This window comes from Aphelocoma coerulescens, chromosome 6 (assembly GCF_041296385.1).
Source record: "Aphelocoma coerulescens isolate FSJ_1873_10779 chromosome 6, UR_Acoe_1.0, whole genome shotgun sequence".
NCBI lineage: Eukaryota > Metazoa > Chordata > Aves > Passeriformes > Corvidae > Aphelocoma > Aphelocoma coerulescens.
This window is the reverse complement of record NC_091020.1, coordinates 32,716,881-32,858,828: the sequence shown is the minus strand read 5'-3', so window position 1 is coordinate 32,858,828 and position 141,948 is coordinate 32,716,881. Positions and strand designations below refer to the sequence as shown.

Sequence of the window (141,948 nt, the reverse complement as noted above, 5' to 3'; positions counted from 1 at the left end):
AGAGACCTCTCCTGAAGTTCAAAACATTTAAGGCAGTAGCTTTCTTTCCTGCAGCCACATCCCCATTGCCAGAGCATGTCTAGCAAATCGTTCTGGTAGTAGCCATGCAGGAATTGAGGCGCTTAAGGCAGACAGATGTTGCTGCTGGTTGCAGTGAGAGGCAATCCCTCTGCAAAGAGTTTCATTGAGCCAGCACTGGCTGCAGAGCTCCTGGACTCAAAGCACAGCTGCCCCATTCACCAGCTCTTCCTCATGCTGTATTTGCACCCTCACTTTAGTTTGTGGTGGCCTAACTGGTGAGGCCCAGGGCTGGGAGACTCCCTGCAGTGCAATCAGCTGTGGGAGAGGAAGGAGATCAGGAGCAGTAGGGAGAGCAGTGAGTGAGAGCGGATGGGGTTACCTGGTGTGCTGCTCTTTGCTGTGGTAGCCATTGTCTCTGTGGAGGTTGCCAGTGCAGGGGTGGACACCTTGGGTGTGGCAGGGGATGGCTGTGTGGTGGTCATTTCCAGAGGGCTGGATGTGTCTGTTAGGGACGTGATGAGTTCAGTGGCAATGGCAATGAAAAGCAGAGCTGCAGAACTAATGCCAGGAGAGCGTGGAGCTCTTTCCTACTACTTTCTCAACCTGACTGCAGCCTGACTTGCTCCCAGTCCTGCCCCATCCTCCCTCAATCTTGCCCTTTGCCCCCTCACTGGACGCCAACAGCAGGAGGTGTGGGGAGTCTGCTGTTCCATCTCTGAGCAAAAACGGGGTTTTTGCATGACATCAACTTCAGCCCAAGGCGGCAGAAGACCCTAGCCTCACCTCGGCCCTGGCTGTACCAAGGGAACTCAGCATGAGTATTCCCAGTGGACAGACCCGGAACCCTCTTAGAATGATGCACACAAAGGCCTTGGTGTCTGCTGGCCACTCACCTGCACAGATGACACCGGCATCCTCCACGTGCGCGCAGTTGTGCACGCCCCAGCCGCTGTGCCGGCACATCTGCAGGGAGGGCTCGTCCCCGCGGCACTGCACGTCGTCCAGGAAGATGCGGCCGGAGCCCAGGCCGAAGTGAGCGTTGTGCGGGGCGTCCACGGGCTGGCCACAGCCCAGCTGCCGGCACACCACCTGGGCATCCTGCAGGTCCCACTGGTCGTCACACACCGTCCCCCACGTGCTGCCGTCGTACAGCTCCACGCGGCCCTCGCAGCCGTTCCTGCCGCCCGACAGCCGCACGCTGGCCCCTGGCACACGGCACAAGGCACAAGGTCAGGCTTCCACCGCCCCAGCTCCCGGAGCCCCAGACTTCCCAACCGTTTTGCAGATTTTGCCCCAGTGACCATGAGCTGGGCTAGTGCAGAGCCAAAGTGGCTTGGTGGGGGATTTTAACTGAGGATAGACTCCAGGCGTTCAGACATCAGTCTCCACCTGTCCAGGCAGCTGTTGGTGTCCTGTTGAAGCTTCCTGGGTGCGGAAGTCATTGATTCACTGAGGCATTTCCAGAAAAACCCTTTGCAACCCTTGAGAGTGAACCAACCCTTCTGGGGGACCACTCATGCAGCCTGGAGTAGTCACGGGAAGAGGGGACCAGCAGCCTTGCACTGAGCAGGATCAGCCCCATTGCACTCCCCTGTTCTCTTCTTGTGCCAGGTTGGGCCTCACTGCAAAACTGGACATAAGCTGGGTGAGCAGGACTTACCTGTTGTGAGCGGCCATTGAGCAGGAGGGGTTGGATTGGCAACTGGAAGGAAGAAGAGGGAGTGAATGCAATGGCAGTGAGTGCATCAGTCTTGTGGCAGTTTATGGACTTGGATGTAAACATGGACATGGATATGAGAATGGATTCATGGTGCAGGACTAACGGGGGAAGAGAGCTTGGGTCCTGCCTTTCCTCCTATCCTGATACCAGCCTGACCTGTCGCCAGTCCTGCCCCATCCTCCCCAAAGAACAATCCTGCACTCCAGCTCTTTACAAACTCATTTAGTGCCTATAGCAGGAAGTGTGGAAAATCTGGTGTCCCGTCTCTGAGCAAAACTGGGGATTTTGCATCACTCAGGCTTCAACCCCAGGAGGCAGAAGATACCAAGGCTCGTCTCTGCCCTGGCTGTACCAGGAGAACTCAGCTCGGCCGTTCCCAGAGGACAGACCCAGAACCCTATTAGAATGATGCACACAAGGGCCTTGGTGTCTGCTGGCCACTCACCTGCACAGATGACACCGGCATCCTCCACGTGCGCGCAGTTGTGCACGCCCCAGCCGCTGTGCCGGCACATCTGCAGGGAGGGCTCGTCCCCGTGGCACTGCACGTCGTCCAGGAAGATGCGGCCGGAGCCCAGGCCGAAGCGAGCGTCGTGCGGGGCGTCCACGGGCTGGCCACAGCCCAGCTGCCGGCACACCACCTGGGCATCCTGCAGGTCCCACTGGTCGTCACACACCGTCCCCCACGTGCTGCCGTCGTACAGCTCCACGCGGCCCTCGCAGCCGTTCCTGCCGCCCAACAGCCGCACGCTGGCCCCTGGCACACGGCACAAGGCACAAGGTCAGGCTTCCAGTTCCCCAACATCCATAGCCGCCACCTCCACAACTCTTTTGGAGATTTGGCCACAGTGACTTTGATTTGAGGTGTGCAGATCTAAAGAGACTGAAGAAGGCTATTGACACAGCAAAGACCCCTGGTTTGTAGAAGGCTGCTGCATCATGAGCAAGGATCTGCTGGGGAATCCTGTGCAAACAGCCTGGGGGTACTGTGAGCTGCTCAGAGCATTGGGGGCATTTGCTGAAAAGGCCTTTCCGCACACCATGATCATGGGACGTCCCCTGAGGGGTACCACTCCTGCACCCTGCAGATGTTTGAATCTATGGGGCCTGACAGGGTATCCATGAGGGACTAGGCACCTCTGACTAGGCACCTCTGCTTGATGGTTGCAAAGCAGCAGGCATGACCTGGCATCAGGACAGATACCTGGGTCTTGGGTAGCCTGGCAAGCACATGGGCTTGAGGGAAGGGATTGCTCCAATCCACTTCAGACTTGCTGCCCTACAGCCAGGAGCCATGGAGTGTCTGGCAGACCAGGGCTTGGACTCAGCACCATTGCACCTGCCCTTCTGCTGGGGCTCAGATCCTCCCTGGCAGAAGCCCTCAAATGACAAGACCCTCTGCTGTGGGCAGGAGGAAGCAGCAACACTGCATTGAGCAGGCTCAGCCCAGCAGACCCCCTCTCTTCTCCTCTTGTGCCAGGATGGGGCTCCCTGTAAAGCCGGGAAGATGCTGGGGGGCAGGAATTACCTGTTGTGTACGGCCATTGAGCAGGAGGGGTTGGATTGGCGGCTGCAAGGAAAAAAATGGAGTGAATGAAAGAGCACTAAAGGCAGCAAGCTTGTGGCAGGCGATGGACATGGACATGGAAAGGCTAAGCTCAAGGACTAAAGCGAGGAAAGGTCATGGAGGTCCTGCCATTGACCTATCCAGACACCAGCCTGACATATCCCCAGTGCAGCCCGTGCTGTGATCCCACCAACCTGCTCTTTGCAACCGCATGGAGCACCTCCACCTGTGAGACAGGAGAGCCTGCTCTGCCCTCTCTGTGCAAAAATGGGCATTTTGCATGACACGTGTTTTAGCACCAGGCAGCAGAAGACCCCAGCCTCTCCTCTCTGCCCCGGCTCTGCATGGCTGCTTCCAATGGATGACACCTAAAACCGTCCAGCGTGACCTGCTGGAGAGCTGGTGGTGTCTGCTGGCCACTCACCTGCACAGATGACACCGGCATCCTCCACGTGCGCGCAGTTGTGCACGCCCCAGCCGCTGTGCCGGCACATCCGCAGGGAGGGCTCGTCCCCGCGGCACTGCACGTCGTCCAGGAAGATGCGGCCGGAGCCCAGGCCGAAGTGCGCAGTGTCCAGCGCAGCCACGGGCTGGCCACAGCCCAGCTGCCGGCACACCACCTGGGCATCCTGCAGGTCCCACTGGTCGTCACACACCGTCCCCCACGTGCTGCCGTCGTACAGCTCCACGCGGCCCTCGCAGCCGTTCCTGCCGCCCGACAGCCGCATGCTGGCCCCTGGCACACGGCACAAGGCACAAGGACGAGCTCGCTCCAGCCCGGCACTCTGCTGTCCCCACAGGGGCCACTGCAACAGGGAGCCTGCGTGGCTGCTGCAAGGCCAGCGATGGGGCTGGGGGCTGGACTTACCTGTGGAATATGGCCTGGCTCTGGTGGGCACTGGAGCTATGGATGCAAGGAAGAATTTGGTGTCAATGCTAAAGGTTCCAAAGAGAGTCGGCACATGTCCTGCAGCTCAGAGTAGCCCACTTTGTAGGAGCCCCTGTCCTATGACTCCTATGACATCCTGTAGAGCTCTTTCACTCCTCTGAAATGAGCATCTTGACTTCTCTGTTTCACACAGGAGCCCTGTGCATACAGAGACCTCTCCTGAAGTTCAAAACATTTAAGGCAGTAGCTTTCTTTCCTGCAGCCACATCCCCATTGCCAGAGCATGTCTAGCAAATCGTTCTGGTAGTAGCCATGCAGGAATTGAGGCGCTTAAGGCAGACAGATGTTGCTGCTGGTTGCAGTGAGAGGCAATCCCTCTGCAAAGAGTTTCATTGAGCCAGCACTGGCTGCAGAGCTCCTGGACTCAAAGCACAGCTGCCCCATTCACCAGCTCTTCCTCATGCTGTATTTGCACCCTCACTTTAGTTTGTGGTGGCCTAACTGGTGAGGCCCAGGGCTGGGAGACTCCCTGCAGTGCAATCAGCTGTGGGAGAGGAAGGAGATCAGGAGCAGTAGGGAGAGCAGTGAGTGAGAGCGGATGGGGTTACCTGGTGTGCTGCTCTTTGCTGTGGTAGCCATTGTCTCTGTGGAGGTTGCCAGTGCAGGGGTGGACACCTTGGGTGTGGCAGGGGATGGCTGTGTGGTGGTCATTTCCAGAGGGCTGGATGTGTCTGTTAGGGACGTGATGAGTTCAGTGGCAATGGCAATGAAAAGCAGAGCTGCAGAACTAATGCCAGGAGAGCGTGGAGCTCTTTCCTACTACTTTCTCAACCTGACTGCAGCCTGACTTGCTCCCAGTCCTGCCCCATCCTCCCTCAATCTTGCCCTTTGCCCCCTCACTGGACGCCAACAGCAGGAGGTGTGGGGAGTCTGCTGTTCCATCTCTGAGCAAAAACGGGGTTTTTGCATGACATCAACTTCAGCCCAAGGCGGCAGAAGACCCTAGCCTCACCTCGGCCCTGGCTGTACCAAGGGAACTCAGCATGAGTATTCCCAGTGGACAGACCCGGAACCCTCTTAGAATGATGCACACAAAGGCCTTGGTGTCTGCTGGCCACTCACCTGCACAGATGACACCGGCATCCTCCACGTGCGCGCAGTTGTGCACGCCCCAGCCGCTGTGCCGGCACATCTGCAGGGAGGGCTCGTCCCCGCGGCACTGCACGTCGTCCAGGAAGATGCGGCCGGAGCCCAGGCCGAAGTGAGCGTTGTGCGGGGCGTCCACGGGCTGGCCACAGCCCAGCTGCCGGCACACCACCTGGGCATCCTGCAGGTCCCACTGGTCGTCACACACCGTCCCCCACGTGCTGCCGTCGTACAGCTCCACGCGGCCCTCGCAGCCGTTCCTGCCGCCCGACAGCCGCACGCTGGCCCCTGGCACACGGCACAAGGCACAAGGTCAGGCTTCCACCGCCCCAGCTCCCGGAGCCCCAGACTTCCCAACCGTTTTGCAGATTTTGCCCCAGTGACCATGAGCTGGGCTAGTGCAGAGCCAAAGTGGCTTGGTGGGGGATTTTAACTGAGGATAGACTCCAGGCGTTCAGACATCAGTCTCCACCTGTCCAGGCAGCTGTTGGTGTCCTGTTGAAGCTTCCTGGGTGCGGAAGTCATTGATTCACTGAGGCATTTCCAGAAAAACCCTTTGCAACCCTTGAGAGTGAACCAACCCTTCTGGGGGACCACTCATGCAGCCTGGAGTAGTCACGGGAAGAGGGGACCAGCAGCCTTGCACTGAGCAGGATCAGCCCCATTGCACTCCCCTGTTCTCTTCTTGTGCCAGGTTGGGCCTCACTGCAAAACTGGACATAAGCTGGGTGAGCAGGACTTACCTGTTGTGAGCGGCCATTGAGCAGGAGGGGTTGGATTGGCAACTGGAAGGAAGAAGAGGGAGTGAATGCAATGGCAGTGAGTGCATCAGTCTTGTGGCAGTTTATGGACTTGGATGTAAACATGGACATGGATATGAGAATGGATTCATGGTGCAGGACTAACGGGGGAAGAGAGCTTGGGTCCTGCCTTTCCTCCTATCCTGATACCAGCCTGACCTGTCGCCAGTCCTGCCCCATCCTCCCCAAAGAACAATCCTGCACTCCAGCTCTTTACAAACTCATTTAGTGCCTATAGCAGGAAGTGTGGAAAATCTGGTGTCCCGTCTCTGAGCAAAACTGGGGATTTTGCATCACTCAGGCTTCAACCCCAGGAGGCAGAAGATACCAAGGCTCGTCTCTGCCCTGGCTGTACCAGGAGAACTCAGCTCGGCCGTTCCCAGAGGACAGACCCGGAACCCTCTTAGAATGATGCACACAAGGGCCTGTGGTGTCTGCTGGCCACTCACCTGCACAGATGACACCGGCATCCTCCACGTGCGCGCAGTTGTGCACGCCCCAGCCGCTGTGCCGGCACATCTGCAGGGAGGGCTCGTCCCCGCGGCACTGCACGTCGTCCAGGAAGATGCGGCCGGAGCCCAGGCCGAAGCGAGCGTCGTGCGGGGCGTCCACGGGCTGGCCACAGCCCAGCTGCCGGCACACCACCTGGGCATCCTGCAGGTCCCACTGGTCGTCACACACCGTCCCCCACGTGCTGCCGTCGTACAGCTCCACGCGGCCCTCGCAGCCGTTCCTGCCGCCCGACAGCCGCACGCTGGCCCCTGGCACACGGCACAAGGCACAAGGACGAGCTCGCTCCAGCCCGGCACTCTGCTGTCCCCACAGGGGCCACTGCAACAGGGAGCCTGCATGGCTGCTGCAAGGCCAGCGATGGGGCTGGGGGCTGGACTTACCTGTGGAATATGGCCTGGCTCTGGTGGGCACTGGAGCTATGGATGCAAGGAAGAATTTGGTGTCAATGCTAAAGGTTCCAAAGAGAGTTGGCACATGTCCTGCAGCTCAGAGTAGCCCATTTTCTAGGAGCCCCTGTCCTATGACTCCTATGACACCCTGCAGAGCTCTTTCACTCCTCTGAAATGACAATCTTGACTTTTTCTGTTTCACACAGTGAACAGGGAGCGAGAGTGGACTGGGTTACCTGATGTGCTCTCCTTCTCTGTTGCAATCAGTGCTGCAGGGGTCTCTGCTGAGGCTGTTGTCTCTGCTGAGGTGGTCGTCTCTGCTGTGGGGCTCATTTGCTTGATGATCTGCACTGGCATGTACATTCCTGCTAGGGAGGTAATTCTTACAATGGCCACAGCCTTTGGTATGATAAGCAAGGCTGGATTGTCAATGCCAGTAGAGAGGGTGTAGCTCTGTCCCATCATTTCTCATAGAGACACAAGCCCAAAGTACCCCGACTCCTCCTCCAGCCTTCCAGCTCTGTGATCCCTCAGTCCTGCTCTTTGCCACCTCTCTGAAGTTCCATTCCTGCAGGTCAGGAGAGCCTGCTGTGCTCTCGATGCGCAAACGGGGCATTGCTTAGCACATGCTCACCTCACAAGGCAGCAGAAAACCCCAAAGTTGCTGCTTTACCCCACATGTACCAAGGGAGGGCATCAAAACCCACCAGCAGGACACATGGCAGGGGTTAGAGTCACTCAGTAAAGAGATCAGGAGCACTAAGGAGACCAGTATTTGAGAGATGACAGGGTTACCTGATGCACTCCAATCTGCTTTTGTAGCTGTTGTCTCTGAGGTGGTCATCTCTGGTGAGGTTATCGTCTTTGTGGATGTGGTCATCTCTGCTGAGGTGGTCATCTCTGCTGAGGTGGACACCTCTGGTGTGCTAGTGGATGGCTCTGTGCTGGTCAGAAATGGTAGGCTGGATGTTCCTGCTAAGGAGGTCATTAATGCAATGGCAATGGATATGGAAATGGACATGAAAAGCAGAGCTGGACAATTAACGGGGGAAGAGAGCATGGAACTCTCTCCTGTCATTTTGGGAGTGCCCCTGCAGAGCAATCAGGGGGGAAGGAAGTCCAGGGACACTAAAGAGAATAGTGAGTGACAAGGGACAGGGTTACCTGCTGTGCTCTCCTCTACTGTGGTGTCCACTCTTGCTGTAGTGATTGTACCAGACAGTGTGGACGACGGGGCAGGGGATGACACTGCAGTGGTCATCTCTGGTGAAGTGGACATCTCTCCTGGGGAAGTCATGAGTAGTGCGGAGGTTGTCATCTCCAGTGTCGCCTCCCCTGTGTTGGTTGTTAATTCTGTTGTGGTCATCGGCCCCAGGGATGTCATCTCCTCCATGAGGACTGTTGATGCTGGTTCTGTGAGTGTTGTCACTTCTGTGGTTGACTCCAGTAGAGTGGTTGTCTCCAGTGTTGAGGTTGTTGTATCTGTTGATGCTGGATCAGACTCTTCTGTGAAAAAAGAAGAACACCCTACATATGCACACTGTGCAATGGGTATGTCTGTATGGTAGCTACAAGCCCAGTTCCTCAAGGATGAAGTGAAACCAAGAGCAATTACTCTGATGGCATTGTCCATCTTGTCTGGGGTCAATGGATTGAATGGAAGTGGGTAACAGCCAATTTAAACTTTTTCTTGGAAGTGGTATTTCTAGAAGGTAAGCAGGGTAAGGTTCTGGTGTGGCATCTGCTCCCAGCCCCAGGACACCAGAGCCCAGGCACAGCCAGAGACTCTACAGGCTCCTGGAATGGAGGGGGGTAGATGTAGGGCTGCTGACAGCAGCAGGGCTTGGAGCTGTCACCATTGTGAATGCCCTTCTGCAGAGGATCAGGAGATCCCCAGGAACAGTGGTCTTGGGATGGTGCTTGGTGCAAGGGCAGGAGTGGACCAGGCTGAATCATCTGTTGAATACATGCAGCCCATAAAAGGCACTGGAGCTGTGACTGCAAGCAAGAAATAAATGGCATTTTAAAAGGCTCTGAGCAGATCACACATAGATTAATAGAGGTATTGTAGAAATTTTTATTCTTTTCTTCTAAGTTAAAAACACTGCTGGTGTTAGCACTTCCTTCTACCATGGATTCAGCTCTCCAGGCTCTTACTCTCTAAGGAAACATGGAAAACTGTGATACAGGTATAAAACACCTGAATAGTCTGTTGTCATCAGCCATGTCTCAGTTCATGATGATCTGTTATTAATACAGGAGAAAATAAGATGCAAATAACCTACATTCTTCTAAAAAATAATGGGAAAGCAAAATGCAAACAGCAAGGTGAAAGACTAGTCAAAATGGATGGATATTTGCAAAGAAAAAGGGCATTAATAGACCTAAATGAAGGAAGACTTGACAAATATGGAAATTATCCAAAGTAAATTGTGAGCTATGACAGTCTGGGTTGTGATTGTGAAACTATTACTGCCCATAACTAATCCATTAAAAGTTCACCTAACCCCATTCCTCCCTGATAAACTTTGCCTATCAGACATGGCTTTGCCTCTAATTGTGAATTGTTTCCTTTTAGCCACTGCCTGGTGATTAGATGGAATAATTGTTCTGCACATCTGCAATGTACATCCGATCCTTGGGGTTTTAAAGTGCTTTGCATGGATGAGCAAATGCAGTTTTTATATGACCATAGTGAGAAAACATGAGTCTGTGCTGGTTCTGAAAGGACAGGATTGCTGGAAAAAAAATGTGGGAGTACCTGAACAGATGACAGAAGCATCTTCGTAGTGGGCACAGTTGTGTATCCTCCACCCCGTGTGATTACAGCGGAACAAGGACACCTCATTTCCTCTGCACCCCACGTTGTCCAGCACGATGTCACCCGAGCCTTGACCGAAGTAGGCACTCCCTAGAGCTGCAATGGCCCTGCCACATCCCAGCTGCCTGCACACAACCTGGGCATCTGCCAGGTCCCAGAAGTCATCACAAACTGTCCCCGACCGTCCTCTGTAATAGATCTCAACACGACCTTCACATCGGTGCCTTCCGTTCACCAGCTGGAGATACCTCCCTGTGGCAAAGAGGGGATTGAGCACAAAACAGTCAGGCAAATAAGCTGGAAGGGACTGTAAGGAGTATCTGTTCTTTCTTCTTCCCCTGCTGTCCCTAGGAGGTGTTGCCCAGCCCAGTATTAAGTGCCTGTGAGGACAGAGGTTATTTGTACGTTTTTTGTTCCTCTCTTCCAGTTCTCAAAATCAGCCACGTATATTTTATGCAAGATCCCTACAGTAAAGTTAGGCAGCAGGCTAAGCACAAACTATTTAAGCAAGAAAGGTAATTTTTAGGACAAGTTTAAGGACCTAGAGTCCACACATCATAACCAAATCCTATAGCTTTTAAGAGTAATTTTAGTGGAAGCATTCCACCAAATGTTCTACAGAATGGATGATGGTCTCAGCAGCATTATAAAGATTTCAGCAGGAATTCTGTGGCTTTATTTCTTATATACCAGCAAAATGTTATTACATTTTGAAATAAAGAAATAAGCTATCATGTATACAGCTGATTACTGCATTCATCCAGGTAAAGCCCATCTGCTTTTCAGTTTTATATGTCTTGTTCAGACATTCTGGTGTGACCAGCATGAAAATGCTGATTTTAGAGATCCATTTTTGGATTTAGTTTATTAAAGTTTATTAAAGGCTTTACCACCAGGTGTAAGCAAGCAAACACATGTTGTAACTTCAGATTTGCAGTATTACACTTTGGAAATCAAAACATGCATGCTGCACTTGTTATATTTTACTTTGCTGCCAAGTACATATTTACCTTGTTATTAAAAACAAAGTCATCCAAAGCAAAACAAATTTTAAAAGTTAACAGCTCCAGGATTTCTTCACTGCACCTAATTCTTTGCTATTGAACTAGAAGTACAGTCAAGATGGTGACCAAACCAAAATTGCCCTGATTTTATGACTTTCAAAGGGCAAAGCTATGAAAGTGCCCCTTGACTTATATCTGACTTTTTCCTTCAAATAACTACTTGAACACTCACATTTTTGAACCCTGCTCAGTGTTTTTGAGAAATGAAACAGCAAACCTGGCAAAAAGTCAGAGTGGGATTAGGAAATGTAAGCTGACCTAAACCAGTTTTATTTGCTTTCATTCAAGGCCTGTCATCACTGTGAGAGCATAACCATCAGCTGGGGATGAAATTGGATAGGTTGAGTCCTGCCTTACACTTCAAAGGTACCAAAAAGACAAAAGCCTGTGATTGTATAAATACAGCAAATACTCTGCGCTGGGAGACAGAGGCAGAGAGTGGAGAAGAACTAGAGGAGCTGGAGTGAGATGACTTATCACCAGAAAAGCAGGAGACAGATGAAGAGAATTGATGAGGTGAATGATGACAATGTAAATTATCATCATGATGCTTAAATAACTCATTAGAAAAGTCATCAGCAATTATTCTAAGATATACACAGAACTATTTAGCTCAAAGTCCCCAAGCCACTCAGGAGATAGAAAGCAATCACGGAAGGAAAAATTCTATGACCATAAAAAAGGTTGAACTAAAAGAATTTAATCTCTCATTATTTTTAGACGTCCATCATTTAACCACATTGGTAGAGTGTGAAAACTTAACTTCATGTTGTATTTGGTTACACTGTACATAAGACCAAGAAGAACCAAATAATACAAGCAATATTAAATATATAGCATATGTGTGCACACATATACTCTGGAGTAAAATACACATTGAAAGTAAATAGAGAAATAAATATGACCATAATTTTTAGATCAGATTTCTGGAACTGGAAGAATCTGTCATTCATGACATAGTCACAGACACAATTCTTGTAATGTTACAAGGCACTAAGATGAGTAAGACCCGGTGGTAGCAAAGTGAACTCCACAAAATGGTTCAAATCATTCTTATCATCCACTCTGAAGATTAGTTCATCATTTTAGCAGAACAAAACTCTGCTATCTCTTTTATCCACTTCCCCCTTTATTCATTTGCCCAAACCAATACCAACCTGAATCTAATTTCTGCTCTTGGAATCAACAGAGAGGACTCCAAGCAGTGTTTATAATTTTTTTATGTTCCCTGGAACAAGTCTAAGTGTTTTACCTGTTTTGGCCTCCAGAACTGCTGGACTCAACAAGAGTAGCCATGTCAAAATCGTAGTGGTACCCATCTCACCAGGCATTGATGGTAAAGAGGACTTCACAATATATAGTCTCTATTTCTGAAGGGGAGTGGCTCTACAGGTCTCCCTTTCTACAGGAGAACAATAAAACAACCACAGTCCTCTGATCTGAAACAAACATATGTTTGATTTGTTGTTTAATATTTTGTAACTTCCTGGGTCTTGCAAAAAGACAATATCTCAAGAGTAACCTTTTCCATTGCCTGGAAGGAACTATTTATGCTACCATAGGTTTCACAATCACATCATTGCACCAAAAAAAATAGAGCTCCTGTCCAAAGACACCTTTTAATTCTGTCTGAAGAATGTCAGCATTTTTCTTTCATGAGGAGATTCTTGGACAGGTATTGGGATGAGAGTAGAATCTTGATACTTAAATTGGTTTCTTCCAGCAAACAAGATACTTGCCAGCTAATGTGGCAAGTCTCCCTGGGAAGCCATGAATGTCCTAAAGCTTCAGCATATTTCAAATAAAATAAGATCAGACCTGGTGGCCCTGTTTAAGTATGACTGGGGAGTCTCTGAAGAACCTTGCAGTTGAAGTCAACAGCTTCAGCCTGAGTATAAACCTATCATTTTGGGGCACATTTAAGTTCAAGGTAAAATTCAAGTCAAAATTCACTGACATATTCCAAGGAAGTGTCAGAGAACCAGGGTCAACTGATAACTTTTTGTGCAAACACTGTGGGAAAATCAGTGGATTTTGTGCAAATTACATAAGTCAAAACAAATTTTGTTCTAAAATTTAATTTGATCCTTTGAACAACAAATCAGGGGAAAAATGTTCAGATTTCTTCAGATTAAGAAAATGTATTAATATATTCCTTGTTTAATTTTACATAGCTACAGTTACAGCTGTGTCATTCTTTGAAGAATGAATCCAAAGCTTTTCCACAACATGAAATAATGCTTAATTCTCATTCACCACTCTCTTGCCAGAGTGGTTACTTTCCTCTGTTTCTGTGTTTCTAACAATTTAACAAGAGAAGCTGGTGAGCACCCTAACACTGAAGAGCCAGAATATTGTTCTCCACCTCATCCCTGCCACCACAGCCATCATGTCTTGTATGGAATTATCACCAATTAAAATTGCTGCCATATACAAATTTATTGCCTACAGGGACAGTCATCAAGCATGAAGACCAAAGCCCAGGGGGGAAAGAGAGTGATCCAAAATGTCTTTCCACAAAGGCCAATATCATTGGAATGGAAGAAGGAAGTTAAAGACACAAGAGGCCAAAGATAACTTTGGAAGCCTTGAAAGTGAACATTCAGAATGGTAAATATGTTTCTTCTTTATCCAAATAACCACAATTGCACATGAATGAGGATATGTACACAACACCTAGTATTCACTATTCATATTCTGGTTTTGACACCTTGACAAGAAGCAGAAAAAATCCAGTGTATCTGACTGGCCAATCAAACACTGCAATCAGTGAAGCAAAAGTGAGTGATGGATCACAGTTCTTCTCCAAACTCTTGTAATAACTGAAAAAGGGTGAGGAGGAAGGGGAACATGAAAGGGATTCCCAGGTAATTCAAGTGTAAAAAAAAGTCTTAAGCTGCCCAGGTAAAAGATCAAGATTGATTGATTGATTGAGTAGTTCTTCACTACCTTCCTCATTAATAAATTCTTCATTTCAACAATCTAGATATTTCTAGAAATCTTTATTATCAGACAATCTCTGCGTAGTGGAAACAGATTTTAATTAACCTTAACTAATTAATGCAAATACCATACAGTATTTCAGCCTTCCCACTGGCTAGATAAATGTCTTGCAGTAACACATTTTTGTTCTCAAGATTTTCTTCTGGCAGCTTGAGGTATTTCCCAGCACATCACTCTGTCAAAGAAGCTACACTGAGCTTTGAAAACACTTTCTCTTCTGCTGACAACTGTGAGGGCACCTTGCAAACATACTGGGTTTGTAAAGGTATAAATGAAAACCATTGACAGGACGAACAACATTAATCAGCTTTCACCCACGACTATAGGAAAGTATCCTGACTGGAAAAAGGATACCCACAGACTTCTCCACAAAGGGATGGTAGTCTGAATCCAGGCAGGAAGGTTTGTGGCACAGAGATCATTCACCAGGCACATGTACATTTAGAGCCTGACCCTTTCCTCATCATCAAACCCAGCTTTCTTGAATCCTGCATTTCTCTAATGCCTGAGCACCAAGGGAGACAGCAAGAAATGAGGATGAATCTGAGATATCTACCACCTGAACAGTTTGGCAAAGCTTTCTACAGCAATATTTAATATGGAAACCATTGAATTTGGTAATTCTTATCACCTTGCATTTTTATCCAGCCATGGTATTTCTCCATCTGGGAACCCTGGCACAGACATGCTACAGGAAAACAGCTCTGAGCAGCACAGGGACAGTGAGGATTGGAGACATCAGGATCTAGACCTGGGATCTTTCTGCTTGTCTGGTCGAAATAATATTGAGAGAGTAGGAGAAGTGGAAAAAAGTGCCATCAAACTGTACCCTGCAAGATGGCATGGTAGCAACACCACAGCAGCAAGGCCACAGCAGGAACAGGGGAAGGACAATGCAGCAGGTCTGGGAAGAGCAGAGAGGAAGGTCCTGTTCTATAGAGCTAGGAAAGCCCAGGTCCAGGAGAGTCTTTGCTGTGCTAAGCAGATGGCTGGATTCCTCCAAGCCTGGACAATCTCTGGTCCAGAGGACAGATGAAGAGCCTCCTGGGGTGCTCTGCCCTCCAAAGGCGGCTATAGGCAAAGAGGAGAGGAGGACCCTCAATCCTTGTTCCTCAAGTGTGGAAAAAACCTCACTTTCTGTGTGTAGTGCCAGTCCCTACTTGTGTGATCCCTTCACATCACGGAGAGGTGATGAGAGGCCTGCCTGCAATCATGAGCAGAAGGCAGCTTGAAGGAACAAATGGTACAGACTGTAGGGCTGATTCCCGTCAGAGCTGCCCTTATCCTCCTTGTCAGGTCAGGATGTCACCCAAGAGCACAGCTCACCTTCCTCACACGTCACCGCTTTGGCTCATCTTGCACATCTGACATTACTCAGTTCCAAATGAACTTACCTCTCTCACAGCTGGCTGGAAAACAGGAAAGTCTCAAGAAGGGCATTTCTCAGTCAATACCAGTGACCTTTCCACCTGTATTAAGTAGCTTCTTCCAAACAAATTCTTCTTTTTTTATTGTTTTTTATTTTGTTTTCGCATGGGGATAGGAGACAGGTCCCACTGCCTTATGGGAACTTATGTACATTCTCTCCCTCCCACCCATTCCAGGTGTAGAAATGTGTGAGAACAAGAACAGGAATCATTGCTTGGCAAAGTCACTTTGTCAGAAGCCACGTTCTCGACCCTGACAATGTGTTAGCCATGAGTTCACACACACAAGTGGGATGTTTGTAAGTACACACAAAAAAAAATTGCTCAAATTTTCTTTCCTGCTTTTTTTAATTACACATTTATGTAACAGGATTATATTCATCCTCCATACACAATCTTATAAATGGCCTACATTTACTCAGAGAAATATGAATTTGGGAAGGACCATCCTGCCCAAAGTCAGGAACACAGTACAGGAATAATTCCTAATGTGCAGCCCCTGAGCATATTTGCTTATGGCTCATTATTTAGATTTTTTTACTGCAAAGAAACATTTTTCTTGGACTACTTCCAGTGTATCTTATGGTGCTACACAGGTGTTTCATCTGCATATCAACAATGGCCAGATAAGTCCGTTCTTGTTAGTCAAGTCACCTAAATCAGTCTTCTCAGACAGACACTCAATGCGGAGTTCAGCTGAAATGCTTTGAAATGTCCAGCACTGAAGATGCTTATTTGAATGCTGGGATGCAAGAATCAACCTTTCTTTACACCTCAGGTGTGTTTGGACAAGATTTTAAAATCAGATTGCTTTATAAATTCAGTTCATGGCACCTGGTATCAGGTGCAATCTTGATGCATCTTCAAACATGGTCAGAACGGTGGAACAGCCAAGTAAGAGCTGTCCTTGACACTGATTGCAAACCCAAATAACGAAGCAGGTGGCTGGTGAAAGTATCCTTCCACCTTCATGTCTGGAGCTACCTCTCACATTTTCTGGTATGGGATGAGCTCCTGCAGTTTCCGCTTCCAAAGAAATCCTCCCACCGTGAGAACGGCAGCTACCAGCACCACAATGGTCACAGCCAGAGGAGCGTGGGAGCTGGCAGCAGGCACTGAGCTTGGAGTTTCCCCTTTTGCCTGGATGTCAGAGAGCAGCTCTGTGCATAGAAGAGTCAGAGAGAGACTTACACTTTTTTTCCTGAGCTAGTTAGTTGCAAAGGTAATTAGGCAAATAGAACTTGAGTTTAAATGCTTGATCTGGATCTGATCAGAAACCAAATTGTTTTAATGTACATTATTTCACAAATGATTCTGTGGCCATGCAAAACAAGTAAAGATTGCAGCAAGAAATTAAAGAGAAACTGGGAGTCTGTAATGGTTATACTCAAAGACCTTAAAATGTTGCTTTCTGGTAGTGGAAACAGCAGCTAAAGGACACTGAGAAACAGCACTTCCAAGAGGACCTAGAGATTGGTTGTAAATAAATAACAGACATGCAAATCAGGCACAGACAGCTTTGGAAAATTAATATAAATCCAGCAGGGAGATGAGTTACATCTCATCCCTCTTCCCATAGAACTGAATCAATTGCCATTTGACATTTGCAGAAAAAAGAATGGATATAAACTATGATAGAAAGGAAAGAGCTTGTAAATCTAATAGAACTATTTTATATATTAAAAAACATAATTATCCCCCGTAAGAATTATAGCAGATTTGTAAATAAACCAGCAAAGGCACATTTCAGAGCTGGATTTCATGTCTGAACTGAAATGCAAACACACAGTAACACCCAGAGTCTTACGTTATTAAAGATATTTAAACTTACCAGTGTTCCTGTTCTCAGCGTGAGCTTCCCGAAGCTGCACAGGTCCAATAACGACATTCACTTGTTTATGGGAAGAATCTGCATTCCTCTTGAACCTACTAACACAGCCTTGATAGCAGCGGGAGGAGTAGTCATGGTACCTGCACACCACCAGCTCACACTGCAGGAAAACTGACGGGAATCGGTTCACAAATGAGAAAGAGTTAAACCCAAACCGAGCAACATCGCTGCGTGGTGAGGGGAAAACAACGTAGGTAGAATCACTAGCACACCTGGAAAGATAAAAAAATCAACAGATTAGCTATTAACTCACAGCTTCTCTTGAGTAGAAGCACTGTTACGCCCTCTCTTTGCAGTAAGTTTCAAGGTTAGATATAAAACCAGGAAGTAAAAGAGAAATCAAAAGCTTTTTTAAAAAAAAGTGCTTTTAGCAAGAAGAGGAATTACTAAATGTACACAGCACAGAAATTTCATAGCTTAACAAATTCTACATACACATGAATAGCTGAAAAATGGCTAGTGGTTCTGCTCGCTTCTGTGTTTCACGTGAGAGCCAGTTTTGCATTTACCAACAGGATTAACTGTTTGAAAAGAGGCCCCTGAAAGTTGTTGCAGATAGAGAAAGTCCCTCTTTCCACTCTGGAAGCATAAAACTCATTTTAATAGAAGTTTGGGGTTTTTAAAATAAGCATTCTCTTTAGTGCTTCAATGTACTTTGGTATAAAATTAAGCAAAGTGGTTTAGGTTTCTAGAATAATAAGAAAAGGCTAAGGAATGTCTCTTCTCTTTGAGTAGACAGTTTTGTATTCCAGTTATGATGCTGTAAAACTCATGATGTACAGAAATGTAGAGCCATTGACATCCCTCCATTTCATACATCTATTTCAGAAACAAAGTCAGTCCTCAGTTTCCTCACTGCCTCCTTGAGTGAAATCTCAGTGCTTGACTCCAACTCCTGAATGACATTTGGTTGTCATTCTGCATTTTATTCAGGCTTTGCCAAAAGGCTGTTTCAGAAGCATATTTGCCCTGAGAATTGCAACCAATGTACACTGGCCCCAAATCACCTTTCTCACAAATTAAGCTCTTTTAGAACTACACATAGAGACACTTTTAAAGTAATTTTTTATAAAGTTCTTACCCACTTTTGGTCAGTTCATAGACCAGTGTTGTAAAATCACTAGAATCAGGTGATGCCACACATGTGTCCACAAATACCGTCAGATTTTGGTCAGAGCTGTGAAGAGAAGCTTGAAGGAACAAATTCTGATCCATGTCAACATAGTATGGGAAGTCATGCACTGGCCACTGGAAAGATGAGGAGTTGTAGAACGTCAGGTTCACGTCGTATCTGCCATACTGGGTTTCGTTGATGTCGATGATGTCATTGGCAATGTACATGCCTTTCACCCAGGTGTTCTGCAGCATTTTGCAGCTGATGTGCAAGTGAAGGTCCTTTTGCCTCTTGATGACTCTACCAGGAGCAGACACTTTTATCACATTGGAGTAGGTGATCGTTTCGTTGTTGCCCTGTTTGACACATAAATGAGTGTTAAATGACCACATGTGGTCATGTTCACTGTAAATACTGTGAGTACTGTGAACTTCTGTATGTGCCAGGTACTAGTAGCAGTCAGAAAGGATGTGTCATACTGAAAAATCCCAACCATTCTGGATGGGATTGTTACTTAAATCTCCCCTCTATTTTTGTTCTCTAGAACATCATTCTGAAATAGGTACAGGGAAGGATATAGGTACTCTGGGAAGGATAAGTAGAAATACTTAACAAACCTCAGCCTCCAGAAACACATGCTCCTTTTCAGTGTTTTGAATGCTTGTGCCCTACAACACTCTTTGCAACCCATGACAACTTTCCAAATGTCTATTAAATTCCCATGCCCAGAGCTCTCCCAAATGTGTTGACACTAACCTGTCTACGTGTACCGCAGTTGCTGTATGAAATGTTGAATATAACCTCAGTTGATGTGATTTTTGGTCTACAACTGGGGTCTTCAAGGCTGATGCTCCCCATTGAGTAGCCCTGGGACTGGAGATAGTGTCTGTTTACCACTGCGTGCATGTAGGTTGGCAAGCACAGAAGGGCTAGGGAAAAAAATATGAATTATTAGTGGTTTCAGGTACTTGATAATGCTTCCATATTGCAAGTCCAACAAATGTAATAACTGCTACCATTTAGAGAAGAGAATTCATAAGCCAAACCACTTATTTTTACACTTGAGATTTAGATATGAGTAAGCAGTAGGACAGTACTGGAACAGGTCACCCAAAGAAGTAGCTTTAAGTATTTCATCCTTTGAATGATGAGACACAGCTAGACCAGTTCTTAATGGACCTGATCTGGTGTTGGCAGTAGCTCTGTTTTGAATAGGTGGACAAGGAAACCTCCAAAAGTCCTTTCTAACCAACATTTCTATGACTTTGTGGAAGTTTCTCCAGAAAGGTACCAAAAAATATATGAATTATAATGTGATACAAAGAAATATGAGTTTAAAAAATAACTTAGAAATAAGTAGCGAAAACATCTAAAGGCAAACAAATCAAATATTTTTAAAGAAAAACTAGTTATTTTCTGAAAGTGAGTGGTCAATAATCAGTTACAAAATTCAAGTAGGAATATCATCTGTGTGGGATTCCTTTAACAATGTTAGCAAATACATATTTAGTAAAAGATCAGTGTATAAAAGTTTCTGAGCAAAGAGAACATTACCACGAGAACAGAATTACAAATAGAATGGAAATTTACTGGTGTTCTGGTCTGCTGGAAAGGACCGATACTGAGCCTGAAAACTTCCATTGGAATATCTGGAATCACTGTAAAACCTGACAGACATGAAGTTTGAGGATGACGTGTACGTGAGAGGAGAACTAGAGCAAATTCTTCCAAGTAGAGGAGAAGAGTTGGGTGGGCCATCATAGATCTCAATGTAGTCATACCGGCATCCACCTTGCAACCTGAGGAAGAAATGAGAATATATTAAAAAATGCATCTGGTAAACTTTGGGGTTTAAATACTGAACAAACAATATAATAGGATTCTGCACCCACACATTTCCCATGTATATTTATCATTCATTTATAGGATGGGAAATGTGCCCAGGAGCTGTGGATACAGTTGAGATTTGGAATATTCTTATTGCCCAAGCAGAAAGTGGTTTACTTACTGAATGTTATCAAACGTGAGCATAATGCGGAAATTATTTGTTACGTGTATTTGCCACAGACAATCTGCTTTATCTGAATAATTCAAAGAAGGACTCTGAAATGTTCCAGAGGAATTAAAAAGTGTGTCACCACAAATAATTTTTTGACCTGAAATAGGAAAAAAAAAAGAAAATAAGGTATAGAAGTGATTCATTTAGATTTACTTCTGATTAAATAAAAATATGTTCTATAGGCACAAGGAAGGTTAGGTTAAATCTCTAAAGAAACATAATGATTGTGCTCCTCTCAGTTAGGCTAGAAGAGCGATGAACACTTCAGAGAATTCTGACCCATGCGTGAAGTTAATAACTGTGTGGGCTTCAAGAACAAATGTATGAAATAAAGAAAGAAGTGGTAGCCTAAAGACCATAAAATCAGGGAACGAATAAAAGCAAATCTCCCATGTAGTCAGCATACACTAAAACCCATCCCCAGCAATATAATCACTCAAAGAGAAAAGACCAGTGTCTAGCAAATAAAGAGTTCAGACCAGAAAGGTTTTTTACAAACACATTACACTATGAGAATGACAGAGATCATACCTGCAAAATAGTAATTAATACACTTCCACTGTAATGGATCGGAGGAATGGAAAAAAACACATTAAGCTGAAGGATTAGTGAAAGGGGCTGAGACTGTGCGACGTCTATGGAACAAAGAAAAAGCAGGGGAGGCCCTGGTGGCTGAGGAAGCATGGCCAGATTTCCTCCCAGTGCTGGGCATGTTGGTGCCACCTTGGCACATGGGCAGTGGAGAGCCTGGGAGTGTCAGCAGAATAGTCTCACATGATGGAATCAACCAGAAACCTAATCCTGCCCTCATGCCCAACACACATCTAATTCCTACCAACTAAGACCACTTTCTGAAAGCGTCCCGCTGTGCAGGCAGTCAAATCAATGGTACCTGAGCACACAACACCAGCATCTTCACCGTGGCCACAGTTGTGGGAGCCCCAGCCACGGTGGCTGCACTGGAAGAGGGACGACTCCGACCCTGCACAGTTCACATCGTCCAGGTAGATGCTGCCACTGCCTTGTCCAAAGGAGGCGCTTGATGTTGCAGAAACAGCAAAGCCACATCCCAGCTGCCGGCACACCACCTGGGCATCGTTCAGGTCCCAGCTGTCGTCACAGACGGTGCCCCGACCCCCGGAGTGTGAAATCTCGACGCGACCCTCGCAGCGGTTGCTGCCGTTCACCAGGCTGATGGTGGCATCTTGGAAAGAAGGACATACGGGAAACTTGGGAAGAGACTCCAGCACAAAGGCACCTTCTCTTGCCCAGGCCTCGACATCCCTCTGTGAGTTACAGACCACCCCGACTCCCAGTCTCGGCTCTGTTAAACTGCTTTTCCTTGGTTCTCCTCTCCCAGGGAGAAAACCAAAGCCCAGACTCTGAGGCACTAATTGTTTCTGCACAAAGCAGTGGCCAGAAAATGCAGGAGACATTCAGACCCACCTGAAGGAGCAGAGGTGGTGGGGATGGGTGTGGTTGTGGTTGTGGCAGCTGTAAGGGAGGAAAGGAAAGAGGCAGGTGAGGCCTGTTGGATGAAGAACCGTGACTGGCTTTCTGCCAGTGCTGGGCATGTTGGTGCCACCTTGGCACATGGGCAGTGGAGAGCCCGGGAGGTTCGACAGAATGGTCTTACTAATGGGATCAACCAGAAACATAATCCTGCCCTCATGCCCAACACACGTCTAATTCCTACCAACTAAGACCACTTTCTGAAAGCATCCCGCTGTGCAGGCAGTCAAATCAATGGTACCTTGTGGGAGTGTGTTTGTTTTGGTTCAGTCCAGGTCTCCCCTCTAAGTTCTTTAAGTTTGGTGTACCCATGTTGGCGCCCCCCCGTTTTATTAAAATCCCCCTATCTGTCATTTTTGTCTCCTCCCAGGGCCCTGTCTGTCACTCTGGCACCCCCCCAGGCTTCTGGAAAGTTCTAGCCAGGGGGCCAGGTGATTGGTCCGGGGAAAGGAGTCCCTCCCTTCCCCTGTTACAGTTGGTTCCCTTACGTGTCCCTCGTTCTGTTTGCCACACCCTTCCCTTCCCTGGTTGGTTAATCTGTAATCCGTCCCTTGTGTCCCCCCCCCCCCATAAAATCCCTTGCACGAGATCGGCAGGTGCGCAGAATTGGGCAGCCCCTGGTGGTTGAGGTCCCCCCGTTCGGAGGGCCAATAAACTTTCTGGATTTAACCCAACTCTGAGCCTGCCTCCTTTCCTCCGCCGTCTGCCTTCATCGCCGCGGTCCCTTGCAAGGACCCACGAGCCAGACCTCTGATCCCTCCGATATCAGAGGCTGGCCCCCGCAGCCTGCTGTGTCCCGAGCTGACCGGGCTGAATGGGAACTGTTCCTAGAGGTCACAAAGGCAGTACCTGAGCACACAACACCAGCATCTTCACTGTGGCCACAGTTGTGGGAGCCCCAGCCACGGTGGCTGCACTGGAAGAGGGACGACTCCGACCCTGCACAGTTCACATCGTCCAGGTAGATGCTGCCACTGCCTTGTCCAAAGGAGGCGCTTGATGTTGCAGAAACAGCAAAGCCACATCCCAGCTGCCGGCACACCACCTGGGCATCGTTCAGGTCCCAGCTGTCGTCACAGACGGTGCCCCGACCCCCGGAGTGTGAAATCTCGACGCGACCCTCGCAGCGGTTGCTGCCGTTCACCAGGCTGATGGTGGCATCTTGGAAAGAAGGACATACGGGAAACTTGGGAAGAGACTCCAGCACAAAGGCACCTTCTCTTGCCGGGGCCTTGGCATCCCTCTGTGAGTTACAGACCACCCCGACTCCCAGTCTCGGCTCTGTTAAACTGCTTTTCCTTGGTTCTCCTCTCCCAGGGAGAAAACCAAAGCCCAGACTCTGAGGCACTAATTGTTTCTGCACAAAGCAGTGGCCAGAAAATGCAGGAGACATTCAGACCCACCTGAAGGAGCAGAGGTGGTGGGGATGGGTGTGGTTGTGGTTGTGGCAGCTGTAAGGGAGGAAAGGAAAGAGGCAGGTGAGGCCTGTTGGATGAAGAACCGTGACTGGCTTTCTGCCAGTGCTGGGCATGTTGGTGCCACCTTGGCACATGGGCAGTGGAGAGCCCGGGAGGTTCGACAGAATGGTCTTACTAATGGGATCAACCAGAAACATAATCCTGCCCTCATGCCCAACACACATCTAATTCCTACCAACTAAGACCACTTTCTGAAAGCGTCCCGCTGTGCAGGCAGTCAAATCAATGGTACCTTGTGGGAGTGTGTTTGTTTTGGTTCAGTCCGGGTCTCCCCTCTAAGTTCTTTAAGTTTGGTGTACCCATGTTGGCGCCCCCCCGTTTTATTAAAATCCCCCTATCTGTCATTTTTGTCTCCTCCCAGGGCCCTGTCTGTCACTCTGGCACCCCCCCAGGCTTCTGGAAAGTTCTAGCCAGGGGGCCAGGTGATTGGTCCGGGGAAAGGAGTCCCTCCCTTCCCCTGTTACAGTTGGTTCCCTTACGTGTCCCTCGTTCTGTTTGCCACACCCTTCCCTTCCCTGGTTGGTTAATCTGTAATCCGTCCCTTGTGTCCCCCCCACCCCCATAAAATCCCTTGCACGAGATCGGCAGGTGCGCAGAATTGGGCAGCCCCTGGTGGTTGAGGTCCCCGCGTTCGGAGGGCCAATAAACTTTCTGGATTTAACCCAACTCTGAGCCTGCCTCCTTTCCTCCTCCGTCTGCCTTCATCGCCGCGGTCCCTTGCAAGGACCCACGATCCAGACCTCTGATCCCTCCGATATCAGAGGCTGGCCCCCGCAGCCTGCTGTGTCCCGAGCTGACCGAGCTGAATGGGAACTGTTCCTAGAGGACACAGAGGCAGTACCTGAGCACACAACACCAGCATCTTCACCGTGGCCACAGTTGTGGGAGCCCCAGCCACGGTGGCTGCACTGGAAGAGGGACGACTCCGACCCTGCACAGTTCACATCGTCCAGGTAGATGCTGCCACTGCCTTGTCCAAAGGAGGCGCTTGATGTTGCAGAAACAGCAAAGCCACATCCCAGCTGCCGGCACACCACCTGGGCATCGTTCAGGTCCCAGCTGTCGTCACAGACGGTGCCCCGACCCCCGGAGTGTGAAATCTCGACGCGACCCTCGCAGCGGTTGCTGCCGTTCACCAGGCTGATGGTGGCATCTTGGAAAGAAGGACATACGGGAAACTTGGGAAGAGACTCCAGCACAAAGGCACCTTCTCTTGCCCAGGCCTCGACATCCCTCTGTGAGTTACAGACCACCCCGACTCCCAGTCTCGGCTCTGTTAAACTGCTTTTCCTTGGTTCTCCTCTCCCAGGGAGAAAACCAAAGCCCAGACTCTGAGGCACTAATTGTTTCTGCACAAAGCAGTGGCCAGAAAACGCAGGAGACATTCAGACCCACCTGAAGGAGCAGAGGTGGTGGGGATGGGTGTGGTTGTGGTTGTGGCAGCTGTAAGGGAGGAAAGGAAAGAGGCAGGTGAGGCCTGTTGGATGAAGAACCGTGAGTGGCTTTCTGCCAGTGCTGGGCATGTTGGTGCCACCTTGGCACATGGGCAGTGGAGAGCCCGGGAGGCTCGACAGAATGGTCTTACTAATGGGATCAACCAGAAACCTAATCCTGCCCTCATGCCCAACACACATCTAATTCCTACCAACTAAGACCACTTTCTGAAAGCGTCCCGCTGTGCAGGCAGTCAAATCAATGGTACCTGAGCACACAACACCAGCATCTTCACCGTGGCCACAGTTGTGGGAGCCCCAGCCACGGTGGCTGCACTGGAAGAGGGACGACTCCGACCCTGCACAGTTCACATCGTCCAGGTAGATGCTGCCACTGCCTTGTCCAAAGGAGGCGCTTGATGTTGCAGAAACAGCAAAGCCACATCCCAGCTGCCGGCACACCACCTGGGCATCGTTCAGGTCCCAGCTGTCGTCACAGACGGTGCCCCGACCCCCGGAGTGTGAAATCTCGACGCGACCCTCGCAGCGGTTGCTGCCGTTCACCAGGCTGATGGTGGCATCTTGGAAAGAAGGACATACGGGAAACTTGGGAAGAGACACCAGCACAGAGGCACCAGACTCCAGCACAAAGGCACCTTCTCTTGCCGGGGCCTTGGCATCCCTCTGTGAGTTACAGACCACCCCGACTCCCAGTCTCGGCTCTGTTAAACTGCTTTTCCTTGGTTCTCCTCTCCCAGGGAGAAAACCAAAGCCCAGACTCTGAGGCACTAATTGTTTCTGCACAAAGCAGTGGCCAGAAAATGCAGGAGACATTCAGACCCACCTGAAGGAGCAGAGGTGGTGGGGATGGGTGTGGTTGTGGTTGTGGCAGCTGTAAGGGAGGAAAGGAAAGAGGCAGGTGAGGCCTGTTGGATGAAGAACCGTGAGTGGCTTTCTGCCAGTGCTGGGCATGTTGGTGCCACCTTGGCACATGGGCAGTGGAGAGCCCGGGAGGTTCGACAGAATGGTCTTACTAATGGGATCAACCAGAAACATAATCCTGCCCTCATGCCCAACACACGTCTAATTCCTACCAACTAAGACCACTTTCTGAAAGCATCCCGCTGTGCAGGCAGTCAAATCAATGGTACCTTGTGGGAGTGTGTTTGTTTTGGTTCAGTCCAGGTCTCCCCTCTAAGTTCTTTAAGTTTGGTGTACCCATGTTGGCGCCCCCCCGTTTTATTAAAATCCCCCTATCTGTCATTTTTGTCTCCTCCCAGGGCCCTGTCTGTCACTCTGGCACCCCCCCAGGCTTCTGGAAAGTTCTAGCCAGGGGGCCAGGTGATTGGTCCGGGGAACGGAGTCCCTCCCTTCCCCTGTTACAGTTGGTTCCCTTACGTGTCCCTCGTTCTGTTTGCCACACCCTTCCCTTCCCTGGTTGGTTAATCTGTAATCCGTCCCTTGTGTCCCCCCCCCCCCATAAAATCCCTTGCACGAGATCGGCAGGTGCGCAGAATTGGGCAGCCCCTGGTGGTTGAGGTCCCCCCGTTCGGAGGGCCAATAAACTTTCTGGATTTAACCCAACTCTGAGCCTGCCTCCTTTCCTCCGCCGTCTGCCTTCATCGCCGCGGTCCCTTGCAAGGACCCACGAGCCAGACCTCTGATCCCTCCGATATCAGAGGCTGGCCCCCGCAGCCTGCTGTGTCCCGAGCTGACCGGGCTGAATGGGAACTGTTCCTAGAGGTCACAAAGGCAGTACCTGAGCACACAACACCAGCATCTTCACTGTGGCCACAGTTGTGGGAGCCCCAGCCACGGTGGCTGCACTGGAAGAGGGACGACTCCGACCCTGCACAGTTCACATCGTCCAGGTAGATGCTGCCACTGCCTTGTCCAAAGGAGGCGCTTGATGTTGCAGAAACAGCAAAGCCACATCCCAGCTGCCGGCACACCACCTGGGCATCGTTCAGGTCCCAGCTGTCGTCACAGACGGTGCCCCGACCCCCGGAGTGTGAAATCTCGACGCGACCCTCGCAGCGGTTGCTGCCGTTCACCAGGCTGATGGTGGCATCTTGGAAAGAAGGACATATGGGAAACTTGGGAAGAGACTCCAGCACAAAGGCACCTTCTCTTGCCGGGGCCGTGGCATCCCTCTGTGAATTACAGACCACCCCGACTCCCAGTCTCGGCTCTGTTAAACTGCTTTTCCTTGGTTCTCCTCTCCCAGGGAGAAAACCAAAGCCCAGACTCTGAGGCACTAATTGTTTCTGCACAAAGCAGTGGCCAGAAAACGCAGGAGACATTCAGACCCACCTGAAGGAACAGAGGTGGTGGGGATGGGTGTGGTTGTGGTTGTGGCAGCTGTAAGGGAGGAAAGGAAAGAGGCAGGTGAGGCCTGTTGGATGAAGAACCGTGAGTGGCTTTCTGCCAGTGCTGGGCATGTTGGTGCCACCTTGGCACATGGGCAGTGGAGAGCCCGGGAGGCTCGACAGAATGGTCTTACTAATGGGATCAACCAGAAACATAATCCTGCCCTCATGCCCAACACACATCTAATTCCTACCAACTAAGACCACTTTCTGAAAGCGTCCCACTGTGCAGGCAGTCAAATCAATGGTACCTGAGCACACAACACCAGCATCTTCACCGTGGCCACAGTTGTGGGAGCCCCAGCCACGGTGGCTGCACTGGAAGAGGGACGACTCCGACCCTGCACAGTTCACATCGTCCAGGTAGATGCTGCCACTGCCTTGTCCAAAGGAGGCGCTTGATGTTGCAGAAACAGCAAAGCCACATCCCAGCTGCCGGCACACCACCTGGGCATCGTTCAGGTCCCAGCTGTCGTCACAGACGGTGCCCCGACCCCCGGAGTGTGAAATCTCGACGCGACCCTCGCAGCGGTTGCTGCCGTTCACCAGGCTGATGGTGGCATCTTGGAAAGAAGGACATACGGGAAACTTGGGAAGAGACTCCAGCACAAAGGCACCTTCTCTTGCCGGGGCCTTGGCATCCCTCTGTGAGTTACAGACCACCCCGACTCCCAGTCTCGGCTCTGTTAAACTGCTTTTCCTTGGTTCTCCTCTCCCAGGGAGAAAACCAAAGCCCAGACTCTGAGGCACTAATTGTTTCTGCACAAAGCAGTGGCCAGAAAACGCAGGAGACATTCAGACCCACCTGAAGGAACAGAGGTGGTGGGGATGGGTGTGGTTGTGGTTGTGGCAGCTGTAAGGGAGGAAAGGAAAGAGGCAGGTGAGGCCTGTTGGATGAAGAACCGTGAGTGGCTTTCTGCCAGTGCTGGGCATGTTGGTGCCACCTTGGCACATGGGCAGTGGAGAGCCCGGGAGGCTCGACAGAATGGTCTTACTAATGGGATCAACCAGAAACCTAATCCTGCCCTCATGCCCAACACACGTCTAATTCCTACCAACTAAGACCACTTTCTGAAAGCGTCCCGCTGTGCAGGCAGTCAAATCAATGGTACCTGAGCACACAACACCAGCATCTTCACCGTGGCCACAGTTGTGGGAGCCCCAGCCACGGTGGCTGCACTGGAAGAGGGACGACTCCGACCCTGCACAGTTCACATCGTCCAGGTAGATGCTGCCACTGCCTTGTCCAAAGGAGGCGCTTGATGTTGCAGAAACAGCAAAGCCACATCCCAGCTGCCGGCACACCACCTGGGCATCGTTCAGGTCCCAGCTGTCGTCACAGACGGTGCCCCGACCCCCGGAGTGTGAAATCTCGACGCGACCCTCGCAGCGGTTGCTGCCGTTCACCAGGCTGATGGTGGCATCTTGGAAAGAAGGACATACGGGAAACTTGGGAAGAGACTCCAGCACAAAGGCACCTTCTCTTGCCGGGGCCTTGGCATCCCTCTGTGAGTTACAGACCACCCCGACTCCCAGTCTCGGCTCTGTTAAACTGCTTTTCCTTGGTTCTCCTCTCCCAGGGAGAAAACCAAAGCCCAGACTCTGAGGCACTAATTGTTTCTGCACAAAGCAGTGGCCAGGAAATGCAGGAGACATTCAGACCCACCTGAAGGAACAGAGGTGGTGGGGATGGGTGTGGTTGTGGTTGTGGCAGCTGTAAGGGAGGAAAGGAAAGAGGCAGGTGAGGCCTGTTGGATGAAGAACCGTGAGTGGCTTTCTGCCAGTGCTGGGCATGTTGGTGCCACCTTGGCACATGGGCAGTGGAGAGCCCGGGAGGCTCGACAGAATGGTCTTACTAATGGGATCAACCAGAAACATAATCCTGCCCTCATGCCCAACACACATCTAATTCCTACCAACTAAGACCACTTTCTGAAAGCATCCCGCTGTGCAGGCAGTCAAATCAATGGTACCTTGTGGGAGTGTGTTTGTTTTGGTTCAGTCCAGGTCTCCCCTCTAAGTTCTTTAAGTTTGGTGTACCCATGTTGGCGCCCCCCCGTTTTATTAAAATCCCCCTATCTGTCATTTTTGTCTCCTCCCAGGGCCCTGTCTGTCACTCTGGCACCCCCCCAGGCTTCTGGAAAGTTCTAGCCAGGGGGCCAGGTGATTGGTCCGGGGAAAGGAGTCCCTCCCTTCCCCTGTTACAGTTGGTTCCCTTACGTGTCCCTCGTTCTGTTTGCCACACCCTTCCCTTCCCTGGTTGGTTAATCTGTAATCCGTCCCTTGTGTCCCCCCCCCCCCCCATAAAATCCCTTGCACGAGATCGGCAGGTGCGCAGAATTGGGCAGCCCCTGGTGGTTGAGGTCCCCCCGTTCGGAGGGCCAATAAACTTTCTGGATTTAACCCAACTCTGAGCCTGCCTCCTTTCCTCCGCCGTCTGCCTTCATCGCCGCGGTCCCTTGCAAGGACCCACGAGCCAGACCTCTGATCCCTCCGATATCAGAGGCTGGCCCCCGCAGCCTGCTGTGTCCCGAGCTGACCGGGCTGAGTGGGAACTGTTCCTAGAGGTCACAAAGGCAGTACCTGAGCACACAACACCAGCATCTTCACCGTGGCCACAGTTGTGGGAGCCCCAGCCACGGTGGCTGCACTGGAAGAGGGACGACTCCGACCCTGCACAGTTCACATCGTCCAGGTAGATGCTGCCACTGCCTTGTCCAAAGGAGGCGCTTGATGTTGCAGAAACAGCAAAGCCACATCCCAGCTGCCGGCACACCACCTGGGCATCGTTCAGGTCCCAGCTGTCGTCACAGACGGTGCCCCGACCCCCGGAGTGTGAAATCTCGACGCGACCCTCGCAGCGGTTGCTGCCGTTCACCAGGCTGATGGTGGCATCTTGGAAAGAAGGACATACGGGAAACTTGGGAAGAGACTCCAGCACAAAGGCACCTTCTCTTGCCGGGGCCTCGGCATCCCTCTGTGAATTACAGACCACCCCGACTCCCAGTCTCGGCTCTGTTAAACTGCTTTTCCTTGGTTCTCCTCTCCCAGGGAGAAAACCAAAGCCCAGACTCTGAGGCACTAATTGTTTCTGCACAAAGCAGTGGCCAGAAAACGCAGGAGACATTCAGACCCACCTGAAGGAACAGAGGTGGTGGGGATGGGTGTGGTTGTGGTTGTGGCAGCTGTAAGGGAGGAAAGGAAAGAGGCAGGTGAGGCCTGTTGGATGAAGAACCGTGAGTGGCTTTCTGCCAGTGCTGGGCATGTTGGTGCCACCTTGGCACATGGGCAGTGGAGAGCCCGGGAGGCTCGACAGAATGGTCTTACTAATGGGATCAACCAGAAACCTAATCCTGCCCTCATGCCCAACACACGTCTAATTCCTACCAACTAAGACCACTTTCTGAAAGCGTCCCGCTGTGCAGGCAGTCAAATCAATGGTACCTGAGCACACAACACCAGCATCTTCACCGTGGCCACAGTTGTGGGAGCCCCAGCCACGGTGGCTGCACTGGAAGAGGGACGACTCCGACCCTGCACAGTTCACATCGTCCAGGTAGATGCTGCCACTGCCTTGTCCAAAGGAGGCGCTTGATGTTGCAGAAACAGCAAAGCCACATCCCAGCTGCCGGCACACCACCTGGGCATCGTTCAGGTCCCAGCTGTCGTCACAGACGGTGCCCCGACCCCCGGAGTGTGAAATCTCGACGCGACCCTCGCAGCGGTTGCTGCCGTTCACCAGGCTGATGGTGGCATCTTGGAAAGAAGGACATACGGGAAACTTGGGAAGAGACTCCAGCACAAAGGCACCTTCTCTTGCCGGGGCCTTGGCATCCCTCTGTGAGTTACAGACCACCCCGACTCCCAGTCTCGGCTCTGTTAAACTGCTTTTCCTTGGTTCTCCTCTCCCAGGGAGAAAACCAAAGCCCAGACTCTGAGGCACTAATTGTTTCTGCACAAAGCAGTGGCCAGGAAATGCAGGAGACATTCAGACCCACCTGAAGGAACAGAGGTGGTGGGGATGGGTGTGGTTGTGGTTGTGGCAGCTGTAAGGGAGGAAAGGAAAGAGGCAGGTGAGGCCTGTTGGATGAAGAACCGTGAGTGGCTTTCTGCCAGTGCTGGGCATGTTGGTGCCACCTTGGCACATGGGCAGTGGAGAGCCCGGGAGGCTCGACAGAATGGTCTTACTAATGGGATCAACCAGAAACATAATCCTGCCCTCATGCCCAACACACATCTAATTCCTACCAACTAAGACCACTTTCTGAAAGCATCCCGCTGTGCAGGCAGTCAAATCAATGGTACCTTGTGGGAGTGTGTTTGTTTTGGTTCAGTCCAGGTCTCCCCTCTAAGTTCTTTAAGTTTGGTGTACCCATGTTGGCGCCCCCCCGTTTTATTAAAATCCCCCTATCTGTCATTTTTGTCTCCTCCCAGGGCCCTGTCTGTCACTCTGGCACCCCCCCAGGCTTCTGGAAAGTTCTAGCCAGGGGGCCAGGTGATTGGTCCGGGGAAAGGAGTCCCTCCCTTCCCCTGTTACAGTTGGTTCCCTTACGTGTCCCTCGTTCTGTTTGCCACACCCTTCCCTTCCCTGGTTGGTTAATCTGTAATCCGTCCCTTGTGTCCCCCCCCCCCCCATAAAATCCCTTGCACGAGATCGGCAGGTGCGCAGAATTGGGCAGCCCCTGGTGGTTGAGGTCCCCCCGTTCGGAGGGCCAATAAACTTTCTGGATTTAACCCAACTCTGAGCCTGCCTCCTTTCCTCCGCCGTCTGCCTTCATCGCCGCGGTCCCTTGCAAGGACCCACGAGCCAGACCTCTGATCCCTCCGATATCAGAGGCTGGCCCCCGCAGCCTGCTGTGTCCCGAGCTGACCGGGCTGAGTGGGAACTGTTCCTAGAGGTCACAAAGGCAGTACCTGAGCACACAACACCAGCATCTTCACCGTGGCCACAGTTGTGGGAGCCCCAGCCACGGTGGCTGCACTGGAAGAGGGACGACTCCGACCCTGCACAGTTCACATCGTCCAGGTAGATGCTGCCACTGCCTTGTCCAAAGGAGGCGCTTGATGTTGCAGAAACAGCAAAGCCACATCCCAGCTGCCGGCACACCACCTGGGCATCGTTCAGGTCCCAGCTGTCGTCACAGACGGTGCCCCGACCCCCGGAGTGTGAAATCTCGACGCGACCCTCGCAGCGGTTGCTGCCGTTCACCAGGCTGATGGTGGCATCTTGGAAAGAAGGACATACGGGAAACTTGGGAAGAGACTCCAGCACAAAGGCACCTTCTCTTGCCGGGGCCTCGGCATCCCTCTGTGAATTACAGACCACCCCGACTCCCAGTCTCGGCTCTGTTAAACTGCTTTTCCTTGGTTCTCCTCTCCCAGGGAGAAAACCAAAGCCCAGACTCTGAGGCACTAATTGTTTCTGCACAAAGCAGTGGCCAGAAAACGCAGGAGACATTCAGACCCACCTGAAGGAACAGAGGTGGTGGGGATGGGTGTGGTTGTGGTTGTGGCAGCTGTAAGGGAGGAAAGGAAAGAGGCAGGTGAGGCCTGTTGGATGAAGAACCGTGAGTGGCTTTCTGCCAGTGCTGGGCATGTTGGTGCCACCTTGGCACATGGGTAGTGGAGAGTCCGGGAGGCTCGACAGAATGGTCTTACTAATGGGATCAACCAGAAACCTAATCCTGCCCTCATGCCCAACACACATCTAATTCCTACCAACTAAGACCACTTTCTGAAAGCGTCCCGCTGTGCAGGCAGTCAAATCAATGGTACCTTGTGGGAGTGTGTTTGTTTTGGTTCATTCCAGGTCTCCCCTCTAAGTTCTTTAAGTTTGGTGTACCCATGTTGGCGCCCCCCCGTTTTATTAAAATCCCCCTATCTGTCATTTTTGTCTCCTCCCAGGGCCCTGTCTGTCACTCTGGCACCCCCCCAGGCTTCTGGAAAGTTCTAGCCAGGGGGCCAGGTGATTGGTCCGGGGAAAGGAGTCCCTCCCTTCCCCTGTTACAGTTGGTTCCCTTACGTGTCCCTCGTTCTGTTTGCCACACCCTTCCCTTCCCTGGTTGGTTAATCTGTAATCCGTCCCTTGTGTCCCCCCCCCCCCCATAAAATCCCTTGCACGAGATCGGCAGGTGCGCAGAATTGGGCAGCCCCTGGTGGTTGAGGTCCCCGCGTTCGGAGGGCCAATAAACTTTCTGGATTTAACCCAACTCTGAGCCTGCCTCCTTTCCTCCGCTGTCTGCCTTCATCGCCGCGGTCCCTTGCAAGGACCCACGAGCCAGACCTCTGATCCCTCCGATATCAGAGGCTGGCCCCCGCAGCCTGCTGTGTCCCGAGCTGACCGGGCTGAATGGGAACTGTTCCTAGAGGTCACAAAGGCAGTACCTGAGCACACAACACCAGCATCTTCACCGTGGCCACAGTTGTGGGAGCCCCAGCCACGGTGGCTGCACTGGAAGAGGGACGACTCCGACCCTGCACAGTTCACATCGTCCAGGTAGATGCTGCCACTGCCTTGTCCAAAGGAGGCGCTTGATGTTGCAGAAACAGCAAAGCCACATCCCAGCTGCCGGCACACCACCTGGGCATCGTTCAGGTCCCAGCTGTCGTCACAGACGGTGCCCCGACCCCCGGAGTGTGAAATCTCGACGCGACCCTCGCAGCGGTTGCTGCCGTTCACCAGGCTGATGGTGGCATCTTGGAAAGAAGGACATACGGGAAACTTGGGAAGAGACTCCAGCACAAAGGCACCTTCTCTTGCCCAGGCCTCGACATCCCTCTGTGAGTTACAGACCACCCCGACTCCCAGTCTCGGCTCTGTTAAACTGCTTTTCCTTGGTTCTCCTCTCCCAGGGAGAAAACCAAAGCCCAGACTCTGAGGCACTAACTGTCTCTGCACAAAGCAGTGGCCAGAAAACACAGGAGACATTCAGACCCACCTGACGAAGCAGAGGTGGTGGGGATGGGTGTGGTTGTGGTTGTGGCAGCTGTAAGGGAGGAAAGGAAAGAGGCAGGTGAGGCCTGTTGGATGAAGAACCGTGAGTGGCTTTCTGCCAGTGCTGGGCATGTTGGTGCCACCTTGGCACATGGGCAGTGGAGAGCCCAGGCGGTTCGACAGAATGGTCTTACTAATGGGATCAACCAGAAACATAATCCTGCCCTCATGCCCAACACACGTCTAATTCCTACCAACTAAGACCACTTTCTGAAAGCGTCCTGCTGTGCAGGCAGCCAGATCAATGGTAGAGACTCCAGCACAAAGGCACCTTCTCTTTCCCAGGCCTTGAGATCCCTCTGTGAGTTACAGACCACCCCGACTCCCAGTCTCGGCTCTGTTAAACTGCTTTTCCTTGGTTCTCCTCTCCCAGGGAGAAAACCAAAGCCCAGACTCTGAGGCACTAATTGTTTCTGCACAAAGCAGTGGCCAGAAAATGCAGGAGACATTCAGACCCACCTGACGAAGCAGAGGTGGTGGGGATGGGTGTGGTTGTGGTTGTGGCAGCTGTAAGGGAGGAAAGGAAAGAGGCAGGTGAGGCCTGTTGGATGAATAACTGTGACTGGCTTTCTGCCAGTGCTGGGCATGTTGGTGCCACCTTGGCACATGGGCAGTGGAGAGCCTGGGGTTCTCGACAGAATGGTCTCCCATGGTGGGATCAACCAGAAACATGCCCAACACACATCTAATTCCTACCAACTAAGACCACTTTCTGAAAGCGTCCCGCTATGCAGGCAGTCAAATCAGTGGTAGAGACTCCAGCATAAAGGCACCCTCTCTTGCCCGGGCCTTGACATCCCTCTGTGAATTACAGACCACCCCGACTCCCAGTCTCGGCTCTGTTAAACTGCTTTTCCTTGGTTCTCCTCTCCCACCTAGAAAACCAAAGCCCAAACTCTGAGGCACTAACTGTCTCTGCACAAAGCAGTGGCCAGAAAACACAGGAGACATTCAGACCCACCTGAAGAAGCTGAAGAGGTGGTGGGGATGGGTGTGGTTGTGGTTGTGGCAGCTGTAAGGGAGGAAAGGAAAGAGGCAGGTGAGGCCTGTTGGATGAATAACTGTGACTGGCTTTCTGCCAGTGCTGGGCATGTTGGTGCCACCTTGGCACATGGGCAGTGGAGAGCCTGGGGTTCTCGACAGAATGGTCTCCCATGGTGGGATCAACCAGAAACATGCCCAACACACATCTAATTCCTACCAACTAAGACCACTTTCTGAAAGCGTCCCGCTATGCAGGCAGTCAAATCAGTGGTAGAGACTCCAGCATAAAGGCACCCTCTCTTGCCCGGGCCTTGACATCCCTCTGTGAATTACAGACCACCCCGACTCCCAGTCTCGGCTCTGTTAAACTGCTTTTCCTTGGTTCTCCTCTCCCACCTAGAAAACCAAAGCCCAAACTCTGAGGCACTAACTGTCTCTGCACAAAGCAGTGGCCAGAAAACACAGGAGACATTCAGACCCACCTGAAGAAGCTGAAGAGGTGGTGGGGATGGGTGTGGTTGTGGTTGTGGCAGCTGTAAGGGAGGAAAGGAAAGAGGCAGGTGAGGCTCTGCTCTCCTTTCAAGAAGACTTAACCTCAAAGTGTGAGGGACTAATTTTTCCTTCAGAAGCTGCGGTCAGATATCCCAGGACAAATTGAGACTTACTTCGACCAGCAGTGAAAGTTAGTGTTAGTTTGATTGTGGCATCTTCAGGGGAGGAAGTGAAATAAGCAACTGAGGCCCTGGCTTAGAAGGAGGATGGCCCGGTTTCTCCCAGTACTGGGGATACTTGTTCCACCCTGTCACATGGGAAATGGATAGCCTGGGGGTCTCAGCAGGATGGTCTTGCATGGTGGGATCAACCAAAGATATAACCCTGTACTCATTGCAAAACACACCGAATTCCAGCCAACAAAGACCACAAGCAGGCACCTTCCCTGGCTGGGGACTTGACATCACTCTACAAGTTTCAGACCACCAGGACTGCGAGTCTTGGCTTCATTTTGATGTGTTTTTCCTGTGCTCTGCTCTCCCATGGAGAAAACAAATCCCAAACTCTGCAGAAATTACTGGCTCCTCAAAAGCACTGGCCAGAAATTGTGGACAGATTCAGACCCACCTGGAGGAGCAGGTGACCTTAACCTGAGTGTATCAGTGCCGGTGGCATCTGTAGAGAAGGAAGAGAAAGAAGCAGGTGAGGCCCTGGTGGGTGAAGGAGCATGACCAGGTTTCTCCCAGCGCTGGGGATGTTGGTGTCACCCTGTCACATGGGAGATGGAGAGCAATGTCTCAATCTCAAGGGTGTTCTTCTGTGGAAGGAGCGAGAAAAGCAAGAATTTTTTGACACATCTTTGAAACACTTTTATTCTGTCAAATGAGTCCTAATCTTTTGATGTTGCCTGACATGTTATGGATTTCCCTTCACTGGCAACTTTCAAGGTCAGACATGGCTCTGAGCATCTTCTGTTTTAAACTGTCTCTGCTTCTTTTTGGAGGTTTAAGGCAGAAGATTATTAAAGTTGCCTTGTAACCCAAATAGTTCTATGATTCTGTGATTCCATGAATTTATTACTTTAGGATTCTTTAGGATTCTTGGCTGCTTTTAGTGACTCTATTTACAATACATGTGATCAACAAATTCAGATGAGCTATGTTTTCCCTAGGGAGCTGCATGTTTTGGGATGCAGGGCAAAGCTCTGGTCCCTGCAAAATAAAGAGATAATTAGTAACATCATATTCCACAAGGACATGGTAGTCTCACAAAATTATCTTGTCAATTAAAATAAGGATGTTAACAGAGACAACTGAGGGCAAATCTGCCATTTAGCCAACCTGTTTTTCATGCATGCATGTTTGGATTAATGTTTGGTCAGTTTAAAAAGAATAGTTTGGATTTTTGACTGATATTTGAGTTTTTTAGTGGCAATTCTTAATGTGTATTTGCCAGGAATGGACAGAAAACATTGGGAGCCAAGCATTGCAGTTGTACCATCAACCTAATAAAGTGAAATATTCAAAGTTTACAGGAAGATGTGACTGGGAGTGAGTAATACAGAATATTTGTGGAACTCCCTTAAATCTGTGCTTCTCATTTGAAATACCCACCGCACTTTCAGTTGTTTATCTACACAGGCTTATCTGGAAAATTAAATGAGTAGTAAAAAACCCCAAAACAAGAACAAAGAAAACTTGCATAAATGTATTAATGATTTTCATGCAAAAATAAATCAGTGACATGCTTAGTCAAGGTCCATGATCTGATACAGCATTTCAAAAGTGATATGTCTTTCTCAAGCCTTTTTTATCTGTGTAGCACACACAAAGTACGTGGTAATTCCCAGACATACACAAAGTGACTTTCTAGAGTGAGACAGATTTCAGACCCTTTTGGTTTCTTTGTCCTATGATTTCATTGTTTTAAATGTCTCTTATTCTGATTTCCTTGGATTAGCTTTCATTTCTGTTTTCAGCTTTTTTAATTCAAGCATTTTGAACTGTCTTTTTGAAAGCAGTGGGCAAAATTAACAACACACACTCTATCACCAATATTCCCAGGGATATAATGGGTGTTGTTTTCTTATTTATAACTGCAAAAAAAAAAGTGAACAAAGAGGTGTCTGAGTCAGAAGAAATTCCTACCAGGAGCATAAGACTTCAGATATCTTCTGTGAAAGAGGAGTGAGAGTCATACCTTTCTTGTTATTTGTTGGGTTTTTATTGTTTTCTTTTTTTTTTTAAATACCGATAGTGTTTAGAAAGTCCTCAGCAATACTAACTATTGGTTTCTGAGGAAACCCAACACTGTTTTGTGCTTGCATGCATGCAGACTGGATTGTTACAGTCTCCAGGTTTTTATTCCACATGCCTGAAAGTCCCAAGTTAGCAAAATGCACATACCTGGGGCTTCTGACACCCTACAGCATAGCAACTTTGTCTTTCTATAGCACTCCCATTAAATTACATTAAGCTAAATAAGTGTTGGGTGGTTCCGTGTATATTTGCAAGGTGGAATTTGAAGCATTATAAAGCAAATATGCATTACAGCCAAGGAAACTATAATCCCTCATAATTCCATACTGAAACTCACAGATTTATAGGAACAAAGTCTCTCAGTCTTTCATGTCAGAATTCTTTTTAAATTTGGTTTAAACTTTGCTACAAGACACAGTAAGAATTTCATCACACTAAATTTACTTCAACAAAAAAACCCCAACTTAATTGTGATATCAGTTGGTTCATATTTTTAATAAGACAACCTGGTATTATCAAATTTCAATCTGTCTTCTAATCTTTGCAAAGAGTTGATGAAACTGGCCTGTGAGTGCCATGGATAGACCCAGCATAGCAAAGTAAGACACCCTTTTTCCTACCTTCTCGGGAAGAATTTTTTTGGTGTAGATTAGGTGAGATGGCATCCAGGAGTGCTGCATTTAAGAGGAATAGCCACAGCAAGTCCCTGGTGACACCCATCTTGTCAAGAGATGCCAGGAAAACCGAGCATTAGAATTTATACTCTGCACTGGTAGAGGATTGGGGCTCCCAAGGTCAGCCTGGTCCATGCCCTGTCTGATTTATTATGCAGTATTTTTTATGATTATCTGACCTTTACAGAAGAATTACGTAGGAGTGGTAAAGTCTCCATTTCCTAGTAATTTGCGCTACTAGGGAAGAAAAGTAACTCTACACCAGCCAAAACCAGGATATGCCTATATTATAAATTATCTTAACTGTGTGCAGGCCCAGAGTTACCTTTGGAACCAGACAGTTTCTTTGCCTCAACCATCCCAATTTTATTTATTTATTGCTTATAGGTAATTGCTTGATTATGCAGACCTCAATGCATTGCAGGGTGAGGTGGCAAATTCATAGCAGATTTTCTGATACATTTTTCAGCAGAGTCCTGGTCTCAGAAATGTTTATATTTTAGTTCTCCATTCAAAATCATAGGCTTGTTCCCCAGATGCTTGTACACAAGCAACACATCATAAATGGGAATAAGACAGGAATCAAAAGTAAATTCATGCCAAGCATTTGTAACATACCCTAAGTGGACCTCAATGCAGGCCTCTGTTGAGCTTGCTCTGCTTCACCAGTGCCTTCCCTCAAACTACAGCTATGGTCCTCAGATGCATCTGCCAGCAAGACTCCCATCAACCCCTCGAAGCACACAGTTTGTAAAAAAGAAAAGAAGGATGAATTGAAATCAAAAGGCCTGTTGATCTGGTTTCCTTGCTTGGTCTGTGTGAAATCTTAATGGAGTTGTAGATGACCTGGGGGCACGAGAGCCCACAGTCCTGTCTGCTGGGGTTATTATATTGTATTTCTACCGCTTCTGCTCACCTGATGAGGAGATACAGAGGTCAGCTAGAAACAGGCCAGTTCTTGGTCTAATATTCTTTTCATTACACTCCATCCAGGCTGTATCTCTCTGTTCATTTTGGCTACGACACCAACTACAACCAAACTGCAATAGTTGGACATAACTCAATATTCCTGCTGGTGGATTCCAACTTTCCTTCTGTAGAGAAGCACAGCTTGGGTCTAGAGACAAGGGGAATAAAGAGTGCCCCTCCTGCAAAGGTTCACAGTGCTCTAACAGAGGAAAGAAAGACAAAAGGCCAGAGTCTAGAAACAGAATCAGAAGCCTTTAAAGCCATTACTGAGAAAAGCAAACAAACTGGAGGACAATGGTAAATACGACTGATTGTACTCATACGTTAATAAGGAAATGGAAGCCTGAACATTGCTATTCACAGCTCCTGACTGCCTGACAGGAGCAAAAACAATACCATGTGCTCAGTGGAGTGATCACACACTGTCATTGGGAGGGGGGCATGGAGTCACAACTCTGCCTCAAGATTCTTGAAAAATGAGCCAGACTCCTCTCAGTGGTGCCTGGTGGCAGGATGAGAAGTAATAGGCATGAACTGAAGTACAATAAACTCTACTTAACACAAGAAAAGAGAATTTCACTGTGAGAGTGGACAAGCAGTGGAATAGGTTGCCAAAGTGTTTTATAGATTCCTCAATTCTTCAAGATATTCAGACCAACTGGATACAGTCCTGAACAACTTGTTTTCTCTGACCCTGCTTTGAGCAAAGGGATGGACTTGAGGATCTCTAGATCATCCAGCCATAGCTGGTTTGAGACACTGTGAACAGAAAATTTATAGATGATATCAAGAAGATTCAAGAATAGAGGAGTACTAAAGACACAGTGGTTAAATTTATCCACAATAATTAAATCTGCTAGCATGGTTCATGAACACAAACTTGGCCCTCAGGCTTCTTTCTGCGCCTCACCAGTTTCAGCTTATTGGTGCATTTCTGGCACTTCCAGTAAGTGTTCCTTAACTTATGTGAGGATCTATGCCTTGATAACAGGCACCTTTGATTTGTAGAGGCTGAAATTCCAATGTCCTCTACAAAATGTTCCTCACATTTTCTGTCTTATCTATTGCACGCACTGAGATCAGAGCAGCAGGAAGTTTCATGCAAAATAAAGTGCCATAAAAGTCTGCAAAAAACGTGGGTTATGAGACTGAATTCCTGGCAGCAGATCAGCAATCCATTGCTGTTCTTACATCAGGAATAAATGAAACAGTTACCTTTGCTCTTGACCACCTATCAGTGAGATAAAATTTGTGGGATCAAATTTGTCTTACTGTAATCAAAAGATTTGGGGCACAGGAAACCTGAAGATATTTGTCTAAGAATATCAGCCTCTATTAACTCATAACATATTTTCAGAGGTCAGCTTTAGGGACCGAGTGCTGGAGAGCTGGCCAGAGTCATGACCCATGCACCGATACAATTTGAGCATCGTTCTCTGTTTCTTGTTTAACTACACAAGCTTATATCTACTTTGCAAAGATTCACACCCAGCCCCTCTGGACAGCCTCTAATCAGTGGGGGAGCCGACCAGTGTACTGCTTTGCCAAGGACTTTCAGAGGTGCCTGCTGCCAGGTGCTTTCCAGGCCTGCCTGCAGCCAGGGGCCAGTTCAGGGGTTTTTCCTCAGCAACCCTGGGTTGTCCAGTTTTTCCAGGGGTATCATATGCCCCTGTTCCACAAGGAATCCCTCTACAGTCAGCTACTTGCTGGACCAAGTGTTCAATAAATTATACTGTTATAGATGGATTAAAACCCAAATGTTTTCTATGCAATTTCAATAAAAAATGAAGTTTCAAACTGTTGAATTTTCAATCACAGTTGTCATTTTTAGTGGCATTTAGAGCTGTTAAACGCTGTGGAAAGTTTTGCTATGTTCATTGATCAATCATTTTCTTTCAGTTTAACAAAGGAATAAGAAGATTTACTTACAATAACTCTCTGTGTTATAGATCTGTGGACTGGTTTTCTGTCATATGCGTCTTGCAGGAGGGAACTTGAACAAAATCAATTTCTTTGTATCTGCCCAGGAGTGCCCTGCAGGACTTCAATTCCTATATCTGTCCCTATTCATTTTGTGTTGTACCAGATGGTCAGTACCTCACCAGGGGAGCACCCAGCACTCAGACTTTTACTCTTAGTCTCCTTTGCTTCATCCCCACAAAAGGAAAAATGTTCAGTTTTCAGTCTAAGAAAGTGGCAAAACTAAATATCAGGCATCTTATGAAAAGCCATATGCAGGTGAAATCAATCTCTACACCACCTGTGTCTGTGTCTGACATTTAGGTGATGTCCCAGGTCTCATGTCCTCCAAACCCCTTGTATGAACAGACCTGTGCTTCCCTTGTGACATAACACATGCATTTTGGTCGCATAATGAATGAAGGTCCTCAACAGTCAGAACTGCCTGTATTTGAAGGGTTTCTGGGAGAAAAGTGCGAGAATAACCTTAGTGGATGCTTCTTACTGGGCCATGCCTGCTCCTGCCTTAAGCAACCCTGCAATTTTTTTTCTTTCCTACTGCTTTATAGTTGATCCTCAAACCTGGCTTTTGACCTCCAGCCCCTTTTTTACTCCTCTGTTCAAATCACCCTTAGAAATGTTTTTAGCTTTAGTGTTCATTATGTGCCAGTTTCCTTTCTGAGTTTTACTGAGAGAAAAAGTCTAGGGCAAATGGCTACTGAGAGAGGTGTGAATGCAGGAAGCAGCTTGGTTCCTAGACTTCCAACTCTCTTCAGTGTTACCATCTGCTCACCTTCTTGCCCTGACCTTGCCTTTTAGCCAGAAGGACCAGCAGGAAGGAAATTATACTGCCAGTTGCCAAAGGGAATGGCAAAAGGAAAGTCAGATCTTCAAGTGCAAAAATACCTAAATGAGTGAAAAGCCACTGGTGCTCAAGAGAGAATCCATCAGAGGTGTTGTGCTGCTTTTGGTGTTTTATGATGTTCATATAAACCCAAGGGAAGTATAGAGGGACGTAATATGCATTTCTATCTGCATGAAAAATTATTTCAAAGCAAGAAACAGGAAAGAAATCAGTCATTTAGCAGTTTCACAGTGATTACTTTTCAACACCAATCTGTTTATAAAGTCTTGCTCAAGTTTTATGATACTTTAAAGCTGATACAAACTGATAAGCATCAAAGCCCTTCTCCAGAAAGCTGAAACTGACCTTTCTCCACACCATTTTATCTAAATGATTTTATCCATTCTGGCTCTTTTCAAAAATGTGTTTCTATGTCTGCCTTTAGCCAGCCTCCATATTTCTTCCTTTGTTCTCACAACTTGGCAAGAATTACTTATTTCTGAAGCCTTTTAATGACCCATGAGCTTTGAAAATATATTTGAAACTAATTCTTTGGCCACAATATTATATCTTTGTCAAAGATTTTTGCTCATCCTATATACCTCCCAGAAATTATCAACATTTTAAAAAAAATATCTTAAAGCAATTTTCCTTCTGGTTAAACAAAGAAGTGCAAAGAAAAAGCTGAATTTAACTACTTTAAAAATAATAAACTATATTTACTTGGACTGTTAATGGATTAAAAAATATTGGTACTAAATTTGTGTATGTATGGTGTTTAAAGACATTCAAAAGCTAATACAGTAAGAATTCCTTTTTGTGATATGGCTGTGGTCACAGTACTTTTGTTTCAGGTCTATTTATGTCAGAGAAACACCTGTGGTTCTAAGGCAGAAAAAAACCACATTAAATTTACGTAATGTTTTTCATCCTAAAGTAGCCAACTGCACTAAAGGTCATGATTCCCAAACACATAAGTCTACATTTCCAGCCAAGAGTGGTTTTAATAATTTCCCCACTCAGCCCAGCTCATGCAAAGTCTTCCCAGAAATTCCCTGGACAGCAGATGTCTACATTGTGGTGCTCCATGCTTTATCTCTTCTAGGAATGTTTTCTTTCAAAGCTTAAAAACAGAAAAAAACCAAAGAGCCATAATGAAAAAGTCAGAATTACTGGTTTTATATTTTCTCTGACGAAGGCCCCAGTAATTTATACCTTTTATATAAAAAATGTGTGCCTTGGTTTGTCATTTAAAGTAGAACTAGATTTTTGTTTGTATCTATCATAAATCTTTAAGCTTCTCAATACTTATGTCATTCTTCCTTGCACTAATCAAAGATCTAAAAGTGTCAAGCAGTTTATCTCAGAAATGTGCAGTTTTAATAATTAAAGTCTGCACCAAAGAAAAAATTACCAATGAACAAAAGAAATTTCTTCCTATTTGCAGTCCAGTACTCAGTGCAATGCAATCTAGTTTTCTGAGCTGCATGTTTTATTTTCTCTGAATCACACCTGTAGCAAGACGGAATACAAAGTGTAGTATGTGCCATTTCCTTTCACATTTTATTTTTTCCCCACCCAACTGGGCATATGATTTCTGCCAGTGTGCTTTTTATGGTGCTCTACATCTGATCATCTGAGGCAGCAACATTTACTGAATGAGTGGGCAATGACAACTACAAATACACCTCACCTTACCCCCCACATTGCTAGGCATTCTATAGCAATTCGTGGACAGGGGAGAGAAGTTAGTTAATTTTGCCACAGTAAATGGAACCAGTTTTACACATATATTGCTGCATTAAATATTTCATGATGGAAACTATGCATTGACATTTAACTGTGAGCCAAGAGAAACCATTAAAATTAAATATTTGAATTAGGAAATGTTCAAATAAGTTACGTGCATAACTTTTCTACTATGACTAGTCTCCCAGATTCTTTGTAAATGACTGGGGCAGTTAAGTGTTTACCTTATCCTCTGCATGATCAGGCCTCTGACACACTTCTCGAAATCCATCCTGAAGATATTTGCTGAAATACTGCTCGAATGAAGCTCTCCGTTTATAAATTTCACAATGACGGTGCATATTGAGGGCAAACATACCTCAGCCTCCACACCAGAAAACTCCCAAAGGCCAAGCCAGACTGTGGCACACCCTCCTGCAGAGCCTGACACAACTGGAGCATGGCCATGGCTTGCCCAGCAGCAGGTTTTGTTCTTTAGAATTCAAAGACAGTGATACAGTGATAAGGTCTGCCTAGTGGGCTCCACGCTGTGCTTGCTGTTATATAAATAACCAAGAATTCATGTAAGGAACAGAGCCTAGAAGTTGGCTGTACCATAATTCATGGGCAGGCACTGCCTGCAGTAACTGGCTGCCCAAGTGCTCGCAGCCTGCTGGAGAGGATTGACAAGGCTTGCCTAACTAATCCAGGCACTTCAGCAAACATCCCTTGTTAGAGAAGGTGAATTTTGTATTGGTCTACTTATCTAAGTATAACAGAAAGAATAAAAGGGGGGAAAGGTGGTGAAGACATCTTAAAATGAGGGGATATAAAATATATTTTTGTGGCTTTCATTGATATTCAGATTTATTAGACTGACATCAAGCTCAACAAATATGTTCCCAGGACAGATCAGGTCCTTAGTAATGTTCGAAGTACTCTCAAAAGATTCTGCATTGTGTTTGCAAGTTATGTGCTGTAAGAATCTCATACATCTCATCCCCTGCTATATCCTGTCCTCATCCCTGACCTACATGCTTTTCTTGAGGATTTCACTGTGCTGCAGCTCTGGCTTTGGTGTTCCCTGGTCTGTGTGAATACAACAATGAATCTACTCTGTCTCATCATAAGGACGGGTGAGTCATCCCTTCAAAAAGAAAAAGACAATGGCCATTGACTTATTCCGTTGTTCTCTTTGTAGCTGCCACCTCACAGTGTAGGAAGATTGGTGTAATTTTGAACCAAGAACTTGAGCTAAGAGTAATAATGACATGGTCTTTTACTGAAGTGATCAGCAGCCTTGAAAGAGAAATAAATGCTAGCACAAGCCTTTTCATAGGAGATTTGGTGGAGTACTTAAGGGAAGCATGGTTAAAAAAGAAAATGTGAGAGTAGATGTCAGTTATTAATAATCATAATTTGCATTTACTAAGAGCACTATAGTGACTGCACCATTGGCCCTAAACTTAAGATTTGATATAGAGCTGGAGAAGACTCATTATATATAGCCAAGGAATGGTGAGGAACTTCAGACCTTAATGCAAATATGACAGTGCAAATACCTCTCTGGGGACATGGATATGTTTTCTATTCATTCACCAGTATTTAATAGAGGGGGAAATTATAGAGACACATGGGGTTTTGCTGCAGTTATGTAGGTTATAGTTGCATGATCACAGAAATTCATCAGAAGCCATTAGCTACTCCACAGACTTAAGTCACAAATATTAAACACTCGTGAATCATTAAACTTTCATCCAGTTCAAGCCTCAATCCATGTTATCTCCTAGCCCTCTTCACCTTCAGGAGCCTTCCACTGAAAAATTCCCTCCAGCTGTGTGCAATTACTTCATCACAGTGACACACAATAAGCACTGAAGTCTGTTCTAAGGTTTTTTGCTTGGGAAGATTTGAACATGTTTCTAGCTCCCACTCCTCATGAAGCATGTGGTCCAGACCATTCTCCAGCTCTTTTGCCCTTCTCTGGACATGCTCCAGCACCTCAGTGGCATTTTGCAGTGAGGGGCCCAAAACTGAACCCAGTATTTGAGGTGCCTCAGCAGCGCTGATTCCCCGGTTGTCCTGTACATGCCACGTGATGGCACTCAGGATGACAGACATAAGGTGTTACACACATAAGGTGTTATGCTATGCTGATCTCACAGCAGATCTGGCTGTATTTTTCACTGGCAGACTCAAGATCTTGAGAAGAAGCAGTTTATGGTTCATGTACTATGATAAGATAAGAGTCTAATATTGCAGGGAGGCAGCCAATTTGAGGGCTATTAAACTCCCTGGTCTTTTGGATTCCTTCAATGTTGAGTTGTTATGTCAAGCCTACCTCTTTTCATTAAGTGAGCCACAACAGAAAGCCTGTCAGGCTTGGATTTTAATCTTGAATCATCAATGAAATTACTTAATGCAAAAGGAAATTGCTCAATCCACCAAATTACTCAGTTGATGTGACCAGGTGTTTACCAAGGTTTGCATAATCTGGTATGGAATTACTTTCTTCATTTCATGCTTCAAGAGAAACCCAACCAGACTGAAAACAGGGACTGAGGGGAGACCTCATTGTAGTCTGCAGCTTCCTGGTGAGGGGAAGTGAGGGGCAGCACCGATCTCTTCTCTTTGGTGACCAGTGACAGGACGTGAGAGCACTGCCTGAAGCTGTGTCATGGAGGGTGAGGTTGCATATCGGGAAAAGGTTTTCCCCCACAGGGTGCTGGGGCACTGAACAGGGTCCCCAGGGAATGGGCACAGCCCCAAGGCTGCCAGAGCTCCAGGGATGCACAGAGTGGTGTTGCTGGGGTGTCTGTGCAAGGACAGGAGATGGACTGGATGATCCCTGTGGGTCCCTTCCAACTGAGGATATTCTATGATTCTGTGAATTGCCAGAGGCTGACAGCAAAAATTAATGATGCATGAGAAACATCAGATGGAACAGCAGCGAAATTAATGTTTTCCTGGATGACAAAAGAATTCAGCTCTGGGAAAGATAAAAAGACCTGGTCATGCTTTATCCCTCATTGTATTATGTCCAAAACAAAAATAAGTGGGGGGAAAATAGCATTCTAGACCAGATTTAAAGATTATCCAATTTATTGCACTCTGATAACATCCAGACTCAGGTGTATATTAAAAGAACTTGTTTATAGGACTTAAACTGCAATTTAAACATTTCAGTTTTACCATTAAGAAAGCAAACAATGAAAAAAAGCTTAAAGATCACAAATTTGACTCCCCATAGAACTGCTGAAGAAGCATTTTTGTTATATGGGGACAACGACTGATGTGAAGTGGGATTAACAGGCATGAGTCAGTAAGCACATTCCTAATATTTATTCTAGAGCTTCTGGCAATCTAGCAGCATAGTTTCTTCCAGAATCCAACTGGCATTGAAAGATGCTATCTGTCAAAGGAGACAGTTTTATTCAGATTCACGTTCATCCTTAATCTCAGAACCAGGTTCCCAAAGCTGTATTGGGCCAGCAACAGCAATCACACTTTCTTGGCCAGAGCTTGCCTCTCTCTTGGACCTTTTAACACAGCCTTGGTAGCATCTGGAAGAATGGTCAAAGGCCCTGCACACCACCAGCTGACACTGCAGGTAAACCACTGGATTGTTCCGAATGGACTGGAAGGCATTGAATTTAAACCGGAGGGTGTGTCTGTGGGGTGAGTAAAATGTAGCATAGGTAGGATCTTTCACACACCTGAAAAGAAACAAAGAAACCCCTCTCATGAGTACACACCGCAGTCAGCCATTTACACACAATAGAACACACAACATGTGAAGAAAGTTTTAAACATACTGGAAACGGTTCAGAAAGCTGCAAGTGGGAAAACCAAAATGCCTTTCTTTGGCAGAATTGAACCACATTACCTTTCCTCAGCTTGTTGTGTGTCTGATACCTGGTGCTTGTATGATTTTCTGAAGGTAAATTAACCTTACCTGAGGTATGTCACTGTTATCTGTAGTATAATAATCATCATCATCATCATCTGTGGTGAGCTGGCCTTAGCCATTTAGTCTACTTGTTATTTTAAGCTGTGGTGTGTGTGTGTGTGTGTTATATTTTGGGTCAATCTATCCCTTTTTTCCCAGGAAATCCTGAATGCCCTTAATTAATCAGTTAGAAGCTGTCATTAATGTGTGCTGTACTCACACTATTCCGTTAAATTAAAAAAAATATTTAATGAGAGATACAGGAGTTCAAAGGCAGTTGTATCTGTAATTGTAATGCATAGGAACTCACCCATCCTTGATTATAGTGTGGACTCCTGTTGTAGGATTGTGGCGACTGGGAGATGCCACACAAGTGTGCAGAAATAACTCCAGTGAAGGATCAGGGCTGTGCAGGGAAGCTTCCAGGAACAAATCCTGGTTGATGTTGACATAGTAGGGTGAGTCATACACTGGCCGTGAGAAGTCTGAGGAGTCATAAAATGTGAGGCTTGCATCATATCTGCCATACTGAGTTTCATTGACTTCAAAGTTGTCGCCCACGACATACATCGTTTGTGCCCAAGTGTTCTGGAGCATCTTGCAGTTGATATGCAAGTGAAGATTTCTATTTCTTGTGTTTAATGTACTCGAAGAGGACCCTCTAATAACGTTGGAATAGCTGATTGTGTTGTTGTTTCCCTGTTTGGCACACAAAATAAAATGCAAAATTAATTCATATAGTCAGGTACCCTATTATACATTCTAAACTTTGCTGTATACTTACAGCAATGTGCACTGTAAAAATATTGTTTCCCAGAAAATCTGACGTGGAAAAGTCTGAATCCAGTAATTTCTATTCTCAGGATAAGAATCTGTGATCTTCATGTAATATTCAGTGCCCACAATTTTGGCCTAGAAAACTACTCACAATAAATGCAGACATAATTGAATTAAATGCAACCTGTACAACATTAAGTACGTGAAGGTTCAGGTTCAGCACAGTATTGAAGCTGAAATCTGGCTACAACATTATTAGTCATATTTAGTGGAAGTTTTGAGACCTTTTAAACCATCACACTCAGCCTTGGACCTTGAAAATAAGAAGTATTTGTATCCTTCCACAGCTTACTCCTTTGGAGTAATTGATAACAGGAGATTACTCCTTTGGAGTAATCCTTTGGACTCCTTTGGAGATTGATAACAGGCTGTAAGAGAATGCTCTGGCAGCAGGGGCAGGAAATGCAAATGCTAATAAAGCTTGTCCTTCAGGAGAGAGGGAGACAACCTGTAATCCCCAGGATACTTCCAGTCCCTGAAAATCCCAGGTAGGTTTCAATTTGTGCTGCTTTTCAAAGCAACTTCTTCTGTTTGAACTTTTATATCCTCCCATAATTTGCCCATTTTGTTGAAACATTCAGTCCTACCTCTCTGACAGTGCCACAGCCAGTGTATGGAATGTGGAATGTCACATACTCTGATGTAATGTTGGGTGTGCAAAAGGGGTCGTTCAGGGTGAGATTCCAAGCAGAGTAACCGTGGGACTGAAGGAAGGATCTGCTCACAACTGCGTGCATATAGGCTGGCAAACACTGCAGTGCTAGTGGATGGCAAAGAAAGCATGTTACAACTCAGTGAAGTGACCAAAAGAGGTTGTAAGTAATGGATTCAATAAACAACGTCTTTTGCAGAAGCAGCTGATGTGGCAGAAGGAGATCAGAATCCAAACCAGGGACTCGGATCTCCATGAAAACGCTACAGATCGAATTTAAAACAACGTTAACAAGATTAACAATCACTGAATTGGAAAATAGCTGAAAAGCACGTTTCTGCTTTAAAGATGAACTTACTGGTGTTGCCATCTGCTGGAGTGGAGTGATAGTTGGCCTGAAAGCCTCTGTATGTGTATCGAGAGTTACTGTGAAAGCGGACGCTCAGCAGGTTTGAGGACGATGTGTATGTGTGGTAATAACCAGAGCAAATCTTCCCGAGGAGAGGAGAGGTGTGGAGGGGCCCATCGTAGATTTCCACGTAGTCAGAGAGGCACCTGCCACCTTCCATCCTGGGAAACAAACATAACTATTTATTTAAATGCTTCATTTTTATGTTCTTTGGTTTTTGTTTGCTTGTTGGTTTGGTTCGGTTTGTTGCTCAGATTAACTCTTTATAGCAGAAGAATACATTTGATTGATATGACTGTCTCATCTTTGGAACAGAAACTACAGCCTCCAATTTCTGTCTCGGTAGATGCCAGCCACATTTTTGACTAAATAAGCAAAAGTGAACATATTTTTCCTCTCCACATGTACTAAAAACTTTGAAAAAGATCCTTGAGATCAAGAAGACTTTTGCTTAATAAGTCCAAGTTGTCAGTCCCATACATTCATCTTCCCAAGTAATAAATTCTTACTTACTGAATATCTGCAAATACAAGTATGACACGGAAGTTGTTCTTTACTTGTATTTCCCATACACAGTTGGCATTGTTTGGATAATTTCTGGGGTAAAATGGACTCTGTAAGGTACCAGAAGAAGAGGAAAGCAAGCCACCACAAGAATAATCTTCTGCAGAGAAAAATTCAAGAAGAAAAACATATGTATGCACCTTTAGGGTTGCTCTTGGAGTATGTCTGTGTGAAGTTTATGTCTAAATGTAGTGACTTCTATCAGCTTCAGAGGTCTCTCCATTAGGTTCATATACATCTGGATGCAGATTAGAAGATGCTAAGCACACTGAATAGATTTTATAATGCTGACCTGCAGTGCCTGCACTAGCAGGACACAAATATTTGCCACAGAACTGCACAGTTTTTGAGGCTGGAATTCTGGAGATCAGTTGTTCCTTGAAAGAGGAACCCCCTAATTGCTAACGACCAGAGGGAAGAGGAAAAAAATCAAATAGTTTTGTTTCAAAATAAGAATGCTGATAAATATCCAATTCATAACCTTGAAGAACTTACTCCAAACCTACCTGAGGCTGATGACAGGGTGGTCCTTCCGTTGGAAGTATTGGGAGCTGTAGGGAGAGACCAGCAGGTGAACACTCAGCATTTTGCCTAAAAGAAACTGCCCTCTGGGAGTCACCCCTTCCCAGAAGGGCTCCTGAAGGGACACTGAAACACAAGACCCACAGTCACTACCTGGACACATGGCAGGTCCCTGTGTGGCTGCACCTCCCAGCCTTCACCCACCAGCCCAGGGTGCAGCTTGTGTTCTGCACGTGCAAGAGCTCCCATCAGCAGGGCCTTGATCACCTTTATTCAATGTCAGCAGGGTGGGACAGGGTGGACCCTCAGCACGTTTGCTGGTGACACCAGACTGGGAGGAGGGCATGGTCAAGTGGATGGTCCTGCTGCCATCCAGAGAGACCCTGGCACTGCAGACAGAGAGCAGCAGCCAGCCGCACTCCTCCTCAGTTCCTCAGCTACCAAAAGGAGTTCACTGCACTGTGGCTGAGAATATCAGCTCTCTTTATTTTGGGAAAACAAGAAGTAGCCTTTGGCCTCTGCAGCAATGAGTGTTCCAGGGCTGAGCAACTCCTCTGCCTACAGCATAGGCCAGGAAAATTGATGATAGCTCAGTGGGAGCACGGGGGGAGGTGGGGAGAGCCCCATTCCTGTCCACCAGGCAAAGAAACTGTCTGGTAGCAGCTTCATGGCCATCCTGTTGATGCCATGAAGATTTTTTGCCTTTTCTTATATACCCCTGTTATACCTTTTTGCAGCTTCTGTATTCCTAGTGCTTTTTGCCTACATTCTTGGACTTGTTTGTCAAGCTGAGAGACTCAACATTTTAGAAGCTTCGTAGCCAGAGATCAGTGTGCCCCAGAGCCCAAGGTCCTCTCCAGAACACATTCTGTAAACCAAGATAGAACCATCCAGGGGAAGGCTCCTTGGGGAGGGGGGCTCACTTGAGCCTCTCATTGGGGAATCTTTGATAGATATGCTAATTAGTAAAACCTATAATGTTATACCCGATCTTTTGGGATATATTCAGCGGGGTGCATCTCGATGCATATGACCTGGACGTGAGCACCTAAGGATCCTTAAAATAAATACCAGGGTAAAATCCCTTTTCCCCTTCTAACCATGGATGACTCTTGATTTTAAGACCAGGAAAAGGCATCACTATCCTGAAAAATGCCCTTGATCCAGGATGCCTCTCATTGGGGTCAGAAGGTCTGGCTGCCCATAGGGTGTTGGGAGCCACCAGAAGCTCTTTGTGATTGAGTTTGAGCTTCTGCCCTGGCAAAGAGTAAAGGACAGCTCTGGTCTTACCTATGGTGCTCTTGAAGGCAAGGAATGATGAGTAGTAGGCATGGAAGCCCCTCCTGGTAACGCTGCCATCACTGCGAAACAGGACAGTGAGCTGGGGCCCGGATGAGTTGAAGACACGATGGTTATTGTGGCAAACAAACCCGAGGCGCTGGCTCTGGGGGGACCCTCCGTCGTACACCTCGATGGCATCGTAGGAGCAGGTGCTGCTTTCCAGCCTGGAGGGAGAGGAAGATCTGCCTGCACCACAGGCTGCAGGCCCAGCAACCCAGCCCCATTCCCACCTCGCCCCAGTGCTTGGGCAGAGGCTGCCAAGGCCCCACAATGGGGCCTGTGGGAAACAGAAGACTAAAAAATCCTGCAACCAATGCTGGGTTTGATTTACAGCCCTGGAAAAGACTAGGTCTGGCTTAATTGACAGAGATTTATAAACCTTAAGCAAGAGGATCACAAGCCTGTGTTCCTATAGTTATAGGTAAACAGGTGTTTTCAGTGAAGGGTTTTAAATATAATAATGTGATTTTATATTGTTTAAGTTAAGAATTTAGATGTTATAATAGAAGTCTCTGTGTGGATGTGACGTGACAAGCTATTGGTTAAGACACAACTGCACTGCAGTGAAAAGCAGCACAGGTGATAGGTCATGAATCCAAAACAAAGTGTCGTTTCAAGTGCCTATTGGATTAGAAAGTTATAAATTACAATATAACTCTAAATCTTGTGACTATTTGCCATTATTCAGAGGTGTGGTTAATCTTTCGCTTTGAGACTGATGAGTTTTGTTATTTTAAGCAATAAATCCAATTAGTCGTGTAGTACCGTCTCTCGTAATTAATTAACCTGACGAGTGGAGCACGCTCTTTCAACAGGGGACGAAGCCAACCCCAAGCCCACAGCCAGCACCCAGCCAGACTCACTCCACATCTGTAAACTGGAGCTGGATTCTGCGATCCGGGTCCCACAGCTGGATGCGCCACACGCAGTAGGCGTTGTCGGGGTAGGAGTTGGGGTATCCTGGGCTTTGGATGGAGCCGGACAATTCCTGAAGTAGGCCCCCACAGGAGGGGGTCCCTAAGGAAAAGAGGAGAGCCCAGGCATGGGCAGAGAGCTCTTATCCCATCGCCAGGATCTGTCAGAAAGGGCATGGCCCCACCAAGGAGGCTCTGCCACAGCCCCACAGAGACCCTCCCTCCCAAGCCCCCCAAAACATAACCCCTGCATTTCCCCAGCCCAGGGCACGGCTCGTGCTCGGCTCATACAGTAACCCGAATCCATGGGGTTGTCTGTCCTGTGGGACACCAGGGGAAGGAGATAACCAAACTCTGTAACTCCTCTGGACCTAAATGTGGTCAGTGACAGGGGAAGTTGAGCTGGAGGTACCTGGTGCTGCAGGGTGAAATCAGCAGGGTTGATTCCCAGCATTTTTCCTAAGAGAAACAACCTGCTGGGGGTCAACCCTCTCCAAAAGCCAGGCTCTTTCCAGTGGTGCTCAGTGAGGGCACAAGAGACCATGGGCACAAACTGAAACACAGGAGGTTCCCTCTGAACATCAGGAGACACTTTTTCACTGTGAGGGTGATAAGCACAGACACAGGTTGCCCAGAGAGGTGGCAAATAGCCAAGAGCCCTCTGGATATGGTCTTGGGAAGCCAGCTCTAGCTGATCCTGCTTTTAGCCAGGGGGTAGGACCAGATGTACGCCAGATATCCCTTCCAAACTCATCATCCTGTAATTCTATGATGCATAACTGAGGGCAGAAGCTAGTCCAACCCCATAGGCCCTCTGGACATACCTGCAGTCCATGATATGGGAAATATAGGTGTGGAGACATCTGGTGCTGCAGGGAGAGAGCAGCAGGTGAGCAAGCAGTGTTTTGCCTAAGAGGATCATCCTGCTGGGAGTCCCCCCTCTCCAACGGGAACCCCACTGGACCCCAATGAAACTCAAAGCCCACAGTCAGCACTGTAATGTGGCAGGACTGAGATGGCTGCAGTGCCAACTGCCCCAGCACTTGCTCAAGGGCATTCCCACTGCAGCACCGTGAAGACCAGTGCCAAACCTCTCCCACAGATGAAGTGGGCTGCTCAGTCCTAAAGGATCCCAAGCAAACCTGAATGTTAGGGACATTACCCAGGATCTATAAGTGCAGCCTACATAGAGCACCCCAGAGGCAGAAAACCCCATGGAAAATCGTATATAAACAGAAATCTCTGGTTACCTGCTGTTGGAGTCACTGTTATTCCTGAGTCTGGAAGGAGAAAACCAGAAGGTGTGAGGCAGTTGTACTGCTTGGCTCCCCTTGGAGCATGTACTTTAATTTCATGGAAAGTTATGGAGGGACCCATGGGGAGGACAGCCTGACTAGAACCATCCCTCTCCTCACACCCTGCTCTGTGCAGGAGTGTTGTCCAAACCCCAGATGTCCCAGGCAAACATGAGATTGATGCTCCCTCTGAAATGCCACCCCCTGCATCAGGGACATGGACCCACCACCTGCTGCTGCCCCGCCGAGCACGGAGCAAGGGCTGGACACAGCCCACCTCACACCAACCCTGGATGGGTTTTCTTCAGGAAAATGCCACCAAAACACAGACACCCACCTGAGCATATGACAGAAGCATCGCCGTGGTGACAGACCTGGTACTGGTAGTGGTAGGGGCACTGCCACAAGTAGTCCTCGTAGCCTGCACAGTTCACCTCGGTGATCGCGTACAGGTACGAGCTGCTCGAGGTGAAGGAGTTCGTGGCTGCAAGGGGGGAGCCACAGCCCAGCTGCCTGCACACCACCTCGGCATCCTGCAGGTCCCACAGGTACCCACACACCTTCTCCCACGCTCCGAAGTAGTAGATCTCCACATTGCCTGCACACCAGTTGGGCCCACCGCTCAGCCTCAGCTGCAGCTCTTTGAGAGACACAAACCCCTTGGTCAGGCCAGCAGTGCTCTGGGTCCAGGCAATGACATCCCACATCCTCTCTGGGCATGGCACAGCCTAGGGCTGGCAGCCCCTTCTCAGGCTCCCACACCGTGGGATGGAGAGGTTGGGGTAGCAGGGGCAGGCACATCCCACCCCCGTGCCCAAGCCATGACTAGAGCCCTGGCAGACAGACTCACCATCACCTATGATTGGAACTGTGGAGAAGAACAAGCAGGAAAAAAAACACAGAGAGCAAGAGAATTAGGACAAATTCTTTGGGAGCTGTCAGTGCTCTCTACCCTTTCCCCAGTGAGTCAAGCTCCCAGTGAAGGGCACAGGTGACAGAAGATCTTTTTCTTTCTAGCAAGGAGACTGGTTGCTGGAGGGCAGAGCCATCCCCAAATTCCTGCCTCCCAGATAATTTACTTCTCATGTACATCCCTGGCCCCACCCTAAGGAAAACATGAGCTTTTAAATTATACTAATTTGTTCCCAAGAATAAATACTACAACAAAACCATGTTATATAAAGTAATAATCTGATATATTCTACTTACAAGTTGTGGGGTAAGTAGTTGCTGGGGGACCCGTTGTTTCTAGAGAAGAAAAAAATATTATAGCATATGTGAAGGTCAATAAAGCAAATTTAACATGAAACTTCCTCAAACCCTGTTTCAGTCTCCAGCAACTTGTAGCCAACAAACTTCAGATCCAGCACATTTTTGTATATTTTAGTAAATGTCAGCAGTTTTTTCTTCCATTAACCATCAAAACTCTTTGTGAACCCACTAAAAACTGCAACTGGCCCAGAGAGTGCCAAGTGCCCTTGAAGTGAGACCTGTTTTCTCAGGTTACCCAGCCCCCTGAGCTGCAAGACAGGGACAGGGAGCAGAATGAAGCCTCCCTAATCCATGGGGAAACAGTCAGTGACCTGCTACACTACTTAGATATTCACAAATTTGTGGGGCTGGATGGGATTCAGTCAAGGGAGCTGGTGGGGCCCCGAGAAAAGGCTGGGTGGGACCTTATTGCTCCCTACAGCTATTCTGAAAGGAGGTTGTGGCCAGGTGGGTGGCCCTTCTCCCAAGTAACAAGTGATAGGACACAGCCTCAAATCAGACTGGAGATAAGGGGAAATTCCTTCCTGGAATGAATAGACTGCCCAGGGCACCGGTGGAGTCACCATCCCTGAAGGGATTTAAAAGACATGTAAATGTGTCACATGTAGACATGTAAACGTTTGGGACTACTGGGTTAATGGTTGAACTCGATGATCTTGAAAGTCTTTTCCAGCTGGAACAATTGTTTGATTCTATCTGTTGGTTTCACCTGACCTGATCAGGAGTTGATGGCTCTACTGCTGATATGAGAATAGGCTGCGAAAAACTGCCTCTTTCTCGATTTCTCCAAGCCAAGAACAATGAAAACCTCAACAGAAATGAAGATGATATAAAGTATCTGGGAGGTGCTCAGAGCAAGGCCAGGGACAAGGGAGGCTGCACATCTCATTATTTTCATCTGGTACAGCTGCAGGCAAAAAGGTGGTCTCCAAAAGCTCCCCGTCCCAGGTTCTGCTCACATTCCATCCTCATCCAAGCTACCTCCCCTTCCACTTCCAACACCACTGCTTCTATCAATACCAAGCTGTTAACCGTAGCTGGTGTCAGTAACTGGCTCAAAGAAGGGTTTTCCTGCTAGGGCTGATGGAAAGCCTCCTTGGTGGCGCTAAGAGATCAAAGGTGTCCCTCAGGACAGGGCTCTGGCACACGGAGAAAGGTGATCTCTTTCCCGGTGTTTTTGTGATCAGGTGACAGCACCAAAGCTATAACCAGAATTAATAAGGGCATTTCATGAGAGTTCTGCTCTGTACCTGTGTAGGTCACTGGAAAGCAGTCTACAAACCTGTATTCAGCCAAAATTTGTCTGTTCAAACTGTGGATAACTTTGCTCTGGGCTTTCAGAGATACTCAGAAACTGCTGCATTTATACTGCCTCCAGTTTTAACATGGCTTTATTATCCCAAGGTTTTGACCCAAGCAGAGATTTAGTTAAGCTCCTCATTGCAGTGATGACTCTCATTCTTTCTGTGAGAGGAGGAACAAATATTCAATTACATGCTGTGTTTCAAGTGGATGTATGTGCTGCCATATGAATTCTATATGGGTGCATTCAGCATTTGGGAGCCCAGTCTGAAGGACACTGACCATACTGGTAGGTTGGCTACCACTGGACTAGAAGAGTTTTCAAATGCAAGCATCAGCCTGGAGAGAATATTTAGCAAAGCCAACTCTATGAATGATGTATATTTTTATATAACTTTTAAATTACCTGTTGTTAGAGGAATTCTTGTTGCAGAATCTGCTGTTGTCCAAGCTGCAGCCAGTGTCAACACAAACAAAAACAATGACAACAAAAAAGTTGAAGGAATATTACATGAATTAAGTAATGAGGATGGGAAATTTGTATGCATAGAATCCCCTGGTGGCACTGGCAAAGGCATGGCAGCTGATTTACAAGGGTGGATTAACTCCAGCTACTGTTGGGGATAGAAATCCTGCTCTGTAGACATCCTGAGAGGTGGGAATACACCCTCACTAATAACATGTTTGATAAGACCTGTAACACTGGCTCTCAAACTCACAGCCCACGTATTTGAAGGGGTCCTAAGAGGGATGTGTGCCATTTATTCAGGTATTAGGGAATTTTCCAACATATCCCACCACGCTGCTCCTCACACATGCAAGGCTCTAAATCTAAATTAACTGGATGGTAATGAAAGGGCTAAACAGTATTTTCCAGCTGAACATCAACATCCCAGCTTAGTTTCCAGTATCACTAATTGCACCTCAAATATTTATGGAGGGAGCAGGTGATGAGGGCAGCCAGCAGGTGATGGAAACAGCCCTGAATGTTATTCCTTTCTGCTGTGTGAGAGGGGGTGTGTGGGAGCATGGAAAGGGAAAACAGAGTTTTGCTTTTGGTTCATTAGCTCAAGTCAAGTTCACTCCAGAACTTTACACCTGAAAGAGAAAGGGGTGGAAAGACAGCAGCTGTGGCAGCACCTTTGATCTTTTTCCATCCTTGCATAAGGGATGCAACAGCAGCTGCTTAAAAAGAAAGGTCTTGCCTCTCCCAGCACCAGGCTGACACCCTGCTCAGTCAGGGAAGCCTCACCTGGAGAAGGGGGAAGGTGTTTTTGAACACAAAAAGCCTATTTCACCCTGTTTGAAGCATCCCCCCTCCCATCAGACCCACCAATATTTACATTGGTCCCCAAAGGAATGAAAGTGACTGGGCAGATCATGGACTCTGCAACCAAATCAAATTACACTAGGCAATTAGCCCACAGGAAATTAGAATACTAAAAATTAGAGCAATTTCTATTATAGTCTAATAATTGTAATAATAATAGGAACAGGGATATGTGCCATAGTTGTTTTATCTAGGGCACTCTGTTGTTAAACACAAAGGTGTTAGATGTATAAATGTACCTAATCAGATATAAACTCCATGGTACTTGAACCTCACCCTCTTTAAAATAAACATATAATTAGTCCAGTAAATACTTATTAGTCTTTAAATCCATTACCCCAATATAAAGGATTGGAAAATGTTATAATTGGCTTTGCAGTATAATAATTTTAATTTCTTTTACTAGGCTCTTTATGAAAAATGTCGGGAAAAAATTAAATTCATTGAGCAGTTTTGATAACATTGATTTTCCCAGCTCATAGGTTTGACCTGCTCATGGTTTTCTAAAGAGCTGAGCCATGGTGGTAAATCCTCTTTTATCCATTAAATCTCAACATTAGCCCAAGGTGAAATAGAGCTACAAAGGTGATCAGAAATGAGGCTCTTTACCTGCATCCACCTGGATGTGAAGACTTATCATCACCATCCAAGACAAGATCCTGGTGGCAGCCATCTCCTTGGAGCTCCTGATGCAGGAGAACACCAGAATTTATAGGCAGACATGCCAAAGGGTGCAGCTCAGCAGCCCAATCTCTCTTTTCTGTAGCTCAATACCACGTTCCCCACTGCTCTCACTTCTCTGATTTCCATGGCCATGTTTGTTTTGCTAACCAACATTTACAGCTTCCTCATTCTACAATAAGACAACACCTGGCATTGATCCAGGGAAAGCAGAGATCAAAAGTGGTTGCAGTAGCTGCTATTTTTCCATCTCATCCTTCTTTGGCAGTGGAGTTCTGTTGCTGTCACCTAAATAATTTGTCCCTTTCTTGGGCTTGAGCTGTATCTGAGCCAAAGTTGCTTTTTAGACTGGTGCAAAATGTGCCTTTCTTTTGCAAAATGTGACTGGACATGTGGAAGAGTAGGACTACAGTGGGAAACAAACCAAGGGCTTATGGAAACCCTTTGTCTTATATACATCACAAAAATGTGCAGTAAAAGTGAGTACATTCATCTTTTTCTGTTCTCCCCCTGTTCATCCCTCAATGTGCTCCATCCTCACCAGGGCAGCAAGATTCAGGATGTTTAAGCTCTGCAAGTTCATCAAAAGTAATCTTTTGGCTTTTGACACAAACTCAAGTCAAACTTCTGTGGTCAGACACTGATCATTGGTAAACTGCACAAAACCTTCCCAGAGAGCAAGGGTTCTAAGTCTGGGGATAGTATAGAAGTCTGGGGCAAGTATAGAAAATGAGGGAAAATTCATCCCAAATTCTCTATTTCTGAGGCTCTTAAAAACTTTACAGATCTCTTGACAGAGTTGTCCCCCTGGGATTTATGACATATTTCAGGTAATAGATAAATACTGGCATCCAATGGAACTTACAATGGATTTTTATGGAGAGAAATTATCTCAGGTCATGATGAAGTTTCAGTGGATCCCAGTTCTCATCAAAGAACCCACATTTGCACAGCAAATTTGGCAATGTTTGAACAGTATATAAAACCTCAGAATCACAGAAATATTTAGGCTGGAAGGGCCCCTGGTCCAAGCCTCAATTCAAAGCAGGGTTATCTTCAAAGTTCAATCAATCTTCAAAACATCTCAGGGTCTTAGCTATTTGTGCAACTCAGAATTCTGCATTTTCTTTTCTAGAGAGAACGTGCAAAAACTTCTAGTAGATGAAAATTTGACATGCTAATTGTTCCTGCTGTTAGTTTTGGATTTATTACTGATTGGCAAGCATACTACTTCTCAGTAGCTCAGGAGCAGGTTTCTTGTGCCTCATGAACCATGCACTGCAATGGTCCTGGACAGCCAATGACCAAAGTCAACCTCACACAGCACAGGAGAGCCAGAAGAAGATCAAAAGGAGAAAGGAAGCACAAACTCATTCATGAGAATGGAGGGGGAAGGGGGAATGAAAGCATTAGTTTGTTAAACATGCAAAGAGTCCATTGACTCTCTAAACACAGGGATGCTTTTATTCTCAGGGTTTTGCAAGGCAGATGGAGGAAGTGGTCATTTGGAGGGACTGGAGGAAGTAAGGGATGTGGCTTGGTAAACACATTGGGGCCACTGTTGCATGCCTGCAGAGATAAAAGAAAAATAAAACCAGACACTACCCATTCAAAACTCAATGACAATTGATAATATTTGAACACAAAAAGAGAACATGTGAGACAACCCTGAGCTCAGGGTGACTGGTCTACACAGATCCCAGTGGCCATCACCACTGCATGGCTATCCCAGTCCAGGACTGGCATTCTCTGCGTGGAGCCCAACATCTCAGTTCCTCAGATAAAAATGAAGTGAGGTGGATTGCACTTGGCTGGCTGCAAGACACCCACCCAGCCCCTCTCTCATTCCCCCTCCTCAACAGGACAGGAAGAGAAAAAAAGGTGAAGAAGTTCATGGCTGAGACAAGGACAAGGAAATCCCTTATTGCCACATGGAAAACAGATTCAGTTTACAGAAAAATAAATTGATTGCCAATTACGATAGACTTGGATAGCGAGAAACACAGAGAACTTACACAACACCTTCCCACTCCCTCTTCTGGCAGGCTTCCATTGCCATACCTTCCCCTGCCCTGAGGGGCACAGGGGGACTGTGGTCAGTCCATGGCAGTTTGTCACTGCTGCTCTGTCCTCATCCTTTTCTCATGCTCCGTTGTGGCTCCTTCCCGTGGGCTGCAGTCCTTCAGCATTAACCAATGGAATATCCTCCAGGATAGTCCAGCATCAGCTCTCCATGGCCACAGTTCGTTCAGGAAATGTGCTCTTGCTCCAGCACAGGGGTCCTCTGTGGACTGTGGGGACATCTCAGGTCTGGCACATGGAGCACCTTTTCCTCCTCCATCTCTAACCTTGGTGTTTGCAGGGTTGTTCCTCATGTTTTCTCCCCCCGAATCCTCATTTCCTGCATGGAATTTCATAGTTAAATACAGGTCAGCCATGCCCTGAGCTGGGACTGCTGCAGAGCTGGCTGGAACACACCAAAGCACCAGAGCTGCTGGCTCAGTAGTCAAGGCACCAGTTGGCACCTCTTGAACCATCCCCTCCATTTAATTACATTTGCTTCATTTGCAGTGGTCACTACCCTGACATTGCAGAAAAAAATTCAAAGAGCCAGCAGCAAAACAGTGCTCTGGTACTGAATGTTTTTTTGCACAAAAATACCTTTCTTCCTACCAGGTAGGATGGCTGATGGAGTGGGGGATTTTCTTGACTCTTGGCTCATTTCACCAAAGCTGGAACTTGATGACAATTTCTGGAAACATTAATTTCAGTTTGGATCCATACTTGCTTTAAAAGTCAACTATGCAATGAAATTGCTTGTCCTTTGGATGGGAGAAAGGATGCAAGTTGTTCACCCTTTTTTATTAATTGTTATAAGCAGTCAGCTCCCACTAACTCCTTCAAATTCAATTGACACCATAACTTCTATTCTAGCATCAGCGATGCTTCTTCCCTAGGACAGGGCATGGCAAGGGCCAGAAAGCAGGCACCAGTCACTCATCCCAAGCTGAAATAGCCTCCTAGGCACACAACTTCCCTGCTCCCTGTCCCCTCTCCCTATCTGTTCACGTCTGTCCAAAGTTTTGTTTGCACAAGTGATACCAAAGCAAATTGTAAGGCAGGAATGGTTTGCTTGCATCAGGAAATCAAGATTTATGATTAAGCTATGTTTGCTTGAGACAGGGAAGATTAAATGATTTAATCTGACCCTGGAGACAACCTTGCTGCCTGGCTGTGGGAATACCAGTTCCCTCCAGACAGAGGCCTCCTGCCATCCCTCTGCTGCACTTGGTTCCATTTCTCAGTGGCCATTAAGTCACAAATGTGTTCCTTAAGTACAGTGGTGCATCAGGCAAGGAGAGAAAACAGGGTTAAATGGACTTTTCCTGTAGAAGGCTTGCTGGTGCTGCTCTGTCCCTGTCCTCTCTGGCTGCTTTGCTCAGCCATACAACCCTTCCACTGATCCTCTAGAGATTCCCTCTGCACCTCTGCAAGCTTTCCTTCAGTTCTCCTGCTCTTCTCCTTCTTATACAGCTGTGGCTGTGCTCACCATGGACGTCTGAGAGCACGTGCACAGCTGGAAGAGAACCAATTAAAGATCTTGATTGCAAGGTGCCAACAGAGAAATCACAGCTGCAGACAAACACACAGACACCGAGTCCCCTCTGCATGGCTGTGGGGTTCTCCTCTCTTCATTCCTCTTGTACCCTCTCTCTCTTGGCTTGCTGCTGCTTTCCCAGCCCACTCCTCTCTGCTCCATTGCTGGCTCACTCATCTCCAAGAGGAATGACATTCAGATCCACACCAGCAGCTCCCAGGAGGGCAGAGAATGTTTGTCCAAACAACTCGTGCCTGGTGCGTTATGGGTGAGAGCATCCAGGTGAGAGGGTGGGGACAGATCTCCGTGAGAGCCAAGAGCTGCATAAGGAAATAATTTTATTGTTCTTATGATACTTAGGATCTATGGCATTCCTGAGAAGTGACCATACTCCAGCCAGGAGTAAAGTTGAAAAATGGGGAGAAAAAATGCTCGACACAAATTCAGGCTGAATTCAGCAAAGAATTTCATTTGACCAAAATGCTAAAGTGTAAAAAATTTCTGTTCTGGACCTGTCATAACAAGATGTTTCAAATAAAGTTGTTGGGAATTGACCCAGTCTTTTCTTTAAAGCTTGAAGAACCTGAGAGCCTGAGACACAGTCCCTTTGAGGCAGTGAAAGATTGCAGCTGAAAGATTTATTAAGCAACCAGCCCTGCTATTACTGAATTGTTCTCCCATCCTTGCAAGAGATGTTGAGCTGTTGAGTAAGTGAAGGGATGTGGGATTATTTGGGAAAAGTGCTAGGCAGATGAAAGGAAACTTGTGCCTTGCCTCCTTTTGTGTTCCTGTTGGTTGCACCTCATCTGCTTCCAACACTTCTCCCTCTTCCAGACCTCCACTGACTCCAACCCATCCCAACTAAAGAACACCAACCTCTTTGAGTGCAACAGGATTTATTTACCAAATGTATGCATGAGATAACAGGAATCCTTTACCTTACAGCCAGGGGGACACCATGCAGAACAGGAACTCTCTGATCCCTGTTTGCTTTCTGGTAGCAAATATCCCAGTGTTTTACACACCATGTCAGAGCACAGGATATTCTTTTATAGGAACATATAGTTGCCACTCCTTAAATCAACACACTTAGGCCTGCAGCTGGTAAAGATAAATGAAGGGTCAATGGCAACGGAAAAATAAATGAAAAATATAATTTCTGAGAATAACCTTGTCATTATGATGTCTTAATACCTAAGAGTTACATACAGAGCTACTGCAACACAGACATTAATGAAACCTAGAGCAGGACTGAGGCTTCCACACTTTCAAACAACCTTTAAAAGTGCAGAAAGCTGCTCCTTCCCCTGCAATTCTCTGTGCCTGGCACCACACAGGTAGAAACACAGAGATCTCTCCCACCCTGGCCACCAGGTAATCAAGTACTTAGGTTGGTTTTCTGGGATGAGATTGATGGATTTGGCCCCTTCTCACCTGGGGCATTTCTCTGCTGAACAGAAAAGCCCTTAAGCTGTTTCAAGACGGGAACCACCCGTGCTCAGAGAGAAACAGCTTCTGCTTTCCTATTTTAAGTATCCTCATCTGGCACTCGCTGATATCTCCCACCATTTCAGACCTTTTAGGCAGTTGCTAAATGTCTGAGTCCCAATAACCAAATTTAAGTACCTCCAAGGTTTGTGGCAACTGCTGCCAGCAAGAGATGTGGAAGGGCAGTTCAGCTTCCATCCATCCCGGATCTCCCTTGGATCTTGCCTTATGTTTGTTGAACAAATTTGATCTATTACCCAACAAACAGCAGAAGCTGAGAAATGCACTGCTGTGATTTGCAGGAGGAGGGTGGGTCTTAAAGATTTATTGCTTGCTGAACACAGAAAGGAAAATAATTAGAGGAATGATCCACGAAACCACAATCCCATGAAATTTCACAGAAAAGTAAAAACATTACCATAAATGTAAGGATAACCAGAAGCACTTGACAGGTATCACAGCTTGAAAATTTGTGTTTTCTTGTAGCTAAGAACTCCAGACCCAAAGTTGGTGTTAATGTTCACAATGTGTCATGAGTTCCTTCACCCCTCAAAATGCTAAAATATTTTGGTTTATCATTAAATAAAGTTTAACACTACTATCAAACAAATATTGACAATCTTCTCATGTAGTTTCTCTCCCACTGCATAAAGAAACAGTGCTATGTATTATTAACACATACTTTTGCCTATACAGTTTGGCCAACTTCCTAAACAATCCACCCCACCTGGTTTTGAATTTAGGACAATGGTTTCATTAATTCAGCTGGGCTGATTACTGCTAGTTATAAACTTTGCAGTTCTGCCTCCTTCTCCCAATATGACCTGTAATTGCATCAAACACTTCTGCCACCCTGACAAAATTAATAAGACCACAGCCAGACTAAAAAATGTCAAAGCCAAGAGCATTTGTATTATAAAGGAGAGAGACTAAGGTCTCTTAAGGTCATTTAAAAGACAAAAGGAAAGCACAAAAATGTTCTTCATGAGGGGAACAGCTGTTTGACCAGGACAGACACAGGACTGAGTTCTGCAGTTGTATTTGAAGGCAAAACTGACTTCCAACACTAAATGCCAGAAATTCAGACATTTAAGGCTAGACCCTGGGAATCTCCCACTCAGAGAGACCCAAGTGCTCACCAGAGCTATGACTGACCAGCCACAGCTGAGTGCAGGTCCCTGCTCTGAGGGAGTAGCCACGAGCCACCGCTCCAGCCTGGCATTGATGCTCCCAGTGGAGACAGCTCCAGCTCCCCACTCCTGCACTGGCCTTCCACAGGAGGTTTGGGATCAGATCAAGGTTCTTTTCTCTGCCTTAGGTTTCTGTGCCATTTCCCATTCCTTGTTCTTCAGAGCCACTGTCCAGTGTCTGGAAATAATTTTCTGTGGCCATTGTTTTAAATAAAACAATTCTATTTCTCTGCTGAAGCAGACTCTCCTGGAAGCACAATTTCCCTGTTGTGGCCAAGGTTTGGCAAGGATCTAATACAGAAACAGAAAATGCCCTAAAGAAGATCCTAAAAAGATTGCAAGACTGTGAGAATTGCAACCCCCACTTTATAAAATACATACAGGCAGCTCATCACAACAATGAAGTGCCAGGCAAAACTTAGAGGCAAAACCCTTTCAGAAAACCCTGTTTCTTATCAACACCCAGCCCTGCCACCTTCCTCAGTGCCCCAGCCATCTGTCCAGCACCCTGCTGAGCTATTTCAATGCAACCTGAAACAACAAGGCACCTTCTCCATGTTCCTATCCAAGATCTCCCACAGAATGGCTCAAAGAACAGAAAAGGGAAAAAACTCCTATCATAATATGATGTGTTTTTATAAATAAAAGGCTGTCTGACTCCTGTAAGCTCAGCACTGACTGTCCATCTTGTTGGTTTTCTGAGCAGTGCCCACTTCCATAAGAGAACATAAATACATTTATCTTGGACATGGGTTCACTTTAGAAATCCTGTATTAACCCTTCTGAGTCCTTTTTGCCCAGGAGAAATGCAGGCAAAGAGAACAGGCTTGAGGAAATGAATTCCCATAGATCAGATTTTAATGTGGGCATCCTGAAATCCAGAAGCTAACCTCTTCTGAAAGACTGCATTTTTGTTCAAAATATTAATAATTTTGTTAAGTGCAAATGTTTGGTAGGTTGCCATAATTTTTCTCCTGTAGTGAGGGCAAGTTTCAGGTTTTAGTAATAATAGCACAGTTAATGTAATTTAATTTGTGGATGTCATTTTGGATCAAGGGGTTTGCACAGGCAATTACCATATTTGAATGTAATGATTAATGGTTGATTCTAAATATCAGGATTTACAAAGACATAAAATAAGTGGTTGATAGCATGTTGTAGTCATATTAAAGTTATATTTAATTTATATAAATGCAACACCTGGAAATGATGACATCTGGATTGAGGTAGACGAAACAAACAACCCTTTGAATTTTAACAATAAAGCTTCTACCACTTCTGTTTAAGCAAGCCTGAAGCATTTCTGTGATAAAGTTGAGAAAGTACATGATATCTTTTTCAACCTTCAGGCTGCAATTTCAAACCGTCCCAGACTGAAGCCAGAGCTAAAAAATCACTATAATCCTGTATAACATCACTCCATGCTAGCTACAGATAAATGAACGGCTGCCTCTTCTGAGACTCCAGAGGGTGCAGCTTTGCTCTCTCCATATAGCTGCAAGGGATGCCCTGTGGCCAGGCTGGGCACCTCAAAAAGGATCTGGACCAACTGAAAAGAGTCCAGTAATGAGGACAAGGATAGAAAATGTGACCTGAGATAGGAAAAGAATAAAATAATCACTGAGGACAATTGTCCTTTGTCTTCAGAGGCGTTGTGCCAAGAGTGGAGCTGCAGTGTGTTTGGGTAACAAAGCAAATTTCACTATGAACATCTGTGGGTTGGGATTTGCTCTTGCTGTTTCTTTTTCTCCTGGGCAGGGACAGTGTTGAGCAGAGAACTTTGGCTTTTAATTGAAAAGAAAAAGAAATATTGGTCTGTGCTTCAGGCAATAAAGCAAGTTGAGCAGAGGAAGCCCTTTGCAGGAGTGGCAGGGTTTGCAGAGTCCCTCAGTGGTTCAGGAACTCACTGCACAAGCTGGAACTGATCCCAGCAGAGATTTTGCACAGCCCTAGCTTATCTTTGGGAGTGCTTTTTTGTTAATCAAACATAAAAACCCTTTAGCTGAGATAAATAACAGCTAGATTAGATTTAGAATGTTAATTAGAAACGATTAGATTGCAACACAAAAACAAGATGAGTGTCATAGCTCCAGTATATCATTATCCTTTACACAGTTCTGTTTATGTAACATTTGCATGGCTGTAAACCCTCCTCTGTTACATCAATAAAATATTCATCTCCCACTAACTGCACCAGTGAAATGCAGCGTTCTTCTGCCAACGCCTCTTCAAAAGGAAGCTCTCCTTTCAGGATCCCAGCCTCCAGGTCAAATGTTGATTGAGATGTGAGGAAATGTACATTTATTCTTCTGTTAATTACAGCTGGGTTTTATTACAGGTTTGTTTTGCACCCAAGAGTGGTAGCTAGAGCTCCTTTTCTGTTATATTTGCCTGTTTGTGGTTGATTTGCAGGTTTGGTGAGTTGATTTCTTTTTCTTACAAGTGCAAAGAATTTTAAAACAGTCACAGCATGCTGAAACATCCTAGTTTTCCAAATGAGACAGTCGACTCTCCTTCCTTGCCAGACACAGGAACTTACCAGAGATGAGATGCAGACAAAATCTACTTTTTCCTTGCCAGAACTGCCCAGTTCCTTGGAAGATTGGAATCAACTTTTATGAGAACAGCTTTCAGCACTTCTTTCTGAACAGACACTATATTCAGAATTCCAAGGACATCTGCTTTTCCCCCTGCATCCCCCTCCTCCTGCAGGAGGTCACCCCCTCACCCCAGCTACACACACCAGCAGAAAGTGCTCCAAATCACAGTGACACATCCAGACCCTGCTTCCACAGAGGATGGAGCTGAGTTTTTAGCTTCAATTCGCCCTCTCGTGGACTTACCTGTCCACAGGTTCTTAAAAACAGATTGTCCACAGCAGCTGTGGCTCTGCCATCCCTGGCAGTGTCCAAGTCCAGGCTGGATGGGGCTTGGAGCAACCTGGCCCGTGGGACCAGATGGTCTTTAAGGTCCCTTCCAACCCAAGTCATTCTCTATTTCTATGAAAAACACCCATTTTTCCTGGAGGACTGCAGCTCTAGGGTAAGGTCCAAGGGCTGCTGCTTCTCTCTCAGCTTTCAGGAACTTTGGGGAAGGGTTGTCCAGGCAGACACAGCAAATCCCACAGTCACTGCATGGACACAGCCTAACTCACAGCTCTCTCAATCAATAACATCTCACAAATGTGTTTTCCTCTGTGGGGTGGTGATCTGCACCATTAGCTCCATTTCAGAGGGGAAAGGAAGATTACACTATGCTGCTGTTACCACAGTCCATCTCCCTCAAACAGCCACATGGCAAACTTTCTGAAGATCACTCTGGTCTCTGCATAAACACTGCACAGAAAAGGAATGAACCGAAAAAATATTTAATTTTCTCCTCCAGCATGTTATGCAGTATTTCCAAGCTCCTAAAGTGAATTCTTTACCACATTAAGCAAATTTGACTCGTATGCTTTAGCTCTGACTCATTTTCCTTCTAATCAGTTGCTAATTATTACCCACTTCCTCAGAAAGTTTATGGGGACAGATGCTGCAGTACCATGACTACTAAACAAAACCCTGAGATTGGAGGAAAACTTCCCAGCAGATGCAGATAGATTAAACTGATGAGCTGCTCTGCAGTTTCTTTCCCCACTTTCTCTGCCCATTTAGTCGATTTACATATGCACTGGTTTTAGCAGTGGTTTTATGCAATCAACAATCCTTACCTGATCAAGTTATTGCATATTTACAGAGGAATGGTACAAAGAGGCTGAACTGGCTGAAATCCTGGGGCCAGAGGGTCCAGCTCTGACTTCCCTGCCAGCATCTTGCACAAGAGATGCAGTTTTGGGGTTGAGGGGACCTGAAAAGGACTCACACAGTGACCTACCATCACATACAACTGAATACTCAGTGCACTCATCATTCACTGCTCTGGATTGGTGACTTCTACCTTCATCACCTCTATTTCTCCTGAACGTTTGCAGTTTTAATCAGTATTATATAGAATCAGAACAGTTAATGCTGCAGTACTTTTCTGATATACAATAAGAACCTGTATTTCATCTAATCATGCTTTACCAAATGTCTCCCTCACCATAATTTGGAAAGATGTAGTTTTAAAACTATCCTCAACATGAATACAAAATAGTTCTAGGTAAGAAGGGGAAAAGGAAAAAAAAAAGTCCTCTGGCAATGAAATGACAGGATTTTACTTCTTGGCATCTAAGCCACAGAAACCAGACAATTGTTAGTCATGACCATTTCTTTTATAGCTCAAGACTTTTCCCTTATGGAATAAGTGAACTTGCATTTTAAAACTACCTCCAAGAGTAGCCCCACATAGCCATCTACTCAGCATCACACACAGCAACTCCAGTTTCCATTTCAGACATTATAAAATACTGAAAGTCAAGCCAGAATGTCCAATTTCCTTGATATAACATCCAACACTTGTTAAAATTTCCAGGAAACTGATATTTATACAAATTGTGCCAAAGATATTCAGTACAAAGTATTTTCAATTGCACTTTGGAAAGAGCTGTGTGCTGAAGCAACAAAGAATAAAAACCATTCCAGATCTATAACCCAGTAATGCATCAAAAAATACATGGTAATCAAGTGTATTAAAGAAAAACTTTGCCTCCATGTCCTTGCTCGTCAGTAACGCTGCTTCAAAAACTTAAAAATCATTCAGAGAATACTTTGATTGTAAGAAACCATCTGAGTAGCTGCATGGTTGGATAGCACAAAAGTAAATTCTAAACATTTTGCACATAATATTCATGTGGTTACCGAAATCCACTGCCCAGAAATTAATTATGTGTTAAGGAAAGGTAAATCAGAAAACCACTCTCCAAGTGAACGGCTGCATCTGACATCCCACTAGATGGAGCTCAGGGCCAGAATTCTGGTCAAATATTCCACTAATCCCAGTGACCCAGGAAAACCATTTACAGAATTTCATTTGCCTCTTTCCTAATGCCCACACAAAGAAAATTAATGACTTCGCATATTAAGAGACCACAACAACAAGGAATAGGAACAAATAGAATCAATCAGCTCTGCAAATTGTGCAAGCACTTGTTTTGAAATAAAAAGGCAGATGGAAAATAACTTCTGGTTTAAACACAATTTCCTGGCTTTGGGGCTTTAGTTTAATTTTTGCTAGTTGGGTTAGGTGGAGTACTAGGGAAGACAGGTGATTTTCAAACTCATTTTTGCTGAGAGCTGTGTGTCACCACTCTGTGCTACCCAGGGCACAAATGGTCTGCAAAACAGAACACCACTTCAGTGGGAGGCTGGAACATTAATCAACATCAGCAAGAAGAACTTGCAGTGCAAAGATGCTACAAAACACTTCTGCAAGATCATTCTTTGCATCTTTGGGGCCAGAAAGGATTGCAGACTACCAGGGTTTGGCACTGCAGTGTTTTGGCAGATTTTCACAGATGTGATTTACCACAGCCATGGCACAAGATGGAAATGAGGTGTCAAGAGTCAATACTGGACTGAAAGGTGCACTGCAACTAATTAATGTTATCCACTCTGTAAATTTACAGTGATCCAAGTGAGTAAGGGCAGGCACTGGCAGTTGGGGATACAGAGGCACCTCAAGTCAGGATAAACTGGCTGAAACAGAACTGAAATACAGCTGGGAGGAGAAGGAGCACTGTCAGGAATCCAGCTCTAGCAGATTTGTTGCTTTAATTGGGTGGAATACAGCCCTTTCTTTAAAAATCATAAACTGCCAGCTACCCAGCTGGAGATGTTTACTAAAACACTCTTCTTCTAAAAGAAGAACATGTTTAGGAGTGACAGTCACCAAAACTTGTCTACAGCCCTTGGATTTATTCTCTGAGATACATGTTTCAACAGAAGAAAGAAAAGGCTGCTGAGCCTATTGTTTACCCAACGAGTAATCACCTTGTAATTAAGTGTGGTTGATTGTTCTCCTTCACAGCAGGACAAACCCACTCACCACCCCCAAGCTTCAAGGGCATCCACAAGCACATATATGAGGATTAATGCCTGTTAGAGGAATGCCCAATATCCTAGAGTCAAAACCAGGGCCATACACACACCAGCACTCCAGATTTGAATAAACCAGGCCTGTTTCAAAGAGTCTAAGGCCAGATCTAAATGGTTACACACATCCTAATGTCAGAACAAGAATGGAATGGGATCTGTGATCCACCATGTGGCAATTTCTACAGTGGGCAAACAGATTCCAGGCATTGCTGAAGTTGTAATTAAAACAACAAGGAAAATGCATTAACATCTGGATGGCATAAGCAAAATGACAAATTCAACCCAGCCTTGCTGAGGAGAACAGATGCACAAAAGCACAAATACAAGACACATACTGAAAAATAAGTCATGCGATTCATGATGATTAAAAGGAGACCAGCAGGACATCCTCCCAGGCAGATGTGCCACTCAAAGTACACCACTCCACAGGGGGAAGCAAAATGAGTCACTCACAAGAAGTACTGTTGAATTCTTTTAATAACACTAGGAAAATATCATAGTATTAAAGTCCTGCACGGGATCCTCGGAAGGTTATTCGGGTTGGGATTCCTCTGTGTTTATAAACCAAACTTTGTTTCCCAAACTACTCCTTTACAATGGCATTTCCAGTTAAAACACAGCTACCCTATAAATACCTGAATGCCACAACACACATTGTGTGCGTGGGTTTTGTTTTGTTTAAGTCTTAGCAGAAACAACGGGAAATCTACTCAACACAGGGAAGCAAAGGTCGATTTGTTAAGCGGGGGATGTAAAAGCCAGTAAAGAATACATTGCATACATAATACAGAAGGAAAAAAAATTATCATCTGGAGTATGTGAAATTACACTGATTTTGCACCTTAAACCTAGTAAAGTTACTCTGTTGGCCAATACTAATCCACTGAACAAGCAGAATGTTGGTCAGAAGTCTAACGTTTCCTGTACCAGCACAGAGAGGATATAAGCAGTCCATTGCTGTTAAAAGAAAACATGAAATCCAGCTCATGTTTCTGGTTAGGGATCGATTTCTTCGGGAACTACTGTTAACATAACATCTTCGTTGCCCCTGCGCACAACCATGTGCAACGTACTGTCCTTTTTAATAATGTCACTGACATCACTGGCTGAGCTTATCGACTGTCCATTGATGCTTATAATCACATCGTTGTCCTTCAGGCCACCACTGAAAATACAAAGCAGCAACGTGTTATTATAATTGCAGTTTTATTGTTTAGAAAAAAAAGAAAAAAAAAAAGAAAAAAAGATTGCTAGATTATTTCTATTTCCCACCCAACAGCAGCTGTGCAGACACAACAGGCATGAGGAAAGCAATCAGAATTTATGAAGCAGTGAAGGTTACAGTAAAGTGCAGAAACCTCAGATTCTGATGGATGTACAAGTTCGATGAATCCCATATTTCACTGTCTTCAAAGGAATTCGCTACTGCAAATAGCAGTTAATTCTGCAATAAAGATCCTAGGTGCTGATATCTGTCTTCTAAAATAATTGCAACAAGGCACACTCATTTTAGAGGGGAGATTTCCCAAGCTTTTGTTCCTGAATACATAGAGAGGCAATCTGAGTGGCATTGTGTGCTAACACACGAGGAATTTCAGTCCCTGTTCACCTCATGCAGCTCACTGGCAGCCACTTCACATACCCTTCATGTTTTAAACTTGAGCAGAGTAACACATGTAGCTATCCAGCTTGGTCACCAAAAATCATGCACGTCCTTCCTCTCTGGGCACTGCCCATAGCACCCAAAATCCCTTTTTCTGACCTCAAAAACTGAGCCTTCCTGACTCAAAGCAAGACGGGGCAGAATCGGGGCCGCGTCTCTCCCCGAGCTGGCTGGAGCTGCTGCCAGCACCAAGAAACAGCTGGTGAGGGATGCCACAGACCACAACATCTTGCCCAGTCTTGCACAACGATCTGGCTCCCAGTTATGGAAAAATTAACCAAGACAGATCAGACATGATTCAGCCCTTCACAAGCATAATCCTTCACAAAACCACAGACCACTCATCGGCCTCTTCCACCCACAGAAGGAGCCTGACACGAGTGTCTCCTGCAAGCAGGATGCCCTTGGCCAATGTTTGCAGCAAATCTGGTTGCCTACCGAAGGCATGGCTCAGAACATGTTCCTGGAAGAAGTCATTCCATAGTTTTTCATGCAGCCTCTCCGTGTGACTCAAAGCCAGGACGGGTTCATGCACTGCTCCAGTGCCCCACCAGCACATCTACACAACGTGTGCTGGAGAGATCAGCAGAAGAAGGAAACCCCTGGGCAGGGGGGCTGGGAGTGAGGAGGACAGAGCCAACATGGGCTGCATTTTAACTGCCAGGCCAGCCTTTGGATGGAGCACCTTGATTTAGGTCTGCACATTCAAAGGTTACATTGCCTCACATTTCTTCTCCCTTTCTAAAGTCCTTCTCCCACTCTGCTGCTATCCACGCTCCTAAAATGACTTTTCTGCACCTTCAGACTGGACCTGCACACCAAGGCAGCAATTCCAGCCCCACACTGGAGCAGCCAAATCATTCCTACACATTACAGACACTCTCCAGTGTTCTGCCTGACCAGCACTGCCAACAAGAATCATCTACAAACACAGCACAGCAATAGTTCACAGAGGACACTAGACAGCTAACACTGTTTATCTTACATCCAAACTGCCAAAAAGACACCATCCAACCATCCTTGCAATCTTCCTAAGAGGTAATGTATGCCTGCCCCAAGCAGCTTTCTGCCTACGTGCCTTTGGTACCTCATAAGCCTCTTTGTTGCCACAAAGATTTACTCTTCTCTTAAATGATCACTAGTTTCAGAAAATGAATAAGGTTTCCCATTTCCTGCCCTTGATTACTGAGCGGTTTCCTATCAAGCAAACCCCTAGAGGAAAGTGTCTCCAGCAAAAGCCAGCCAGACCAGTGCCAGTGACCACAGCCCAGCTGCCAGGCTTCAGCCAGACATGGTACCAACCAGCAGGGCAGTTTCTGAGCAAATACTGAGTAATATGAATTTAAAAAATCAGTTGTCCAAACCCAAAAGCTCTTCCCAGTAATGTGACTGCTGACAAAGCTCTCACATGGAAGAGTAACAGCTGCCAAGAGAGGATTTCAGCCCCAAGGCCTGCCAGGGGAGCTGGTGGGTTTGGCCAACGCTGAGGTGGACACATCTTCCCCAAGGTGGACCCAAAGCTTCTCGCTCACTCTCCTGCAGAGTGACCAGCAGGGCTGTGGAGAGTGTGAATAATCAAAGGTCTTTATTCAGCACTGGCATTGGTACAACAGATGCCTTGGAAGCAATTGCTGAGAAAAATGAAAAGGGAGCTTTCACACCCCCTGAATCTCTGCCCTTTGGGCCTGGAAGGCTGACAGGGCTTCCCTGCAATACCCTGACACAGTTACAGAATTGCCCATCAGGGACCAGACTAAAACCACAAACCCATTTCCAGCAGACAACATAATAGCAATCAGATGGCCGTAACTTTGTTAATTTAGCATAATGAAGAAAGCCAGTTAAGCAGGGAACAGTCTCCTTCTTTACCCCCTCAAGTCAGTGGCAGTGGTTTTGAGAGAAAAAAACCTTCAACCTACGCTTCAGCTGGTGTTTCTGGAATAACTTCAATAACATAGGCCCCAGAGACAACATCAGGGAAGTCTTTATGGCGATCCTTCAGCTCTCTAGCTTTGCTGAAAAATGAAGAAATAGCAAAAAAAATATTTTGTCAAGACAGGACAAAACCCCCCCACATTTTTTTACTGAAGTCACTTAATAACCACGAGCTGAGATGTTTTACACATTGATATGTCGCTTCAGCATTCATTTTAACCCTTAGATGCATATTTCAAGACTTATTACACTTCTTGCATGCATACAGCTTTTTAATGTTTATTTCTGGTAAAGGCAATCATTTCAATAGAAACAGACAGTCAGAGCTAAAACATTTCAAAACTTTACACCTAGTAGATCATAGAGTCACAGAATGGTTTACATTGGAAGGGACCTTAAAGCCCATCCAGTCCCACCCCTGCCATGGGCAGGGACACCTTCCACTGTCCCAGGCTGCTCCAAGCCCCATCCAACCTGGCCTTGGGTACTTCCAGGGATCCAGGGGCAGCCACAACTTCTCTGGGCACCCTGTGCCAGGGCCTCCCCACCCTCACAGGGAAGATTTTTTTCCTAATATCTCATCTAAACCTACTCTCTGTCAGTTTGAAGCCATTCCCCCTTGTGCTGTCACTCCAGGCCCTTTGTAAATAGTCCATATTTCTTTCAGGCTCCCTTCAGGTACTGGAAGGCCACAATTAGGTCACCCCAAAGCTTGTCTTTTCCAGGCTGAACAATCCCAATTCTCCCAGCCTTTCCTCATGGGAGAGGTGCTCAACCCCTCTGATCATGTTTGTGGCCTCCTCTGGACATGTTCCAGCAGGTTCATGACCTTCCTGTGCTGGGGACCCCAGAGCTGGATACAGAGCTCCAGCTGGGGTCTCCCCAGAGCAGATTAGAGGGACAAAATCACCTCCTTCAACCCTCAACACCTAAAAAACCCCAACCCCGTGTGTTTCAATGCTTTGTTCTACCTGTGGATCCTGCACAAGGGAAAGCCTCTGGTTACTTTTACAGGACATGGCATTACCTGCTCATGAGTCTCTTATAGTTTGAGCATGAATAAGCAAGTCCACACAAAAGCTTCATTTGACATTAAGTGAATTGTTTAATGAAAACAATTTTATAGAAGTGGAAGTACGCACGTAGCTGATGTTAAGTCACGAAAACATACAACAACATGGATATAACCCCAGGACAAAGTCCCAGTCACTAGCTATTCTCTTCTGAAGCATTAAGGAGAAGAAAAAGCCAGGAGTTGTTTAAGAACTAGCTCATACAAGAGTCTAGAGGAGAGTTCGACCGTGTAGCAGACGCAGAGGAGAAGGTGGCAAGAACTGGCTGCGAGTTGTCCCCAGCCCGCACAGAGAGAGACACACGGTGCTGCCTCAAACCTCCCAGGCGCTTCTGCACATCACGAGCTTGATCCAAATGCATGCAGAGCCCATGCTTCAGAAAGGTGAGGAGCCACCTTGGTTACTTACCTGGGAGTTAGAGACATCATTCGTATGCCAATGTATTTCTTTTTGGTTACAGCTTTTCCTACAAAAAGGAAAACAGGTCTTGATCAGTCGCTCTGACCAAAGGAGCCTCGCAGGCCGTTGGCTTTCTGGTTTATCACTGTTTTCACAGAATGGTTTGGGTTGGAAGGGTCCTTAAAGGTCATCTAGTTCCAACCCCCTGCCATGGGCAATGATGCCCCCCACTAAATGAGGTTATTCTCATGTTTTCCTCTTTCAAAGCAGTGAAGTACAGTACCTTTAGCTTGTCTGTCGTGGGATTCAGTTAGGAACTTCTTTATTTTATCGGATGGGATAGCAAACGAGATGCCTGCTGTAACTTTCAATGTGTTAATTCCAATCACTTCACCATCCTAGAGAAATTTAAAAAGTCATTATTAGCAAATGTGGAACACCTCAAAAAGAAATGGATCATTTCTTCCAAGCAGTCACAAAGACAAATTCACACTTTGTAGCTGGTCTTTAATTTTCTAAACTTTTTAAGTCTAATTTTTTCTGTCTCCTGATCAAACACTACTTAGGAATTTTGGAAAATCAAGGTGATTATTCATCTTGCTGCAGAAGAGATCTAAACTCGGCAATTCTCATGCTTGCAGCAGATAAGCAACATATTCTGCAGCCAGTCTGTGTTTACTTCAGCAAGCACCACATAAAGTATGGCACCGACTGCTCCTGAGCCACTGTTACATAATAACGTAAAGAAAAATGACAGTTCACCAAAATCAAAAGTTTTCCTGGTAATGTAACTCCAGAGCTTTGGATAAAACGTCTCTGCTGTCATCTCTTCTGAAATCTCAGCAGCTTCTTTGCCTGGTTCATCCCAGATAAAAACAATCCAGCCACAATTTTTTTTTAAGTGAAGGTTAATATGACTGAATGTGTGCTGTGAATTGGGTGGAAACAAAAAAAAAATTGCCAGATCTCCTTCAGGGCAGAAGCTCTGAGTAGTTCTGAGTTTCAGTCTGTGCCATGCCTCCTGAGGACTCCACATACCCCCAGGAGACCTGAGAGCTCTCACAGTTTTGCAACCTGCTTCAGTCCATTCTACAATATTGGCAAATAAAGCCTAACATCCTGAAAATATGTGGATTTTTTAGGTGTCATTCAAAATGAAAGGGTAGATACATTTTAGAAACATTGAACTGGAAAAGAATTGCCAGCTGCAGGGTAAACAGCAATGGCAAACACCTCACTGTGAAACACGCTTTCTACAAGGCTTGAGCAAAAAAACCCACATTACACTTGTGCAAAACTATGCAAACCATAAACATCCTAAACATTGAAATCCAAATGTAGCCTGTAGCCAACATAAACACAGACAAGTGATTGGTAAGAACTATGTGAATTTTGTGTAGTCAGCCAGATATCAAAAGCTCTGAATCACATATCTGGTAGGGGGAGTTTGCTTTTTTCTTGGTTTGGGTGGGGTATTTTGTTTTGTTTTTAAATTAAAAAGCAATAAGCTTGACACTAAGTAAACTTAGAGAAACTCTTACCAGATTTACTAGGGGTCCTCCAGAGTTCCCATACTGAAAATAAACATAATTTAAGAACATGTTTTAATATTTACCTCTTAATTTGTTGCAAGAAAAACATAAAAGAATTTTCTGAAACATTTCTGTAGTACTGTTCCCACTGTCTATTAAATATGTGCAATAGAACAGTCTTAAACAGCCAAACCCATAAACTACACTTTAACATTCCCCATTTTAGGTGAGCTTTGCAAATGCTTAGTTTTTCTTCTCTTGCCAGAGTAAGTTAAGAAAGCCAAGGTTTTCCTTTTGTTTTATTAGTGCCACACTAGAAACTGAGAAGATTTTAGGACAGCTCTGGGAGCTGTTAGTGAAGATTTCTTACAGGGCCAAGATTTGAAGTACAAAAACTATTGTTTTGCCTTAATGCAGAAACAAACTTGAATCCTTAAACTAATCTTGGCTTCTTTTTCAGAAAACAAGATGGGTTTTGAAAAGATATTTGCCAGAGACTACTGCCTCCTCCCTAAAATCCTGCAAGGATTTTGAAGTGAAGGCAGATATTGTGCCTGGTGTGGTTCCTTGGGGGGTTTCTAAACAACAACCAAGCGCTGCTGCGGCGCAGATGTCCAGATTTACATGGAGAGAAAAAGAAGAGCCAGCCTTGCTCCCTGCTCCTAAGAGCAGCATCACAGGAGGAATTTTCCAAGCAACTACTGCAGAAATGTGAGAGCTGGAGGCAGCAGGCTCAGAGGGGACGTACATTGATGATGGCATCTGTCTGAATGTAGTCCATGTCGGAGTTGCGGAGCCCCAGCTCCTTGCCCCCGCGCTGCGTGGTGCTGACAATGCCCGTGGTCACCGTGTTCTGAAGAGAAAAGGGACTTCCAATTGCCACCACAAATTCCCCTGGCCTCAGGTCTGCAGACTGACCAAGCAGAAGAACTGGCAATTTACCCTGCAAATAAAAATAGAATGAAAAAAAGAGAGAAGAAAAATTCAAATGTTAAGACGCTGCTTCTCTGGCAGAACAAATGTTACAGAAGGATGAATGCAGTCACAGGGTAGAGGAAAAGAGAGAGGCTTTTATCCCTCAGGGGTTTTGCTTGCTCTGTTTTCTTTGAGTATTTTGTGTGGTTGATACTGAAACATCCCAATGGGCATCTGCACTGGAGTGTGGGCTCTCTACACTGTAGGAGAACTTCTTTCACAACAGGTACCCATTAAATCAGGACCAATTCCATGGCTAAAGGAATATTTATGCTCTGCTGTACAAAGCAAACATCTGATGATACTAGAAATGAGCCATTTCCAACACTTCTTGAAATAATTAACCAACAGCTGCTGAAGTAAAAGTACAATATTGTTTGAGAGTGAACACTAAAGAATCATGAAAACAACAGCCCAAGAGTTTTAAACATGCATGTGTACAGTTAAAAGCATTTTATATTCTCACAAGACACCAGCTAATGTTTCATCTTACTTTTTTTAAATGAAGTTTCTCTTCTAAATAATTATATTGCCTCCTACATACAGTGACATCTTCCTCTGGAGATGTTAGGATTTAAAGACTTTATGTGATTTTTCTGTTATGAGAGTAGGGGATACAGTTATACTCCCTTTTAAGGTCTTACCTCTAAACATATTAAATATCGTGTAGTTGAAGACATTCCCACTAAAACATTCTTAAAATCCAGCAAACACTGCATTGTACAGCAGATAAAAATAAAAAAAGGGAGGGAAGGTTGGATACACACATTCTTGCCAATGAATCAAGGGTGTTCTGAAACAGATCATACTTCAAATAGATACTTTTCCTTCGTTTATCACCTGCCTGTGCAACACACATTGAGTGCCATTTCTCCCTTTCTTCACACTTTTGAAAGTCAGTCCTTACCCTTACAGTGATGTGACATGTTTTTAAATATTTTTGGTTTATCTGTTATCCAAATGATCCTGACCCTCCCCAGGTAATTTAACTACGTATTTAATCTTGTCACTAGAATATTTCTATTAGCATCAGTGAACCTGGACACAAATAAATACAAGTTTTGACTCAAGGATTTGGAGGATTAGGTTACTGAACCCAAAAATCAAAACAGAAGTCTGGAGGCATTTATCTTTTGCTTGGCAAAGCTGACTTGAACCTAGCTTTCCTCCAAGCTTGACCTACTTCAAAACTCTAAATTTTTTGGCAAAAAGGGAAATTATTACGTGTTTAGTTTGGAAACCCATGGCTAGATATTTAGAGGTCTTCTGTTACCAGCAGTTTGAAAGCCTGAATCATTAAGTCACCCTTAGGGAAAACAATCCAGTAATATAAACTAGCCCAAATGCCCATCATTTTGTATTTTTCACCTACAGTTTTATTTCAAATACCCTAAGAGATAGACAATGCCTTCAAAGTAGAAAGTGAAAAACAATGGCACCAGTTATCACCATATGCAGCTGCAAATACAGAAGCTATGGTTTTAATGTTTAACAAGATTGATCTTGTGCATCCTTTATCCAGCTTTGTTACAATTCCACCAGGGAAATTTTACTCAGATGAGCAGATTGTTTCAGTAAAATTCATTGCCAGCTCCCAGACAGGGTAAGATTCTTTTTGGAAACTTATCTTTCAGTCTCCAGACAGGAAGAAAACAATTAAACCAACTGCTCATTCAACAGAGTGAGCTGGGAGAGCAACAGTACAGGCAGCACAGAAAGGAGGAAAACATTTCCATGCCTAGCTACCTTTCAGAGGAATGTTTTCACAACCAGCAATGCCCTGCTATTAAATAACAATTGTAAAATACAGCCCTTATCAGTGCCACAGCCACAGATAAACCCAGCCTCAGCTGTGGCTCAGTGCTGGGAAGGATCCAGCAGCTCTTTCCCTGTCGTGTCTGCAGCGCTGCAGAGAAGCAGCAGCATCCCAGGACAGTCCCTGATCCCAGCCCACAGCCCTGGCTCCAGGGATGTGTCCAGGACAGCAGGAATCAGGCAGCTACGATTAGCTGTGCTGGGAAGCATGCAGCATGTGCAGCACAAACAGCCCCAGATGGGTATTGTTTGGATACAGGGAGCACCCTGGCCCTTCCTCCTCTCACCAGATGCTATTGAGCTTACGTAGCACGTGTTTGCAAGATGTCATTGGTCAAGAAGAGCATCTTTTTTGGCACTGCTTTTCCTTATTTAAAAAAAAAAAAAACCAAACCACAACACAAAGACAAAAAGTGGCTTTTGTTTGTATCCCAGTGCACTGAACATGGATACTTTGCAGAGGAAGAGAACATTTATCAGCAAATGAAACACAGACAAGCAAAAGAAAACAGAATACTTTTTATTTTTCATGAACAGAAAAAAAAAAAAAAAAAAAAAAGACTGGTTGTGTACAAAGTTAAAGATTTATACAAAGTTCCTAGTTGTAACAACAGTCACAAAGCCAAAATCGCATCTGGCAGCAGAGAGAAAACACAGGAATGATCTCTGACTAATACAATTCCAATTGTGCTGAGTTTTCAGGCCTGTGCCTATACTAGCCAGGCTTCAGCTCAAACTCTGATGCAGTATGGATTGGCTGCAGGTCACCCCTGTGATTCAACATGCCTTCTGGAAAGTCTGGCTAAGCTTTCCCTCGCTAGGAACACAAATCCATTGCAAAAAGCGCCTCATCCTGCACATGTTATGAAACACAGCTTTGGAAAACGTGTCCTCTGCTCCTTGTGATTTCATGGTGTGGGGCAGAGCACACTGACAGCACTCATATTATTATATTTTTATACATATACAAAACAATGCCATGAAAAATTGGTTATGATGAATATATGTGTTGCAGTGGCTTTAAATTTGGGGGATTCTCTCTAAAATAGCTCAAAACATTGCCACAGTCAGTATTAAATCTTCCATTATAAAAAATACCAAAACCAAAACAAGTATTTATTTAAATTGCACACGTGATTCTGAAATGAAACCAGTACAAAAGCTATCAAAATCCCATGATGGAGTGGGAAAAACATCCTTCTGCAGTCCTCAAGGAGGCACTTATGGCAGTGTTGTAACCAGGACCATGTCAGAACACCCTCTCTGTGCCCTCACACCCTTCCACTGGCAAGCTCATCCCAAGGAATCCTTGTAAAATGAGTGTGAGTTCAGGGCCCTTAATAACTCTACTTAATAAATGTGCATTCTTCAATTTCTACATAATGTCTGATGGCCGTCAGGATGACATAACCACCTCTCCAACTCACAATTCTCCTGTTTTAACTACAGCTTTGCCACAGAAGTTAATTAAAACTGCCAGGCAAAGGACCATGCCTTGCAGCACAACGAGCAGGGAGCCAGGAACACCCAGCACCCAAACCCAGCTCTCCCAGTGACTCACTGCATGGCTTTGGGCAGCATAAAATGTCTTTTCTACCCCTTATTTTCTAATTCATCCTTTGATGAAGCCTTGGGGCTCTGCTGGATCCGTGTTTACTCAATAAAACAAATCTGCAGGCAGGCATTCTGCAAGCACACAGAAATAGGACTAAACATGCAAACCCCTAAGTGGCACATGACTCACTGTTTACACCCAGACAGAGAAGGAGCCATTAATTAGGGTTAATATTTTAAGCCTTTCGCATCCCAAAGGGCTTCAGACATTTTTATATATGGATTTGACTCAAACCCTGGATAAACACAACTCCCACGACATGGAGTGCTGCACACCACCACAAGAAATGGCTCCATCCAACAATAGGTCACAGCTATTGTGGCAAGAGAGAGCAGGAGAGGTAGAGATCAGCAGCATCAGCCAGGAGCCAGAGGGAATCATACAAACATGGAAACACTTAGGTTGGAAAAGACCTCTGCAATTACTGAGTCCAACCATTAACCCAGCACTGCCAAGGCCACCACTAACCCATGTCCCCAAGTGCTGCATCCACATGGCTTTTAAATCCCTCCAGGAATGGGGATTTCAACACTGCCCTTCTATGAAGAAATTTGTCCCTCTATCCAATCTTGCCCTCCCCTGGCACAGCTTGGGTCTCTCCTCTCCTCCTGTCCCTGTTCCCTGGGAGCAGAGCCCGACCCCCCCGGCTGCCCCCTCCTGTCAGGGACTTGTGCAGAGCCACAAGGTCCCCCCTGAGCCTCCTTTGCTCCAGCCTGAGCCCCTTTCCCAGCTCCCTCAGCCGCTCCTGGGGCTCCAGCCCCTTCCCAGCTCCGTTCCCTCCCCTGGACACTCTCCAGCCCCTCCAATGTCCTTCTTGCTGTGAGGGGTCCAAACTGACCCCAGGGTTCAAGGTGCAGCCTCAGCAGGGTCAGCAGAGATGTTCATCTGATGTACATGAGCAGCATAACTTGAGTCAGGTAAAATAAATGAAATCTGGACAAAACAACTCCAAAACTAGTGGAGGAGGAAGCACAAAACCACCACGAGGCACAGCCACTGCCACAGAGAAATGGAAACCAAGAGACAGGCAGCCATAACCAGGAGGTGTTTTGGTTTGAACCTTTTCATCCATGAAATAAGGGAATGTGTCTCTATGCTGGCACAGAAAGCAAGTAAATCCCTCCTCTGTTCTGTAATCCCCTTCATTTGTGGATGGAAAGTCAGGAATTTGCAGGAAGCACTTTGCAGTTCAATAAACGGATGAAGAGGAGACAAAAGTTCTGAGTTCAATTTGTGTTAACCAGCAACAGATCTCCTTCATGCTTTTTATTTTTAGGTGGGAAAGGCACAGAAGCTGGTATGGAACACTAATTCAGCTGTAAGTGTAACTCTGGCAAAACATGTAACTTTCCCGGGAACTGCATTTCTGTTCTGATTAATGAAATTATTCAACTTTCAGAATATGCTATGGCAAAATAAAAACACCAGCCATGAGCATATGAAAATGTAGGATATCATCTACAATCTAGAAACTGCTTGACAGAGAGCCAAAGAAAATGAAAACCCCAGCTGAATGCATTACAAGCCTCCAAAAGTATTTCATCTATAGTTAGAAAAGCAAAACTGAGTCTCCTTTTCTAAATATGGAGCATGGGAAGCTTGCAGGAAAAAAAATAAAGAAGAAAAGGATGAAGTGTTGTTTTGATATGTCACCAGGTTTTCAATTTCCTGGCAAGACATTGCTGCTCTGCCTTAAAAATAAAATACAAATGAAATTACAATTAAAATAAAATAAAATAAAAATAGTAATTTAAAAATGCTAGTGCTGGAGATGTATGAGTATTTCACTGCATGGGAAGCTGGACCAGCACACTGTCCCCACAGTGAGGGCTACTAGGAGCTGAAGAGGGCAGGAAACCAGTGCTGATGAATAAACAGGAGTTAAGAGCCAAGCTTTTTACAAGCTATTTCATTTCTGTGGGTCCTGAAGGCTTCTGGAAGAAATATGTAGGCTTCCTCAGGCTCTTGAGAGGAAGCAAGGTATTACCCAGTGACAGATTTCAAAGTGAAATAGCATTTTAGAAAAGCCACTTACATCTGGTATCCAAGTAGTTTGTTTGTTCAAAATGTGGGCTATTAAAATATTGATGCATAAACAGGAAAGTTTGCTGTCCTGCCTCCTCCAGTTTGTACACACGGGGGAAAAAGGCAAATCCCCTCTGACCACAAAGACACAGACGCTCATTGCCTCAGGAAACCACCAGAGGGACGAGGGCAGGAGGTCTTGTTGATTTAAAAGTGCCAGACTAAGTGTTTATTAGTAAGATGCAGGAGAAACCTTAAGCTGAAGGTTTCAGATGAAGGGCTGAGTCGCCACCACAAATTAGGGATGGGTCACAAACCCCCCCGCTGCTGCACCACGCAGTGCCAAATCCTGTCTGGGATAAAGAACCAGGAATTGGCCACACTGAGGCACAAAAATCTTCAGGACCTGGCATGTCTTCCATGACACAGCTGTGATGTCTCATGGCTGGTTTTTAAGCACGTAGAAAGAACACCTCAAAATAAAGCCAATTACCATGCTCCTCCTTTCAGTGCCAAACCACAGACATCATTTTTGTGGACAGAGTTCGATTTCTAGGGGTGAAAAGGGTCTCCAGGCAAAAGCCATCTCCACCTTCCACTACTTTGGGCTTCCAGTCTCCATTTGGGTTGGGTTCTTTTATAATTCTGCCCCCCATTACCCCTGACATTGTCCATTAAACCACCCTGAAATTTCCTGCCCTCCTCCTGGTGTTTATTTTTCAGCAGCTGTATCACACATTCTGATTTAACAAGGTAGTTATTTGCCTTGAGATGAATCCCACAATCCAGCTCTGCCAGCAAAAAAGCATCTGCTCTCTTTGGAGTGTTGTGCAATAGTTTTGATGGGTTTCACACTCACTGCAGTATCACACGTGCCACGCAGGACAGATTATTTATTTCACCAGTCCCTGCCTATGCTGCCAAAATCTAATTTTTTCTAGGGAAGTCTTTTATAAATTTTGCATGTTCATATCCAAATTGCCTGCAACTGCACTGCTCCTTTTTAGTGCTGTGGTCTCCTCCTTGCATTTGGAATGATATTTAGATTGGATTCATGGCTACCACATTGATTCCAATCTTACTTCCTACTTTCATCACTCCAGCAAACTGCTCTGTGTCACTACAGACATGAGAAACACTGTTGCTCTCTTTTATAGACTGTAAAAACAAGCACGTTTTAGGATTGGAACAACTGCTCCAAGGTTTCTGTTCCTCATTGACTGCAAGATGTTTTTCCACAGAGAAGAATTTAATCAGGGAAATGGTTCATCCTTACTGGTGCCCAGATTTTACCACCCTCTTTCATTTCCTATTGCACTCAGCAAAGCCAAATTAGTTCTAGCAATGTCTTTGACCAGATGTTCACACCTTAAAGAAAAACAGCATTCAGGCTGCTGCAAAATCTGAACAGCTTTAGGAATACCAGCTGGCAGCCTGATCCCATACAGAAGCCCAGCTCTGTTCCTAACCACAGAGCATTCCTCACCCTTCAGATCCTGCCTTGACATGCCACACAAAAAAAGAAGAGAAAAACCCTTCTGCATCTTTGATGTCACCTTCAAATAATTTATTCTGATTAAGGAGCTTTGCCTTTTACTTCAGAAAAATTCTTAGGGATGGTTTTCATGCCATATCCAGATTTTTAAAGGGTCATTTGTACCCTTCCATTGACTTCCTTAGCCAGCAAATACATTTCAAAGTCAACAAATTATTACCTGTGTGATTTTAAAAAGTCTTTTATACATCTGAATGACTGCAAGGTGTTTCAGTGCAAAAAGGAAAGCTCAAACACTGAACTTGAGGGGGAATATAAAAATGTCCCATAAAAGTTCAGTCTGAGAATCAACTTCTCATCTGTGTTTCCATTTTAACTTCTTTTTGTGAACACATGAAATACTGTGTGAATTCTCAAATGCAAAGCAACACCTGTCCTTTGAACAGAGGGGCCTCAGGCCTCACCTTGGACTGGGATTTCCCAGTGCCATGTTACCAGAGCTGGTTGGAAATCTGGGTCTCCCATCCCATTAAATTTTCCCCAAGTCTTCTCAAAATTATCCTGAGCTGCAATAGGAGAGGCCAGGAGGAGAACAACACCCAAGGTACTGGGTTGTACAGTGATAAGATGCTTCCAAGGGCATGTCAGACCAATTCCAGCCCTGCTGAGCAGTGGAGCAGTTTCCACCACAAACAGCTCATCTGGCTGCATTATCTTTTTTCCAAGCTGCTTCCAGTCTTCCAGGTTCTCCCTCCCCACAAGCAGCTTCCCAGGGCAACCTGGAGCCATTTCCTTAGGGTATCAAGAAACATTCAACCCCATGTCTGCTCTTTTCCTAAGTCCTCACAACAATCCATCACAACAATTCAATGTCTCCTCTCTGACTGCCACCTCCCTTCTCTGAAGTTCAGCTTCCTGCTGCTCCAAGTCCTCTCCTTCTCACCGTGCCTGCTCTCCCCACCACGTTGTGCTTCCGATTTCAGAGCACTTTTCCAGCTGCCCTTCCCTCCCTGCCACATCCTGCTCATCCTAATGTTGCCACTGCTCATCCTGGGGATCTTTCCCTTTGCTTTGTTACTGCTTTTGCTTATTTTAAGATAAAAATGAGAAAATAAGCGACCCCATGAAAACAGAGTAAAAACAACATGGCAAAAACGTTACTGGTACTGTTCAGTTTTTCTGCCTGGCTGCTGTTAAGAAGCTTTTACAGAAGAAAAAGGGAAGGCTTTTAAATTATAAAGGTGGCAAGGGAGCAGCAGGAGCACTTCATATCTCGGGTCATCCAAGAGTTCTGCGTTAGGCATCTGACTTAGTCATGAACTCTGGCACAAACACTTCTGACCTCGCTGGGGAATAGGCCTGGACTAAAACAGCACTGCAAGATTTTTGAGTCATGTGTTTCAAATGAAATGTTCTTGCCCATTAAACTTGGAGGTCATTAACTGACAGACCAAATGAGGGGAGCCAACAGGAGCAGCACCCCAAAGAGCCACATTCAGCTCATTGCATCTCCATTACGCAGCATTTCCACACAATATTCCACTTGCTACATGTGCAGAACCTCCTGACAGCTGTTCTGCTGTGGCAGGAGGCACAATAACGCTGACAGAGGAACATTTGATATGGAGGAAGAGTATGGATGGGAAGCTGCTCAGAAAACCACTTGCAGTGTAAGCACATCTTGCCAAGCTGGCTTAATTTCCATGTTCCAAGATGCTCCCCAAGATTATTTTCCATTTTAGTATCTACATCCGTGAGGGACAAATGTATCCTCTAAAAGCAATTTGTGACTTCAATAGAGGCACTCAAGACAGACTAGCACAACCAAAGCACCCCCATTTCTTCTCTGAGGTAAGAGTTATCAGACAAAGTGTGTGCAAACCAGCCAGCAAACTGGGCTGTTGCTTTTTATTTTGAAGATGCATAAAGAAGTGCTATGTAATACTTTCACTACACTGAGAGATGACAAAATTAACCACTACCACCCACAAACTTGGCTTTTAAATATGTGTATCCACCTAGTTCATATATTCTCCACAACCCAGCCCAGCAAACCCATTGTTTTTCCTTCAAACCTGAAAATCAGCAGCAGTTTTTGGAAAGGAGGATGTTAAACTAGAGGAACAAAATGTGTCTTGCTTTAACAACTCACCTGAGAATCTATTTTAATTAGTGCAATGTCTGATTTTTCATCAACGTCTTTAATTTTAGCCTCGTAAGTCTCCCCATTCTTCAGCTCCACCTTCACCCGGTTCTTGTTGGTGACCACGTGGGCGTTGGTCACTATCAGCCCATCTTCAGAGACAATGAACCCCGAACCACTGGCAACAGGAACCTCCCTCTTGGAAAAAGGAAGTCTAAAAGGCAAGGGAAATAAAACACTTATTGCTGCAAAAAAGCTGAAAGGTCACAAATCACTCCAAATAACACACAGCCAAAAGGAGTTTGGTGAGTTTTAATGTTTTAAGCTATCTGCTGTTACTCTCATTAAGATAAAGCACATCCATTAGTTTAACTAATTTTTTTTTTCCATGACTCTTAAATTATCCTTAATTCTTAAGCATGACAAATATTTATTATCTCAAAACCTCTTTGCTATTTCATAGCATCAATCAACATTTCTGGCATGCTGGCAGCTGTATTCAAGAACATAAAAAAAAAAAAATATCAAGACTGGGCATCTTGTTTACTTGCGAAATAATTCAATGTGAACCACAGCAGGGGCGATCTTCTCCACCACATCTGCAATAAAGTTGTATTTGTGCCTCAGGCTGTTCGGATGTTCTTGTCCTGAAATAGAAACAGAGAACATGTCATGAGTTCTTCAAGTGACTGCAGAAGGGTCATTGCAAAACACCTGAATTAAAAAAAGCTCTGAGTGGGTATCTTTCCCTTCCTCAAAAGTCATCTGCAGCATGACCCCTGGCCCTAGATTTCCCTCCTGCCTCTCTGCACAGAGGCAGAGTGATTTATCCTTAGGAAAAGTGATCTGTGAAACCTCCTGGTCTGGAGTGCCATGGGGCAGCATGGGCTCATCCCACTGTGGTGCCCAGGGATGAGGCACTGGAGGAGCACAGAGTTTATTCCCTGTCTGCACTACCCACTCTCCCTTTGTGAAAGGGATTTTGTACTCAGATGCCTCCATTGCTGCTCTCCTTTTCTGGATGGTCTACTTAGCTTGTATGGTCTTCTCAGATTAAACAAACGAGCTCTGTTCCTCTGCCAAAATACGCCTTCTTGGAGGTTTTTGAAGTCTCAGGCTGCTGCATTTGTAAAATGCCGAGGACACCGAGGTCCTGACCCCAGTGCAAGCCCTCAGCAGCTGCTGAGAAAGTTTAACTCTGCTACAAGGTTGGGCTTCCTCTCCCACCAGTGTCCCCACACTGCTTGACCCAGCAGCCTCTGCCTGGCACCCACACGTGGAAGCACCTTCCACAACTCCACACAGCCACACTCAAGGCATCCTTTCCACTGATGCACCCTGAGGTCCATCAGCTCCATGGAGGGGTGGATCCCACCCTGCTTTGGAGTTATCGAGCCACCCCCAGGGCTATAAAATAGATGTAACACAGCACAGGAGGACAATGGGACCACAAAGCTCTGCATTGCTGGGCAGTGTGTAACAAAAGCTCATGCTCACTGAGTATTCAACAGGACCAGTGGGATTTTCAAAAGCAACTGGATACCCAACTCTTATTGTAGCCAACAGAAAACCTGTCTGCACCAAGAGATGTCTAAAAATCTCTGGGAAAAACTCACAATTCTGGCACAGCTTCTCCTTCTGAAGCAGTTCAGGGCCAAAACACTCCGTTATAAAACTGGGAGCAGCTAGGCAATTTGGGAACACCCCAAAGAGCTATTTTGTGCTCCTTTAGAGGCAAGAAACACCCTTTGTTCTCATTGCAGTTATATTTGGTGCATCCATCTCATGTTATACAGGCACAAGCCAAGCCTGCAACAGACTTTCAGGAGTATTAATGTGTTGTGCTGCTCCCATCCATCTCTGCCATTTGGCTTCTAAATCCGTGCAGAGATTAAAGCAATAAGCAGCTTGTGGATGCTGTAAGTGCCTTTGACACTGTAAGAGGACAGTTTATTTGCAGAATCACAGGAGACCAAGGACTATGCATAAAACCATCCCAATACTGAAACCCTGAATGCCCTCTGCTATTGGAAAAACCAGAGTGGAAAACCATTCAAACTTTTAAGTACACACTGAAAGCAATAATGTTTTGGGAACAAAATGCCACTGCTTTTAACACTAGCCAGACAAGTTTGATTCAGGGGCAAACATGTTCCAGGTGATTTCCCAATGCCCTCATGAGAGGGGTACATGCTCCACCCAAACATTATCTGTCACTCAAGCACAGGCTTTTTTGTTATTTACACCCTGTGAAACATCTCAAGGGCTTTTAAATGCAGCCAGTCACAAGCAGCAGCCACAGCAGTTACCCCGAAATCCGCTGTGCGGTTCAGGAAATATTTATCTGCTTTATGAAGCAGCAACATTGATCAGGAAACTCTTGTCTTCACCTACTGTCCTCCTCAAGAGTAATTCAGTGCTTTCTGATTTACACATGAGCTGTTGCCCTTGGGCTTTCACCCCACAGGGGCATAAGGACTTGCTGATTGAGAAATATCAATTTACCAAAGGATTTCTATTCCCTACTAGAAATATTCGGTATCAAACAAGTCATGTCACTGTTGTAAAGCTGACAATTATAACGGGGACAGTTTTGGAAAACTGCTACAATAAGAAATGCAGTTTGGAATTATCCACTTGTATTAAATAGGTGCTTGGACAGATTATCAGATGGGATTAACGTGGTGCTGGGCTAAAATGCCACAGGGCACTGCTGCATCCACCGATATGCTTTGTGATCACTGCTTGTAAAATGATTTCATCTCCACTGCAATGCTGTAGACATCCAAAGGTCACATCCTGCCCTTGGGGGAAAAAAAAAAAAAAAAGAGAGCTCCATGGATGAGGAAACTGCACAGGAAAAGCACAGCCTTTTTTTTATGCTTTCAATCTTTTTTGCTTTTAGCCATTGAAGAAGAAAAAGGATGCCCAGGCTGTACATGGTGAGACTGCTAATACTTCACCTCAGAGCTGCCTTCCCTTGGAGCTGGAGCCTACAAAAGCCAGGATTTCAGAGGCAACAGTATTTTGTACGTAATCCACCTCCTCATGCAGTCCCAAACTAAACTGTGGAGTGAAAAAAAAAGCTTCAGAATTTCCTACTTTGGAAAAGTTAGATAATAAATACTAATTCATGGCATACTGACCCAAAAAGCTCACAGCAGCTGGCCACGCCTGCCTATTGCTTATGTATTAGGAATTCCTGCATTGTGTAACACAGTTTTGCAACAGCTCTTGAACCACTGCCCATTTAAATGGAAAACATACCTTTTAAAAGCAAATAAACAAGAGTCAAAGCACTAATTCTGGTGAATTCATTGATGAATGTTAACGAAAATAATTCCTGTGAGCTGGTCTTTACCATCGATATAAAACCTGAAGGCTGTAGTAGAAATATCAATATATTGAAAATTTCTTCTGTCATTGAGATAAAGAGTAATGGGGGCAGGGGTAAAAAACGAGACCAAAATAAGCATGCATATCATTTGCATATTATTCACATACTTAATGATCCCCACAGCTAATTGCTCTTTGGGATTACTGAGCCACACACTGGGGGCTGAGAGGTGCACTGATCTTTCCTACAAGAAACCACACGTGTGAAATTTTATATAAGGTTTGAACCTAGGCACAAACTACTCCGTGGAAGCCTAAATGGCCATAAACCCACCAATATTACAAATTTAATATGAGAAGATGCTCATTCCTCAACCACCACAGGGCAGTTTCCAGCCATCACCAGCCACTGTAGAAGACAGCAGTGAAACTGAGAACTTCACCAGGTACACTTTCCTCTTCTCTCTTAAACATTTATTTTCCAGCTGTACCAACAGCTCAGGGGCTTAGCAGAAAAAATGTTTTGGTTTTTGGTTTGGGGGGATTTTTTTTTGGTGGGGGTGGTGTTGTTTTGGTTTGTTTTTAAATCATTGAGAGTTGGGCCTGAATAAAGCTCTAGCTCCTAAATACCTTCAGGCTCTGACGTTCAGATCTTCCCAGACTGCTTGTCTTTCTATTTATATGCTGTGATTATTGTGTTTTGTAACGTTTTTATTGAACTATTGCACAATGCCCTAAATGCCCATGAGCACGGCTAAGAAACCTTTATTAATGACATTATAAAGATGATTGTTGTGAATTCAGTTAATGAGCAAAAAAAAGAAAAATACAAATAGGTTATAGCATGAAGAATTCCCAAGGCAACTAATTCTTCAAGAACTTCAAAGGTGTGCTGGCTGCCAGCCCTGAAATGAAAAGGCAAATCTCTGCCAACTGGCATTAACAGGGCTAATAATCAGTAAACAGACTAGGAGAGCAAGACAGAGCACCAAGCCATGAGAAAAAGCACACCCAGCTGTAAACAACTGAAGTAATTTGGTTTCATAAAGAGGAGCCAAAAAGCAAATTAAGATCTGGGTTCTGGTTAGGTCATTACTCAAAGTGGCATCGATGCAATGATGCTCACAGCTCACACATGCTGCTTTTGGTGGTTATTTTGAACTAAACTGAAGAGATGCTGTGGAGATAGAAATCACACCAAAGTAACCTCTCCCCTTCAGCTGGGAGAGCTGTGTCTGCTGCTCTGGACTTCTCTTGGTGTAGGGAAGAGATCAGGTCTTCAAACAAAGCTTTGGGCACATCTCAGTCAGACATGGGGCTTTTCCCCATCCCGTTTTCACCTGTTTTCCCCTTTTAAAAAAAGGGGGTTTTGCTCTCCTTCATCAGGACCTTCCCACTGACTGAAGTTAGGACCAACACAGTTATCCCATCCAATGGGACTTTTAGACCCAGTGACAGGGAAAAAGGTACACCCCAGCAAGCCTCCCCCTTACACCCTGACAGAAGGGCTGCAGTTTATGGGGTAACTAAAGATATTAAACTACCCAGGCTGCTGAAAATAGGTGATTATTTCCTCTGGCACTCACCACTTGCTCAACAATATGTTTAGACACGCACAAGGGTTTGAAAGCACAGCTTGGGTTTGGGATGCTCTGCAGAACGAAACCAAAAGAGCTCCAGCACTCACGAAACCTCTGGGCTGCCAGAACCGGTGACTACTGACACAAACCACAAACCAAGTTTTGCTTGGAGAACTTCCACCCTCCCAAATAAAACTCCAGCCGCTGCTGTTTGTACAAACTTCCATTCATGCCATATAAAAGCGTTCAAACCTCTTGGCTATGGAGACAAAAAACTCCAGCAAAGGTGCTCAGCTCACGCTGAAAACAGGGGGATCAGCAAGCCCTGCTGGAGAGAGACAAGGGGGAAAGTGTGGGAATCTGCTGCCACACGTTCTTTTTTTAAATTACAGAAAACTGCAAGCCTAAATGTTCCGCTTCCTATTCAGGGATAGATGGTGTAATTCACCAAAAAAAGGGTGTTACACAATGAAAACACTAAGAAAATAAGAAACAACATTCTACGTGTCACAGGCAATTTGCTCAAGAGCAACTCTTAGGTCATTGGAGGGAATTTTGAGAGGTCTAAACCACAGCACCTTGTTAATAGACATGCTATTGCATCAGTTATTTTTCCCCCTGTATAATCCATGGAGGAACTCAAGACACTTCACAGATTTCTGGAAGGTCTGTATTACTGTGACGTCCTTAAAAGCAGAAATATTTTCATAGCCCTAAATAATGGTAGAATAAAATGCTTGAAACCTCTCCAAACAGTAAACTGCCCAAATCTGGTCTTCGCTTAAACTATTTCCTGCAGCAAGAACCACTGCAAGATTAAAGTGAGGATTTTAAGTAAAATTGCTATTTGGCATAAATGCACACGTGCAAAGGGAAACTAAAGTCCATTTTCATCATCATAATATTTACATGATCAATTCTTTCTTGGCAGTCTTCAACAAGGACTTTGTATTTTCCCTGCTAATCCAAAAGCATAAGTCCATTCATTTTAATCACCAACTTTAAACAAAACAAAAGGAGCTGCCAAGCTAAACAAAACAGGGAATCTACACAAAGTTCATAGAACAGAACAGCTCTCAAATTAATGGTAACCCAGGACAGTTTTCAGACCAAGATGTGGTTGCTCAAATAACAAAAGCACGTTTGAGTAACAAAAGGAAGGTGAAAAAGTTTCACATTTTAATGGATATTCTACTGGTACACTACTGGACACAAATTAATGCTTGCCCTGAGCAGAGCTTAAAAGGGAAAGGTATTGAGAATCCAGTTGTAGAACTAAGTAAAAGCAGATACTGGCAACACAAGAAGGTTACCAATAGCTGACGTCCCATCCCTGGAAGTGTCCAAGAACAGGTTGGACAGGGCTTGGAGCAGCCTGGGACAGTGGAAGGTGTCCCTGCCCATGGCAGGGGTTGGAATGAGATGTTCTTTAAGGTTCCTTCCAACCTAAACCACTCTGTGATAGTATGAATTATCAGGCTATATGGGGAGAAATACACATAAATAGATCTTGTGTGTTTATAAAACAAGAAAACAAGAACAAAAAGTATTTGAAGATAATGAAATTGCAAAGCAAAGCCTTCAGAGAACTTTGGTCCAACGTGTTCAGCCCAGCTTCTTTCTTTGTGGGAATCAGACCTCTTTGGCTTCCAGTACCAAGGCAGTACCGGATGTTCTTGCCACTGAAAATGGTCAGTGGGCAAATTCTTCATGTGACATGCCCATAGCTTTCCTCTAGGAAGTTCCTATATACTTTCATATTTACACTTATATTTTTAACCAAACAGGAACTTTTCCTACCACTTACCTACAAGGCAGAATAAGTGGGAAGTTAATCGGATACAGAATGTCTTTGTCACAACTCAGCTGCTGAATTCCTATAGATCACAGGATTGGAAGGTTCTGCAAAGGAGGAATGCCCTGGATGGGTGCATCTTGGTCCAAGCCGTGTTACTCAGTCTCCCTGTAACTTGTGAAAAGCAATTTGTGCTTTAGTGTCCTAGATTTATCTCTAAAATGGGCATAACCCCTATTTTATCTGATTGGAACAGTCATGAGCTTTAGCAACCCTTGCAGAACCTCACAGGGAGAAAATATGTATATAAAAACTGTCAGGAATGCCAGAAATTCCTTTATAAACCAAGTGCACTGGCTGCCCCTGCAAAACAGACTCACAGAGCAGCAAGGAACAAAAGCCACCAGACTTTCGAGCTGATGAGGCTCAAAAGCAACTGGGTGTCAACAGGGAGGGCAGGAATCCAGAGAGGAGCGACAGCTCCATCTAAAACAACAGGAAACTGCAATTCCTTCTGTAAACAGCAGCGGTGAGGTGGGAGGAAACCCAGCTTGTGCATAAACAGGCAGGCCTGGAGCCCCGGGAAGGAGGAGCGCAGCCCCGGGAGCAGGAACACGCCGTTCCCGCAGCAGCATTGCCATATTAATACAGTACTGAGCGGGGGCTCATCGAGATGACAAATTAATTGGGAGCCAGGAGCTCTCTGACAAAGGCACAGGGCTCTGGTGGCTGTGCCAGCAGTGCTGGCAGTGCCCTGCACAGGCACCAGGCGTGGCACGAGCCGAGGAGGCAGCGTGCAGGGAGATGCTCAGACACACAGAATAAAGGTGAAGAGCAATTCAGGACAAGGGCAAAGAGTGCTGAGCTCGAAAATGTCATTAACAGCAGCCCTGCCTGAGCTGGAAACACTAAGAAATGTAACTCAGGTAGTTATGGAAAAGAGTCTGCCCCATTTCCTGCAGACAGAGGAACAGAATATTTCAGCCAACAGGTTAAAGCAGACATATTCTCTTCTCTTCTCTGCAGAAGGCTGAAAATACAACAGATGAGTCAGGAATAATTTCTCCTCTCCTTTTTTCCAGGCCTTCTCAGTCTGTGTCCCTTCCAAGTTGGGTCATCACCCTGCTTTACCTCCCTGCTCCAACTCACTACAGGCAGAGAACCAGCAAAATAACCTCAAAACTGCCATTAAGTACCAACGACGTGGTAATTCCCATATCCCACATGTAACCAGCAGCTGTCTGATCTTGAGAATTCCTCTTAAAATTATAAACCCATTAAGATCTCATTTTAAGTATGTGAGAAACTTTCGCACTGCATCTTCAGAAAAAATCCCTGCTTAAGAGAGACTTAGCTTCAACTTCCAGGAACCCTGCTATGAAGACACCAGGGAATAAAAACAAGTTCTTGTTTCCATGCTTCTTAAACTTCTCTCTAACCCAAAAAAAAACCTCTTAAAGGGAAAGCCTATAAAAAGCTTCCTAGGATGCTGCTTTTCTGCAGCTGGAGGAGGCATTGATTTCACCGCTTTGCTGTGGCAGGACTTGAGTGACATGGAGCTGATACAAATAAGGATCAAATCCATAGGAAAAAATACAGAAAGCCCTCAGAACAGTAATAAAACATACACCACTGCTACTCTGGGGTGTTGTAATTGTACAATACATAAACCCAGCATAACTATGTTGCAAAAGCCTCAATAGCCTGAAAAATCTGTCAGCCTTTGGCAGTATTTTCTACATCTGTCTCAAGAATCACTCCAAGACCACCCAGATTTGTTTTAGTGTAGACTTCAGAAATCAGTGAGTGGCTGGGAATTGAATCTGGAGTAATGTGGATGTTGCTTCTGCCACGCTGCTTGGAGAGGTGCAGGAAGGAGGTGGCAGTGCCACTGGTGAGGCAGCCACTGTCACACAGCACCCTGCTGCTCCTGTAGTTCCTCATGAAAGGTTTAAAGGAGAGCAGGTTTCTATTTCACTCTCTCAATTATGCATTTTAAAAAGATATTTAGAGTTCTAATTATTATATTCACTGCTCCCCTAACAATAGTAGCTATTTAAATAGCGATATTTTTATCCACACACCCATTCTGCTTTATTTTATGGGCCATCCAAGTATTTTTTGTATTTATAAGTGGGTTCTGCTTGCCCACTTTTCGTGTCTGAATACAAAAGGAAACAAGGGTTGGCCAAGCTTTACCTTCATAGGTCGAGGTCTACCCAGAGACAGAGAAAGAGCAGACATTCCAAACAGTGCCTCTGCTGTCCTGGAAAAAGGAGTGAATCATCCCTTTACCACCACAAATGTTGAAGTATGAGATTCCTGGGGGGTTGTGTTTATTTTGGGGGTGGGATGGTGGGAGGGGAGAGACTTGTTTGGGTTTCTCTTCCTTCCTAGTGCTTGGTCCACCCACTTCTTCCCTCCTCCAAGAGGACTTTTCTGCGGACACAGATCGACAGATCATCGATGCTGTTTGCAGGGCAAAGCCAAAACTGCAGCCTGCAAGTTTGAGAAATAGGAGTAATGGAAAAGAAAAGTAATGGAAAATGGAGCAGCAGTGCTGGCAAGGGACAGAAAACTGAGTAGGGACTCATGAAAGCTCAGTTTGCTCTCAGCTCTGCTGCTGGCTGACCTTGAGCGAAGCTGTTCATCTTTCCCTGCCCTAGATCCACTATCTGTGAAATGGGGCAATGACAGCAGCCTCTGGAAAAATATTGTGAGCTCCTCCTAATGTTACTCTCTGAAAATATATCAAATTTTAGATCACTGGGTAACTTCTGTGCATGACTACCACATTTAATAAGTGTTATTTTATCCATCAGTTGTCTGGTGACAAAAATATGTGCAAATCCAAGCACTACCAGAAACATTTTAACCACCATAGCTCTGTCTCACTAGGATTTCTAGCAGCAGCTCTGCAAGAGGGGATGTAGAACTATTCACTGCACATCCCTCTCCCATGTCTCACCAAAAAAAGGCTTTACAAGAGCGAGGCAATGGAAAAACTGAGAAACCCTGATGGGAAAAAATGACAGAGACAAGAATGAGGTTTGGTTAACCAACACCACACAGGGTTTTAATGGCACTGCCACACCACTGCTGGCACTGGCAGGGCTGGGTACCATCCTGGTGCCAGCCTGCAGGGCTGCTGTGCAGGAAAGGCAGAGGAAAATCCATCTGCTCACATGTGACACACACATTTGCTTTGTTTTCCCACTTTTTTCCTTCAGGATCAAGCTCCTGGCAGAGCACTTGTAACAAATTGCACAACCCAGCTGACCTCCAGCCTTGTGCTTCACTTTATCAGTGCACCAGGGTACCTGATATTAACCCAGAAATTCAAGAGCTGCTCTGCCTGGCTGCGTAATTAATCTCCAAGTGGTAAAATATGGCAGTAAAGATCTTCTCAGTTCACTAAACTTTAAAATAACTTGTCACCTGTGTCCTGTCTCACAAGCTTGAGATCCCATAACTCTCCTGTTATCTACAGATACGAGGTCAACATCAGTTAGTATGAGATCAATTATTTTATATTCCTGTAATATACAGGAGTGGAGGCTTATTTTTAGTTATTCTTCTCTTTGAAACAGGACAACCAATCACAATGACCTGCATCCAGAAGGCAAAATAAAATATTTTTTTCTACATCCTGAACACAGCCTCAAAAATAATGTCAGGTATCCACCTGGGCCCAGTTACAAAGGCAGTGGGACTCTCTGCCAAGCCCAGCCAGAGATCCTATCCAGCAGCTTCTGGGAGTGAGGAATGGCTGTATTTACAACACAAGTTAAGTTCCACAGTACCCCAGTTTCTATTTCTAGCATTGCTTTCTCTTACTCCAAGCACACGTAAATTCACATTTGAAAAATATTTTCCAGCTTCTCCTATTTCTTGGATGGCAGAACCTTAAATCTGGTTGGGATATGCTGCCTCCCTCACATCCAAACTCTGCTTAACAACACTCCTGCTGCTTACTCATGGCCTCAAGTATTCCTGCCCAGTCCACAGGTACCTTTAAATTTCAAAGCCCAGAAGATGAAAGGATTGAATCTTTCCTTGTTCCAAATCTGTATTTACTGACTCGACTATTTGAAGTCTGGAGACTGCAAAATTACTGCCTGCTCCCCGGGAAGGAAATATAGATGTGGAGAGGGGAAAAGGTGAGCTTCTTCAGACAAACCACTTCTCACAGTTGCCTCCTCTCTGAGCTGAATACTTGGCTTTGGAAAAGCTTTCTAATCCCACACTTGGGGATTGGTTCTCTTCTGGAAAGATGTTGCTATTTATTTCCATTGCCTTCAGCTGCCTCTTCTCTCCCTCCCTGCCTCCCTTCTCCTGCTGCTGCAAAATAGACTGAGGAAAAGTCAAAAGAGAATCATGTTCAGACCACCCAAACAGCAACTGAGGGAGAGAGATTAAATTTAACAGCACTGGAATGCTCATTTGTGCCCCCAGACCCTAAAAACCTGGTCCTCCTGGGTCATTTTTAATAGACTTGGCACGTGCCAAGTAACCTGCCAAGGTCTCCCAATACTTCTTCAGCACACAAATAATAATAATAAAAACACCACCATGTGCCTGTTATTATCTTTGGGGAAACAGCTGAAAGCCTTGTTCATAACGACCATATCAACTTCCCTCTTGATAAATATCTGGCCGAGTTCCCAGCCTCCACAGATTTCCCGGCTGAGTTTCTCTCCCTGCCCTGATTATTCATTCCTGCCAGGCTCAGCACTGCCAGCCCATTAGCACTATCAGCACCGCGGGCACAGGAATGCAGGCAGGTCCACCTCCTTCCCATCCTCTGCTGCACTGAGCTCGCTCTTACGCTGTTTTTGAAGGGCTCGGGTAATGACAAATGGGTTATTGACCACAGAGGTCCTTTTCTCCTGCCAGATAATTACACAGAGACACTTGGATGCAGTTCTGCCTGGTGCATTTCAAAATACAGTCAGCCACTTTGCAAGAAACTTGAATGTGAGTGATTTTTTTTCCTTCCCCTTCCCTGTCTCTAGAACTGTGAAATTAGGTGATGAAGTAGCAAAGTCTGTATCTCAGTAATACACAGCTTTCTAGACTGAGTTACCCCTCACCTCTGCCTTCCCCCCGAGCAATCAAGCTGCAAGAACCTGCTTAATCTAAGCCTTAAGAGCTCCCATCAAACCCCAGATATGACATCATGCTGTGAGCACTCCTGGAACAGAAGTGTGAGCCACCTGTGACAGATGCCGGCAAGCTGAGGACTGCTGAGGTCACTGGGATACCACATCACACATAGTAAACCTAATAAAAATATGAAAACATATAAAACCAGCTCAAAACCAGGCAGAACATAGTTAGAAATGGAGAGCAACCGCAAGGAATGCTCTTCTTCCTCGGGTTAATGAGGAAAGGACAAATCCAGGTTAGTTTACCGTGTGAAGACCACAACGAGGAGAGAAGGGCACACTGTCCCAAAATGCCTGCCAGCACTTGTGGGAAAAAGGAGAAAGGGAAGAAAGCCTGGTTTAAGTTGTGTGTTGAGCCTTCTTCCCTTGGTCAGCAGGAGGGATTTAAGGCCACCAAAAACATATTTGCAGAAGAAAAAGAAAACATCCTGCCAGCATGCTGAACCTCACCATGAATACTGAGGTCTCGTGGCACTGACCTCACTCCTGGGTGTGGGATGCTCTTACACAGCCACAGTTTCACCTTCTCTCTGTGCCTTTGTATTTCCAGTGCTATCAACACGCACTGAGCTGCACCAGCACGGGCTCTGCAGGCCTGAACATCCTGCAGCAACATCTGTCATGCTCTGGGTGAAAGGGAAGATTTCTTCAGTGACAGCTCAGGAGCCCTGTCCAGACTGGTGCAGAAACAGGACAGGTACCACTGGTTATGCTGCCCGTGGCCACAGCCCAGCTGGACATTGCTGGGAAGAGTTTGTGTTTTTTAAGGCTCATTTTGCATAGGAAAATATCCCCCTTATGCACACAGAGCCAGAGCAACCTGCTCCTGCCTCTACTGCAGCTGGTATTTGAAGAGATTCCCTGGGAATCACTGAAGGGCAAAAAAAGAGCACCAGGAATGGACTGTAATAGATGAAAGTCGAATACAACAGAAAGTTTTACTTTATTTTAAGCAATATACACAATATTGTACTTGACCAGCTACTGAAACAGTGTGAAGCTTAAAAACAACAACAAAAACTGCTTTCCAAACACTTTCTTTGCATCCCTATCCCTTCATTTCCCTGGACCATTGCACTGTATTGACCAAATTATTTATATGGGTGTGTTACTATGAAAAAAATTGCCAAAGACAACTCAATCCCCAGACAGAAAAAGCACTCCCAAGGATGAACTCAAAGTAAAATTAAAAATTAACTACTCTAAGGAGACAAATATTAGGCAATGCTTTTTCGAAACATCAATTCAAGCACTTTACTCTCCAACCCTTTTTATTTCAGGTTCTTTACATATGAAAAAAAAAGCTTTGCTGGTAGCAATGTTTGCTCTCATCTAGGGATAAACATGTGCTACTGGTTGGCTTCTCCAGAACTTTCTTTTTGTCCCAGAGGTGCAACAGGGCAAAACGATTGTCTGGAATTACTCCTGATGGATCTACAACAGCAGAGCTTTCCCAGACAGGGTCTCTGTGCAGCCTGTGCATTTTCTGTACCCCCCACCAGAGGCACGTACTGCTCCCAGCTCAAACACAGCCCCAATTCTGCAAGCGTTCAGCAGAAAAGGCTGAGAAGACAATATTGGTTTCATGAATTGAGAATAAAAATCACAAGGCATTGTCTTACACTGGGCATCAGGAAACTGTGGCGTGAAAGGTTTAATTGTTTCTAGTGTCAGCAAATGCCAGCAACGTCCCATGGAGCACAACACAGCTTTGACACCGAGGGGACAACCAGGGGTACAAAAATTTGATTGTGTTGACACCAAAGCTGGGAGCTTGTTCTGTAACACAGGATTGGGATTTCACCCAATCTGTACATTGGAATGTTTTTCTGCTGGAGAGATGATGGCTAAGTGTAGAAAAATGTGTGTTTTAAAAGAAAGTAAGTCCACAAATGATACAGTCTATACCAGAAGAATCAATCCTCGTTGAAACAGCGCTGATTTACTTAAAGGTGACTACCACTTCAGAAAAAAAAGACTTAATTCATGCTAATTTTTACACATTACCCCCTAATGGTGCTGAATGGCTTGGAAAGGATACACAGCCTTGGCTTAGAGGTTTAATCCAGCCTGTATTAGAGGCTGCATCTTGTGACGATCATCCCCTGCTTATCCCAGCGCGGTTTTGCCCCGCCGTGTGTCACATCCTGCACTCACCGCTCCTACAAGACCAAACACTTCGCCGGGCTGCTCAGCCCAGGCGCTCCAGCTGCTCAGTCACCGTTTCGTAACCCAGCAATGTCTTTTTATACCATTTACAAATAATCGCATCCGTCCTGCAGCTCTGAGGACTCACATTACATTCGATTTGACCACACTGACTGCTAAAGAATGCTGAAGGAAAAATGCCACGCATTGTTACTTATCGGCGGCCATCTCCATCCTCAAAAAAACCCAACAAAAACAAACACAAAACTCTGGACTGAGCTTAACACGCTGTTACAGGCTTCTCCCTTTCCAGCAAGTCTTTTATTAAATAATCAGAGCGCATCTACTAAGCCGGGTCAAGGCAGGCAGCAGCCTGCTCTGCCCACCCCTTTGCTCCATCACATCTGAACGGCTCCTGCATTCCTGGCTTTATTCCCCAGGGCATTTCCCTGTGACAAAGCGCCGGGACGGGAGCGCGCTCGAGTTATATCTCCAAACTTTGCTGGAGCCGCACAGCCGGCCCCGGGTCCGCATCCGTACCCGCCTCTGGGGGTTTGCACCAGTTTCCCCCAGTTTCGAGCCCGACATCACCTCTCGGGGGTGGGAGATAAGTTGAAGTCGGGGATAGGGGTTTGGTTTTTTTTCCCCCGGCACTTGACACCCGCGGCCAAACCGCATTCCTGCTCCAGTTTCTCGCCGAGCTGGAGCGCCCAAGTTGAGCCGCGGCCAAGCCTCGTCTCTGGCTCCTCTCTCACCGCGAGGCGGTGGCAGCACGGCCCGGGACCCGCGTCCCGACCCGGGATGAGGACCACGGGGCTGAACCTCCGCGCTACCCCCGCACCCCGGGACATCCCCCCGCGCATCCTCACCCTGCCCGCAGGCTCCGCGCTGGATGGCGATGATGGGCGGCTGCCGGAGGCGCTCTGCGCGGCGGCTGGCGGCCCGCAGCTGGCAGGGGCTGGCGTAGGTCACCGCATCGCTGCCGCACACGGGCTCGGTGCTGGTGCACTGGCAGCGCCCCGCGGCCGCCCGCTTGCGCACCGTGGCCGAGGCGGGGACGCCGGCGCCGGGCGGCACCACGCACTGCAGCCCCTCTCCGCAGGGCGGCCCGCCGCCCCCCGCGCCCCCGCACGCCTCGCCCTCCTCCGCGCCGCACACGCGGCAGCAGCCGCAGGCGTCCAGCACGGGCCCGCCGGGGCAGGCTGCGGGCAGCGCCGGGCAGCGCGACCGATCGCAGCGCTCGGGGCAGGCGGGCGGCGGCGCGGCCAGCAGCGACGGCAGCACGGAGGGCAGCAGGGCCGCCAGCAGCAGCGTCCAGCCCCGCAGCGGCATCGCGGCGGCGGCTCCGGGGCGGCGAGGGGCGGCGAGCGCGGTGAGCGCGCCGGGGGCCGGGCGGCCGCTTTAAGCCGAGACGCGGCGGGGCGGGGCGGGACCGCGGGCACGGCCCCCCCCCCGCTCCCGGCTGGGACACCCCCACACCGCCCCCCGGGACCGTGACACCCCCCCCGGGACAGCGACAGCCTCTCCCCGCCGCCTTGGCTCGTGTGGTCACACGGCCTTGGTCCGGCGCTGCGGGGAAACTTGGCGGTGAAAGCTCCGAAATCGCGACAGGCGATTAAGATCGGGGGAAAGGCTGATAACGCGCTCCTGCAAACAAGGGAAGGGGGGGGGTGAACGCTTCTCCACCTCAGGAATTACGGGAAAGCAACCCAGAGTGAGCGCCGATAACGTTTCCAGCTGATAAGGGGATGGATGGAGCCAGCCGGTCCCACGGTAGAAGGAGTGAAGCGATACGCCCATTATATGTAAATGCATGCAAACATCAGGCATCCCCACCGGGAATGCCCGGTATTCCCGCACGCGGTGAGCCGTGACATTCCCGGCTCGGAGGGATGGGAGGAAGGATGCTCCCAACCCTTCTGCTCGGCCCCGCTTCACCCGGGATGCTCAGAGCCGCAGGGCGAGGCGGATACCGGCAATCACCAGAAGTTTAATCTACCGAAATAATAATCGGGGGAAAAAAAAAAAAAAAAAGTCGTTTTCCACCATCCCACAAGCAGGCTGATCCCATTTATCCGGCAGCTGGGCAACGGCCAGAACCTATGGACAGCGGCCTCTCTGCCATCTGCTCTTTGGGCACACACAAGGTGCTCTGAAAGGAGGTTTAATTACTACCAAGCGCCCTCCGAGGGACAGGGCATCCCTGCCAAAGATGGGAGGGAGGGAGCGGTTTAAAAGAGCTGGAAACTGAGCAAAGCCAATTTTTTTTTTTTTTTTTTTTAAATTACAAGCCGATTAAACTTTTGAACTGACTCCCCATCTATAATTATTTAAGTGTACCTTTATCAGGCACCGATAACCAAGCAGCTAATGAACTTTACAACCCATTAGGCAAGAGGAAACGCTGTTAACTGTTAGATGAGCTGCAACCAAGGAGATGAACTTGGCAGCAGCTACGTTAATACAAAATAATTCGAAGTCTTTTCTCCTAGGAAAAGTTTAACAACGAGCCACTTCAGCAGGTAGAAGCGGCATCCCAAGCACCAGAATTCAAATTGTTCCAGGGAACATCATAAAAACTTATCAAACTGTGTCAAAACTTACTAAACTGCTTGGTTAGTACCTGAAGGTGGGGAACCATGTATATTCCAGTGTTCCCAGGTAAAGTTCCAGTGTGAACTCTTTTCATCTGCTGTTCTTCAATAACTTCTACGCTCTGCAAGAAAGGAGATTTCAGAATTACCTGATTTCAGAAGTGGCCCAAGTAGTAAAATGGAACAATTCACAGAAAACTGCCTTAATATTAAAATCAGTAGTGCTATCACGTCTAAGAAAAAGTTTGAAAATGTTTACAAGTTTAAATCTTTTTAATGTATGTATACACACATACATATATATACCCCCCATATATATATATATATGGATAGATATCATGGCAAAATTTTTCCAAGTTATTAGTTAATTATCAATTGCTTATTGGCTACTTTTAATAAGCTTTGGGGTTTTATAAGCTTGGGGGTTTTTTTGTTTGGTTTGGGTTTTGCCCCTTTTTAAATAAAGACAAGTCTTTAAGGAAAGATGAACTGCTTTTAGTGAAAAACAAACAAACAGCCCCCACCAAACAAAAAACCAGAACAAAAACAAAACACCAAGCCCCAATAAAAAAAAAACAAAAAAACCCCAAAAAATATAACAGGTTCAGAAAAGATCTTATAAGCTCCTATCTGGAAGCAGAAACAAAATATTGAAAGATCATTGAGTTATTGTGGGGTTCCATCCTCGCCAGCCCAGAAAGGCTCACTGCTTTCCTCTCACATTGCTGTGGTCAGATAACTTAACTGCTCCAAGCCTTATCTCTGCAGCCAGGGAAAGATTACAGGCAGTGGGAAAGCTCCAGGTTCTGTCATCCTCCCTCTCTGTGGATGGTTGAGTCTCTTTTTAACTTGGTATTCTTTGACAGTGGTCCTTCTAAGAGCAAAGGTGTACAACTGTATTTTTAACAAGTCAGCCAGCACTATGAGCTTCAAGATCTTTTTGGTAAGAATGCAAATCTTCTATTGAGTATCAAAAATATAATGTTTTATAGTATTAATTTTATTGTTTTCATCTAGGTGCACAAAATGCTGGAAATTAACATCTCTCTTCCCAGAATAACTGAGCTTAGTCTTTGGGGAGGTTAATAAATCAGCTTACCAAAAAATAGATTTGCTCATTGTCTACATGATCTGTGCAGAAGTGCCATAGACCTGAGAGGCACTGCACACCCAGCAATTATTATTTCTCCTCCACCTGATACAGAACAGCTCCCCAGGCCAGCAGACATTAACCATCAGAGAGGCTGAAAACGTGGTCTGAAAAACACACTCCAGAGACTCAGTGGTAAAATATCTCATCTACTTTTCAAAAAGAACTGGGTGATGGGAGGCTCCACCTAGAGATCACACGCTGGAAATTCTCCTAGAGGTACGGAAGTTTGGATACTGCTGTCAGGGATGCAGGGATGCTGTGCCAGCCCGCCCTGCCCTGCAATGTGACCCTCGGAGCACCTGGGCACACACGGGAAGGGTGGGAAGAGAGTAAAGGATGAAAAAAGAGCTCACTTGGCCACAGAAAAAAGGGTAAAGTCTGAGTCTAGAAGGGTCCCGGCCAGGAAAGAGGATGAAGGAGGTTTGGAAAGGTTGGAATGCTGATAGTCTGAGCAAAGTCCAACGTCTTTGACTTTGCAGAAAGCTTTTCGAGCTTTATTCTGGTTGCTTCATTATTATTATTACTATCATTTTGCTTCATTCCTTAATGGCTTCCTCTCAGATTTCTCAAGGGAAAAAATGTAACATTCCTACTCCCACCTCCCAAAAACCCAGGACTTCTCTACTTTAACATAACAAGAGAAGTCTTACAAAAACTTAAAGAAAAAAACAAACCCTTTTTAAAAAAACATGTGCTGGATTCATTGCTACGTACAGGAAAAAATGCCATTGCCTTGAAAGAGAATGGCTGCAAATCAGGGAATTTAAAGCTCCATGGTTTTTTTCCTGATATAATCTAGCCCTGGTGCTTGACAAGCATTAACTGTTGGCATAATTTACAAACTAAATGAACCACCAGGGTGCCTTTTGTAAAGCCTGACATGAACCCAAGCGACCTGCCCTAAGAAACAATCGCTAATCTGCACCAAGTATGTCTCTGTGGTCAGGTGGCATTTCCTTCCTGTCAGAGGGCAAACCTACAGGCAGGAGTGCACGTATTACACTGCACACTGTGAAACAAGCGCTGAAACTTTGTAATTGATAGAAAACAAGCCCACTGCGCTGCCAACTCGCAGCTGACACCCATCTGTTGAGAGCAGACGTGACTCAGGTGTCCCGAGGTGCCCGGCTACCATCAGGAGAATGCAGTGCGACAGTGGCTTAAATTCTTGCAAGACGCGTTCACTGCGCACAGTGATATGCAAAATTCCACTCGTTTGAAATGCAAATCCCTAATTACAGTGTCAAAAGTGACACGCTGAAGAGCAGCGTTCAACAACTACTACACCATTAGTGGTGCCTTCACAAATGAGTACCAGCTTCTTGTCCTGAGAGGTTGCACAGAGAATCTGAAGGGAAAAATCCAGGCAGACACAACTCACAAGGTAGGATTCGGGTTTAACTCTTCCTGAGAGCTGCCTTCAGTATTTCACTGGGAGACCTCAGAAGGGCTTTAGCAGCTCACTGGCTTGGAGCATCGAATACTTTATAGGCTGTTCTACAAAGTACAGATGAATATTAAGACATTAAATGAAACTATTAAAAGGTAAAACTACACATAGCACAGAGGGCTTCACTTTCTTAATTTCAACTTTTAGACTAAAATTCCCTATCCAAATTTCCCCTTCTTTCACTTCTTCCCTCTCTCTCACCTCTATCTAATATGGAATTGTTTAGATGACAGCAAAATTTCTGTTCCAAACCTTCAGAGTGCACATATTAGGTGCACTCTGTAATTTCTCCATCCATTATAACACTTACTATGAAACTTTAAAAAATTAGCCTAAAAAAGAGCAAAAATTTAAAAAAACCCCAAAACCAACAACCCAACCAACTGGAGCAGCCCAGTGACTTAACAACTGGAATCTCCAGATCACTTTTTATGTGTGAAATACACTACAAAAGCAAATACTAGACTTGACTGATTTTTAAAGCTGGAGTGTGACCCCTAGGTGGTGCTGACATCCTGTTATTCCACGAGGCTTAAGGAATATTCCACTTTCTTAAACTGTATCCTGGAGCATCACCCCTCAAGCAGCCGCCTCCAGGAATGTGCAGTGCAGAGTCAACAGCTCCATTTTCCGTAAATATTTTATTTTAACACAGTGGGTTTAAACCTGCAGCCACACAGAATAATTTGATTTCCTCTCCAGTGCAGAGGCAGAGTGCACAGCCAGGTGGTGGCAGTGGGATCTGGGTAATTGTGTACAGCCTGCATTTCAGGAAAGCATTTCTGAGAGAGAACCTCTCTTATGCATCACCATAAATACAGAAAAATGCATGATATAGTTTGTTGTTTTTTCCCCTTTCAGACGGTGCCTGAGTGTTTCCAAATAATAACTTGGTATTACTCTGCATCACCCCTTCCTTTAGTGGGAAAATAACCTGGTAGTATCCCCTGCATGTAAAACATGTAGAACTTCCACAGAAGAAACTGAGAACAGCACAAGAAAATCAGCTCAGTGTTCAATTCCACTCTTAGGCTACACAACCCGATCAGATTTGAAGAATTAAAGAGATTTTATGGCTGGATAAAGGAGAATCTGTTCTCTTACACGCTGAAAAGGAATATACTGCTCTGATCAAATATTTACCACTGTGCAAAGAAACTCAACCAGATGCTATTTTAAGTTACCCAAACTGATTTATTGACAATTTAAATGTGACATATTTACAGCACTGTTTCTAAAATAATTTAACAATTTTCATAGATTTATAAAAGTACTGATAAATAGGAGACCCTGACAGTGACCAACCACAAATATTTCCCTATGCTACCAAACTACAACAGTAGTTCTTTTCTTTTTTCGTTTTTCTCTTTTTCCCTCTTTTTGTAAGTCCCATAATGGAGCTGCTTTACCTCCACCCAATGTGTAAAAATTGCCAATACCAAAATATAATAAAATGACCATGCAGTGTGAAAGCTGTACCAGAGCAAGTGATTTCAGATGTTAGACTACAGTAAAAATATTACAACACAAAGTGTCTTCCACACATAATGTGAAAAAATAAGCTTTGAAAGAGCTATTGGTTTATTTTTATAGAAATTAAAACCTACAATACTAGTACAGACATTTACAGTAACTTCCAATTCTGTGCTAGTTTTCACATATAGCTAAAGAGTCAAACAAAACCAGTAATTTACAGACACCACTGCCTTCAGACAGTGATTAATTAGCTTATGGATAAAAAAAAAATAGACCAAAACCAAAAGAAGGTGCTGATATAATTTAAGGTTTTGAAATTAATTCTATTCCATTCTTATATGACACCAATTATTCTATCCTGGGATCAACAAATTGCTGTGGGAAAGCCATCCATATCTCTCAAGCAGGAAGTCAGTTTGGAAGTTGGAGAGAAGATGGACTTGCCTGATATGTATCTTAGGTTCCAGTAGACAAAGAAAGTCTCACAAAGCTGGACAACTGGGATCACAGTAAGCAGCAGCATGAGATACTTGTGGGGTTGGGATTAAAGCAAACATTTTTTTTTCCAAAAATGATGAAAAGTACACACCATCTAATCGAATACTTGAAATGTAAAGGTTCTCCTCAGTGGCATCGCTGATGCCCCATAACACAATGTACACAAACAACAAATACTCACTTTTTAAGAACACATATTGCACAACAGTGGGTGCAACACCAGAACACTGGTACCCCTGGCATAAATCTTGTTTTAAAGAGCTGTTTCGAACTATGCTATCCAGAGCAACTCCAAGCCAACACTCAAACCCAGTAAGAATGGTTTGTGTACATCACTAACCCAAAAGTGTTTCAAAAACGTGAGAGAAAACACAGGCACTTCAGATTCTTAGTGCACCAAAAGTTATAGGCCACGATTGCAGGACTAGGAACAGTTCAGTACCAATAACAACAAAACTAAACAACGAGCTCTTCCACTGATCAATACAGAAACAAGAACTGTTCACAAAGCACTGGGAAGGAAACCATTCTCAAAACAGTAACCAAACAATACATTTAAACATTTAAGAAAACATAATTGCTGCAAAGCCTAATGTAACACAACATAAACCCTACTTAGTTCAAAAGATCTAAAGTGTCCAAATTCCAAAGTCCAAATTCTCTTCTCCCCCCCTCCAAAACACCACTACATGCAGTCCATGGAAATCCAAATGTGCAAAAAGTTATAACCCACCTTTAGGAGTGCATCAAAAATAGGCTGACTATTCAAAATATTATTTTAGTGGAAATTTTACAGCACCATAACTAGAATTCCAAGGGAGTTCAGAATTCTTGTTCTGATAACAAATCAGTTGACACTGTTGATCCTAAAGAACAGAAGAAACATTTTTGCATTTCCTGGTATCTGAAAGTCACGGAGAGAAAAAATTCTCATATATGCCTAAAATCTTACTGTAGTTTAAGATGAAATTAAATAATCACATTTGTTGGCAACAAGTTCTCCAAAACAGAGCATTAGTTGCAAATTTAGTAAATCTGCCAGATTAGGAATTAGAAGTTGCTGGTACCTTGCTTACTTGCAGAAGTACTTTTTTCTTTTTTTCCATGTGTTTTGGGTTGGTTTTATTTCCTAAATTGTGCAGTTTGGCCCCTCCCTAGTAAGCAATTTACTATCAGGCTTTGAGAAAATGCCTAAGGTCCATTTCTGACCCTCAGCTGCAAGGCAACACACAAACACATTATATATACCCATGTGTGCACAGAACACACACACACACATATATATAACAGCAGTGCTCCGGTTTTGTTTTTTTTTTTGTTCTCATTTCCTGGAATTTTCTTTGGTTCAAAGTCCGAGCAAGGAAATTAAAGGACCGAACAAATGGATCATTCTCCAAACACTTCCATCCCTACACATCACTAACTGGAAGGCTTGCATCATCCAGATCCACAAGGCCAGGATCCTGTTCCTGAGTGCCATTTTTGCTCCGGGGTTCCCAGGGGCCCCGTTCAGTCACTTTGGAAGTTGATTCTCTTGCAGCGACAGCCTGGATCTTGTAGCTCCCTGGCTTGGCCTTGGTAAAAGACTCGTGAAATCCTCGCTTCTCCAAGGTAGGGGGTTTGGGGTGAGGGGCTGGGACCAGAGGGCTGCTGTGAGGGGCTGTGGAATGTGAGCTGGCTGCGGCTGGGCCGGCAGGACGGACAGCATGGCCGGGTTCGGAAGAAGACTCGGGATGCTCCTGGAAAAAGAAGGGACTGTGTCAGATGAAGTCACCGATGTCACGTTGGAAAGATGCAGTTTCAGATTTCACACTTACAAAAAAAAAAAAAAAAAAAAAAAAATCGAGACAGAAAATACACAAAGCGAAGCATCAGCCACGGCAGCAGGAGGCAGGTGCTTTCTCAGGCACTGCTTTACAGAGTGTGAGCTCACAGCAGCATGTGACAGCAACATCAGCTGCTGCATTTAATGTAATTAAATTCTTAAATCAAGCACAGCAGCTCTTTAGACTTCATAATATAGTCCAGCAAACTGAGGCTCCTCATTCTACTAAGATGTTAAATAACCTTTTGAAGATACACAGTTTAAAGGCCATTGAAAGTCACATCTTTCCAAAAGAAAAATGTATTCAGACCTATTCATATGAATCAAACACTTGTATCCTGAATCCTGAAGTAATGCACATTTTACTGTTCCCTCTTCTTGGGATACCAAATCTCCTCAGTTTCTCCCAGGGACCAAACAAAAATTTTATGTTATCAAGACTATATAGAAATTTCCAAAGTTACCAACCTAGAAAAGAAACTGATACTTAAGCTACTCCTTCCAATTGTTGAGTTATTATTTTATGTTTATTATCATTACTCTGCTGACCTTTACATAACTCTGAAAATAATCTTCCACCATTTATTTACTGACAGAAACAAACTCCCAGACTACCTAGGAATGATTTAGCTGTCTGAAGCACAGGCATGGAATGCCATTTGCATGTCCTAGGATAGCCTGAACCCCAGCACAGGAACAAGAAGTTCCCTGAGTTCTGCACTGCATCTATCAGCTCTGTCAGGATGTCTCAATCCCTGAGCAGTGCTGGGTTTGAAATGCTCTGATCCAAATGCTGTGTGTGCATTAGGAGCTGCAGCTGATGCCAGTTCTGCCATCACCAGTGTTAGTCCAGGAACTAAAGGAATCTGCCAACCCATGTGCACACACAAATCAAGGCATTTCTCAAGCACATTTGTTAGCAAAAAAAAAACCAACCCAAAAACCAAAAAACCATCACAGATGTGTGTCCGAGATGCAAATACACATCATAAATTCCATACTTATCTTTTTCCACAGTAGTTTTTCATGTTTCTTTTAGAATGTTATGACATTCTCATGACATATAAATTAATAAATTTAATCAAAATGTATTCTGCCAAGTACTCTCATATTTCTTTTTAAAAATTGGTTTAATGTCATTGGATGAAGCTGTGCAACTTTTTTTTGGACTTGAGTTTGGTGTTCAATTTCACTGAAGTATTTCACATCATTTACATTGCCTTATTTCATACCTGACTTGATACTCCACTTTAAGAAAAACGTTTGCTTCAGGAGAACATATGATTCAGTGATTTACCTACTACTCTTCTTCTTCTTAATAATTTTACTTCACCAAACAGGATGAAAGGGATATTAGGACAAGATCTCTATGAGTTTTTGCTAAGCTGCCCTGAAGGATACTCAGATTTTACTATCCACAGTAGCTGCAATTTCACAGTTAAGAGGCTGTGCTGCTGCACTACTCCTAAGGTGCACTGCATTGAAAATGCATCGAGTATATATTATAATACTTCTTTGTTTGAACTAATCATTTCATGCAGAGACCTTATAAGCCATGCAAATCAGGCTACTATAGACCCTTCCAAATCCTAGAGTTACAACGTGCATGTTCTGTGTGCACTCATCTGCATCAGTTTGTGGGTAGCTTCAATTTAATCTTGCTTCTGCGCAGTTTCAAAACAAATGTAAAGTAAAATGGAAATATGAACTCTCATGCAAATTAGCTTTAGTACTTTCCTAGTAAAGTGACATCACATCACTTATGTTTAAATATTTACTGTGCTTTGAAGTATAAGCAGTGGTTTTGGCGTTTTTCATTTCCAATCATTTTAAAAGCAAGAAAAAACAGTGCAAACCTGTAAGTGAACGGTATTATTGATGAGTTAGCTGTCAGTAATGGTAATGACAACAGGTAGCATTATTTTTTAGTTTGTTTTATAGTGCAAATTAGTGTCTAGTCCTAGCCCTCTGTTAAGAAGGCAAGTTTCCATGAGAGCCCACATACGTGCTGCATTCACCAGTTCTTGATGTATACCTCTGTATACAAGGATTCGACAGCCTTCTGGCCTGCCGCATCTGGAACACAGTGCAAAGCTAAGATTAGAGTCACCTGGACTTGGGAGAGAGGACAACAGAGGGAACAAGAAGTGATGCAGACAGTCATAGCTACATTGCTCAGTTAGCCCCACACACAAAAAAAACCAAAGAAAGCATACAGAAAGAAAAGTTACCTGCATATTTTCATTGCCCCCAAAAAGAGAAAATTTGTAACAGGAAGTTTTAATTAAAAGCATGAAGCAGCTACCAAAAATTGGCTTAGAGCTTAGGCTGGGTTACCAGAAACATGGTATCAATGCAAATTTGTAGCCAAAAGTTGTAGTCAAAAAGGTTTACATTATTAGATTTCAGATAATGGGGGTAATGATATATTCAGTTTATTACAAAACATCCCAGAGTCAGAAAATTAAAAACACAGCATGCAACATCTGAACTGTGAAGTATTCCTATTGCTACATCTGGACATACTTGGAGACACTGTGACACCAGAGTAACTCCCACTACTTTCCACAAGATAATGACCTTCGTACTAAACATCTAATATGGTTTAAATGCAAGTAGGTATGAAATGCTGGCATCCACGTGGCTTCAGAAATATTAACACTTGTCACAGTGCCCCAGTTCAGTACTGCAAGATGCTGTTCTCACTGCATTTCCAACAGCAAGAGCTAATCCATGTGAGCACGGATCTGTTACTTTAAATTTTCATCTGTATCTGCATATACAGTGAACTATCAGCAATAGAGAATGACAATTCAGCAGTGAGAGTTGTTACAAACAAATTAGGATACTGTCATTCGATAGCAAAACGCAGCAATTAGCAGAAACACCTCGCAGGAATTAGAAAGTTTTAATTTAACTCCCAGACTAGTAGTAGTAACAGAGATCATACTGGACTTCTCTAGGTTAGCACTGCATTATCTACGTGTTCAAGACAAACAATGCACAGAAAGTCACAGGTACGACTGAAGTACTCCATTAAAAACACCAAGTATTTGATGCCAGTCTGGTTGAAAGTTCATGCAGAGAGGCCACGTCACTACAGGACAGGAGAGAGGAGAGGCAAAAGGAAAACACCAGAACCGAGTGGCACAAGTGAACACGAGCTAATGGCATCTCCTCTGGGGGGCAGGATGACGTACGGAAGCTGCTGATCTCCCAGGTCCCCGCTGTGCCACGATGGCCCCAGAAATGGCCTTTATCCAGCTGTGCATGTCCTCGGGGCTGTCCGCCTGCAGCAAACACCACCACCACGGTCAACATCGACTCTCAGCCTGCCCACTGTCCCACCAGCTGTGGGAGCACAACAGCCTAACCCTGCTGTTCAGCCTCCTACTGAAACAGGGACTTTAGTTCTTAACCCAGACATTTCTTAAGGTCTTACTCTGAATTTACTATTAAATATACAGCTATATAAAGCAGGAAAGAAAAGATCCTGAAGATTACCTTCCCCCTGAAAATCATGGCTTAGTCAAAGTGAAGAAGTGCTGCTATTTCACTTTTAAAGTTGTATTTAACTCTGGCAGTCCCTTGGGTTTGCCCAAAGTTTAAATAAAGAAATTACCTGCACATAAAAGGTTCGAGAAGTTGTTACAATTTCAAAGAGATTGTCTCTCATCATTATATCACTGCAAATGAAATACAAAAATACTTCAAAAGCAAGTACAACTTTCCCCACTGTATTTTAACAAGACTGTAGGGCTGGCAGAGAATCAGAGCATTTGCTGTCTGACTTTTGCATTTCTTTATCACTCTACTATCGTTTTTTTTACTAATTTTAGCCCTAAGACTCTTTAGTTTACCAGTGGCGAACGTGCTACTACATGTATTTTTAATAGGAGCATTCTAAATCACAGAAAGTTAAGCCTAAAAATACTTATCATACATTTTTAAAAGGAACATTCTAAATCACATGCTAAGTTTAAAAATATTTACCATTCTAGTCAAATTTCTGTAAGTAGCTTGCTAAAGGAAAAATAGAAAAAAAATCACTATCTCTCAAGTGCTACAAAAGCAATTATTCCTTGGTATAATTGCCATTTGGTAGGAGGGAAATAGCAGGATGAAGAGTGTTATCAGCCAGATTCACCCATCTAACATGAGTTAATGTCCTCTAAAGGTGTAGAGATAATATAAGCAGAATAGAGACTCCTGAAATTGCTGCCTCAGATGAGACAGCACCCACAGATCTCGAACTCTTGGTTCCATGATATTCTCTTGTTCCACCCTTGTCCAAACTTACAGGTTTGAAACACATTAATACAGAACCTTCAAAACCCATTTAATGCACAAAACCATGTGCTGTCCCATAAAGAGAGAACACACCACATGCACACATCAAGTGAAGTTATTGAACAGTTCTCCAAGGAGCAGCCTGGCCATGACCAAGCAGGGAATTCCACCCCATGTAATGGCATCAGTGCTTCCCTCCTCACCTCTGTTTGCACTCCTGAACTTTATGGACCTCCTTTAGTGGTATAACCCTGAGAGGTTCCTTTTCCTGAAAAAAACAAACATATTTGCATATTTTAGTATAGTCTATCTAACAACTAGAACTGAAAGCCAGAGGCCAGGACAGCCGACTCACATACATGAGACTTTCAAGGCAGTCACTTATGATAAAAGTGATGTCAACCAAATTTCATTTGCTTTTGTAAGTATTAAACCAGCCATGGCACTTGCAATGAGGAGGACAAACCAAGAAGTAAACCCTGCTCCCCCCAAACATTAATTCCATGCCATAATGAAGACAACCACCCTGTCCTCTTCCTCTAACCAGATCAGACAACTGACTCTGGCCTCGAGCAGCTCATTTAAGTAAAACTGTGATTACATTAATTTGCTATGAAATGCTACCATGAAAGATGCTTTGTTAATTGGCCTTCATGATATGGCTTTAAGTAAGATTAACTGTATCCTGTACTTAATACAATTAAAAGTAATACAAAGAAACCAGTCCTGTAACACCAGTGAAAGAGCAAGTACTCTCAAAGCATTTGGAAATTCTGTTACCATAACAAAAATAAGTGTTTCACACAACAGGAAAAAAGTGAGAACATTCAAACAGAAACACTTTCATGTTTCCCCTGACAACATACTGTCACACATACTATTATTTTCCGGTAGTTGTTGCAGTAAACCACAAACAAACAACTTATTTTACCTCCTACTCTGTTTTCTTTAAGCCAAGTTACAATGGATTGCTTCAGCTGGCTACAACTTCCAGATAAAACAAAAACTTTCAGCTCTGGAATGACTTCCCCTACTATTGCTGTAACAGATAACTTAGGAGATTTATGCTGAGCAAACAGCAAATGTCACCCAGATGTAACCTACCTCAAAGAGCAGTTTTCATTAGATCATTTTGCTCTATAGCAGATCCACGTAGAGTTTAAATCCCAGTGTTTTCAGTTATTGTGCTCTTATCCCCTCTCTGTTGTTCTCAGATTCAACCATCAATGCAATGCGTTTTCAAAGTAACACATCAACTGTGAACTGCAAGAGCATCTCTGGAGTACAGACACCTCTTGGAGGGAAAACCTCAGCTCAGAAATCACAATTTTCTGAGTCCCATATTGCCTGTATTCCACTGTGCTCCTGGTGACTGACACATGCTCAAGGAGCATGATGGAACACTAAAAGTGCAGGTATTTCTACCATCCTTCTATGGTTGTCTCCCACAGTACAATTCTTCACTGGGTTAGAACTTGTTTGTGAGCAAGCTGAGCTCAGATTTGTTTTTTAAATAAAAATAGAGGGTTTCTTATAGGCAATGAGTCAGAACTGTTAAGTTGACAGCTTAACAAAGATAATGATGCAAGATCAAACTCCTGCTACTGTCAGAGATGCCCTCATTAGAAACGAAATCAAAGCTCACTATAGAAACGGCCTGAAATTTGGGTTCTTGACATTTTACATCGTATGTTTGGCCTGTAAACTCAATTCCTTTGCATTTATAATACCCTACAAAACAGGCTTCACTCCTAAGGTACAGATTTTCTTACACTTAGTCTATTTTCCCAGAAAAAGGAATCCCACACTTAACTGTCTTCAGAACCAGACATTTATTTTTAAAATGAAGCCTGAAGGCACACAACATCTGGTCAAAATCAGCCCAAAACTTACAGTGACAAGGGAAGAAGAAAGATCACGAAACTAAAAGAAACTCTGCAAGTATTGCTTCTGAACAGAAAATTAAGAGGTTTTTGTCCATCTTGGCTGCCCTGGTGAAACAAGAGTGTGGGAGAAGATCCCATCATCTGTATGGGAAAACATAATTCTAACTTTCAATGAAGAATTGCAAGATTACAGTTTTGTCTCTCCCACAGTGATCAGCTATTGCAACAACACAAACAATTATATGAGAGTGCAAAATGACACAAGGTACTAACACAAAAATCAGGGTGACTGTAGAGTGTATTTTATTACTGTTTTTCAGTGCCCTACAGGCAGCTTCCCAAACTGATTGAAGTATAAATTAATGGCTGCCCTATGAATTTTTTTGTTCTTCCCAATAATGAGAAGTAATTACAGCACAGACTCAAGAGCTGCAGGAGCAGCACAGCACATTTTTCAAATACAAGCATATTCCTCCAGATCTTCTTGCAACTGTCACTGGAAAATAACACAGAATTGTAAACTTACCAGTTCAGACTTGAAATATCCTATTGTGTTTTCATCTAGCTGAAAGTATCTTCTCTTCCAGTTCTTCATCTGTTAAGGGAAAAGAAATAAATACTTATACATTTTATTTATAAAAAAAATACTTACATGTCATGTGTTATGCATATATTGGATTATATTTATAATTTTAATTTTTATTTATAGTATATGATGCTGTGTAATTCCTATTTAGTCATAACTGTTAATTTTGAGTTATGTCTTCACTGCAGTTTATTATAATTACAAATTTTGTATCTTTACTGCCCCAAGATAATGATGCACAACTCTACCCAATTAATAAATTTTTATGAAAACTGCAAAAATTAAAAATTCTTTAAGCTACTATTTTCTATTATAAGATTTATTCAAACTGTAGAAACTCAACAGCAGAATTAGGAAAAATTGAAAGAGAATACATCACAGGTTTCTAGTTTATTTTTAACTAAAAAAGGGATGTCACAAAAAGAAGCTTCATAATCCAAGATACAAAGAGTCTGAGAACTCAGAGATGTGTATCTTGCTTAATCTGAGCTATCTGTTCCTTCTTCTAGCAAAGCATCACACAAATAGCTCCACTTGTGTTAATCAGTCTGATAAACCGCACAATTCTCCCTCTGAACCGAAAAATCAGCTTTTTCTAAACATTTTACTGATTCAAGAAGCAGGCACTGAACTTCTGTCCCAATTTAGATGTTTTTAATAAGCAAAATAAGGCTCTGTACAGAATGTAGAGCAGGAAAATTCCCAGCTGCATGCACTAACCATAACATGGAGGTCTGTGCACACACTTCACCCTGCTAAAATATCTTCAACAACATCACACTGAAGGGAAGTAATGCAGCTATAAATTAAATGCTACTGGATGATAAGTTTTATCTTTAGTTATCCTTATTATTGTCAGTAGTAATAAAATTCCTGGTGATTGTCTTTTGTTTTTAATAACACTTACCACTGCTCCTTGTTTCACACAGTAACCAGCTTTGATAATGGCATTATCTGGGGGATGCTTAGCAGCAAAATAAGGAAGGTGACTTTGTGACCGCTTCAAATAATTCCTGTCAGCCCCTTCACTGCCCTCACTGACTTCTTCTTTCTAGAAACAAAAGCAGGAAAGTTCAGAATACTCTCAGGTTTGTTATTTTTTTAAAGGTCAAGGAATAACTATACTAGTTATAATAGGAAATAACTGTATCATCCCATGCTCACAAATCCCATTTTCAGTTTGAAAGAACAAAGTATTTTAACTGATTTCCAGAGACAACTGAGACTCTGCAAGGGCTAAGTCCTTGTAAGCTCCTCTTAGAAGCTAACTAAGAAAGTGCTAAGTACTTTCAAATAATATTGACAAACACTCAGTAAAAAATATGGTACAGATTTAAACTCATGCATGTATTTAGTGCAAACTTGTAACATGGGCAAAACACTAGAGGCAGCTACAGCAAACAAAAAGTTATTTCTAGGACTACAAGACATCAGAATTCACCAACTTTTTTAATGCAGTTTGGGAGTATACTGTCATTTACATGATATTCATCTAATCTGCAACTATTTTCAGCTCAGGAATCTTTCAGCAACAGGTTCAGTTCTATCTTTAGCACTGCATAGATTCTACTTCCATAAGCTTGTCCCACCTCTCAAACTTTTTTGCCCAGTTTTCCTTGCAACTTTTTTCTGTTAAAGGGGCAGAACTTCATCACTGTTAACACCAACAATTAGTTTCACACAGACATAAGATTATTATTATAATAACAACAGATGTGTGAGCAAAAAAAAAAAAAGAATCAGTATTCAAGCAATTCTTTAAAATTGATGTATAAAAGGAATAAAATCCTTAGAATCCCCCACTCAGTAGGAATAAAAGGTGCATATAAAAGTACAGCTCCCTGCATCAAATAATAACCCACTTGTTTGGAGGGTTTTACCTGGGTGGGAGTAATGATGGGAACACCACCAACAATTTCTGTCCTGTAAGAGACTTGCTTCTTTCCACCTGGGCTTTCAGCTTGCCGATTGGCATTATCCATTTGACAGAGAGGATCAGACTGCTTTGGTACCTGCAATTGGAATGTGAGAATTGACACCAGTTTCATGAAAAAAGCCCTAAACATTCCACAAGAATTCTGAGGCATTTTCAGCAGGATTTAACAAATGTTCACTAATTGTGAAAGGCTAGAAATGGCTTCCACAAAAATCTGTTATAACTACTATGCTTTAGTGCTCAAGAGAAAACTGGTGCCAATAAAGACATTTCACTGGATGAAACCAGTTGCAAGCTTTGCCATAAAGTGTTTGACTTAATCTTCAAGAAGCACTGCTAATTTATAGAACTGGTTCTTTATTTTTCAGCTGCTTTCAGTTTTAGTAAGAAGTGGAGACGCCCCAGTGCCTGCAGAGCCAGCACAGCAAGGCCATAAACACTGGGACTTTGGTCACACAGGGTGTCTGACCAGTGTGACATCTATCCTCACATGTACTGGGCATGAAGACTGTGTGTTATTGCCCCCATTAATCACACATACATTGCTTAATTCTGTCCAAAAGGACCCTGCCTACCTACTTCTAACTCTCAATAACTATTAGATAATTCTCTCAAATGTGGACCTAAAGCCATCAAAACTCCACAGGAATTTGCTTTCCTTGTGTTTTGCTCTAAAATGTTTACTCGGGTTTCTGAGTAAACTTCTTTAACCTAAGAAATGCACTGACTACCTAAGACATTTGCACTTCTAATCTCCTTTCACCTCTAATATAAGAATTAGATCAACAAGAAGAGATCAAGTGTCACACCCAAATACCCCACCCAGAAACCTACTGGGTATTTACAGACGACATACAAACTCCTTCAGAAAGGAGGACACACAAATTGTCCATCCAAGACTGTGACACATTCAAAACTTGGAACTGAACTGATCTAGACAAGAAAACAAAGCTACTTTATAGTTTGTGATTCAAGTTCCTGTGCCCAGGACTGCTTATTTTACAAAATACAGCCTGCAGAGAAGTACAGACAGTGCTGAGAGCAGATGTCAGCCTAGGACAGTGTCCTGCTGGCCACCCCTTTGCCAGTGACTCCATCTCCAGCCAAGTCCAGCACTGAAGGATAAGACACTCATAAGCCTCAGCCTTCCAAGAGCAAGGGCTTGTAGCTACAGCTTTGTGGGCAAGTGCTTCAGCTGTCACAAACTCCTACTGAAAATGCTGCAGACCAAGCCCACAACCACCTCCTCACACGAAGGCATTTTCAAACAGCACTCAAAAACGGGTACAGAGTGTGCTAATCTGCAGAGGTTCACAGTCATCCTGAAATTATCAGCACTCAAGAGGACTAAAACATGCAATGAATCTTGGAGGATTGCAGTCTGCAGCAAGTAATGCTCATATTATAATTAATAATTGAGTGATCTTAATTATTTGATTAAATAATTGGCTGTACTTAATACTGTACTCGAGCTGTGAACAGATGAATGGTTCAAAGGCTCATCCCTTCAAAGACAAAATACTAATGATTTTGCCAGCCATTTAAAATGCAAGTTAAACAGATGATAAATAGCATTCACTCTAAATTGATGCAATTAATTATTTATTTATTCACTTTATTTCTTCCACTGGAAACAGCTCAGGCCTGGTTGTGGTGCGTCCTCCTCATGAAAAACCCAAGTGAGAGGGTTTTGTGTTTCTGGGGTTTTTAAAATTCATTACACTTTTTAGTAGTAGTGTTTTTTGGAACCCCAAAGAATGGGCTACATTAAAACAACGCAAAGAACTATGTAAGCATCCTTAGATAACTTAAAAATGAGAAAATCACTGACAACAAGCACAAATGTGTGCACCCATGCTTACAACCCCTTCTTTGTCAGGGTGTGCTCTCAGAAATGTTCATTGTCATCACTTCCCCAAAACTGGAGAAAACAAAACCGTAACTTCCGCCTCCTGAAAAGACTGAGATAACACGTGGAGGTTTCTATCATGAGATAAAAATTTGTCCTGGTACAAACCAGAAATTTAACATTTACCAGGAGAACCATTAATGTTTCTTTGCGTGGAAATCAGGAGAGAGCCTTTGGAGCCTGGCATGATGTGCTTGATCAGTATTTTAGTGATACTTTAAGAAATACCAACCTCAGACAGCAGGGAAAAATATATGTATCTTGTCATTGCTTGCAAGTGTCTTCTGGATATTTCAAATAATATTAAATGTGCACAGTTAATTTTAAATTATTAGAAAACATCCCATGCTGTAATTAAAAAGATAATCCCAACTGTCCAATTTCCAAAAAGTAAATTAAACTCAAGTTAAGGGGGAGTTCTGTACAGTTTCTCCAAGTACTGAAAAGCCAAGCCAAGACTTGTTTGCAGTGATAAAAACTGGAGGCAAAGGTTACATTTAAGCACCTTGAGACAGTCACCATTGGAAAGCACTGCTAAATATCAACTCGACCACTTACTGTGATTTTGGTAGCTTTGTTCAGAACATTTACCCATTCAACTAGGTCCTGCTGATCATTGGCTTGTAGAAAGTATTTTCTCATCCCTGCATTCATAACTGTTAAAAACCATTATGAAAAGTTAAGAACATTGAAGTTTAAGAGCAAACTTAACATCATCATGAAAAGATTTTATTTCAGATGAAAATTCCATCTAAAGTAGATAAGTGCTCTGCTGCATTTCTTTTTAGAAAGTCACCTTAAGACACACGAATCCACTTGACTGTTTTATTCTAAAAAAATAGTAATTTAAGCTCTCCACTTAAATGGCATCATACAGACTTTGAAAAATGATTTTTATGAAGTCTTAAGTTTTATCAAACTATTCTGCAGTTCTATTTCCTCTTTCTCAATTTCCCCAAGCAACAAGTTTTATACCTGGGGACTTCTACAATTTCTCCTTTTAATCCTCTGCCCAGAATCTGTTATCCTTTGTGACAACATTATAAACATGACTATGGTTACTTTTTAAAAAAAATCTTTTTATTGCTGGAAAAATCAGTATTAATTACTAAGTACGAGATGCACAGGATCAAATAACTTTTAAGACAGCTGTAACACAAATTTTATTGTACTTAATGACTTGGCAGAGAAACATACTTTAGTCAGTTTATATCTCTACCTCACAACACCTGGCATCTTTTATCTAAAAAGGACAAACAAATTTCAGTGTAACAGCAAAAAAAAAAATCATGGCTAATTCTTGAAATAGGTTGTAAGGTGTACAGTGATTAAAACCATCTCAATAAAATTAAATTTAAAATTAAAACCATCTGAATAAAAAGACAATAAATTTGTATTTTTCCTGTAGAAAGTATGAGAACCACTTTAATAGGTTAGAGACATTTGAGCCAGCATCTTGGATCATTAAGGTGTTTTAGAGCTGGCCCACTGACAGGAGAAACCTTACAAGTGCTGAAGACAAAGGCCTCCACACATGTGCAGAGGAATCTGTAGATGGCACTGAACTGACACACCACGAACTTGCCTAAAACCAGAAGGAGCTCTGTGATTATCTAAAGCTTCAGTAAATTTTAAACAAGTTTAAACCTAGAAGGCACCCCAAAAATTCCTTTTTTTTTTTTTCTGTGCAGCAACCGAAGCTGAAATTTGACCTAAGAGCATTGTCTGACAGTATTTCAGGATCAATTAAATCAACTCTTTTATCAGTAAAACAGATTTTAATAGTTACATTTCTTGTCTTCACAGCTGACAGGCATGCCACGTTTCTGAAAACAAGTTTTAGTGTTTATTAATGCCTCAAAAACTTCAGACATCTGAAAAACAGCTCTCACCTACTCCTCATTAAGCTGCAATATGAAAAAACACAAGAACACCTTATGAGGAAGCCAACATTTCCATCATACTAAAGAAGAAAGTGAATACAAGCTACTTTTTAAACACTACCAGCTGTAGCTGGTACCAGAACTGCAGAACATTATCTTTGTTCCAAATTTCTGAAGAAGGCACTTGATGCACACAGCACATACCAGAACTTACCAAAACAGAACTCTGCCTTTGGCCTCAGCTTAGTTGCATCGCTAACCTAGGAGGGAAATTAAGATTATAAATGTCACAAAAGACACATCAGATATCACAAGTTTTATTCCCTTTCAAGTGGGTAAATTCAAAGATTAGCAGCACAGCAAGCTGGTCGGGCACAATGATAAACAAGAATTAAAAATCAAAATGAAAGACAAACAAGGAAGGTGGGAAGATGCAGTATTGACAACAAAAAATGCAAAGGAAGAATGAGAAATGAGCAGAAAGCCAAGAAAAGGTCAAGTATTTTTATCCATTTATTTGTTAATGCAGAATCTGCTACAAATTTAACCATGGAAACTTTCTTAGTTCACAGTTCCCTTTCAGACATATTTAGAACTAACTGTACACAGAGGGTAAAGAACTAAGAATTTTCTAGAAATGTTTCTGTCCTGTCTACTAAAGGTCATTATTATTTGCAAGCTATCACACCCAAGGACTTACCTTCCCCTTCATAAAAGGTCTATATTTTCTCCAAGACTAATGGGAACTCAAATACTCATAAAGAACTGAAATATCAATTCTGTGAGCACGAAGAGCTGAGGTTTGAAATCACTAAATAAACCTCGGCAACACAGTAATTAATCTGTTCTTATTTTAACCTGAATCTATTGAAGTGTTTGTAACACCTCTCTAACTCAGGAGTATCACAGAAGCAAAAGGAGTAAGTGGCATTTAAATTTGTCTGAAGTTGAGGCCCTTGGTAGTTACCATCAAGAATTTAACCAGTATCTCACATATTAATTATCTTACCTTTGAAATATAGGTAAGTTTAATGACCCCAACAGGTGGAGATCCAGAGGGAAGATTCTGAAACAAATCACATGTGTTACAAAGTGAAACCAGTTTATTCTCATACCACAGTCAGCTTTTATGCATAAAAAACAAGCAATTCCACAAACAAAAAGAAAATCCTACATATTTTTATAGACAATGCACAATGTATGCTTGAAACAGGATCTAAACTACTTGTTTATTATACACACATCTGTTAATCAACTAAAAACAGAAAGACTGCTAGAAACAATACAAATAGTAATTGTTTCAGAGGTTTATGTATTTTACTAGAGGAAAAAGGATTCTTGTGGGTCTGCATCCAGGAAATCCGGAAAGAATACTTTTTCCTTAACAGATGTTGGAGTCTCATGTACTCTGACCAGGGCAGGCGGAAGGGACAAGAAGTGACATTCATCTATTATGTCAGATACTTCAAAGGCCATCTCACATATTTTCCAATCACTTCAGGGATTTAGAATGGCCTTCACATAGTTATAAGAACCCTACAGTTCTTCAAAACTAAAGCAGTGGAAGAAAATCAAGAAGTTTCAACTTGCCTCTTGCAAGAAACCCTTTCATTTGTACATGTAAAATAAAAGGCCTAACCTAGGCCTGGGTGTGCACTGCAAATATCATTTAAGCCTTAAAACTTCTGAGGAATTGCAATTTCTACAGCACTTCAAGATTTTGTCCACATGCCCTGAATTGCTTCGTTTCACTCATCGAGATCAAATGTTTGAAGTCTGTCTTACTTCCAGAAATTCTTTTTCTCCTCAGTGAGAACTGCTAAATGCTTCAGTCACAAGTCACATCCATCGAGCTGCACTTCATTTACATTTTGTTTTTGCTGGTTCCTTTGAACAGCAGACTCCTGCTTTTTAACTCTCCTGTTCCTGGCAGAAGCGTACATGGAAATTCTTCTAGCAGGCACTTGTCAGCTGACCTGGATCCTACGCTCTCACTGTCTCTGTGCCCAAACCTTGAGCAATTATCTGTTCTTCCCTCTGCTAGAAAACACAGGGATGCAGGTAAATTGTAAAAGTAGCTTTTATCTAATGGCTGCTCTCCATCACAATGGACACAAGCTGTCCTCATTCATACACCATCCATGCTGGATTGCAACTGCAGGTTTCATTAAAAATTGCTTTTCAATGACTGATTCTGTTGAGGGAAAGTAATATGTAATGCAAGGAAAACCACACACTACCACGTAAGGTTAAAGGTGAATGAAACACCTGGATACTGAACACCTGGGTGTGTGATTTGGCTCATCTGGTTCTATTAAACTGATTTACAATTATTTCACTTATGTCAATGATTTTTTTTCCCCAGCTTCCAGGTCCATAATACCAAACCCCACTTCTCTTTTGCGAATTTGTTAGAAAACCCAAACTTGACATAAACCAGGAAACTCCTGCCAGGAACACCTCACCTGTGGGTTATCCATGTACCATACCAGGCTGTCTTCTCGTGTGTCCAGAATGAAGTACCGCCGCAGGAATTTCCCACTATTCTCATTTTCCTCAATGTCTAGGAAACCACAGATGCGATTCTGGCGATCCACATAAGGCATTTCTGACCCTGGACATCACACTGCACAACAAAAAGCACAGGAGGTGAGCAAAGTTCCTTGGTGCTAATTTTAAGACTGCTCTGTGCCTACCCATGACATTTTGAGCAGTTTCAACCAGTAGCTTCAAGAAGTTTCTACGGAAGGGTAAGTGAAGCGTAGCTGCTCCCCACACCGCCACCACCGAACTTTTACACAGAACTTTCATACTTCTTTGAAGCATATATTTAGCAGATCTAATAGTCTAAGTGTAAAGTTACAAGTGGTAAGCAACAGATGAGCATCAAGACTAATTTTGACAAGATCACTGAAAAATAAAAGTTCTCCTTCACAACGTGCACAAAATTGAGACAGCAGTGGGGTTATGCTTCCTCCTTTGACATTGCCTCTCATGGCCAAGAAAGAATCTTTGTCAGTGGCTCGACTGCCCAATGCAATTTTTCACATCTTGCTTAGGCAAATGCAATAAAAAAGCTTTTAGAAACACTGTTCACATTTTTCTCCTACAAAAAGCACTTCATGTCTAACCATGTCTAAGAACAGACATCTTTTCATTCTTATACACTAAATAGCCAAAATGAAGTTGTATGTGCACCAAGAGACAGGTAAACACTCTTTGCTCATGGTACTTGAGGTCTGAGGGTGTCAGGCTTTTTTTTGTTGGGGGGGGGGTTTGGAGGGGCTTTTTGTTTGTTTGTTTAGCTTTAAAAAATTAAATTAAAAAGTGCATTGTGCCCACCTATTGCCATTTTGCCTGCTTCACCTTTTGTGGCTCTGCCTTACTGCAGCCTATTGCATCACGGGTTTTGCTTCCTTTTATTTTATGGGACAGTCATTTTACTTTAAGAGCCAGCCTTGTAAGACCAGAGATGAATCTGCATATTCATCTAAAAATGATAAAAATCAGGTTGATGCCAATCTTTCCCAGGACACGAAATAAATGATTCAGTCTTTACATTTTGTTACAAAATTCAGAAATAGTACAGATCCAAAAATACTAACATAAGACACGGAAGGTTGAAGCACTTCACACTTTTCATCATTTTCCCACTTTTCCAGCTTTAACCATGTAATGTGGAAGTTTCATTTTAGCATTTCTTTGAATTCTTTAATACTTTTTTAAGATTGCTTGATTTAAATACATTTACATACAACACAATGAGACAGACATCTGATAATTATCTGTAGCAAGCTATTGATATACCACAGCAAAACATGAGACACAGTTTTTCAAGTGTTGTTTTGGGGAGAGAATCAGTGTTTATTTTAAGGACTCAGATATCCACATTTTCTGGGGGAATTGATTGATTGATTTTTATCAATATACAAACATGTAGAGATATACTTGTATTTACAGCTGTCATTTTATATGCCTAATTACAATACAAGCAAAATTTTGGTTCAACCACTTTGAGAAATACGTTTTAAAACGTGTGTTACCAGCAACAATGCTTTAAATATGCAAAGGTTTGTTCTTCCATCAAGTAAGAAAATTTACTAAGCCAATCTAAATTTTCTTGCTGTGTTCCTCACAATCTAAGTATCACAGATCTAAGTCCAGCTCTGTAACCAAATTATAGCTATAAGGAATACAAAAATAAACACTTGAGCACTCAGGACAAGATCGTTATTTTAACAAACAATCATCAGTAATTCAACTGAGGCTCTTGGGATCACTTCACACTGAAGCAACATCTCCCTACAAACACATCTGAGGGAAAGCTCAAGGGTAGCTGTTCTCTAAATGACACCTCTAATCTGGCAGAACTTGGCATCACACCTTGTTTTCATTTAAATGAATATAAAAATTGCCATTTACCAGTATTGCCCTAAGTTGTGGCAGGTGGTCCCTCAACAAAATCATCCAGCACTTCCAGGACACCCTTCAGGCTTCATAACAACAGTTTATGAAGCCCAGAAAAGCCCTGTGCCTAAAAAAAGCAAATATTGGTGGCTGGTTTCCTGTCTGAGCAGACTTAAAGCTGTGTTCTCTACAGATGTGAAGAAAACGAAACAAGGAAAACTTGTTTTTGAAACAAGATACGGATTGATTAAGAATCCTTGAATAAAACCAACTGAATTTTCAAAGCACTTTTCCCCTATAAGAGAATCTATGTTTCAGAAATCCTTTTAAGGAAAATGAAAGGAGGATGCTCATAATGCTCCATTATGAACATACAATTAGCTAAAGCTGAGCTACTGCAATACTTGAAATTTTTTTCCAGGGCAAAAGACAAGACTCAGAAGCTTTTTCTTATTTGTCAATAAACCAACCCTCACAGACAAAAAAAAAACCCCAAACCTAAATTAATAAATATTTTGTATTTCAAATTACTACTAGCTAATTTCTAGCCTACAAAATGATTCTATTTGCACCTACTCTGTGCTCTATGAAAATACAGCATAAATTAACACTAATCTACAAACTTAAATTGTCTAACTGCTGTTTTCTTCAAATTAGTTTAAAATTCCTCATGGGATTACAGACTTCTATTAGACTGATAGTCTTCAATAATAGGAGGAAAAAAAACCCCTTTAACTTTATAATAAATTGAATTCTAACACAGTATCATCCAACCATTTCCCAGTTTTAAAAGCCTGCTTATTACACCATATTGCACCTTGGCAAGATTCCCCTGTAAATTAATAGCAATTCTATTCAGCCTTCATTAATGAACCACAATTTGCAATGCACATTAAAAAAAAAAAAAAAATCAATTTGTGCCTTTCTTCCAGTTCTAAAGGGACTGAACACATGACAACACCACCACCACCATACCCTTCCTACAACTCTAGACAGACGAAAAAAGCACTGATGGAATTGCCATGATTCATATCAGGAATTGCAGAACTCTAACTCCTCAGGGTAGGAAATCTGGCTGGAAGACCACCAACCTAAGAATTCATCAGAACTTCATCTTAAAAATGTCTTCAGAATACAGATCATGTCTTGCACAGATGAGATTTTTCATTAAATTATTTGAAGCGATTATGAAACAAAAATCTCCAAGGCTGTACACTTTACAGCATTATTACATGCACCCTTAGTTATTTTCTGCAGCAGAACCTGCAGTACAGAACAGTGCATTAACTCTTCTAGAATCAAGTATTATAAAAAGATGATGAGTTCTTAGAAAGGCTGAAGGCATCAAACCTGTTGCAGATCACTTACAACTTCATTTCATTTTGCCTTCCCTCCCTGGAGTGGAAGGGTAGGGCAGGGGAGATGTGGGTCAATGATACAGTGCTGCTTCAGGAAAAATATCCCTGTGGCCCATTTCCTCCTGGTTCTTGCCATAATCCACCAGAAACTAAGAGATTTTTGAAAACCTATTTTGTGGCGTATAGTAACACTCTGTAAGAATTCAGAAAACTCTCAGCTCCTTAAAATTCTTTTCCTGGAGGGCTGTGTTATAATCCAGACAGGAGGTGTCACTTATTTTTGAAGCCTTACATCCCTCTTTCCAGCAGCAGGGTACTAATTTAAGTAGGTCCATAGCTCATCAGCCCAGCTTCTCTCAGATTTCCCCTCTCCCCACTCTCTTCCTCTGAGGTACAGCACACACCGACATTCCCCAACATTTGTATCACACACTGGGGGCTGCCTGGCCTCCTGGGCACCACTATAAATAAAAATCCCAGATCACCTTCCCCAGTCTCACTGTAAATGCATGACTGCACAAGTAGGACCTGCAGAGGCACACGAGCATCTCCTTTTCACCATTTATAACACATGGCTTAAACTCTCCTACATTAATTCCTATTTTTAGTTTCCCACCAGCACCTGTTCTTGAGTTCACCTCCATTACAGATTGGCTGCAGCCTTCGTATCTTCAAGTACGAGTCTAGACAAGACTGAAGTGAGGTGCCAGATAATATTTCTATGGCCCAATCTCTCCCTTGACTTCATTTCCACAGGTAGGTACAAACCAAGGACCACTGGCTGACTAAAGCAAGCGGAATTTTGTGCTTACAAAAAGACCATGCAATAGGCTTTGCACTACCACAGGAGAGCTTGATTAATAAACACAACATGAGCACTTAATATCTCTTTATTTTACATGTCTTTTCCCCAAGGTTTGGGTATATTTTATTACTTTTATTTCTTTTATTTAGACCAACAGTTCTACTTCCTGCTCTTTAACGTGTGGACATTTGGAACTTCGGATTTAACTTACCCCAGGAGGTGACTTTGGGGTTTTCTTCTATCAGCTAGGAAGATTAAAAAACATACATTACCTACTTACTCATCCCTATGAAATGAAGAACAACATTCATACACCTCCACTTGATAAATATAAAATGATGCCATGAGTCATGCCCATCCCTCCTCCCCACCTCCCTTTTTAAGCTCTGCTGTTTACAGCAGCTCCAGCACCACAAAGGGAAGGTAAAGCAGCATCCCCAGCGATCTCCAGTCTTTCCTGCAGTTCCAGGGACAGCTTAATTAGTGAGGGCTCCTGGCTTTTGCCTAGGCAATTACTCTCAGCTTCCTGCTGTAAATCAGCTGCTCTCCAGCTGGTCATCTCTTTTACTGACCATTTACTGACTCCCGAGGGGAAGGGATGAGCTCAGACTGTCCTGCTTATCCCCTGAAGAACACAGCAATGAAAGCTTTCCTTCTTGTGCACTTCCAGAACAAGGAAAGGGAGCAGGGACGAGGAAATTCCAACCCTAAGACAACCAACTCAGAACAGCCTCTGAAAACAAGCCACATAAATCTTCAAGGGACAGTAGTTCAAATGCTTTTTACTTCCTTGAAAACCTTCCAGCACAGGCAGCCCACTAAAGAGATAACTTATACTATGAGACAATGTCCCTGCTCACCTTTCATACAACTTCCAAAGTACAAAAAACATGACAAAAAAACCCCACAAAGAACTAATCCAGGAACTGGAGAAGTGACTTGGCTGCAATTCTTTTGACAACAAAAGATAATTCAGAATTGATGGATTTAAAATTACAAGTCCAGCTTTTCAATTTCCCAAAGGTCCTCCACTGATTAATTTTTGTCCTGGAGGGCACAGCAGACACTGGATACTTCTGTTAACAGAAAAGACATGCCTTTGATTTGCTAGCAGCCTATGACACTCTGATCAACTTTTTAAGCACATCTGAAAATGAAACCTGCAAGTCTCCAGGATACACTGCCTCCTAAATTCAGATTCCCTCTCTAAAGTAGTCAAAAAGAAGGAAAAACCAGCTGCAAAAGGCCAGTATTCACCTGTAAGAGAATTCCTAAGCAGAAGTCAGTCTCCCAAATAAAAAAACCTGAAATACAAGTAGCACTGACCTCTCCTATCCCTGACCAAACTATGAGGAATGCCAAAAGATACATCCCTCCCCCAGTACCGAATCCAACTTCCAAGCAGGCCACAATAAAGAAAAATCATCATTGCAGCGATGATTCATCTAACAAAACCAGTAGCCTTATCTTGAACTTAAGTCTTAGCCAGTCATGATTCTGTGTTCAAAACGCTGATCTGCTGTTTTCCAGGAACACTTGTTAAATCAGGGTAAGTTAACCACTCCCATCTTTTCCAGTGTACCTCAGCAAGTCAAATGATTGATTTCATTCAATACTATCCTGCAGTGCTGCTTTCACCTCGGAAAATTTTCTATATGTCCTAGAGGAAGATTGAAGTTCCAAGGAAAACGCTTTGAAGTTACCCAAATCCATCATCCGCTGGCCTTTCTCAAGCACTGATCTACAAGTTCCACGATGGAACAGACTGGTACTTCCTCAAAACCTTCTGCAGAAATTTCTCTGAGTGATGTTTCCTGTTCTTAACTAAACTATTTTCCTCCATTTTAAGGTATTTGCAACAGCAGCCAAAGGCTCTGGGATATGATGGAATGAGGAAATGCACTGCACAGGATGCAAAACTCCTCTCTATCACTGATCTCTTAAGTCAAAACAAAACAAAAAAAAACCCAACCTCACCTACTAATGGTTTTTGCCCAGCTAAAACAATTATTTTAATTGTCCCTCTAAATGCACTGAGCTAACACAAACAAAAGGAAGCATCCTGTGCAACAAGGCCATTATAAAAATACACACTTGAAATTTATCCATTAATAACTTATGAATGATGACCAGTTTACAAGGCAATAAAGTAAAATAACAAAGCTGAGAAACAGTGATAGAACATGTTCAATAACACCAAGTCTTTACAAAAGTCAGATGTAATTTTCATCACTTTATATTAAGCCTAGATAATATAGTTACTCAAAATGAGATATAACCAGAGACAAATACAATAAAGGAAAAAAAATATAGTTACTCTAATTCACTTTGACTTGTATCTCATACATGACTCAAAACAAGTTTTTTAATGCTTATTAATTTCAGTTACATACTAGTTAAAATCCTTCAAAATGCAAGTTCAGAGTTGATTCACATTTATAATTTTTTTATCAGCCTTTTCAAAATTTTGAGTAAGTGCCACCTGCAAAACTCCAAATATGACAAATTAGGTCCTTGTTCTTGAATATGCTTACATGTTTATTCTATAGAAAGTGTCCATTCATGACAACCAAAACAAATTAAAAATCAAGCAGGAAATAACCACATTACTTATTAGGATTACTTATTATTACCAGTTAGTCATTAGAAAAAACCCTGTTTAATTTCAATAATAGTCCCTGTTTTATCCAGGCCAACCACTCCAAGCACTTGAATTCCACACACTCACAGCTTTTTCAAATTCTCATCTGAATCAAACTACAAATCCTGGTGAAGCTTATTTGACTTGAGGAAGTTCAACACAAAAAGAAGGTGAGGCTGGTTGAATAACAAAGTTTGCCATTTTTGAGCCAGTCTTGCTGATTTTCACTCTGAATCCTGGGTATAAACTCAGCAGTATAAATAAACACAGACCTTCCTGGGAAGTATGCAAGAAATGGAAAGGCCAGCTGCTTAGGAAATTAGCTATATCTTCAGTTTTCACAGAATACTCTTATGTTGTTAAAGAAAGCGCTGTAAATAACTAAAATTTTCAGTTCGTTTCAAATATCAAATAATGAAAAGAACATTATCAGGTGAATATTTGGTTTGATCCCTTTTACAGATATAAAAAGATTTAATGAAAGCAAAGCACACAAAGCTGATCATCAATTTTGATTTGATAGATCTAATTTAGCAAATTTGATGCAGAATAAAGAAAAGTTCAATGCTTCACCTACGTTAACACTCTGGAAAGGAAAAAATCATTGCTGTTCAATTTTTACCTCATTTAATATTTACAGTACAGACTGTGTTGGTATAATCCACTATGTCAGCCAAAAATCCCTCTACTGCAAAGACATTTCCTCCAGAATCCAGCTCACTTATCAATTATATCAGTCCTACACAAGGATTCCCAGAGATTAGGACTAATCTCAGAGCTCTTCAGTAAGTGCAAGCGTAGTGAAAGCTCTTCAGGAAGAACAGGGCTTTGCCTGTCTGATGTAAGAGAACCAATGTGCATTTATAGAACACACCAGCTCCTGTTTACCAAGGTGGGAGGAGAAAATTAAGCTCCCATCAAATGGCAAAGTTTTTGGGACATTACCCTCCCCCTCCTTTTTTTTATACATCTTAAATTAAGAAAAATCACATCCCAGTCTGCCATATTTAATGAAAGTCTCACCCAACACAGAGATAAACCCCATAAAGTGAAAGCTGCTCTGCAGAGACAGGTTTTGTAGCACAGTGCCAGCACACTAACACATCACTCGAAGCACATCACTCACTGTAACTTCTCACAGAATTCATTTCTAGCAGCCTTCCTACTTGGAACCAAGCCATATGCCCAGGGAATTGTCCTCATGTCAGGTACAGCCCATGCCTGGTTGGTGGCCTTCTTCCTCACCTTCCTCCTTATTTGTAGGGTGACACAAATAACAGCCCAGCTGTTGCTCTGCACTGACAAAGGTGTTTCTCAAAACCTCAGTTACAGTGTGTAGAGAGAGTAACACCCCTCCATCCACAGAATAATCCCAAAAGTACCAGACAGGCTCCTGGCATTTTGTGGGATTGCTGTCTGACCTACACACGGCAAGGGAGAAACGCTCCAGAACAATCCCAAATCCTGCATACATCCGACAAGCCTGGAAGTCCTGGATGTACCATGAGCATGCAACAGGCTGGGTTTCAACACTCTGTGCTGCTGCCTCCCACAAAAAGGCAGCAAATGGACCTCCTGAAGGAGTCATGCTCCTCCACCCAAAAATCAGGACACCAGCACAAAGTAGGAAGATATTATAGATAAATACAGCACCTGCAGCGAACTTGATTTAAGGAAGAAACAAAAGAAAAAGGTTAATGATAAAAAAATCAAGAAAACCAAATCTTGAAGTCCTGAATCAGCAGACACACTTTTGAAGCAAGAACATCCTTTAAGTTACCCAACCTTCCAGCAGTGGTGCACACACAGGCATGGAGTCTACCAGATAGAGAAATAACTTGCCAGCTGAATTATTAGCACAGCCTAAGTTCCCATTTGTCATTCTAAACCTCCCTAAAGAGTTAACCAACAAATTTAACAACATCTTTTGAAGTGCAGTTTTAAGAGGACTGCTCACTCTTACAACAAACCTGGCATGTAACTGTTCTAGTGCTTAACAGAAGAACACTTAATTAAGTCACTAGTCTGAACAAGTTCCAACACATTTTCTTGGACATGGGATGTAAATGTGGTGGGTACCAAAGCACCCAGGGAGAGCATACACATCAAAACAATTACATATTAAATGAATTAATTTATCACCTCTCTGTCAGTATACAGAGACTATTCCTGGGAGTGTTGACTCTCAACAATGAAAACATGTTTGCAAAGCTTGATAATTGCTGTCTAGTCTACATCTTCAATTTATAGCAATGACAGTGCCCTATTTCCACCAGAAGGATTTAAAATCCAAAATAATTTTAACTCTATAACATTACTAAAGACACTGCCCATTAGAGGCGGCTGCAAATTCTTTTTCCCTTTGGGGGAGTTGAGAGGTAGAGAAGCTCAACCTCTTTCACATGAGAAGTCAGTAAATCAGGCCCAATTTAAGAGATTTTGCTTACCATGCCAGCAGAACAAATGAGCTAAATTGATATCCAAAACATGTGGATGCAATGGTTAGCTAGATTTAAAAGCATCTTCCAAAGACCAGAACAGCCAACAAAGGAACAGAGAGAGCTTTGCTACTGTTCCCGGTGTGGCAGAACCATAACATAAAAGATTTACATGTTTGTGTGGGTATTTTAAGCATTGCTTTAAAATTCTGTTAAACAAACAAGGCCATGCAGTGCTCCTTAAAGTTTTAAGGACTTGCTTTCTCTAAGTGACACCAGAGATTTCCAGTCAAAACCTTTTTCCCACCGTCTTTTTCTGGTTTTCCTCCTCCTGCCTGGAGCTTACCCCTAGTTTTTAAGTTGGCCAGTGTCTTCAACCTCTCCCTCCCAGCCCAAGGGAGCTCTGTGCCCCACATCAACACCACCCCTGGCCACGTCCAACCTGACATACCCTAAACACTCCTGTGATGCAGAGCTGCTGCTGCTGCTCTGCACTCTCAGTATGAGAATGGAGGGACAGAGAAGCAGCTTGTCCCAGGCCACACAGGAAGCTTTTTGGCAACACAGTAAGCTGAACCTGTTTCCCAAGTCCCAGAGCAGCAACCTCACTATTGAACCACCTTTCTTCTACATAAAATACCTGAAACTATTCAGATTTTAAGGCAAAGGCATATGTTCAAACCTGAAAACTGTTTAAACTGTTGAATGCCACAAATGTCTACCAGACCTGCAACTCCCTACTCGTGCAGATAACATCTGTTAAGAATAAGTGGCTCATACAGTTCTGCACCAGAAAGCTTAATAAGTTCCTTCTTCAAGATTAAAGAAACACCTACACATTCTAGATGTTTCTGCAAGTCCCTGGAGGGAGAAAATGCTGCTTAGTGCTGAGACAATCAACCAGCTTCCTTCCTCAACAGCAACAAAACCCTGCTGCTTTACCTAGCACTGAGAAGAAAGTGTTATTTATAGAATTGAGCCCTATACCAACACGTACCTAAATATTTCTCACAGTTAGGGTACAGCATGTATCAAGATGACCTTAGCCCTACGTATTTTCAAAGTCCTAATTTGAAAGATCAGCATAAGAGCAGAAAAAAATTTGAAGCAGCTCAGCCATATCTCCCATTCCAATTCATTTCAGTCATTCTCTGCATTGAAGTATAACTTCAAAACCTGAACCATTCTCATCACTCAGACCTCTTCAGCAGGCGACTTTTTAAAAGCAGTTACATTATTTTTATATGTCAAAGAAGCTCACTAGGATTATGGTATTTAGGTTTCTTATATAATTTTATAAATCACTGACAGCAATACTTCAATACATGTACTACTGACTGTTGTGTTTCTTATATAATTTCCTGGTGACTTCTTAAGCACTTGTTCCACGCTGTAAAAATGTTTTATGCTAAAGCCAGTTACCTAAATTCCCATTTTGGCACTGAAGTAAGTTACTATCCTGTATTTTCATGCAATTATACAACTGCACAAAGGTTCACTTGGCTCCAAACCCCAGTAAGTGGTTTCTAAGACTGTTTCTATTGTTCATAATTATCAGAGAAAAAAAAACCTGCCAAAAGCCATCTTGTAAGACAGATACATGCTCTCATATCACAAACTATTGTTTGTCTAAACACTGATGTAGAGCTGGATACCTCCAAAAGCACAGCAGAGCATGCAAGGACTCTGCTCATTAGAACATGTGCTCACTTCCCAACACTGCTGGCTTGCTGCACTTTGGAGGAACTGCATTTACTATGATAACTGTCAGCTTAAATAACCAGGAACAGTCAGTAATAAAGACATCGATGGAATTCTAAATCTACTAAAACAGATTAAAAATTTTGCAGGCCTGGCAGTTTGGGCTACATCCAACACTACACTGGAGACTGTGTTACAAGCCGAGATCTGTTCTCATTTCAGTAATGTCCTCAAGTTCTTTCTAATCTGTTACAGTCAATAAAAACTGACTTCTGCACTTCCTCTCTTCTACACCAACTCTCTGACATGCAGTCAGCCTTTATTCGAGCTGAGATAGCTCTGCTGCCTTCTGGAACAAGCCCCAGCTACCTGGAAAAAACAAGGCCTTTTCCTGCATTCAGGTCTCTTCCTCATGCACACGCCTTCTGTATTCCTCATGTGTGTGTCTGTCTTCTGTCACTCAGCTACTACTCCTGAGGAAAAATAAATACAGGAGAGAAGGAGGAGGGGAAGCATTAAAATGCTGCCTGCTTTCTTCATACAGTGATTCTTCTTTGCCTGTTCTCTAATCTGTACGAAAGCATCCACTCCACTGAAACATTTCAACACCACACTACACCTGCTATTGACCCACTGTGCATCTTTTTCTTTAATTTCACCCTTAAAATGCAGAGCTACACAATGGAACATGAGGCCAAATGTAGTTTTACAGCAGAGAAATGGCTCAAGAAAATAGATGTCTTCAGAAATTATGAACTCGGAATTAAATTTTCTACACTCACAAAATCAAACCACAATGTTTGATAACTGCAAATAGAACTCAGTGAGTCACACAAAGGTTTTTATTTTATGCAAGCTGACTCCAGTGGCGTAGCACTCACTGATATTCAGGACACATAAAACCCCCATGTATTATTTCTTGAATTATCACTTTCTGCATCAGTGCTTATCTATCCCCGAATTAAAAGGCTCTCCTCCAAATATCAACCAGGCCCAGCATCTCTCTCTGCCACAAAGAGATTTCAGCCCACTTTTAACACTTCCTCATGTGACAAAAGGGAAAACAGCATTTCTACACTTCTGTGCTTCACAAACCTGACAGTTTTATGTATTGTTACTAGTGTGACTCTTTCAACTAAAAATAACAAGTAGGAGGGAACAAGACTGAATGGACCTAAAATGCAAGTTCACTGTTCCGTAAGACAGAGTAACTCACGAGAGAACAACCAGTCAAAGTTACCATGCACATTTCCACCTCAGTTAGGATTGTGTTCGTGCTGCCTCAAAATAAATGCAGCCCAAATTTTAAAAAAAACAAAACAACAACAAAAAAAAAAAACCCCAACAAAACAAAAACACAAAACCCAGCAAACCCTGTTTGGTTTCAACAGCAAGAAGCCGCTCCTCACATGTCATAGGCCCCAAAACCGTACGATCAAATATGGCTCTGCCCTGCAGGGTCATGTATGGGATCAGGTAAGGAGAAGAGAAAATTTATCTTTACAGACATTACAGCCTCTGTCAGGAAAGCAAGGAATTCATCAGAAGGCAACAAAGAAGTTTATGCTGTTCAGCTTGCTCTAAGCCTAGTAGTCTCTTCAAAAGTACCCTGCTTTGAGAAGAAGGTGAAGCATGGAGATACGTAGCTCTTAAGAATCCAAAAAAAAAATTGTAAAAGATTCTGCCTCTGAGCTTTACTCAGGTAAGTAACACCACTTTGCTGATGCCTAATTCAGGTGCTCAGCCTAACTAATAACTGTTTCCCCACTTGAAGACTGTTCATTCTGTAAACACAATACACTGCTTAGTGAAAATCAGACTTTTTTTTTTACAGAAGGCCTCAAAGCAGCAGCCTGCCAAAGAGAAAATTGCTGTCCTCTTGATGTTACTTTGCAAACATTTGATGCAATAACATAATGCCTTTTATGAAGGTCATGCATTAGTTCCTCCCAGGAGAGCTGCACAACACATACAGAATTTAAGTCTGTGTTAAGTTTAGCAGCATGTCAAATGCCTATCTGGAATTTTACAGGTGATAAAAACCGCGCATATAACAACAGTGGTTACAGTTTAACATTCATTTATAGTCAAGTTATCCATTTAGAGACACTTTGGTTCAGTAAATAACCAGCCCCGGTTACAGCTAACCCAGAACACAGCCCAGAGCGTGCCAACAGCCTCCCCACCCAGCCCTCTCCAAAACTTATGCCTTCCAAAGCTAAAAACAAACGCGGCACTACACACCGGCTGTCCCAGCCCCAGTGAGCTCTCCTTGGAGCTGCAGCTGGGAGAGGGATCCCAAAGGCGAGCCGAACCGAGGGAGGGTGCTCGGGGAGCCCACACCCTCGCAGGCACCATCCCTGCAGGCTCTGCCCAGATAACATCGCTCCTTCCCGGCGTGCTCCAACAGCGGAGCGGCGAAGGCGAGCGCAGGGAGAGCACACCATGACGAGCAATGAGATCACCTCTTCTCCTACCTCTGGGGCCGTGACAGCGCCCTGCCTGCGCCACCGGGGCACCCGACACCGCGCTGCCCCCGGGGGACGCACGGGCAGAGCCCCCGCGCCGCCGAGCGCCCGCCAGGGAAAACGGAAAGGAAAAGAGCAGGGAGAGGCGCAGGGGCAGCAGGACAGTGCCCTGCGCGGTCACACACCGGGCAGGCGCGGAAGGAAGGGCATCACCCAGGGCGGGCCGAGCCCCGCCCCGGGCCGAGGCACTTACTGGAGTCCTGACAGTGCGGGAGCCCCCTGAGGAGAGCCGGGCGCTCCCCGGGCGCGCTCCCGGCCCCGCTCCGCGCTCCGCACCGGGAACGGGCTCGTCCCGCCGCCTCCGTCCGCACCGCCGGGCACCCACACTGCGCGTGCGCCGCCGCGCCACCGCCCGCACCCCCCGCGGCCTGCTGGGACATGTAGTGCGGCGCGGGAGGGGGGGGGTGCAGGGAGGGGCATGATGGGAATTGTAGTCCAATTACTGGGCTTTTAATCTTGTCTTTAATGGGGAGGCCCGAGCAGGGAAGGAAATGTTGCACATTGTGAAGAAATTCTTCCCTGTGAGGGTGGGGAGGCCCTGGCACAGGGTGCCCAGAGCAGCTGGGGCTGCCCCTGGATGCCTGGCAGTGTCCAAGGCCAGGCTGGACATTGGAGCTTGGAGCAACCTGGGATAGTGGAAAATGTCCCTGCCCATGGCAGGGGGTGGAACTGGATGGGCTTTAAGGTCCCTTCCAACCAAACTTTTGTGATCTATGCTTCTATGAACTGGCATTCACCAACCATGTGATGTTTAACAGGCTGAGTGCCAGATTCTGCACCTGGGATAGATCAACCCTGGATGTACAGACAGACTGGGGAATGACACTGGAGAGCAACGCTCTGGAAAGGGACTGGGGGGTCCTGGCTGATGGCAAATCAAATATGAGTCAGCAGTGCCCTTAGAACACATAGCACAGTTGGCTTCCCTTACTCAAGGACATCCTGGAGCTAACAAGCTTTAAGGATGTAGTAAATCACGATGTTGATAACATGTCTGTGTATACTTTACTAATGTGGCAAAAAACTCGAATTCTCTGTACCCCGCAGCTGAACTGTCTTCACCTGGAGGCTCAGGTGCTGCCTCACAGCCTTTTGCTGTCGGTCCTAGTGGCAAATGACAATTTCCCATAGTGATGTTTAACCAGTTTTACTGGGAAGTTACTTCTCTCCTAAGCAGACATTCAATTTATACTGAAAAACTTTGTGTTTTCTGAAATAGTAACACAGAATTTTTTTTTTCCTTCCTTAAAGCAGTGATATCTCTAATTATAGAAACCATTTGAACTCCGCCGCTGCCTGCGAATGCATCTTTGTTTCGAGCTGGCATGTAACAACCATACTTCACAGTGAAACAAAAGCTGTAATCAGAGCACAACAATAAAAGCTGAAGTCAGCCGCAAACAATGCCGCACCATTCCCATGGCAACTCTTCCCTATCAAAGCCCGGAGAGGTCACACACTCTGCAGCTGCGCGAGCCGGAGGCTTTTCAGTTTGGACTTCATTCACAATTATTCATACATTTTTTTGTTGTTGTTTTTCACTTAACAGTGTTTCACTGGAGTTAATGCAAGACGATTTACAGTGGGCAGCACCACGGCTCTCCCCCACTGAAGTTCGGAGGTGACATTTCTCATGCTGACAGAACTATTGGGACTGTGGCAGCTATTAAATGACTGCAGGATGTGTCCTGCCATCACACTGCACATGGAACAGCCTTTTACAAAATTATACACCCTTTTTGCACTCAAAAAGCCACAGAAGCAAAAGCCATTCCACAACACATGGAATCTACAAGCTGCCTACAGTCTGATATGCCTTAACTTGCAAATATTTTCTCCAGCCTCCCACACAAGGTTTGAATAACCATATATTCTGACAGTAAGACTCAGGAAAGGATAAAAAGATTGTTACATTTATAAGAAGGAGTATATTTCATTGGAATTGGGTAACAAACCTCCTACTGTAGTTTACCATAGTTTCTATCAGGAAACACTACTGCAACTTTCCTTTTAGGATGGCCTTATTCTCCCAGTTTAGCGAGGAGACAATCAGGTATATAAGGAACTATCTTTACTTAAGCTGAGACACAAACACTTTAATATAGACATATTCTGTCCTTTGTGCTGTTCACAAAAGTATTTTCATGAAATTTGCATGTGGAGAACCAAAAAATGAGGAGTTGTGAATCTTTGATGTCCGAGACATAAATAAAGTTATCTCTAATAATAATAATTCTAAGTTATCTCTTGAATAAGAGGTGCTCTCAGTACAATGCTGCTCCTAGTTTTATGAACTGTAGTGCTACAGAGGCTGCTTAAAGCTCAGCTGAGCTCCCTGGCTTCAAAACAGCTCAGTATTTTCAGTATTCTTCTCCGGGGAACGTGCAAATGCAACAGCTGAAAGTGATTGT

At 44.5% G+C, this 141,948-nt stretch overlaps 5 protein-coding genes across 12 annotated transcripts in view; all 5 read right to left on the bottom strand.

Moving 5' to 3' along the window:
* LOC138112899 (deleted in malignant brain tumors 1 protein-like) overlaps positions 1-12,241 on the bottom strand; it is a 28,555-nt gene extending 16,314 nt beyond the window's left edge. The window contains exons 1-16 of the mRNA XM_069020492.1: positions 12,183-12,241; positions 9,807-10,118; positions 8,210-8,551; positions 7,841-8,020; positions 7,282-7,410; positions 7,037-7,072; positions 6,593-6,904; positions 6,087-6,128; positions 5,320-5,631; positions 4,806-4,928; positions 3,733-4,212; positions 3,270-3,311; positions 2,187-2,498; positions 1,682-1,723; positions 915-1,226; positions 401-523 (exon numbers count right to left, since the gene is read on the bottom strand). Coding sequence (XP_068876593.1) covers positions 401-523; positions 915-1,226; positions 1,682-1,723; positions 2,187-2,498; positions 3,270-3,311; positions 3,733-4,212; positions 4,806-4,928; positions 5,320-5,631; positions 6,087-6,128; positions 6,593-6,904; positions 7,037-7,072; positions 7,282-7,410; positions 7,841-8,020; positions 8,210-8,438 — 2,674 coding nt within the window. The 5' untranslated portion in view covers positions 8,439-8,551; positions 9,807-10,118; positions 12,183-12,241. The remainder of the gene's footprint in view (positions 1-400; positions 524-914; positions 1,227-1,681; positions 1,724-2,186; positions 2,499-3,269; positions 3,312-3,732; positions 4,213-4,805; positions 4,929-5,319; positions 5,632-6,086; positions 6,129-6,592; positions 6,905-7,036; positions 7,073-7,281; positions 7,411-7,840; positions 8,021-8,209; positions 8,552-9,806; positions 10,119-12,182) is intronic.
* Positions 12,242-15,546: 3,305 nt separating this feature from the next.
* LOC138112898 (deleted in malignant brain tumors 1 protein-like) lies at positions 15,547-44,586 on the bottom strand. The gene is made up of 33 exons (XM_069020490.1): positions 44,498-44,586; positions 35,677-35,727; positions 35,172-35,222; positions 34,670-34,717; positions 34,155-34,202; positions 34,104-34,108; positions 33,601-33,912; positions 32,685-32,732; positions 32,131-32,442; positions 31,215-31,262; positions 30,661-30,972; positions 30,354-30,401; positions 29,800-30,111; positions 28,883-28,930; positions 28,329-28,640; positions 28,022-28,069; positions 27,468-27,779; positions 27,161-27,208; positions 26,607-26,918; positions 25,692-25,739; positions 25,117-25,428; positions 24,810-24,857; positions 24,256-24,567; positions 23,340-23,387; positions 22,786-23,097; positions 21,871-21,918; positions 21,317-21,628; positions 20,374-20,521; positions 19,956-20,164; positions 19,122-19,294; positions 18,333-18,721; positions 17,192-17,463; positions 15,547-16,520 (listed from the first exon to the last, which is right to left on the bottom strand). The coding sequence occupies exons 1-33, from the start codon at positions 44,584-44,586 to the stop codon at positions 16,348-16,350; spliced, it is 5,568 nt and encodes a 1,855-aa protein (XP_068876591.1). The 3' UTR covers positions 15,547-16,347.
* Positions 44,587-47,202: 2,616 nt separating this feature from the next.
* Positions 47,203-59,289, bottom strand: LOC138112698 (deleted in malignant brain tumors 1 protein-like). Its single transcript, XM_069020197.1, has 15 exons — positions 59,115-59,289; positions 57,582-57,626; positions 55,811-55,849; positions 55,452-55,469; positions 54,939-55,241; positions 54,557-54,586; positions 54,131-54,175; positions 53,256-53,409; positions 52,342-52,556; positions 51,036-51,080; positions 50,479-50,629; positions 49,915-50,126; positions 49,492-49,664; positions 48,378-48,766; positions 47,203-47,834 (listed from the first exon to the last, which is right to left on the bottom strand). The coding sequence occupies exons 1-15, from the start codon at positions 59,176-59,178 to the stop codon at positions 47,549-47,551; spliced, it is 2,169 nt and encodes a 722-aa protein (XP_068876298.1). The 5' UTR covers positions 59,179-59,289; the 3' UTR covers positions 47,203-47,548.
* A 12,646-nt stretch (positions 59,290-71,935) lies between these two features.
* HTRA1 (HtrA serine peptidase 1) lies at positions 71,936-103,560 on the bottom strand. 2 transcript variants are annotated; one of them, XM_069020188.1, is made up of 9 exons: positions 103,043-103,560; positions 88,694-88,793; positions 88,156-88,360; positions 78,827-79,021; positions 78,088-78,120; positions 76,830-76,944; positions 76,556-76,613; positions 75,059-75,145; positions 71,936-72,641 (listed from the first exon to the last, which is right to left on the bottom strand). In XM_069020188.1, the coding sequence occupies exons 1-9, from the start codon at positions 103,503-103,505 to the stop codon at positions 72,473-72,475; spliced, it is 1,425 nt and encodes a 474-aa protein (XP_068876289.1). In that variant the 5' UTR covers positions 103,506-103,560; the 3' UTR covers positions 71,936-72,472. The 2 variants fall into 2 exon arrangements, with proteins under 2 accessions (XP_068876289.1, XP_068876288.1); XM_069020187.1 differs by having other exon boundaries at positions 75,059-75,154; positions 103,043-103,559.
* Positions 103,561-108,543: 4,983 nt separating this feature from the next.
* Positions 108,544-139,888, bottom strand: PLEKHA1 (pleckstrin homology domain containing A1). 7 transcript variants are annotated; one of them, XM_069020192.1, is made up of 13 exons: positions 139,731-139,888; positions 126,125-126,285; positions 124,669-124,725; positions 123,874-123,919; positions 122,335-122,432; positions 119,812-119,943; positions 118,839-118,982; positions 117,872-117,940; positions 115,663-115,727; positions 114,792-114,855; positions 114,370-114,459; positions 113,175-113,245; positions 110,776-111,083 (listed from the first exon to the last, which is right to left on the bottom strand). In XM_069020192.1, the coding sequence occupies exons 2-13, from the start codon at positions 126,263-126,265 to the stop codon at positions 110,858-110,860; spliced, it is 1,203 nt and encodes a 400-aa protein (XP_068876293.1). In that variant the 5' UTR covers positions 126,266-126,285; positions 139,731-139,888; the 3' UTR covers positions 110,776-110,857. The 7 variants fall into 7 exon arrangements, with proteins under 7 accessions (XP_068876290.1, XP_068876297.1, XP_068876291.1 ...); XM_069020194.1 differs by having other exon boundaries at positions 113,205-113,245; positions 139,731-139,887; XM_069020189.1 differs by lacking the exon at positions 113,175-113,245 and having other exon boundaries at positions 108,544-111,083; positions 139,731-139,886.
* Positions 139,889-141,948: the final 2,060 nt, after the last annotated feature.

Bases quoted from the DNA above. Each gene is read 5' to 3' on its own strand.
- HTRA1 (XM_069020187.1), bottom strand. From the start codon at position 103,505: ATGCCGCTGCGGGGCTGGACGCTGCTGCTGGCGGCCCTGCTGCCCTCC. The intron at 76,945-78,087 runs GTAAGAGTTTCT...AAATTTCTCTAG, and splicing joins GAGGACCCCTAGTAAATCTG to GATGGTGAAGTGATTGGAAT. The intron at 76,614-76,829 runs GTACTGTACTTC...TCCTTTTTGTAG, and splicing joins CCACGACAGACAAGCTAAAG to GAAAAGCTGTAACCAAAAAG.
- PLEKHA1 (XM_069020189.1), bottom strand. From the start codon at position 126,265: ATGCCTTATGTGGATCGCCAGAATCGCATCTGTGGTTTCCTAGACATT. The intron at 123,920-124,668 runs GTAAGATAATTA...TTTCCCTCCTAG, and splicing joins AACTTACCTATATTTCAAAG to GTTAGCGATGCAACTAAGCT. The intron at 117,941-118,838 runs GTAAGTGTTATT...TTCCCTTAACAG, and splicing joins GTGTGAAACAAGGAGCAGTG to ATGAAGAACTGGAAGAGAAG.
- LOC138112698 (XM_069020197.1), bottom strand. From the start codon at position 59,178: ATGGCTGCCACCAGGATCTTGTCTTGGATGGTGATGATAAGTCTTCAC. The intron at 54,176-54,556 runs GTAACCAGAGAT...CTCTCCCTGCAG, and splicing joins AACAGTGACTCCAACAGCAG to CACCAGATGTCTCCACACCT. The intron at 52,557-53,255 runs GTGAGTCTGGCT...CTCTCCCTCCAG, and splicing joins CTCCAGTTTACAGATGTGGA to GCTGGAAAGCAGCACCTGCT.
- LOC138112898 (XM_069020490.1), bottom strand. From the start codon at position 44,586: ATGGCCATGCTCCAGTTGTGTCAGGCTCTGCAGGAGGGTGTGCCACAG. The intron at 25,740-26,606 runs GTACTGCCTTTG...CCTCCCTTACAG, and splicing joins TGCTGGTGTTGTGTGCTCAG to CTGCCACAACCACAACCACA. The intron at 18,722-19,121 runs GTTAGTGTCAAC...TGTGTCAAACAG, and splicing joins ACTGCGGTACACGTAGACAG to GGCAACAACGAAACGATCAC.